Source organism: Urocampus carinirostris, chromosome 2 (genome assembly GCF_059441175.1).
Source record: "Urocampus carinirostris isolate Australia breed hairy pipefish chromosome 2, RoL_Ucar_1.0, whole genome shotgun sequence".
In the NCBI taxonomy this organism is placed as follows: domain Eukaryota; kingdom Metazoa; phylum Chordata; class Actinopteri; order Syngnathiformes; family Syngnathidae; genus Urocampus; species Urocampus carinirostris.
Window position 1 is genome coordinate 11967458 of NC_142350.1, and position 144179 is coordinate 12111636.

At 40.0% G+C, this 144179-nt stretch overlaps 3 protein-coding genes, 1 long non-coding RNA gene and 1 pseudogene across 6 annotated transcripts; 3 read left to right on the top strand and 2 right to left on the bottom strand.

Annotated features, from left to right (window-relative positions):
* Window positions 1-207: 207 nt before the first annotated feature.
* LOC148371056 (growth factor receptor-bound protein 10-like) lies at window positions 208-80570 on the top strand. 2 transcript variants are annotated; one of them, XM_088328930.1, is made up of 17 exons: window positions 208-321; window positions 10617-10724; window positions 17737-17830; window positions 25539-25773; window positions 27416-27539; window positions 41446-41602; window positions 45330-45445; window positions 49972-50046; window positions 51267-51404; window positions 52153-52263; window positions 56921-57019; window positions 57098-57175; window positions 63226-63342; window positions 63421-63487; window positions 64978-65065; window positions 65208-65301; window positions 67886-80570. In XM_088328930.1, the coding sequence occupies exons 2-17, from the start codon at window positions 10674-10676 to the stop codon at window positions 68030-68032; spliced, it is 1791 nt and encodes a 596-aa protein (XP_088185056.1). In that variant the 5' UTR covers window positions 208-321; window positions 10617-10673; the 3' UTR covers window positions 68033-80570. The 2 variants fall into 2 exon arrangements, with proteins under 2 accessions (XP_088185056.1, XP_088185057.1); XM_088328931.1 differs by lacking the exon at window positions 208-321 and having other exon boundaries at window positions 17741-17830.
* On the bottom strand, window positions 20178-20312 carry LOC148371057 (U2 spliceosomal RNA; annotated as a pseudogene).
* A 2504-nt stretch (window positions 80571-83074) lies between the features above and the next one.
* rpl14 (ribosomal protein L14) lies at window positions 83075-88254 on the top strand. The gene is made up of 6 exons (XM_088328932.1): window positions 83075-83166; window positions 84564-84665; window positions 84734-84828; window positions 84918-85017; window positions 88000-88053; window positions 88134-88254. Exons 1-6 carry the CDS (start codon window positions 83164-83166, stop codon window positions 88215-88217), a joined length of 438 nt encoding a protein of 145 aa, XP_088185058.1. The 5' UTR covers window positions 83075-83163; the 3' UTR covers window positions 88218-88254.
* A 7843-nt stretch (window positions 88255-96097) lies between these two features.
* Window positions 96098-137178, top strand: snrka (SNF related kinase a). The gene is made up of 9 exons (XM_088328934.1): window positions 96098-96395; window positions 106608-106915; window positions 107000-107218; window positions 109466-109712; window positions 123820-123961; window positions 124330-124542; window positions 126672-126806; window positions 128401-132855; window positions 135596-137178. The coding sequence occupies exons 2-8, from the start codon at window positions 106793-106795 to the stop codon at window positions 129599-129601; spliced, it is 2280 nt and encodes a 759-aa protein (XP_088185060.1). The 5' UTR covers window positions 96098-96395; window positions 106608-106792; the 3' UTR covers window positions 129602-132855; window positions 135596-137178.
* Window positions 134410-135592, bottom strand: LOC148371060 (uncharacterized). Of its 2 annotated transcripts, XR_015849753.1 has the most exons (3): window positions 135449-135591; window positions 135205-135371; window positions 134410-134785 (listed from the first exon to the last, which is right to left on the bottom strand). It is a non-coding gene; the product is annotated as an uncharacterized LOC148371060 (long non-coding RNA). The 2 variants fall into 2 exon arrangements; XR_015849752.1 differs by having other exon boundaries at window positions 135205-135592.
* Window positions 137179-144179: the final 7001 nt, after the last annotated feature.

Consider the following 144179-nt stretch of genomic DNA (forward strand, 5'->3'; position numbering starts at 1 on the left):
AGCGAATGAGAGGGGCTCGGAATACACGTGCACGCGCTTTGTTCGCCTCCGCGCGTCAGCTGGCGTTGAAGTTACTGCGCGTGCGCGCGTGCTCGCGGGGGGAGGAGAGAGAAGGGGGAGGAGGAGAAAAGCCTCCAAGGTGAAGAGTTTGTAATTTCTGGGCTGGGGAGGAGGAGAAGGAGGAGAAGTAGGGGAAGGAGGAAGGGGGGCGGGGGTCGAGGATAACCCTGTTGAGATCCATAGGAGGACATTTGAGGCTCGCCGCCTCCTCCGACGCTCCAGGCCGCCAGACACCGACACTTGACGACGCTTCCCTCCACCGTAAGAACTTTTTTCTTCACCGTACAGCTATTCGGCTCGGACTCACGACTTGAATCATGGCGCCTTAAAAGTAAACAAGTCACAAAATAAAAAGGAAACGGCGAGCCGCACGGACAACGTGGACTTGTCAAAAATCACGCCGAATGTTGCGTCATGTGTGGAAACGTGTTGTTTACATTTAGCTTAACGCCTCTAGCTTGTTTGCGGCAGTTCGCAAAGAATAAAAACTTGGCTAACGCTAACAAATAAAGTTGCGCCTCTTCATTAGCGACAGTTGAAACTAACAGAGTGTGCAATATATTTGCATGTCATAATCTAAGCTGCTGTCAAAAATAGCTACGCAGCCACAGTAAGTGTATTGTGCATACGGGCCAGTGACCTTACTCCTAAGAAGGGTTGGGAGTTTTACTTTAAAAATGCAATGTTATTAATGACAAAATGAACTCTGGATACCACAACATTGCAGTAATGTGACTTGATCACTTACAAATACTTTTGGTCCTAAATATGCAACTGCAGAAACATAATGTAAGTAAAATCACAACGTTTTCTTAAAGATATATGAACAATGTTTAACAGGGTTCCTGCGGATCCTTGTAAAGTCTTCAAAGGCATTCAATTAATTATTCTAAAAAAGCTTTAATTTGCATTAAAATGGCTTAAATCCACTTTTTGAAAGTCTAAATTTAACACATTAATAAGATTCCTACCTGTTTAAACTAAGAAGATATAGTAACATTTATCCTTTGCAAATAAACATGACTTGATTTGTCTGATTTACCTTTGTGTCAACATTGTGTGACCTCGAGAACAGAACTATCAAACCGCTGATGTGGTTTCAGTCAGGCCTTTCAAAGCGGACGCATGTCTTATGTCTACCCACAATACACTTCTGACAGAGACTTTGGACCATGGGAAATTGTCAATTTAACGAAGTTGCTGTCCGATGAACGTTTTTCGCCATGGCTTAAAGCTGTGCCGGGTAATGTACTAGGAACTATGTATTGTGTGCTAGAAATACTTGTGTTTTTGTTCTGTTTCAATTGTTTTGGTCTTAAATTTAATTTCAAAAGGCAAAACAAAGTCTTGAATTGAACTTGCCTTAACCTGTAGTATGCCTGTTAATCTTGAAACAACAAGAATGCAAACCAAGAAGGGCTGTCACTATAAGAAATTTCTTGAGACGAATAATTGTCACACAAATAATCACGTTTGACGAATTTGTTGTGAACCCCCCTCTGCGTTATATGCTACTAGGACAATATGAGTTTAATATTACATCTACTGTACACCTAAAAAAAAAGCAATTTAAAAGTCAGGAAATAATTAAGGAATCAATTTTAACTTAACATTCATGAAAACACCTGCAACGGTGCAGGATTTCATCCTGTTAGGTTAAAATCTTTTGAGGAACAATCCACAGGTGATGTAACAGGTCGTAAGGTCTTTGACTAAACATTTCAATAACAAAACTTCCACTGTCTTGCTTGTGCTAAACTCAAGTTTGACTTGTTGAAGTGGGGATGCCAATCCTTATTAAAAGCATTTTCATCGGAGGGCCATGCCAGCAACCACACAAAAAAAGTATTAAGTTAACTGCAAAAGAAATAACGCATTTTAAGAAAAAATATCCTCAAACGCATTAGTAGAGCGGAACTGTGCTGACGAATACACACACACATCAGCCGCCTCGTGAAACTGCAATCTTCTGCAAACTCCAACCCAAGAAAGATGAAAAAAGAAGAGTTTATTCAAGTGCGTATAAGAAATACCCGCACTTGCACATGCTGACATAAGCCAGGAGAGGGCGGCAGAGAATATCAAAGTTCCGAATTCCGTAAAGCAGTTTGCAAAGAATAAAAACCTGGCTAACGCTAACAAATACAGTTGTGAGTCTTTGTTAGCGACCATGCACATTTAAACTGACAGTGTGCAAGATATTGGCATGTCGTAATCTAAGCTGTTGTCAAAAATAGCTCCACACTGCACAGCCATAGTTAATGTTTTGTGCTTATGGGCTCGTGACCTAACTCCTAAGGCACGTAATTGACTTTAGAAAACACAGCACTAATTATACATCAACTACAGATACCAAAATTCTTATCTCTATTCTGCAACAGGTGAAAACAAAAGTTAATACTGCAGTACTTTTCAATTCAATGCAATCACATTTAATTACAGAACAATATGTTTATGATATGTAATATTTATATATGTATAATAGATGCCTTCTAATTTTGTAAATTTACTTTGGCACAATGTCCCGAATGTCTCTGTATACTTAAAAGGACATATTGTGTTATTTGACCACTAGATGTCAGTCTACAGTATTATGTCATGCAACCAAAAACGAGTGCTAAAAACGCAAAGAATAGAAACTTTTTAACTCTTTTTATTGAACATTCAAACAACACTACAAAAGTCAACACTTTTCAAGGTAGCAAAAGTGCTTCAGAAATATACATTAAAGAAATAAAGTAAAAAGAAAAATAATAACTATAAAATGGGGACATTCTTAAGTATATCGTGTATTGTTACAGGGACTCGAGGTGACCAAAAACCACACATTTTATTCTCAGTTTTTTTGCCCTACCTCTCTTGAGGTTGTTGGTTTGTGGGGCTACCCTTAGCAGCTAGATGGAGAAGAATCATGTTAACTCTCAATGGGTAAGCCTCATTTTATGGAAAGTAAATACAGATTTCTTGATCTACGAGTATTTTAAACAAATGCACATTTGCATGATAATTAATGCATTTTTGCATATTATTTAAATTACCTTCATTTTTCTAAGAAATATATTTTTTTCACACAGGTGCTAGATAGTGCAAATTGTCCCTTTAAGATTAAACACTGTATTCACTCACTCTCAATTTTTCTAACTGTGATGATGTGAATGTTTCACCTTGCTAGCACACCGAAAATTGATTCAACATTTCATGTAAAAATATTCAAGCGATGACGTTTATAGAATTGTTAAACCACAATCCCTTTCTTGTAAGAATGCAACACATGTTAATCCCTGCGCAATAATCGCATGGTCGCCTTCCTGTTGCATTATGGCATGTTTAAGATCAGGTGACGTTAAGGCTTATCACGAGGCTCGGAAAAGTTGTCCGTTTGACTGAGTTGTGCAGGTGCGTGTAACATCTATGTACAGATGAAAATATTACAAGTTCCTTCAACCCAAAATATTTTCATTTCATAATTCTTTTACGTGCTTCTGGCTGCAGTTTGCATCGTATTGGCAGTGTGCTTCCACTTTGAAAAGCAGATTAATTTTGTCTCTGGCCCTGTCTCTATCTTTTTCTCTTTCCCTCTCTTATCTATTTATCTCTTGCCCTATCTCGCCTTATCTCGCCCTATCTTTATACTCAGTGAGCAAAGCGCGCTCCCCGATTTTGGGAAAAAAACTAATAGTGATTTTTCAAAACAGTCCTGTATTGCAATTTCGATTTTTGGTTTTAAAAGAAATATCATTTTCTGTGCTCGTTTTTTTTTTTGTGAGTACTGAACCTTCCTGTTGTCCTCGGGTCAAAATGACACGCCGCTGTGTTGTTTAATAATTCCATTGATTTATATTTTATTTAACTTTAAATGTTCTTTTTCAAGACTGGTCGCAACAGTCTAAAAATAACATTTCATTTTTTTTACATTTCCACGTAAGCTGTATTTAAAAAAAAGTACAAAAATGTTTCTTAAAATGAAAAACGACACGAGGGTTAATCATATCGACATGCTTTTTCAAGGAAAACATCGCCCTCTTCTGGGGATGCTTTGTTAGAGTTTCTGTCTGCTCTCACAATGTTCAAACCGAAGCGGGTTGCGATTACGCAATCGCACAACGTCACATCGCAATATCGGTTAGATTTCGGTTCAACGTGCAGCCCTACTACGTAATATAATTAAGTTTTTCAATATAGATATGCTTGATTACATGTGTTCTAGTTGTTTATATTTATTGTCACTGTCCTGCAGGCAGTTATTGTACAAAGTAGCATCCTTGCTAAAATCAAGAGTATGCGCAACCTCCTTATACAGTGCTTGATCTGGTACTCCAACTAAGCAAAGTTGTACCCAATATCCCGTTTCAGCGAATTCAACAAGATGGCCTTTGACCGGCCTACTAAAACGCCTTCCCCCTGCCCTAGCTTGAGCTCCCGGGAAGAGTACAATTGCTGCCAAGATTTTACTATTTGTTTTACAACAACAACATGTGCAAGAATAACCAAATCCGTTTCGACCTTTGACAAAAATCCAACACGTGATTCTACTTAAGGGTGTACTATTAAAACATTAAAATAACACCTGTTACATAATACATAAAGCCATTTTTCTGGTGATATGTTTTCCAATCATTATTGGTTGTGTTTGAAAATACCGTAAAGTTCGGACTATAGGCTGCGAGTTACCTCGGCTTATATTGATGCTTATATTTTTAAATAGTCATCATATCTTTAATCCCAAGCGTTTAGGCTTTCTAATCGTATGTGGCATGACGTATATCAGTGACTGGTGACATCGTACAGATCAAAAATCTAGAGGCCCACCGGTGGGCCGTTGGAACGTTAAGGGGTTAAGGTACCATATTTTGTTAAAACTTTTCTGTGTACCATCTTTCCTTGTAAATATGTCATGTTTCAATTTGGGCACTTGCGGCTTATAGTCAGGTATGGCTGAGTTTTTCCTTTAAAAATGTACTTGGTGAGGCTTATAATCAGGTGCGCCTTATAATGCAAATTTTATTGTAGTCAAATTAATGGGAATGTACTTCAAATTAAGTTATGAACTAGAAGGTTTTGTTTCTTTTCTGCTAATGTCAGGATTTTATCTAATGTATTTTCCAGACTATAAGGCATACCTAAAAATCCCAAATTTTCCAGAAATGTGTAAGTGTGCCTAAAATCCGGTGCGCCTTATAGCTAAAAAAATACAGTAAATTTAAAATGGCCTTTGTTCACACACAACCTTGCGGCCTACAGCAGAGATGTTTTACAGCACTTAAAACTTTTACAGAAATGTTCTTACCTCATAAAGGCCATACAGGCCCAATGATATTCTTTTTTTTTTTTTTAATATATTGCTCTACTCTTACACTTGTTGGAATAACATAGATGCCGTGGGAGCCAAGATTTAGCTTCAGTGATGTTTTATAATTACTCTTAGTTTGTATGTAACGTATTTTTTTGTGTATTATGTGCACTCCTATTTTATGATATTGTAATTTACATTTCCCTTTTTTCAGCTCAAACTTTTATGCAACAGGAATCGAACCCGGGTTACACCACCACTACCTGAATTCGATTCCTGTTGCATCCAATGATTTGCAATTGTGGCCAGCGATAATTGCAAATAATCAATCATTGCATCATTGTAAAACGTGCACCCAAACGAAAACCAGTGCCACAGGGTAGCAGCATTAGACAACAGTGCCATCTAGTGGTCAAATATTATACAACGGGGCTTTAACTGAATACTAACTTTCCAAATTAACACTTTTTGTTACACCCCGATTTCTGCTGTTCAATTATGTATCAATCTGTTCAGAAATAAAATACAATTCGACAATTGCACCCTCACGAGCAATACTTGTTGTGGTTGCATACGTGTGGCGTTATTAATCGCCTTCGCGGCCCATTTAATGCTCGGCATCTTTGCTGGTTGGCCTAGTAAAGCTGAATTAGTCCCATTCTCTCCATAAGGAACCACAAATGTCAGCAAATGTCAAGCACTCTGAGCTTTGGCTTCACTTTCAAAGCCTATTAGCGGTGCGGCTTGCCCTTTTGGCCAGCCACTTGATTGGTGTCAACAGACTCGTAGGCCTTTGCAGCAAATGTGAGACATGCATTGGAGCCTTTAATGTTGAAATCAATCCATTTGGATTATTGAATTATGTTCGAAAGTATTTTCTCTAAAGCACTAAGGGAACATTTTATTTTGTTGTCTTGTTATACCTGCATGTGCAGCACAAGAGTTAAAATCTAAACCAGTCAAATTTCAGGCCAATTATTGATGTATGGCCAGGATTTGAATATAAAATGACCTTTATATTTCCCTCATAAAATACCGTATTTATTCATGTATAACCTGCACTCGTGTATAACTCGCACTGTAATTTTTTTGAAAATACAAGTTTGGTATAGAAAAAGTATAAAATTTTGTTTAACTTTTTCTTAGCTCAAGCTACGCATTGTAAATGACATACGTTGTTGAATAAGTGCAGCAGTAATGCAAATAGTTCATTGATAACCTAAACTACGAACACAAAACCAACAAAAAATTTACAATGTATTTATTCATTTTCCTTTATTGTCCGATTCATCATCAGATACACCAAAGAATTGTTTCCGTTATCGTAAATGGTAAATGGACTGCATTTATACAGTGCTTTTAAGGTCACGGAAGACCTCCCAAAGCGCTTTACAATGCATTTCACACTTATCCATTCACACACACACACACCTACAGCGACGAAAACCATGCAAGGCGCCACACAGCTTATCGGGGTAATCGGAGGTTCAGTGAATTGCCCAAGGACGCTTTTTTGCGTTTATTTATATCTTTCAGAGGGACTTTGTTTTCTCCATTCTCCATTATTCGTCTCTGGAACCGTGAGAAAGAATAGTATGAAAATTGAGATCAAATTGAGTGCTTTTTTTTTGTCATATATATCTCTGATGGGCTATTGGTTAGGACTGTAATATTCTTCTATAACAAAAACTTGAGTTCTTTTTTTTTTTTGGTAGAAACTGATTAATACGGTAAATTTGTCAGTTTCAATTTGTCTGTCTTTTTCATTGTACCATATTTGTCGGGTTATAAGTCACACCAGCCAAATGGTGTATGTATAAGTTGCATAGGACTATAAGTCGCACCCCCCACCCAACTATGAAAAAAAACTATGACTTATAGTCTAGAAAATGCTTTATATTTTTTTTCAGATCATTTACAAAGGTTTGAAAGTTGCTACAAGACAATTCTTTAATTTCTCAATTTCCCTTTCACTTAGGTAAGAGATATTTGGCAATCTGAAGAGTCACATTCTCCCAATTTATATTTACTTGCGCTTGAAAGCGAGATGGAAAAATGATGTTTCCATCTATCAGCTGGTTGTGTGCAAATGCAACACTTACGCATTACTACTGAGCAGAGAATGTATTAAAGATGGCACTTGTGCCCCCTGAAATAGTAAGTGGTGGGGTGCACTAAGTGGCAGTAGGACATATTATTTGAACCAAATGATATCTGTTATATAATATGTACACTAAAGAGAGAGCAAGAAGCCGTGCCAAGCAAGTGAGGTGAGTGAGTGAAAGATTAGTGTGAGTGTGTGTCTGCATGCACGCTCACATTGGCTGAATCTGCGAACGTCTGCTTCCTCCCAAAGATTTGTTGTGTTTGCTGGAGAGGTATGTGGTTTGGGCTTTCTTCACTTCTGAGAAAACCTTGATCGAGAGGTGGCAGCCCATAAAGTGAGCTATTTTTCCATTAAATAGGGCTATTTCCTGCACTTTTAGGTAACATATTCTCAAATTGGCCAGAAAATTTTAGCATCTATGCAGACAAAAGTGGAAATGCATTACCATATTTGTGCAACTATTGACCTGTCAATAGGTAGATTTTGGAAATCAAACTAAATAGCATTGGTAAGTGCACCGAATCCTAACCAACAGGCTGCAAGAAATATGGTTGGTTGTTCGCAACTTCATAACATTTAATGCAACGAGAATCATACCCGGAAAGAGAGCTGGATCCTATCCACTAAATAGTGATACAGACTCACACTATTTTTAGTCACAGTACCAGATATGTTCGAGTAGAGAATATGTTGTTTCAATTTTTCTCAACTTGAACTAAGAATTTTGAGTGACAAACATTTTGAATACGTGCGCCCATGAATATATTTATATCTTACAGGATGACAAAATTAATTGAAGTTCTTTTTATTCATTTCAGAACAAGCAGATTACTTCCCATAATGCCTTCCTCGTCATTCAGTTCAGAATGTTGTGTACTCCGTAAAGACTGCGAGTCGGCTGTACCAAAGACCAGTTTAATACCTGATAATATTCTCGCAGCCTGGCCCGACAATAATATCAAACAATTTGGTACTGTGACTAAAAATATTGAGATGATGAGATAAGACCTAATGCATTTTCATGTGTCATCCGTACCACTAGTGACCTAGTGGATAGGATTAGGCGCAACATGTTGTTGGAGTGTGATGTGGAGGAGTTGTGGGTGTGTTTGGTTGTTGTTTGAGGTGTCAGCGAGGGTTGTTCAAGCCAAGAAAAATCTGATCTTGTACACATTGGTTGTTTTTATTTTCCAGCGGGTCCCATTTCCGGATCAAGTTTTTCTCTGCCTGTGATTTTGTCTCCCCCCTCTTACTTGTTCATTTGACATGGTAACCTTGTTATCCTGCCACAATTATTTCTTTTATTGAAACATTAGTAATGATGTTTGAATAAGTACTGTTTGTAATCTCTAAATTGGGCCATGTTTTTGGAGTGTGATGTCGTGTGTTTGTGTCAATTAAGTTTGTTAAAACCCTTCTTTGATTCCCGTTACATTTGTTCTGCAATTCTAGCGCTTAGTTATTTCATTTACATGCGCCTTATAGTCCAGCCCTTTATATTTGAAAGAAAGATCACAAATACTATTTTTGGGGGTGCATCTTATAAACCAGTGCGCCTTATAGTGGGGAAACAATAGTATTCATTTTCATCAAAAATATATATATTTTTTTTCAAGTTAAGTTTTCTAAAACTTAGCGACAGTCTTTAAAAAAATTGCATGAACACAAAACTCCAACACTGCTAAAGTAGTGCCTGCATGTGTCCGTGTGTGTATATATCAGCTTTCCAAACATAACCTCTCACGTACTCACAACTTGCTCCCTGCTTACTCAAAACAGATAATGCTACACAGTGCAGTCCTATTTCAAGTTCCCTCCGATTCCCCTCCTTCCCTTTCCACACCCACCTGCCCCCCTTTTTTGCCTTGCCATGCGGTCTGCAGGTGGTGAGTGTTCATGTGTTGCTATGGAGGTGGGTGGGTCATGAGGGGCAATAGCAAGAAAAAAGGGGGGAGGACGGTTCTTATTTAGTCTTAAGCCTCAGGCATTGTTTAGGCACTGACTTGTGTGTGTGTGTGTGTGTGTGTGTGTCGTGCACAATTGCTGTGTTTACTTTGGATTTAGCTTGCACATGTTTATCCAAGCATGCACCCTCACTTGCACATACGGACTTCTCTATGGATCCAGCGGGGTGTTGGGTTTGGATCCTTTTGTTTTTTCTAAAAGTATTCCCAGATCCTTAAACATGCAAAATGTGAGGAAATAGTACATGTATTTGCATAAAATCTATACATGTTTCATCTTTAGATTCCAATTATTTTCCAAATTAATGCATTTTGAGGATGGCATGTCTTGTCTTTGTCTTCCTGAGCTCTGATGTCATCGGAGGAAAACCAGCATTCTAGCAAAGCCAGTCGCCATATTGTTTTGTTTGTTAACTGGTCTTAGAAGTTGTGTTTCAAGTAAAGATTTGGTAGTTTTTGTGGAGAATGCCTAGGCTAAGTGTCACAGGTGTATGCAGTAAAGGTACGGCACACGTTTTTAGTCTTTTCACTGGCCGAAAGACAAAAATGTTGCAAGAAATGTGCACAATTTGTGAAAAACACTCAAGTGTGGAAAGGCACTTCCAAGTTGTCGTTGTCTTACTAAATAGTTGTGTGCCAAGGTGAATTCCAAAAAAACTAAAAACTGAAGAATGCAGTTAAATAAGAAATAAACAATCTATCGAGGCAAGGATTATGTTATATTTCCAATTGGCACTACAACTGATTTTTTTCTTTCTAGATACATCTGTCAAGGACATTCTTTGGTCACAATCTACCATAAAATTTGTGTCAAACTTTGCTACAACCTCTTTCGGAGCTCGCATCACTTGTTATGTTAATGATTTTTGTCATTTTTAAAGTGTTGTCTTCCTTCAACTACATCACAGTTCTAGAGAAAACAAGCCGGTTGGGTCAATAATGATAGAAAATTTCTCGGGTCCCCGGCGCGTAGAATTTATTGCAACATATTTGCATAATTGTGAGGAGGAGAATGTGCTCTGTGCGTAATTGAAAAAAAATCTGTTTGGGAATACCTTGAAGCATATGCCAAACACCGATAACACAGAGATATTTTAAGTGATTTTTTGTCACCTCGTTCCTCAATAACCCTGACCCTATTTTTGGCCTTTTGTCTTTGATTTTAATTTAATGCTGGTTTTGGGTTTTTACGCAGGGGGCTGCTGAAACAAGTGGGTATCATTCCCTTTTGAGGGAAGGCTGAACCAACAACATGGCCTTAGCGGGAGGCCCCGACTATTTCCTGTGTCACTCAAACTTTCAGGTGAGTGTATCAACGACAATAGTAAATGCTAGTGTTGGATCATTAGCCACTTAAACATTGGCTTCTGGTAAGTACCGTATTTTCACGACTATAAGGCGCACCTAGAAGCCTTTATTTTTTTCAAAAGCTGACTATGCGCCTTATAATATATGGATCAATATTGAGTCTCAAGGCCTTGCAACTAATGCAAGGAGCCACCGACTTGATTTTCCCTCGTAGGCGAAGTAGTCTGCTGTGTATGCTGGGATATATATACCGACATTTCATTTCCTAAACAATGTGTCAATCATGAATCTGTCATGAATCTGTCACTTTTGGCTAAAGTTATTCAGAGGTAAAGTAGGCGGGTCCTTTTTAGTATTTACAGGCTCACATAGGCTAAATCAGGGTAAAACAAAGCCTGCAATTGGCCGAAAAAGGTGAATGTGAATCACACGTTCGGTTTCTCTACGGCATGGAGAAAACATGTTTTACTCTTCGGTATTTGTAAACAGGCATTATGGGGCTAAACAGACAGCAACAAGCAACGTCTATCGATGCAGATGCTTCTCTGCGGATTTTTTTTATTTTATTTGTTGGCATTATTGCGGTCACTATTTGTCACTATTGGCTAAAGTTATCCGGAAGTAAAGGAAGCGGGTCCTTTTTAGCATTTACAGGCTCGCATTGGCTGAAGCGGGGCAAAACAAAGCCTGCAATTGGCCGAAAAAGATAAATGTGAATCACACGTTAGATTGCTTTACGGCATGAGAAAACATTTTGTACTTGTCTGTATTTGTAAACAGGCATTATGGGGCTAAACAGTCAGCTAGTAACAAGCAACGTCCATTGATGCAGATGCTTCTCGGCGGATTTTTCCTTTTATTTGTCAGCATTATTGTGTGTTCTGGAGTGAGTAAATATTTTACACTGTTGGATTTAATACACCCACGGATGTAAGAGGACCATGGTTGCGTATTATTATTGAACATGATGGCTGCAAGACTACTTTGGTGAGCTACCCAGCTTTATATTTACCCAGTATGTTGTTTCAGATTGATCGTCATGTTTATGTGATGAGTCTATTTTTAAATTCAATTCAATTCAGAGTGTTTATTGTCATTTGCACAGTAAAGAACTAAGTCTTCCTGCACAATGAAAATTTTACTTTGCTGTCCACACAGTTGCCAACAAAAAAGAAAATAGAGACTAAGAAATGGTTGGCATTTCTTGAATCCCAAGTGTTTATCCTTCGTTATGATATGCTAAATAACGCATTTGAGTGATTGGTGACATTGTACAGACACCGTTTCCGTACGTGTCTGAGACCCGCATTTGCTTCTTTGCGAGCCGTCGGAATGCTAAGGGGTTTATAAGTTTGACTGAACTATCTGACTGTTTTGTTGACGTTCCCACTGTCGCGCCTTATAGTCCGGTATGCCTTATGTATGGAAAATATAGGACAGAAAGCTATTTTTGGGGGGTGCACCTTATAACCCGGTGCGCCATATAGTCGTGAAAATGCGCTAAGCGCCACGTCAGAAGTAAAGTACAGTAATAGAAAAGACCGCTGAGCTGAAGACTAATGTGTAACACTGCATCCAAATCAGATGCGGTCCGGTGTCCAAAAGGACGCAATTAAAAAGCATTTTTGTCAGCGTAGTATTATACCAATTTAGATAAACTGGGTTAGAAAATAGTTTTTCTTCTCAACATATTTAACACTTAATGCATTTTATAATCATTAAAACTCTCAAAAATATAGTGTTTTGTTGATTTATCTATCTATCTATCTATCTATCTACCCTGGTCATATCCCTCGAGAGGGGTGACCGACAGCAAGACAAACATATACACAAAAAACAAGAAAATAGAAAAGGGTGATTGATTGGCTTTGGGTGATTTTTTTTTTTTAATTGATTAAAACTGTTGATGTCCAGACATGCCTTACTAAATTGTATTTTTTGCCATATCGCCCATCCCTAACCTGAGCTAAACTTTGATTTCCTACTGCAATTTGGATTTTCTGGTCTACCCAAAACGCGCATGTGGCCCAGTTGTTGGCAGGGTCCATTTTTGGACAAATAAGTTCCTCCCAGTTAACTGAACCTATTTCCAATTCCTACAGAATGAACCTTTTGTTTCTCAACTGCGGGATTTTCTCCACTGAACCACCAGTAATGCAAAGAATTTTTGTAAGGAGTCGGGCGGGAGTCTATAAATAGAGGGCACAACAACAATAACAAGATTGCAGCTTTGTTATACGACTGGCCCGAAAGCTCACAATTGACGGTTCTGAAAGGGATTCTTGCCATTTTTTTCTCTCTCATAACTATAAGGTCACTGCTAACAATTGAACTTATTTGAGAAGTAATTAAATAAGATTTGTATTAGCTTCCAGGAAAGTTACAGTTCTGCACCAGTAAGACTGCAGTGAAAAGTCAATTGAATCCCCATCGAGAGCAGCATTCCTCCAACCTTCATTTAGTGGTGAAAAAAACAGCTAGGCAGTCAGGGGGAGAAAAGTGGGTCGCCACATTGCTATTAGGGATTCACCAAAATTGTTATTTTAGTCTTAAACTGAAAACTTGTAACGCCTGGCATATACAGTATACTTAAACGAGACCTAAAATAACAACATTTAAATAATTGGTACTGACTTGCATAAAAATCATAATATAAAGTTATAAATAAACGACTGGCATATTAGTAGTTGTTGATCCATTTGTTACATACTCATAACAAAAAGGCATTTAAATGCTTTTATGGGGGCATTTTAGCATTTATTGACAGTACAGTGAATAGTGTCAAGAAAACGGGAGAAAGAATGAAATGATGACAATGAGTATGATTATGATGATGACGTGGAGTCCAATGCAACAGTCACCACTCACCTAATTGCCATAGTAAAATAACTGTAATTGTAAATTTAAATTCTCCTCACACACAGCTTAGCACCATCCAATTGACTTGACACAAATAATGTATTTACAGATTGAAACTGCTGCACGTTTGATAGTTAGCTCTGTCGTGTTGGAATGTAAACATTAGCCAAAGTCAAAGTAGACGCTAACAAAAACGTGTAAGCAGAGGGACACCGCAAGTTTTGAAAAATGTCTTAAAGGCTAGGTGGAGCATCATTTTGCCTGCGTCCTCCATTTCCTTCTTGTGTGCAAAAAGAAGAATAAGCAGCTGTGTCTTGCACAAAGTGTACTGGTAAAACATTCCTCCAAATCCCAACCCATAATGTCCTTTTTTAAGCAATTGCATAACATGATAAAGAACATTACTCCGGGCCACATTCCAGGTGTGTTTTCCTCAAGGATGGGCATCTTGTCTGTCAAAGTGAAAACTTTGGATCAAGGCAGTGAAAGCGTCAATCAACTGCCCGTCTTAGTGCGCTCATAAACGTGCACGCAATACCATATCACTGACGCCCGACGTTGGGGTTGAGTTATAGTCTGAACAGGGTCCGAAGGGCGGAAACGAGGAAAGAACCAACAAGCCCGTTTGCCTCTTGCTTATTTCAAAAGTCCACTCAAGCGCCAGCAACGTAGAACATCTGTGTCAGAGCTTGGACTACAATTCCCTCTTTCTTTCCCTCCTCTGAGGTCAAAGGTTAGCGGCTGTGTGCATTGGTCGCCTGGGCAACGCTTTGTGCTCAGGCTTGTGGTTATGCTCTTAAGTAAGTCCAGCACTAGGTTTGCTGAGAGAAAGTAAATGTGGCTTGACGTTTGTTGGAGTGGATGATGCTTAAGTCTTATTAATAATGACTGTCAAGTTCCACTGGATTCTTTACTGACAGTATTATTTTAAATTTCTGTGACGGACTGAATGTTCATTTCTGCTTATAAATTAATAATAATGTTTTAAGATATTCACACACGCCCACACCAGGGCTTACAACTAACAACTAACGTATTTGTTCAGATATTGAATAGAAATGCCCTATCTAAAACGATTTGGGCACAGTGCTCGGTCACTAGGGACATAAATCGCTAAATAAATCTGTGTTGTTTAGGGACAGACAAGTAAATAATAAATTAAAACGAAGCAATCACTTTTTTTCAATCCCTCTAACCAAGAACATTCTCAACATATTCAGTATAACCATAAATAAAACAAATGATATATGCATTTTGTGAAGTACATTCAGTGGTCAATTGCAAAGAACCTTGACGCTTCTCAACAGTTTTAAATCAAATGATTTTAACTACCTCAGTTAGTCGTTTTTAACATTTTAAGAACTGACATTTTTTTTCAGAACATATGCATTTAATTCGAAATAGGTTTGTCAGACACAGTCTGGCGTAATGCTCAAGCTCCTTTTTATAGTGCAATATGCATGTATTAAATGTACAATAATTGTTATTAATGTTACTTGAATGTTATCGAAGCAAGTCAGATTCCGTTTTGTTTTATTATCCGACGCAATCTCCAAATGTTTGCGCATCACCAAGCTACTGCCATGATATGCAAGGTCTGCTTCGCAAACTTTGCAAGTAGCCTTTTTTTTTTTTTTGCCGCCCTCAGGCTAAAATGCTCCTTAACGTCATTTTTGTACGCTTACTTGATGTGGAGGTCGCCATTTTTGTATCATTGTTACACTAAAGACAGATGCTTTTACGCATGAATGACTCTCAGCAGAGATCATATTTAGGCCTCACTCTGTTGGAAATCATGCCTGGCGACAATGATCGACTCTTGTTGACAACGATGATAAATCATTGCAGCCCATATACAGATTGTCGAATTACAATGGAATCTTCACTGACAGCATTATTTTTATACCTGTGGCTAAGCAAATGTTCATGGATTAAGACAATACTGAATCAAGTTCTTCACACACGCCCTCACACGTCGTCAGTTATCAATGTCTGAAGGCGTGTTTATAATACGAACATGGGGTAGTGTTGCTGTTATATCCTTACAACAAAAACTACCCGTCGTGAGTTATTGTCAAAGAACTTGAAAAAGAGAAAATTAGCATTTGTCTGATCTCCAACAACAAATGCAACAAAACAAACTATGATCCTCATTCGTTTCGCTCGATCTTATGCCGCCTTGACAAACATTTCAGTCCCATGGGGTAAATGGTAACAACTGAAAATGACTCAAAATAATAAAAGTAATAACTATCTATCTATCTATCTACCTTGGTCATATCCCTCAAGAGGGGTGACCGACAGCAAGACAACACATACAATAACAAAGAAAATAAAAGGGAAAAAAATAGCAAAAAAAACACACACAAACATTTTTGGACCATGGCAACCCAATTGCCCAAACACCCAAACAAGTTAGGCACCTCGGCACCTAAGTTGGTCATGCTTTCGTCCCTCCGGATGAAACGGGACACCAGAAAGCGGCCATGTCACTCGGGTCAGGGTGACATAACACACTCTTTTGTTCAACAGCAGCTTTCACTGGTTTACCCCTGCCGCATCATACGGGTGCCCAGCCCATCCTTAAGAACGCGTCCACAATCCCACTATCCTTTCACAACACCTCTCTACTCCTTTCTATCACCAACAAGATAAATTCAAGAGTTTGAAAATAGTGAGCATTTTTAAAATTTCTATTTTACTCAATATCTGTGATTTCATTTACAATGCACTTAAACGATACGATTTGTGGCCTAGTCGTTGATGTCCAAATGAGCTGTTGCTGGTTTAACCTTAAACACTTAATGAGATGACTTGCAATTGGGTTTTTGTTTAATTTTCCAATGACCAGACCTTTTGACAACAACTGTAGGTCAAAAATTCTGGTCTTTGAGGGCACCTATTCGGCATGTTTTGATAAGTTTCCCTCCTCCCGCTCACTAATTTCAATCAGACATACCGTAATTGTGTTCTTGTTTAGTTTTCCAATTACCCTATCTTTTAAAATCTGTTATATGAGGGCAACAACTACTGTAGGTCAAAACCTCTGATCTTTGAGGGCATTTATTCAGCATTTTTTGATAAGTTTCCTTCCTTCAACACACCTGATTTAAATCATCGGGATTGTTAGATTTCTGCAAAGTTTGTAATCAAGCTGAATACCTGAATTAGGTATGTTAGAAGAGGCCAACTTTTATTATGAATCTTAGTGTTTTGGACTATGTGGTTTATGTTCCAGATTGGTCGATATGAAGCTCTGCTCTGGGGTTTAAATTTGACTAAATCGCATTTGATGTTGGCCACGTTGATTAAATGGGTTTGTAGATATGAGATCAGCGAAAGACTCCCCTGATCATACCTGCTCCAATGCTTTACATGCACACTTTCTCAGTCCTGTATTCATTTCAAATTCAGAGGTCTTGATCTGGCTGTGGTAAGCAAGCGTTTGCTCAAACCCATTGACATCCTGCAATCCAATAGGCAGCCTAGTCAAGTTGCCTTCCTTGGAAAGCTTTTGGCTGCGGCTTCTTGGAGCCGTAAATCGTACTTTGGGCATTTATGGATGTTTTCGAAGCATCCCCAAATGTGTGCGTGCAATCGCAGTAGGACATCTGGCCATGAGTAATTCCTGGGAATAATTCTCCCGCGTTATGCGTTTTCCACGAAAATTAGGGATATCATTTCTGTGTGTGTGTTTGGCCTTCTTCCCTCGCTTCACTCTGCAGCTTTCAAGGCTTGAGGCTGTGTTGAATTACCCAAGGCATGAGGAACTTGACTATGATTGATGGTTGAAGTGTGCTCGCAGAGTGATTGATCTGCGTGAAGTGAATGTCATATGCGGCGGTTTGAGACGAGCGTGCGCGCCCCCAATTCTTCCGTGACGGCAGACAAAGGGCAAAAAGGTGAGGAGGGGTCACGAAGTCACAGTGCTACAGGGTCAAAGTATCGCCTCCGTGTCATTCAGTGTTCCTCGAGAGCAGAGCAGAGCAGAAGCGTGAACCCATGTATTGTTTTAGGGCTGTGAAAATTACTCACTGAGTTTTTGCCTGGTTTAAATAGCTGACATCCAACACCACTGCATGGCCTTTTGTGACTCCCTTTTAAAAACATTTTTCTTTTTTGTTTTGGATGTTTTGTTTGTTTGGCAGGAAGGCATGGACCGCAGTTCCACACGCAGGCCCGAGGAGCTGATTGTTCCAGGGTTTCAGCGCTCAGCCCATCCAAACTTGCCACATCACCATGGTAACTCTCCAATGCTGTCAATACAAGAAATTCAATTACACAGCAAGTATAGCCAAGTATTGTCTATCGATGTTTTTATACTAGAGATGACAGATGACACGTTATCCTTTTTTACACTTGTCCTTTCCAATTTCCTCTGCGCTGTGTTTTGTGGAATCTTTTCATCTTTTCTCCCTTTTTTCTTGCTTTCAAAATCTCCCAAACTTCCTAAAGCACCCTCCTGACCCTTAAAATCTATCTATGTCTTGATCAAAGGCAATGTCTGCTGTCATCATTGGAAGCTCTGCAATCCAGATGTAGAGCTTTTATACAAATATTGAATCATATTACCCTTGCTCATCGTTTTTTTCTCTGGATGCACAATAATTCCCGGGCTGATAGTCATAGTAACGATAATGATGAATTACGAAGTGGCTGTTGTAGGTCCAATCGCAAAAAAAAGAATGAATAGAAAGACCCAATTATTATTTTTTTAATCAGCCTACACTACTTCTTAGACATATTTCAGACACTTCTATTTTCATTATAATATTTTGATTTTGAAATGGTAAAGAGTAGCACAGCTTGGTCGTGTCTCCTCAATATGCGTTGGGTATCTGATAGATCAGCCTTTATACTGTTGAGCAAGGCCCAGGATGTGTACTATGCTGATGTGATTGTTTGGGCTTCTGAAATGAAAGTGAGTACAGTGTTTGTTTGTTTTTCCTTGAACATTTTTGTCACACTCCTGCAGTTCCGTTAGCTTGAACCTCAGTTTAATTGAGGTTGACGAATAAGCTTCTGATTAACTGGGTAGTCCAAACAGAATGTCTGTTATGTTCTACTTTTCTGTATTGGACAATGCTTTAAAAGGACAGTGTGTATTATTTAGCCCCTTAGTGGTAAAAAAAAACTTTATTAAAGAGAAATATAAATTGATTTAAATAATAAGAAAAATACATGAATTATCATATAAAGATGCATTTCTTAAGATACTCGTTGGTCCAGAAATTAGCATTTATTTAAAAAACATGAGACTCCCCTAGAGGGATCTGACATATTTGTCAGCTTGCTGTTATGAGTACCCAAAATCTTCAAAAAGGCTGGGTAAAAGATGAGAAGTAAAATGGTGTGTTTTTGGTTACTTCGAGTATCCGTTGTTCTTATCATTTTTTATGCCTTTTTAGCGCTCATTTTTTCTTTTACTTTACCATTACAGAGAGATCTAGGGGTCAAATAATAGTGTCCATTTAAGGATGCCCAGAATATGAACTGAACATATCTTTACGGTTTGTACTCTTTGAGCATGTCTTTACTGTCTTTAATTTGTAAATAAGATACCTTCAGATTAAATTGACAAGCAAAATAAGTATTGATCGGTTAATTGTGTAAAATTTGAGTCTCTACAACGCTGCTTTTTGGAGACATATTTACCAAAGCTGTATAATGCTATGGTAAAAGGAAATAAAAAAATAAAAACACATAGTTTGTGTGTTTTTATTTTTCTCTGAATATAAATTAGAGTTGGAAAAATTGGAATCCGTGTCTAGAAGCAGGATTTTATTAGTTATTTGGGAGGATGAAAAACTGTTATCATGGTCCCTGACCATTCAACTCACATGTTCCAAATTTCTTCCCTACACCACGTTCTTAGAAATCACATTAGTCGTCGTGGAAATGCCTGGAAGCAGAGAATAAGCTGTAATTCTTACGCCTACCGACCTCTTCTTTTCCCCTAAAGTTTGCTTATGTGTGCTCGTGCAAGTGTCTTGTAAACATGGCCCAGAGAGAGGACTGTGACTATGATAGGAGTGCATGTCAGATTATCTGAGGGGACACATTAAGGAAAGTAGGACACAGGTCATGGGACAAAGGTGCAACTAATCGAATCGGGTTCATAATACAATGCGGTAAATACTTCCAGAATCAATAGAATCAAAATTCAATCAGGATGAAATGGTATTATACTACCCCACTTATACACAACCAACTAATCTAAATTTTTTTACTGGTTTACATCTATCCGCCTTCTGGAATTCTTAAAGATGCCAAGAAATGCCTCCAATGTTGGAAATTACCGTATATTCTGCACTGTCAGGCGTACTTAAAAACACCAAATTGGCCCTAAATTTCAAAGTGCTCCTGATAACTGCAATATAGGGTGGATACAATAAGAAATGTCTACAGAATTTTATTCATGTGTGGGGTTTTGGGGTTTTGAAGGGTTATTGTTCTATCTTCGTTATTCATTATCCATTATCCGTTATCGGTCAGTTCATAATACGCTACAAAGCCTAGGAGCCGGGACACTTACTCTCAGCCAAAAGGCCAAGCTAAGGTCCTAGCCCTAAAGCCTTTCTGCGATCATTGCGAATGCACCGTTCCCGGAGGTACTGCAATACCGGGCCGATGCGTGGAGTGGACAGAGCAAGCTCTTATTCCATCTCCGGATTGCAAAAATCAATGATCATATTTAATAATAATAATAATAATAATAATAATTTCCTTGTATTGTCATTCTGTGTAACAATGTACACAGAACGAAATGTCGATTGCACCTGACCCGTTGTAGCGAGCCAATGCAGCCGCAGCCAACAGAGGGCGCCGCCGACCACTTTTTAAGTCTTAGGAATGACTCGGCCGGGGCGCGAACCATTTGTCACGATGTGTACATTACTACATTAAGTTTTACATTATTTGTATGTGTGATATGATTGATCAGTTGTAAAATGTAATCGTTGCACATATTATACACTTACGGTGTACAAATGTTTCTGCCAAAAATCGCAAAACTTTGTAGGCAACGGGAATCAAAACCCCGGTTGCGGCATATACAGTGATACAGATGGCATATAAAAAAGCATTCAATTGTAGCCCATTATCATACTATTTTTACTCAAGGTGCCAGAAATAAGGCTAGAGAATGGAGAAAAAAGAAGGTCGTCCCACAAGATATAAATGCAAAGTCTGATCAGATACACCAGGAGTCGGGATCCTTTTAGACTCGGAGACATAAAAGCAAAAAAAAAAAAAAAAATATATATATATATATATATATATATATATATATATATATATATATATACACACACACAGCCACACCATATAATTTAAGACAAAATTCAACAAAACCGCCAAAGGCACTCTCCAACATCTTATTCTTCAACACATTTAATTTCAATGTGTGATGCCAATGACTTGATCAAACCTATACAATAATAATAATGTCTGGGTCAGCGACATTTGTGCACTCTAAGTGTATAATATGTGCAACGTTTAAATACGGTAGCTCTTACTGTAGTTTTGACGCCATGAGCCTTATAGTCCAGTGCTCTTGTATATGAAAAAACACTTTTTGTGGGGTGCACCTTATAATAATTTGTAATAATAATAATACATTTCATAATTGTCAAATAAACTTCAATTAGCCCATGACATGATCCAATCTGCTTGCCCATTTCGCTGAGATATGCCCTTTTTTCACAGTGATTTTTTTTTCCAATTTTCGGAAGTCATGTTTGTGGCAACATGCCCGAAAAGAAAGCAGTTTTCTTGAATTTCCTGCCATATAAAATATTGTTTTTGCTTTTGATACAAAGTTTTGCACATTAATTCTTATAGAACACATCAGTTGGAATGCATGAACCATTCAATCTTTTCTTACACAAGTTAGCCAAAGAAATAGCTCATATCCACAGTTTTGTGACCTCCAAGTTGCCCATCAGTGATTGCAGGGTGCCTTTGCCAGGGACAGAGCATGCTCATTCACTGTATCCTGGGATTTGACTGGAATGTCCTGGCCGCGCTTCCACAGAAGCTTTTGTAGACAGATGCTGGCCAGACGGAGGCTGCCGTGCCTAAACATTTATGAAGAATGGAGAAAGAAAGCCTTTCAATGCTATATGTTCCTTGGCTGAGACCAAAAACTGTGCTGTGGACCTAGCCAGCAATGGGAGGAGGTAGATGAATTTGAATTATACAGCCCTTATCCTACTATAGCATCTTGATCTTCAGGACTAATCTGAAAGTCATGTTCCAAACAGAACTGCTGTCATCCAACACATTTTTAATTATACATACCGGTACATAAATTGAAAAATATACTGTATACATAATTCACGGATCCCTTAATAGGCCGGGTTGTCAGAGCACCACTGAGGACGTAATTTTGGACAGCTTTCTCCACGTCTGATGGTTCAAGGCCTGCATTTGGGTTGTGGCAAAGTTGTCACCAGTTTATTCCTTGATGTTTTTGGCCCAATTCCTTTTCAGTCTTTCCCCCCTCCTGCCCCCTTGGACTATGTCTTAAAAAATGATCTTGGCCAGTCCTGATAATCTTATGGCATGACCACACAACCATTCAAAGGTTGGGGTCCCCTTTACAATTTTTTTTTTTTTTTCTTAAAAATTCAATTTTATTTATCAAATCAGTTGTCCAATGTCTGTGTTGTTTTTCTTTTTTTTTGCCACTCTGCCTGAATCTCAGGAGTTGTTTCTTTACGGCGGATGTTGACACTGTTGTTATGTGGGTACCATTTAACGCAGTTGACTGCTATTTGAGGAACTGTAAGGTGCTTGCTTCTCAAAACTACAGACTAATGTGCTTGCCATCTTTTCCCCTCTCTTTCTTCTTTGGAAAGAGGCCGTTTGTCCTGTTCTCTCCAGGGAGTAGTACACACCATCGTAGATCTTCAGTTTTTTGGGGCAATTTCTCGCGTGGAATAGCCTATATTTCTTAGAACAAGTACAGACTGCCGAGTTTCACATTTAAACTATTTCTGGCCATTCTGTCTTGAAGCACAGCATTTTTGAGACGCCTCTTCAATGTACATGTTAACTATGGTGTTTTGCGGCTACTATTGAACAAAGCTGCTCATTGACAATCTGTAATGCGTTATGTGTAGGGTTTACTGTATTTCTGATTAGTTTTATGTTATGTTCATAGAAAAAACAGTGCTTTTCCCTAAAAAACAAGGACATTTCTAAGCGACCCCAAACTTTTTAATGGTTGTGTATATAATCAGATGATGTCAAGAAAGCTCATTCACCACACATCATTAGTCCCTGTTTAAACAGTAAAACAATTGTTTAACAGAAAAAAACAAAAATCAGCTTCTGTGGTAAATTGTGATTTAACTCTAATGCATCAGAAACTTTCCTTGCTTATAAAGCTCTCTGCAGGGGATAACACAACAATCTATCACCAGCTTTACATAACAACCTTCCCACACTGTTTTCACCATCCTTCCCCCCATAACCAGTGTCCCAATCTTGAACATCACCTGACCTTGTGTCCTCCATTTGCCCTCTGTGCTTCTCTTGCATACCTCTTTGTGATCTGAACCGAGCTTACACCCTGCTGTTTCTGAATAGAGAGCAGCTTTTTGCCCCACTCACTCTTCAGGCTCACTCAGTCTGCAGATGTTGGCCAGTCCTTGATTATTCTGTATAATTACGTGCACTTTGGCACTACATATTGTAATCTGTGTCCTCAGCTGCCCTGTATGCATGCCCAAGTGTTATATGACCATTCAAGCTGGTGAGCACTCCCAGTTTGCTTGGATCCGTTGTTTTTATTTTTTATTTTTTTTACCATACAGAAATGTCAGGGATTCCGTGCAGTGTTGGTTTAGGACACATGTCAAGGTCAAGGCCCTTGGGCCGGATGTGGCCCTTGAGAAGATTTTCTCTGGCCCCTGAGATGATCTTGATACATTATTGTATCACACATCAAGAATCGAGTTGTGGTTAATAGATTTTTGCATTTATTTGTCTTTTGATCCAATACTATTTTAAAGAAATATTTCAGTTGAGTGAGTGATGGAAAAATTATATTACTATTTTACATGATATTTATATTATAGCCCACTTTTGCTAAAGCAGAAATTATACGCTACTGTGGTAGCCTTTGCTATAGTCTTCTCAATTATGAAAAAATTTAAATAACAAATGAATACAGACAGATGTAAAAAATAATGATTTCTGTTTCATTTTAAGTAGTGAGCACGTAATTAGGATTTCTTACCTTTGTGGTGGTCAGCAGAAGGCGCAGGTGGACAGGGGAGAGGAAAATCATCACAAGTTTTTTAACCTCTTCCAAAACTTGCGGCCGTTGCTTGCTTATAGCACTTACTCCCTTAGCCACATCACTAGATTTCACAGCCTCCTTATTCTTTAGTATCGTACTGATCGTAGATTTAGCCATGCTGTATTCCCTAGCAAGATCAGACACTCACCTCCTTCATATTTTGCTATTATTTCTTTCTTAAATGCAAAAGTTGTACGCACTACTTTTCTTTTTTCTCCTGTAGCAACTTTGCTGCTTGCACTGACTTTCTTCGGAGGCATAATAAGGGGCTAAAACACCCGTACGCCGCTCAGCATCGCACCCTAGCGTAGGCACTCACGCATTACTGGCGTTCAAACTCCAATTTTTTGACCGAACAGCGGAGCAAGAATTTCAGTGAAGCAAGAATTTCTCGATCACAAAGCCCCATTCGTCTGTCCACGCTGGCTGGAAAGAACATGATGTTTTCGCTCGAGGGGCCGTCATGACTTGTTCATTTATCGCACGCATGTGTGTTTCGTTGGCTGGGTTTAAACATGGATCTGCGAGGCGCCGCGTAAACACACACTGACACACGAAGCAGAGGAGGAGGGGCGTAAAGCTTCTAAATAACACGGCGCGCTGTCAAGAACCAGAACAGGATCAGGACCCAATCGCGTGACGTTCTCACACAAGCCTTTATTTTACGGGAAAATGGGGGGTCATGCACGTTAGGCAGCCAGTCTGGCGTGGAAGGAAAGGAAGCCAGAGACCGACGAGATCGATTCCAATTGCCCGGGTCGATACCGGACAGGAGGGGACAAGATAGATAACGAATCAGGATATCGAAAATAAACAGGAGAAACTAGACAGGAACAAAAACTGGAGATACTAACAACAGGACAAAAACAGACGGAAACAAAACTGGAACCCGAAATTAAACAGGACAAAAATAAACGGAAACAATACCAGACTGGAAAATAGGACCAAGTCAGAACCCACGTCTTGTGGGGCAGAAGTTTGTTTGACGGGCTGATGAAGCAAGTAAGAGAGCGCTGAGCTTAATATACAGTAGACATCTCTCAACGAGCTGCAGCTGGCGCCAAACGGGCGGGGCCAATTGGGCACTATGGCAACCGTGACACACACACACACACACACACACACGGTCGCGGCCAATTGGACGCCATGGCAACCATGACACGCGCAACTGAAAATGTCTACATTACAGATAAAAATGCACATTTTTAAAATATAATCATTATTAATTTGCCGTGCGCTCGCGTGCCACTGGTTAACCCCTCGCGTGCCACTGTTGGCACGCGTGTCATAGGTTGCGGACCCCTGGTGTAGAGTGACATCTTGCTCGTCCCTGCTTTTTTGTTGTTGCACATCATAAGCAGCTACCACTAGCAGCTTCTTTCATTTAATGTTCATGTTTTGTTGGAAAATTTTATCTTAAGGACATTTTATTTTTATGCCTCTTCAAAATTCCCGTTTACTGACAGAGATTTCCGTCCATCTGATTTGGACATCCCTTTGGCCTGATGAAAGTGGTTTCTGTTTCTGTTAGCTGAGAGGCTCATTTTCACCTTTTATCCTTAAGAATCGTCGTATGAATGAATGGATAACAGCTGGTGTTGTCCAACTCACACTTCTTTGCCCCGCTACCTCCTCCCACAGATGACGATGTGGACCTGGAGAAGCTTGTCAACGAAATGAACTCCTCCGTCGAGAACATTTACTCTACGCCGGCTGACACGGCGCTCATTCTCAACAACGGCCACGTTCCTCACCATCACTTGATGCACGTTCCTTTCGTCAGGCAAGGGCCATCCGTCCGACGTCACACTCCACCTTCCGTGCCCGCCAGGGAGAGACTGCGGCAGTCTCAGCCCATGCACATCCAGGCCGTCAGGTAGTGAAGCACAACAATCCCCCTATGCATTCGTCATTCAACATAGGCATCTTCTCAACCAGAGGTCTCAAACTCAAATGTGTTTGGGGCTGATGGAGCTAGGGTCTGGGTGATGTTGAGCCAAACGGGATTTTCCTACCATAAAGTGCTGATAAAACATTCAATTGTTCTAAAATATCTTTTTAATTCGGATTCAATGCAAAATAAGATCTAAAAATGACAAACTTAAAAACAAATATGAAAATAGATCAATCAATCAGTAATAAGTGAGTTGCACTTAAAGGGACAATGTTTATTATTACCTTCTGTTGGTCAAAAAAATCCTTGTTAAAAAAACTATTGATTTAAATACAAGGTTTGTATGGGTGCTTGAAATCCTAAAGCGCTCCCCTTTCGATAGACGCCTTTTCCATGATGAAGGTCGGTTCTTGCGAGTTTTATTCATGCATAAAGCGCAAAGTTAATTTAAACTTGCGTTTTACCCGACAGACATATTCATTGGATACACCGCAGGTTTGAAAGCTTGTGAAAAAAGTTGCGTCTATTTGTCCGAATTTTGCGGTATTCAAGATTTACTCCAGCTCTAAATATAATCTGTCTTGAAACATGCAGACACAAGATTAAAAATTGCATATGTAAATCGCAGCTATATTTGTAGATCTGCAAAAGACATGAATCACACCGGGTTTATTTTAATGGTACTGTAGAAATTGAGACATTGGCTTCAAATGTTTATAAAAAAGTGCCTAAATTTGGCCATGAAAAAAGTGTACGAACCCTGTTTACTCTTGATTACAGGTTTTATATTATTATAGAGTTGTTGATTTCTATCTTTTTAAATTGGGTTTGTTTCAAATGTGGTAAACGCAACTTGAAACTTTGCTACTTTCTACTGCCATCTTCTGGCTTAAAGTCGTGATCGCAGCCGCTGTCATCTCATTCCTCAAGTACTAATAGGATTAGTTTTTTTTACATCTTTTGGGGGGTTTGGGTTGGCATTTGAACTGTATTTGAAACATGTCTTTTCTTACTTTTAGCATTTTCACGCTACAATAACAAAAAACCTGGGAACGAGCATGAAATGCCTTTCCACCCCTCCTTGCCCCTCCCTTATTCCTTCTTCCCATTGTGTTGCTAGTTCCGGAACATCCGTGCTAAAAGTAAATTATAAAGGCTGTTTGAACTCATTTTGATAATGTTAACACATACTTAATGAAGAAAATATTCTACATTTAACTTTTTAAAGACACCACAAACAAATGTGTTTGGGAGTTTTTTTGTTTGTTTTTGTTTGTTTTTTCCAAAAAAGTTCATTGATTGGATTCCAACCAGTTAATGGGAAGCTTTATTTGCATACATTTCTATGCAACCTTTTTACGCTTTGATTTAAATCCTATTGACAGAGTCAAATCTTTAGTGAGCCTTGCTGATCTAACACACATGTATATAAAGATTTAAAATAATCTCAAAGTAGGTCAGAAACGGGGTTTAGTCATTTCAAAAATTTGCATTTAGTTTCAGGACCTGAACGGTAATTAAATGTAATGAGCATTCCATGACTTAGCTTTTTCTTCAAAATGGTTTCACTGGTCACTGAAGACTGAGACAATAAGTGTACATGTGCTTGTGTCTCCCCCTGCAGGTGCCTGCGGGAGGAGCAGCATCTGCGTCCAGCTTCGCTGCCTGCCATCCCCAACCCATTCCCTGAACTCTGCAGTCCAAGCGGCTCACCAATCCTTAGCCCAATCGAAGCTTCTGCCCAACACGTAGGTGTTCTCAAGCCACTTCACAAGTTCAAAAGTTATCCTACTCCCATATCCCGTATTTTCCGCATCGGATTATAAGTAGTCTTTATTGATTTATTTTTCCTATATAAGGTACATTAGACTGTTTGGCACATGGGATTAAAACAACAGTCAGGGCTAGCGTCGCACAAAAAGTACCGTAATTGTGTAGTGATTGATCAGTGACCAGATCCCTGTTCCAATCGTATTATGCAATCGTGGTCAGCGATATATCGATTAATCAATGATTGGTCAATTTTAGCAACACGTTTTCAATTTTCTTTGTATATAAAGCACACCAGATTATAAGGCGCATGTTCAATTTAACGGCAAATATGGGGTTTTTGGGTACACATTGTAGTTCAGAAAATATGGTATATGTCTCTGATTATTTTTTTTACATGTACGGCGCTAAAACTTCATAATCCACACATATCTGTTATGTTCCTGCACTTGATTTTGTTTTTTTATTGTATCACAGTCATCTGAATGCATGCGCCTGTGTGCACGCACTGAGTTGGTGAGAACAGCTGACGGGCCTGTTTTGCGCAGGTCAGAGCAGCTCGTGTTGATTTTGCATGTTCCCAGCCTTCCCTCCCACGGCAGGTTACCCCAGGTTATCTTAAACTATTCGTCTTTTTGTGAGTACAGAGGAAGTGACATTATCAAAAACACCACACGCTCACACACGGATAGTGACTGGCATGTTTTGTCGTGGAAGGAGGTGAGCAATGTCTCCAGGATGCTGGAAACCGGACGCAGACTTCCACAGCATGGCTGGGAACGTCTGCAGGTTTTGCTGCCTCTGAACTTAGTTAATCCATCTACCCGCCCCGGCAGGACAGGCATCTGTTTCCGGTTCACACGCTTTCAAAATGGCTTTTGGCGCTGCATTATGAGAGTGTGGAAGCACGCCCGTGTGTGTCTTAGCCTTGCCCTTCCTTCCCCTGGAAGAACGTAGGAATTTTCTGTCCTTTTCAGGATGCCCTCCCTGAATGATAAAAAATACTCAGGTTTTCGTGAGTGTTCTGTATCGTTCATTCTATTTCCTTGACATCATCTCACGAGATATGCAGTCAGCGAGCAACCTTGCACTCTGCACAAAGGGCCTGTTGTGCGACTTTTCCCCAGTTTCATTTTGTTGAGTTGAGTTCATTCAGTGGCTGTCTTCTGCACTGAAAAAAAGCCATTATAATTCAGATTCGTGTTGAGATTGCAGTGGTTTTTTTGAGGTTAATTTGTTAGATTGGATCATGTAATATTCATCTTCTGGATTAAAGTTCCCTTCTATTTTTGCTCTTATATCAGTGCGGTGGTCCCCAACGTCCCGGCTGTGGGTCGTTTGGTACGGGGGCGCACAGAAAAAAAAAGTCACCTTATTTTTTGAGAATACCTTTTTTTTTGTGTATAACACTTTTTTTAATTCAAAAAAGAACTCAAAGTTTAGGTGAACATAACAAATACTAATTTATTCTCAGTTGTTGTTGTTTTTCTAAAGTGCCTTAAGTCCCGTCTAATTCTTCATGTGATGAAAATTGTTTGTCTTCACAATATTTATTTATTTTTTTTGTCAAGGAAATGAAACAATTTTTCTCACAAATTTGATATGCCAAACATAGTGTAAATCCAGTTCAAGCAGAGACGTGGTAACCCACTTGTTCATCATGGGTGGTTTGTGTGGTTGAATCAGAGTGCTGTCCTCCACACTGGCCTCCTTCCCTGGAACCATCATGTGTCTTCTAATCATAGCTAATACTAAAAACGAACCACATCCAGCTTTTAAATATAATCTGTCACTGATCAAATCACTAAATTGCAAGAAAACTGTGTCACATTGACAATTTCAGATGTTAGTGGTTCTGCTGGCATAAGATGTTGTATAATATGTTCATGAAGCCAAGAAGTTTGTGTTGATCTAGGTCAAATCTAAAGCAGAGGAAAGTTTTGGTGTTATGCATGTTTCAAGTACATGTTAATCATGACAATCTTAGTGCGTTGTTCTGCAGACACATTTACCTTAGCATATTTCCTTTAAATCACAGTACAGTATCTCTCACACGGTTGCTCCCTCCAGCTGTTCTGCCAGAATCTTGACATTCTTCACTAATCTTCGGCCTTTCTCACCGGGATACACAGCTCTTATTAACAGCTTATGTTATTATACTATAAGTATACACGAGTCTATGCGTGACATGACAGGTTTATGGTCCACATCTTTGCTAATAACATAAATGGATTTGTCTTGCCTGTATTATGATCATCCCACTGTGAACAACATAACGTGACAACTTGTGTAAGTATTGGAAATTAACTTCATTGTCATACAATCTTGCGTGTTGGCTCTGATTGGTTCGATCCACCTGAACTATTGCTCAAATTATGGCAGCGATCCATAATAAATATCCGTTTTGGGCTTCGGCTTGATGGGATTTTCATGAGTCTCGAAAAGGCAGGATTGTTAAACCTCAACATTAGGCTGCAGACAGTAACTAATTCATGCTTTTATTTGCAAGCAGTTCTGTTCACACTAAATCATTACCACTGGGAAGTGTGTTGTATATCTCAGGGGACAGTAGAGCAGTTTGGATTAAACCCAGTGTTTTTAATTTGCCTCAGTGGAATTTAAGTTGTAGCCTACCTGAAAGTGTTCCCCCTCTGCTTGACAAATTGGAGTTAATTTCTTTTGTCTTGCAGGAAATGAAATATAATTCACTGCTATTGTTAAGCAAGTGAATAGGAGGTGAAAGGTTGGCTGATTTGCTACACAAAAATTGATTTTAACAACACTCAAACGTGTATGCTGGTATTGCACAATATATTATCATGCTTGCACTTTCAAGTCACCATATTTCAATTTTTTCTCATTATAAGGCGCATAGGATTATATTTTTTTTCTTGTATAAAGCCCACCGGACTACAAAAGAGAGAAACGTCCATATATATTGCGACAATGTCACGGCATCTGAATGCTGAGTCATTTTCTCCTTGCGGCGAGGACTTCTTCCCCAGCTTTTGTCCACGGTCAGCTGATGATCCCCTGCACGCAAAGGTCTGCTGACCTACTGCAATCAGATCAGGTGCACGAGCTTGTTTGTGTGTGTGTGTGTTGTGTGCGTGCAATGATTGCAGAGAGAGTCTGTTCTACACCATAAGCTTATAATTACGTTGGATGTGTAAGCTCTATTGTTAGAGATGCGTCACAGTCGATTCTAATGCGGATCAAGGTAATTTGCTGCAAGTGGGAATTGAGTTTAACTGCCGATAGTCAGCGAATTTGTGTCTTTAAGGGAGTTTGGTAATGGGTAATTCTCGGCCAGGTCCCTGAGGTTTATGGACAATGACAACTTGCCACAATCTCTCTAAATCAGTCGGTCAAGTTTAGGCCTGCTCACAAATAAAATGTAATCTTTGGGGTATTAATGGGGTCAGGAAAGAAACACTATTTGGGCTAGACTGAAACATTTTGTAATCTCCATTTTTTTGCATTTGGCAGTTGAAGTTGATCTTTTTTATTATTTATTTAGTATTTGTTCTTGTCTGTTTTTACAATAACTTGATTCTATTTCCAATGTAATAAGTTTCTATTGCCCTCTCCGTTAACATTCTAGTTACTATTTTGAAATGCCGAACATCTTAGTAAAAAGCAACAACAAAAACAGTATGAGACAGCACACCAGTATGCTGTGATACCTTATTTGGCCTGACACAGAAAACTGTCCAACTTAAATGTTCACATTATTTTCCTTATTTTATTTAAACAGGCGGCTTTCTGATGTCCCGTTTCATCTGGAGGGGCGAAGCATGACCAACTTAGGTGCCGAGGTGCCTAACTTGTTTGGGTGTTTGGGCAAGTGGGTTAGCCATGGTCCAAAACATTTTGTGTGTGTGTTTTTTTGCTTTTTTTTCCCTTTGTATTTTCCTAGTTATTGTATGTGTTTGTCTTGCTGTCGGTCACCCCTCTTGAGGGATATGACCAAGGTAGATAGATAGATAGATAGATATTTAAACAGCCGTTTTAAATACTAGTGTTAAAACATGTGTTCCACTGGCAGATCATTTCACTAATTTTAAAAGCTTGTCGAATTTTGCATGGGAGGGGAAAAACGAGCTAAATCTTATCAAAAAAACCTCAACAACTGAAAAATATACAAATACAATAATAAAAAGAATGCAATGACCACTAAATTAAGGCTAAATTTATTTACCCCTACTATCTCCTCTACATTGATTTGAAGAACATCATATTTTCAACTTAAGGCTCCCTTGTGACCGTAATGACAATCATTTAGAAATTAAACTGAAGCTGCACCGAGATTTTTTAAACACTGATTAAAACAATGCTACATTAGATGAACATCGACCTGTACAGGGAGTGCAGAATTATTAGGCACATGAGTATTTTGACCACATCATCCTCTTTATGCATGTTGTCTTACTCCAAGCTGTATAGGCTCGAAAGCCTACTACCAATTAAGCATATCAGGTGATGTGCATCTCTGTAATGAGAAGGGGTGTGGTCTAATGACATCAACACCCTATATCAGGTGTGCATAATTATTAGGCAACTTCCTTTCCTTTGGCAAAATGGGTCAGAAGAGGGACTTGACAGGCTCTGAAAAGTCAAAAATAGTGAGATATCTTGCAGAGGGATGCAGCACTCTTAAAATTGCCAAGCTTCTGAAGCGTGATCATCGAACAATCAAGCGTTACATTCAAAATAGTCAACAGGGTCGCAAGAAGCGTGTAGAAAAACCAAGGCGCAAAATAACTGCCCGTGAACTGAGAAAAGTCAAGCGTACAGCTGCCAAGATGCCACTTGCCACCAGTTTTGCCATATTTCAGAGCTGCAACATCACTGGAGTGCCCAAAAGCACAAGGTGTGCAATACTCAGAGACATGGCCAAGGTAAGAAAGGCTGAAAAACGACCACCACTGAACAAGACACACAAGCTGAAACGTCAAGACTGGGCCAAGAAAAATCTCAAGACGGATTTTTCTAAGGTTTTATGGACTGATGAAATGAGAGTGAGTCTTGATGGGCCAGATGGATGGGCCCATGGCTGTATCGGTAAAGGGCAGAGAGCTCCAGTCCGCCTCAGATGCCAGCAAGGTGGAGGTGGGGTACTGGTATGGGCTGGTATCATCAAAGATGAGCTTGTGGGGCCTTTTCGGGTTGAGGATGGACTCAAGCTCAACTCCCAGTCCTACTGCCAGTTTCTGGAAGACACCTTCTTCAAGCAGTGGTACAGGAAGAAGTCCGCATCCTTCAAGAAAAACATGATTTTCATGCAGGACAACGCTCCATCACACGCATCCAAGTACTCCACAGCGTGGCTGGCAAGAAAGGGTCTAAAAGAAGAAAAACTAATGACATGGCCTCCTTGTTCACCTGATCTGAACCCCATAGAGAACCTGTGGTCCCTCATCAAATGTGAGATTTACAAGGAGGGAAAACAGTACACCTCTCTGAACAGTGTCTGGGAGGCTGTGGTTGCTGCTGCACGCAATGTTGATCGTGAACAGATCAAAGCACTGACAGAATCCATGGATGGCAGGCTTTTGAGTGTCCTTGCAAAGAAAAGTGGCTATATTGGTCACTGATTTGTTTTTGTTTTGTTTTTGAATGTCAGAAATGTATATTTGTGAATGTTGAGCTGTTATATTGGTTTCCCTGATGAAAATAAATAATTGAAATGGGTATACATTTGTTTTTTGTTAAGTTGCCTAATAATTATGCACAGTAATAGTCACCTGCACACACAGATATCCTCCTAAAATAGCTAAAACTAAAAAAGCCCCACTCCAACTTCCAAAATATTCAGCTTTGATATTAATGAGACTTTTGGGTTCATTAAGAACATGGTTGTTGTTCAATAATAAAATTAATCCTCAAAAATACAACTTGCCTAATAATTCTGCACTCCCTGTATTGGTAAAATGGAAAGCGTTGCGCATCCATCTGTATACCGGACATTTTGATGCCTTTGTGCAGAGTGAGTGACAGTTCATGGCAAGGTGAGACAAACCCTAGCTTTGTTCGACCCTCCGGCGACGTGAAATTGAGTTAAGACTGTCTGCATCGCTAATTAACTCAGTCTGCTTTGAAACCCAACAAGTAGCAGACATGAAAGAGTTTGGTGGCGTGTTTGAGAAGGGAAGTGCTTGCTCCTGACGAGCACAATGAGGTGTGGTTGCAACCTTGGCACCCAGGATAAAACCTACCAATGCATAGAGCACAGTATCCAACCAAGGAGGATTTTGCCACAATTACTGTTGCTGTTCTTTAAAATCCCCAAAACATTTAGAAAAACAACAAAGCTAACAAGTTCAAAACCCTCTTAAATGTATTCCTAAATTCTTAAACATGCAAAATGTGAGCATATAGTACATGTTTTTTGCATGAAATCTCTATACATTTATTTACTGTGGTCCAATTATTTTCCAGGATAATGCATTTAGAAGACCTCATGTCTCTTCTTGTGTCGTCCTGAGCTGTGACATAATCGGAGTAACACTAGCACCCTAACAACATTTGCCATATTTTTTACGTGTTGCTTAATCGAAGAGGGTATGAGTGATTTAAGCAAAGTTTTTGTGGATAATTCTTAAGCTTTGTGTCGCAGCTGGACGAGTTAATGGTACAACAAAAGGAGGACAGCAAAAAAAGGGGCTAACTGGCAAAATTAACACATGGAGAGCCAATGGGGGGCTAAGTGTGACTGATCAAAGAAATGCAGCCGCAGCCTCAGCAAATAAACGCGATGCTGGGCAACCAAAAATCACGCAGTGAGCAGCTAAGCTAACCGGGTAACAACAACGAAAAGTGGTTACGACAAAAGAATGCGAAGCTAGCTTGGAATAAACCATAGGACACAGCAAAACTGGCACTTTGCCAGGTTAGCTAGTCAAACAACACACGGTGAGAATCCAACGAGCGCTAACTTGGAGCAAACAAAACGGGAAAGCCCTCGACAGCTCCGTCACTAATAGTGAGCTTGCTGGACAGAATTCTACCAAACCTGAGACGCACAGACAAAAACACAAATGAAAAGCCACAATCGCTTACCTTTAAGGAGGCAAAGGCAAACGAGGAAGGCACGCAGCTTTTGCAGTTCTAAGCACTCAACTCCGACAAAACAGATCGGTCAACTTTGAGACTAAATTTCTTGAGTCTCCCGGCGCTTGGAATATTTTGCAACATATTTGAATAATTTACTAGAAGAAAACTACATGTTGTATGCCTTATTGAAAAAGAAAACAATTCTGTTTGCGAATGCCTTTTAAGCTCCTTTTAATTGCCTTAACGGAAGCCTGAGTTTATTTCTCTTTTGTGAGCTTGCAATATAAAATAATTGAAGTTACTTTGTTCAAGTCTACTGAGTGATTTAGTTTTGTCGCCGTTAATGAAATGAAATAATCTGCATTTATATAGCGCTTTTCAAGTCAATGTCTTCCCAAAGCGCTTTACAATGTGCTCCACATTTCCTAATAGCGGCCTTGCAGCCATGTAAGGCGCTAACCTGCTTATTGGGGGTATCAAGGGTTCAGTGTCTTACCCAAGGACACTTTGACATGCAACACGGACGAGCCGGGATTCGAACTGGGATCCCTTGATCCCAAGACGAGCGCTCTACCTCCTGAGCTACTGCCGCCCACTAATTGCCGTTGATGCAATTAACTTTCACAAAGTTTTTTTTGAGCGAGTGGTTTAATGCCAGTTTAAGTACCATAAAACTATAAAAATGTAATTCAATTTGGGATAAATTGTTCAACAGGAAGTATAAACTAGGGCCAGTGTTCGCGTTTGACCGCGTCCCTGCGTCCTAGACACATCATTTTTACTGGGGACGCATAATGTCGAATCAACATGCGTCCCCGGGACGCAACGTTTTTGACACAAAATTGTCATTATTACCCGATTATTATTTTTTTAAGAAAGATTTACCGCACTCCAAACTTTTCGTCAGGCAAATCCGCCATTGTTGTTTTGGTCTCGCGGTTCGAGTTTTCGTCTCCTTGCCGATCTCGGCCAACGAGATCTTGTTGCTTCGAGATTACGTCTTTGTTGTGGTGCTTGTCGTCGAGTTAACGTGAACATCAACACAAAATTGGTAATTTCTTCAGTGTCAGTAATAAATCGAAACATAATGCAGAAAATGATAACAACGGCAATAATTCCGGCACGAAAAAACGGAGAAATTCTCCAGAAGATCGCGAAGGCAAGGAAAACACGTGCGTTGAAGCGAACGATTCGACGAAGGAAAATAAAAGAATACTCCTAGCAAGAAAAGGACTTTTCTGCCAAAATGGACTAAATTATATTCCTGGTTACGCTATGAGGAGGATGATAATGGAGGGTACATGTTCTGTGATGCGTGTACCCAGCATGACAAAACAACTGGATTGCATAAATCATTTTGCAATACGAACTTTCAGAAAAGCACATTGGATTGGCACAATGACAATGAAAACCACAAATTAGCTATGGAAATTCTGTTGCTGCAGGAAGAGAGATGCAAGTATGTACGGATACGACATCAAAAAGAAGACTTGGCCATGCTTTCACTGCTAAAGATAGTTAAGTGGATGGCAGTATTTTCAGTATTTTGTATAATGTACAATATTGTGAACTGAAAAGCGATAACTGCTTTGTATTACCAATTAATTGTGATGATTAAAACTGAATGAAAATATAGATTTATATAATTATTTCATCAATATTATTTTGTATAATTTACAATATTGTTGTGAACTGAAAAATCTTGAAGAGATAACTGATTTGTATTACCAATAAACTGTGATGATTAAAACTGAATGAATGTATAGATTTATATTACCGTATATATTTCTCACCGATTTACAATTTCAACCTCGATAACACTACATTTTGGGGACCCATAGATCTCTGTTGGGACCCATAGATTTTTGATCATGCGAGTCCCCGGGACCCATCACTTTTCAGAGGTAAAATGAACACTGACTAGGGCTGCACGATTTTGAGAAATAAATTGATTGCGATTTTTCAGATCAGTACAGACTCTGTTCTGGACGATCGTTCGTAAGTTAAATTTGTTCGGAAGTTGCCTCAGTGCTATATTTTGTATGTTAAAGGTTTATTTAAGTATGTTTCCGGCTTGTATGAGTAACCTGTATTGTTGTGTACTAAAAAAATAAACATTTAATAAAATAATATGCTCTATAAAGACGAATAAAGTTGAGTTTAACTTACTTTTGGAAGATGGGCTTCAAGAGGTCCTCCGTGGTAGAGAGTGGATGAAAAAAAAAACAATCCAACCATTTTCTCAACCGATTCAAGCTTTCTTTCTTATCCACTTTCTTATCCACGCCGCTTTACACTTTACACCAACCATATTGAATGGATACACGAAATATTGAACAATAAAGATGTCAAAATTCTTAGTGCGCTGGAGATACAGTATAGAATATTTACACACGAAGGAGGAAGAGTAAGCGGATTTCTTCTTCCGGTTGGATGCTGGTTGACCTCTCACAGCGCCACCAGAAGCATACAGTGATGTCCTGTACTCGGAAAAGGTGCACACAATACAAAATCTAACTTACAGCAATATCCGGATATTTTTCGACATCCTGAAGAAAATTTACCTTTTTTCGTAACTCGAATGGTCGTAAGTAGAGGAGCTTCTGTATTGCAATTTGGATGCAATTTTCGAATTACATGCAAGAAGAGACTTTGGGTAAAAGTGCACTAGGAGAGTGGAGAGTGCCAAACTAGAAATTTCTGTCATACGTTTTTGCTCATGGTCAGTCTCAAACCCATTCCCTTCAGAACCAATGTCCAAGCCTTGCAGATTAGCTAATGCTGAGCCGTTCTTTGTGATCAGAACAGACTTTGTCACTGTGTGCTGTAATTTAATAAGACAAAAGAATTAGGATGCTCAACATTGAGTTCTTCTTGAGCCAATGATTGTAGGCATTGGAATTCTAGTATATTGGAAATAAACCTCAGGGCAGCGACTAACGCTCAGTCATCTGACAGTCCCCTTCTAATAATAATGCTTTTGTAGATTTTCTATTGCCGTGCAGAGAGGAGAGAATCCATCATTGTGCTCTTATGTTACGTAAAAGATTTCATCTGCAGATTAAGACCCCCGCCTCCTCCTCCTTCCTCGGCTGCAACTGAATTGAGATTTCTTTTACAAGCTGTACTTTTATTGTCACTGTGGACGAGATGTGCTGCGCTTTAGAACAACCGCTTAACTACGTATATGTGTGTGTTTGCAAATAGCCTGATAGGTTTAGGGGCCCATAAAGCTTTTTGGTCAGCAGTCCTGACCCTAGTGCAGATTACTCAGTTTGACCGTTGACCCCTGTGCATACTGTTATATATTCTTTTGTTTTCATGCCTGCAGGTGTCTTTTATCCTTCAACGCTATATGCTCATTATGTTTGTGTCTGCATACGTGTTTGGGGAAAGATGGTGTAGCTCTGGTGACTTTATTTCATCTTGTAAAGTCTTGTCATTCACATCTATTTCAAGTCTCCTAAATGTGGAGGTTGTTAAACGCAAACCGTGGAGCTGCCCTAGAAACAGGCTTTATGTCTACTTTAAATCTGTTCCCTCAGCTTTGAACATGCATGACCCTCCCACGCATGCATACATTAACATGAACATTCATCCCACTGATCAAGATTGCTGCAGACCTGCCGCAAGAGGCTGAAGAATTAAAAGAAATTAACTTTTTGGTTTACATTTGCTGTTTCGGCTTTTACTTCTCATTCACAGCGCATTAGGGGCCAGCTGTGTTGGCCTGCACGCTACACATGAGCCTGATTATGACTCAGTATTGCATTACTAACATTCCACCATTGCTCTCCTTTCAGTAGTCGCTCTCTCGTTTTTTGTTTTTTTTTCTTTCTCCACAGGCTGGGTAGATTTGCTGAGCAACCGTCTCTCCTCCTCCCGCTTCACCCCCCTCGGTCCGTATTGCTCCCAATGGTCGACTCCATCGCTTAGAAACTCTAGTGCACATTATAGATGTTGCTCTGGTCGCTAAAATCGCTGGTGTAATAATTCGCTCACAGCTGTTGAGAGGGGTGAGGATATCAGGGAGATTGAAGGAGATGGAAATTAAAACCTGACATGCAGAGCGTGCGTGATGCATGTGTGTAGTGATTGGCCTTGTACTTCAGTACATTAAGCCCTATATGTTTGTGTGTATTTGGGGGAGGTTTGTCAATATAGATAATCACAAATTTTTAAGCATACAAAATGTGAGGAAATAATATTTTTTTTTGCATACAATCCCTAGATATTTTTAGGGTAATTTCCAACTATTTTCCAAGATGATGCATTTTGAAGACAGTATGTGTAGTTTTTGTCATCCTGAGCTGTGACGTCATCAGAGTAACACAAGAACGCTTTGCATGCCAGTTGACATATTGTTTTACGTGTCGGCAACGTTAAAAGTGTTTTAAGTGAAGTTTTTATGGGAAATGACTAAGCAATGAAAATGGGATACTGACGGACCAAAAAATACGCAGCCAAAAATGCAGAGGCGGCCGGAAATAAACAAAGGGACACGGCTAAACCGGCGCTAATGCCAGGCTAGCCTATAAAAAAAAACCACAAGATGAGCACCCAGGCTAACCGGGAACTAACAACGAAAAGCTGCTACGGTGATAAACACAAAGCCGGACAGGAATGAACCATGGGACACGGCAAAACCGGCGCTAATGCCAGGCTAGCCGGCCATCAACACCAGGTGGGCAGCCAATGAGCACCAACCGGGAGCAAACAAAACAGGAAAGCCCTCAGCAGTCCTAATTCTAACTGATGCTAAACAAAATTATACCAACTGATAAATGCGCGGTAAAAACTAAATGAAACAATTGCCCAACTTGAAGCAGAAATGAGTGGTATGCAATCGCTGTACACTAAATTTTCTCAGTTTTGCAGTTTTCTTCACCTGCTGTGTTAATGGGATTCATCATTTTGAAAGTGTTGTGTTCTTTCAATGACGGTAGAGCTCTTCAGCAAACTAGCCAGATGGTTTAACTTTGAGGCTAAATTTTAAGTCCTGGCGCGTGGAATTTTGCAACCTATTTGCATGATTGTGGGGGGACACTACTGTGCCTAATTCAACATAAAAATCTGTTCTTTTAATAGAAGCTGAAAGTATTGAATTTGGCAAAATGGTGCAGATTTGGAAGTAACCCACCCAGATGACCAGACTGGTTGAAAGGAAAAAAAGACTCTGGGTTAATCCCGTATGTGAAAGAGGAAGGGGGAGAAGTGGGCGGGGGAAAGGACCGATGGATATTGCAGTTAGTGGCGGCGGTTTACAGGACTCTGCGTCGCTATTCAAGTCCCGGCGCAGCTCACCGGGCCAAGTCGTCTCGGGTCTCTCTCTCGTCCTTCCTCTCTCATTTCCTCCCGCCTCTTCCTTCCCGCTTGCCCCCTTCACTCTTACCTCTCTTCTGTTCTCCCTGCCATTCGCCCCCACCCTCCCTCTCTTTCCTGACTTCTTTTCCTCCCCCCACCTCCCTCGCTTTCCCTCGCTCTGTCACTGGAGAGCGTCTCAGTGTGAAAATGCCATCCTGCTCTCCAGACTGTTGCCTCTTTCAGGCTGTGGAGGTAAGAGACTCGCATTGTGTTCAGTCTTTTTTGCTGGATGTTTGTGTGTTTGTATGGATGTGTGTGTGCATGCACAGTTGGCAAAGTGCCGCGATCAAGACCCCACTGCTTTCAGTTTGCCCTCCCCTGTCAATGTTTCACAAACTTTTCTCATCCAAAAGTCACATGTAATAAAATCACATTTTTATGGGTTGAAGGAGGAGAGGGAAGGAGTCTTCTGGGCTTTGGAACGGGCAAGGGAGCACAGTGACGTTTTTTTTTTTCTTTCACCCTTGCTGGTGTTCAGAAGCTTTGTCGGTGTCGCCGTGATGCTGCTTGTGGTGTTTTCTGCAAATTTTTATGCACCCAGCGCGTTTGAGATTTGCAGTGCCATCATTTAGCTGATTCTCTAGCGAATTTAGTTTCTCTTTTCCCTCCTTTTCTTTCTTCATGTCATTTTCAACAGTTGCTCCTGCTTGGCTTGTGTGCAGTGCAAGGCACGCAGAGTTTGCGAGCAGAACGCCCGCTCTAGGCACAGGATGTGAAGTACGTAGGTGTGCGAGTATGCACACACGCACTTTAACACACATCACCATGCAAACATATAACGCCTTTTCTTTGACCCAATGCGTGTCGCCACTGTGGTTTTGAAGTACTTTCGGCTCTCATATTTACTGCATGCGTTCGTGTCGGGCTTTTTGTGCAAATGTTCAGATGGAGTTGTTTGAAACAGCTGCTCCGTGGTTATCTGCAGAGCAAACACTCGGGCAAAATTACAGCCAGTTTAAATGTGGCTTTGGGTGCTGAGCTGGTTCAAAATGGCGCAACAATGGGCGGTCCTACAGCTTTGAACCGTGCCCGCTCGCCGCTCCCAGGGGTGGCGTTTTTAAGGGCATGATCAAAATGTCCTCGTGTTGTGATGAAAATTTCTGGTGTTTTTTACTTTCGACGTGGCGAAAACCATGCACAGGCCAGTATACATCCATATCCGTGAACGTGTGTTTGAGGGAGCTTGGTTGAGCCGTGGACAAAGGGGCTGAACCTAGTGTGCGGGCGCCAGTTTCCAGGACTTTGCTGATATTTTTTTACATTTTTATTTGTATTTTTTGAATTAAAAAACACTCTTGTTGGGGATAAAACTGAAAGATGGATTTGACAAAGGATCAGGCAAAAAAGGTAGTCTGGAACGTTCCTGCTTTCCTTTTTTGCTGGAAAGCGTCTTAGATAGTCCTACTAATAGCGGGACTTTTCCAGCCGGTGACAAGCGTGACCTGGTCCCTTTGTTTTTTTCAGATAGTTAAAGTGTGGAGCGAGGATGGGGCCGGTAAAGTGGTGGAGATACCTGCAGACATGACAGCCAGAGACGTGTGCCAGCTCCTGGTGTACAAGAGCCACTGTGTGGATGACAATGCCTGGACGCTGGTGGAACACCATCCGATCTTTGGAATCGGTAAGGACATCATTTGTTAATCTGTATCTTAGTCTATTGAAGAGAAATTCCTTAAACTCTAATACATCACACCACGCAACAAACAAAAAATTATTTCGGTTTTCAGTCTAGATTTTGAACATGTTTTCTACCACTTTCTCATACGCTGAATCTGAATACGACAAACATTGTTATAGATTATAATCTATAGTATTCTTTCTGAAATCAGAATATCACCTCAAATTGTCTGTTTTCTGGTACAGACTTACTACAAATAATGTATTGCTTTACTTCGACTTAATGTCTTAAATACATTTTTATGGTACTTATCAACAAAATTGCATCCCCTGCCAGTTTTTGCCACTCAACTACATGCCTTGGAACATTTTCTTTGCAACCCAAAAGAATTACATCATTAATCAGTATTATAAAATAATATTAAAAGTGATTGGCCTTGTACTTCAGTACATTAAGTACATTATATATTAAAAAGTGTTTTATCAAATGGCTTTCACATTATTGAGCAGGGGTCTGGAACCTTTTAGACTCAAAGAGCCATTTGTTTGTACATGATTCAAATTGAATCGTTTCTTCCGGCGCCGTCACGAATGGCAGCCACTCCAGCAGCTCCCGTGTTATTTTCGATTGTTTTTCGATTGTTCTCGGCTCAGGGATGCTGCTGGAAATGTGAATTTCCCTTTGGGGATGAATAAAGTATCTATCTATCTATCTATCTATCTATCTATCTATCTATCTATAAAAGCAAAATATTTGGATTTTTCTTTTTAATGGGAGCCATATTTTTTGACAAGATTCACTAAGACCACCAAACCTGCTCTCCACACAAAAGCCAATTATTCAGCACATTTTATTTCACTGTTTGACATTTGATGATTTGATAAAATCTATGAAATAATATTAATGTCAGTGCCCGTGTCCCATATCAACAAATATAGCACTTAAAATGTTTCTCTCTTCGCAGTTTTTTATGATCGTTGAAGCTCATTTTGGCCATAATTTTCGCCATAAATAATGGTTTCAAAACCAGGTGCGAGCAGAGTTCTTTTGTAAAAAATGTCACAAAGCACTACAACCGAGAAGGATACGGATGTACTTAGGGGGATGCGCTATGTGTGCAGATATCTGCCCACCTCAACCGCTCACCCAATTAAATCGCTCTGGGTGCTTGGCTGGCGTTTTCGGTTGTTTACAGTTTGTTGAAGGTTTTCATCCTAAGGTGTTTCAACAGTTAACATACATTGTTTGTTACGCTTCCACGTACAGGATTTCATCGAGACATACAGCCAAAACAGGGTCTATTGGTGAAACTCGCGAGATGTAAAATGTAGTTGAAACTTTTTACTGCATATGTTGGACCAAACAAAGGGTTTACTGTATTTCTCAGGCTTCCCATACACTAAGATTAGAAAGTCATAGAGAATATTACTAGGCCCTTATTTTATCTACGACCCAGATGAAACTGAGTCATATGTTCCGGACCCCTGTGATAGAAACTTGTGTTTGTTTGTATAAGTATTGGTGAGAATATTATTATGCATGTGTTGATGAGTTCAACACACGTTTGCATACTTTCTGTACTTTAGAAGTATGTGGTACCAGTATTAAACATTTGTCTGCTCCCCAAGAATGCTGCTTCCTTCTCCAAATGATAACAAATACAGTGAGATAATAAAGGAAACAATGACTTATCCAGCATACTCTTTTGATGGTTTACTTGGCGCCCAGTTTTAGGGGTCTTCTTTGTTCAACATGAGGCTTTCCCACTCCTGGTCTTGTATTTTTAGAGTCAAAGGCTCACTTTGTGCATTGCTGCTTCATCTGTGTTGCTGGAAAAAAAATGCACTGGAGAAATGGAATGTGAGGTGAGCCCATGAAGGGAGGGAAAGAAAAAAAAGGGAGCAACGGAGAGAGAAAAAAAAAGGGGGTGGGTATGCATGCAGAGAGGCCGGGACTAAAGCGTCATACCAGCGTTGCAGGGAACCAATCGTGAAACTCTGTCAGACGAGCCCCTAGCGCGGCTGTCCAATCGCTCCACACTTAAACCTCCATAGGAAATTCCCCGCTTGCACCCGCACACAAGCGGAGGTCAAACATTTCCACCGGTGGATTACTGCCACATTCATTTTTAGCATGCAGCCGTTTGTGTGTTTGACAATAAGACGTGTAGAGAACATTGGGTGAAGAATTATTGCTGAAGCTTACTTGTGTGTTTGTCTACACATGCCTCGAAATCTATTTCTTCGTTTAATTCTATATTAATATGCACTCATACGTGCACGACAGTGATCACGTTAGGTGTACGTGAGCTCTTAATATACGCTTGTCTGTGGGCTCGGCACACTTTGCTTAAGGCTCTCTGCTCTCGGCAGTCAGCCTAAACAGATGACATCATCTTCCTGCAATGCCCACACCGTCAAACCCTCCCCCAACTCCTTGGCTACCCCCTCCCCCCTCGCCATCTTTTTGCCACTTCGTTCCCTCCCCACCACATTCACTTTCCTCCCTTGCTGCTTCACAGGGCCTCCTTTCTTCTCATGCTGTTACTTGGTAAAAGTATTCTTGCTCTCATATGATTGGTTAAAGATAATCCAAAATTATTTAACATGCAAAATGTAAAGAAATTGGACATGATTTTTAAATAAAATTAATCTATAATACTTTGCTATATTCCAATCATTTTCGTCTTTGTCATTCTGACTTGTGACATCATCAGATGACCACCATCACCTTAGTAAAAAAGTCGGAGCGGTTTGTTAGCTTTGGCAGAGAATGCCTAGGCGTCGTGTCACAGGTGGCCGCAGTAAGGGTACAACAAAGGACAAGCGGCTAAAGAGGGGCTAACTGGCAAAAAAATACACGCAGAGCAGCCAATGGGAGGCTAGCTGGGACTGATCAACAAAAGGCAGCCGAAGTCTTGGCGGACAAACGCAAGGCTGGCCAACCAAATCATGCAGTGAGAAATCAGGCTAAGCGGTAACCTATTTAAAAAAAAGAAGAAAAAAAAGGCAACGGCTATGGGAATAAATAGAGGGACATTGCAAAACCGTCGCTAGCACCAGGCTCGGCGGCCAAACAAGCGCCAACCAGGAGCCAAGAAAACGGGAAAGCCCTCAGCAGCTTCGACGCTAACGGGGAGCTGGTCGGACAAAATCAGACCAATGCGAAAAACACAGACAGAAGAACACAAATGCTTACCTAAAAAGAGGCATGGACGGGGTAAGCCAAAGTTTTAATTTTTTTCAAGCAGAAATGAGTGATATGCAGCTGCTGTTCTCTACAGTCACTGTCTTTTGTATTAATGGGATTTGCCAAGCATTGTGTTCATTTAATGATTTAACAGCTATACAGCAGATGGGTCAACTTAGAGACTAAATTTATCTTGTCCCCCGGTGAATAGAATATTTTTCAACATGTTTGCATAATTGCGGGGAGGAAGGCTAAATGTTCTGTGCCTAATTGAAAATTCAATCTCATTGGGAATACTCTTAAGAGCAATTAAAGCAAAGATCCTATTGCCTTCCAAAAATCAGAAGTAGATTTTTAACAACAAAGAAATACAAATCATGTTTGAATGAACAAGGGCAGATCCACCTCTCCACGTCATAAATAATACATGACTATGACTGCATTGGAATCGTAGCTGGCCTCAAAAGCTCCCAGCGGACAATACAAGGATAACACTGTGACTCACACCGGCCGTTTTTCTGTCTGTCTGTCCCATTTGCAGAGAGATGCCTGGAGGACCACGAACTGGTGGTTCAGGTTCAAGCTTCCATGAGCAGCGACAGCAAATTCCTCTTCAGGAAAAACTATGCCAAATATGAATTCTTCAGGAACCCCCTGGTGAGTCTCTCGCATCCCTGTGTTGACCTTTCTGTGACTGCTTCGCTTTAGCGCGCAGCCCGACACACACTTGCACACATTTCAACTTATTTGCTACTGTTGGTGCAACTGATCTGCACATTAGAGGTTCATTTGCTGTTTTTATTTTTAAGAACAAATGCAGTCTAGTAGATTCGTGTTCACTTAAAATATTTAAAGCAGTAAACAGTTTTCTCACACGGTGGCCATTTTCGTCTACTTACTGTCCTCTAAAAATTGAATCACATTTGCTCAGACTTCAGAGAAAGACCTATCTCGCCTCTGCTTAAGAAAACAAGTGAACCGTGATCTGTCTTTACCTGAGCATAGGGTAACTTTGACATAATTTTAATAGTACCATAAATATGTGTATGAATGAAAACAATTGGGAGTAACTTCCCAACTCATATTCTACATGCACAAAACAGATTAAAAAATGTTGTGTTTAGACAAGTAGCTTGTACAATTTTTCATCCTTTGGCTTGGCCTCTGTGTTAAGAATTTAGAAATTGTTTAAAACTCAGTGCCAATCACTTTCATGATTGCAGAAACCTATTTGGACTGTGTTTTGCTTTATTTTAAGTTGGTGTTGAACAATAATTGGAAGCACCAAGCTAGCCTCTAAATATAAGTTTATTTATATATAACTACCGTTAATTCTGGATCATAAGCCACGACGTTTGTCAACCCTGCGGCCAATGCAATGATGCGGCTAATTTATGCATTTTTTCTAATGGCTGCCGGGGGCGCCCAAACAGTAAAGGTATGAGAGAGACAGGTGGAATAAATGTGTCAGGTAAGACGCATGTTGAATGTAACTTTGAGCTTTGTGCATGAATAAAAAAAGCATGAACAGACCCCCATCATAGAAAAGGTGTCAGTCGAAAGGGGAGGGCTAACTACCATATTTGGAATAATTTTACGAGTCTGTTTATTTGTAAATGGAAATAATGTGGCGAAACGAAGGATGACAAGAAACAACGTTCAACAAAGCAGAATTTTTTTTATGCGGATTCCTATTTATCTGTCGTGATTATCGTGTGTTTTGGAGTAAATATTTTACTTGGTTGGATTCTATGGATTGTCCTTGATGTAATGAAGCCATTTTCACCGACATTTACAGAAGTTTATGACAGTGGGGATGTAATGGTGAGTTCCGCTGGCTTTATAGTTTTCTGGCAATCGTGATGTTTCTCTGAGAATCATATCTTGAATCCCAAGAGTTTAAGGTTTCCAATGATATGTGGCATGACATATTTCAGTGACTGGTGACATCTTACAGACATGTATTTGTTTATTAAAAGTCCGGCGGCCCATCGGCGGGCCGTCAGAACGTTAAGGGGTTAAGGTAACATATTATTAAAACTCTTTATGTGTACCTACTTTCTTAGTAAATATCTCATGTTTCAATGTGGCCACATGCCACTTATTAAGGTGCTTCTTTTGTATTTACAAAATGGTTTCTTTACCGGTTGCGGTCTTTAATCAGGTGCGCTCTATAGTCTGGAATTTACGGTGTGTGTGTGTATTCATTCATTCATTATCGGCACCGCTTATTTTCAGAAGGGTTGCAGGGGTGCTGGACCCCATCCCAGCTATTTTTGGGCAGTGGGCAGGGGACACCCTGAACTAGTTGCCAGCCAGTGGCAGGGCTCACAGAGACAGACAACCCACTTGGTCATTCACACCTAGGGACGATTTGAACCGGCCAATTAATCTGAAATGCATGTTTTTGAAATGTGGGAGGAAACCTTCAGTGAGACAAAGTTTTATGGCACAAACAGAATTTACAGTGTTTTCCACACTACTTGGTGCACCAAACTATAAGGCACATTAAATTAAGACTTCAGTTAGAGCTACTGCGTGTATTTGTGTGTAACCATTTGGCCCTATATACACTTATGTTAAATTGATCCAATGCCAAAATCACACATTATCAGTGTTCTCGTTTGTCCGCGTCCCTGCGTCCTAGACGCATCATTTTTGCCGGGGACGCATAGTGTCAATTGTCATTTTTACCTGATTACATTTTTTTAAACAAAGATTTACCGCACTCCAAACTTTTCGTCAGGCAGATCCGCCATTGTTGTTTTGGTCTCGCGGTTCGAGTTTTCGTCTGCACGACGATCTCGGCAAACGCGATCTCGTTGTTTCGAGATTACTAAGTATGCCTCAGAAAAAAGTTAGTATTAGGTGAAAACCTACACAAAATTGGTAATTTCTTCAGTGTCAGTAATAAGTCGAAACTTAATGCAGAAAGTGATAACAACGGCAATAATTCCGGCACGAAAAAACGGCGGAGAAATTCTTCGGAAGGTCGCGGAAGCAAGAAAAACACGTGTGTTGAAGCAAACGATTCGACGAAGGAAAATAAAAGAATACTCCTAGCAAGAAAAGGACTTTTCTGCCAAAATGGACTCAATTATATTCCTGGTTACGCTATGAGGAGGATGATAATGGATTGGACCTTGAGAAGGCATTACAACTGTGGCGGGACAGCAAGCAGAATATATGAATTGGAAAATCTGAAGTGATAACTTGCTTTGTATTACCAATTAACTGTGATGATTAAAACTGCACGAATATATAGACAAATATTTCAGCAATATTATTTTGTGTAACTTACAATATTTTTATGAAGTGAAAAATCTTGAAGTGATAACTGATTTTTATTACCAATAAACTTTGATGATTAAAACTGAATGAATATATAGATTTATATTTTATATTTGTCGCCGATTTACAATGTCAACCTCGATAACACTAAATTTTGGGGAACCATAGATCTCTGTTGGGACCCATAAATTTTTGAGCATGCGAGTCCCCGGGACCCATCACTTTTCACAGGTAAAATGAACACTGCATTATATAAAATGGGGAACAAACCCGAGTAATGGTGGTGTGAGCGCCAACACCTACTAAACCACCATTGGTATGGATAACATCCGAAAAAGGCATTCAAAGTTATCACATTATTACACTTTTTACTCACAGTGCCAGCAACACTGATTTGCATAGTGCATTCTGGTAGGTTAAACAGTCTTTCCACTGAGTGCTTGGCACAGAGGTCGGGAACCTTTTTGACCCAAAGAGCCATAAAAACAGAAACAAAACAAAAAAGACAAAATTCAACAAAATCTCAGACCTGCTCTCCAGACAAAAGCTAATTCTTCAGCGCATTTTATTTCACTGTGTGATATTTAAAGGTTTCATAAAATCTATGAAATAATGATAAATCCGGGGATGGTGTAATAATAGTCTGTAGTTTGCAATAATCTGTGGTCTGTGTAGCCCTTGTGATTAAGGGCTATACAAATGAACCTGACTTGACTTGACTTCTTCTCCTGTGTGTCTATAACTTCTCATTTCAGTATGTATACGTATGTAAAAGATATTGTATAGTATTTTGGTGAAAGACTTTCTGTTTTCTCCATTCTCGAAACTTTATTGTTGAAGAAGTGTATAAAACTTTTAACCTATCAGACACTTTGCAAATCAGTGTTCCTGGCACTGTGGGTAAAAATAGTGTGATCATTTTTTTAAGTTTTTGTGCCTTGTCATATGTCATCTGACCACTAGTGGTCTAGTGGTAAAGTGTTGATGCTCTCCTCGTCACCGGGTCAAAATCCCATAATCATACAATGTTTTGCAGTGATGTTTGTCAATTTGATCAATCATTTCTGAAATGCGGTAGTATACAGTAAAATCTTCTATGTAAATCCTTGTATGTTAACACATACCTCTAAGTATTGTATGCATTTCTAATCTCATCCTCCGTATTCCGCAGTGTACAAGGTGCACCAGGTTATAAGGCTCACTTTTAAATTTCCAGCCAAATTGGGGTTTTAAGTGCACCTCATAGTTTGGAAAATATGGGAATCTTTTGGATGAATTTACCTAAAACATTTCTAAACAAAGCTCATTCAGTCATTTTGTAAAACCTAAATTTCATACACACACATCCATTTGGGCCATCTTGGCATGCTGTCTATATCTGACACGCTGATGTGGACTCAGCATGGGGCTACAAAACGAAGCGACGTGCCAGCTATACAGTGACATTATTGCCGTGGTGATTTAGGTGTGTGTCAGAGGCAGCAGGTGACCTCAGCTCTGTGGTAATGAGCACACTAAAACACCAGAGTGCTGGCCGCAGCTTGTCAATCAAACTAAGAGCGGCCCTTTTTCTAAAGGGGATTACATCAGTGGGTGAGATCATACTGCATCTACTGGGAGGCTCAAGTGGCTTCTATCTCTTTTTTCCCCCACTCTCTCTCTCTCTCTCTCTCTCTCTCTCTCTCTCTCTCTCTCTCCTAATATCTCTATCTGCTTCTCTTCCTAACCACTTGTCTTCGAGTCTTTGTATTCGTCGCACACAACAATAGATTCTACAGAGGGAATAGTAACCACTAATAGCTTGTGCATAGTCTAAGTGGTTTTCAGTGCCTCTCTCCCTCACGAGCATCATCACTTATCCTCCCTCCCCCTCTCTGTTTTTTTCCACACAGAACTTTTTTCCAGAGCAGATGGTGGCTTGGTGTCAGGAGTCTGATGGCACAATCCCTCAATCACAGCTCTTACAGGTAAGGAGAGATGACTCTGTGCAGATCGACACGCACACCAAATGCTGTACGTGCGGAAGTTATATACCCCCTGCTTTAATCCAAAAACGCAAATCCCATCCCTGAAAGGCATGGAACTAGTAAAAAAAGGAATGTCCTCTCTCATCCTAGAGGCTGTTACAAGGACATCTGTTGTCTAAAAATATGCATGGACATCCATGCAGAGTCGTTGCAATCTGGTAATTTGCCTGCTGGTGCTTTAGCAACTCATGCAAGCAATAGAAAAAGCAATTTTCTGATAACCCCCATTCTTCGCACTATAAGGCGCACCAGGTTATTAGGCGCACCCCCAAAATTTTGTCTTATGTGATATTCGTTCTCATACTTAAGGTGCACAGAACTACTGTAAGGACTATGGTTGCCCTACAAATAAACACCTATGCATTAAATGATCTGTCAAAATATATCACTAATCACAATTGCTAAAAATGACTATTAACGATACAGACGAGAAAGGTATTAAGTCTTGTGTCATGATTACACTATTTTTGATCACGTACCACATTATTGATGTTATTATTAAACCGGTCCCTGGTACAAAAAGTTTGGGGACCACTTAAATTCAGCGTTGTGTTGCCAAAGTCTTTACGAAGCACATCAGATTCTTATTTAAATGAAGAGAAAGGCTTTGTTGGAAAGTAGGAAGTAATTTGGTCATCCTGAAGATAATAGTAAACTCATCCTCACGTATTAAACAAGGTTTGCCACTGACAATGCTTGGTTTGATTTAAGAAGTGAAACAACATTTTACACCGTTTTCTAATCATTTTGTTTTCTCATTTCTCTTAACATTTTTATCTGGTACCGTGTCTAAAAGTATTGTAACAATGAGATAAGACCTTTTGGCCTTTCCTACATAATTTACGTCCCTATTAAACTAGTGGTTAGGATTCAGGTTTCTTAGTTTTGCTATCCAGACCTGATCCCCACCATTGTTATGCAAATGTAATGAGTAATAATATAAATTGACTGATCAATAATTGCACAATTATGATGATACACCAGTATGCAAGTCCATTTTTTACTGTACATAAATCACATTGGATTATAAGGGCACGTTAAAATTTCTGGTCAATTGGAGTTTTTGAGTGCGCCTTATAGTCCTGAAAATACAGTATTTTAAGCACAACAATATGTTGCTGTTATATTGTCGCTGAAACCTAATCTTTTTTTTTTTTCAGAACTTCCTGAATTCAAGCAGCTGTCCAGAGATTCAGGGTTACTTGCACGTGAAAGAACCTGGACGCAAGTCCTGGAAGAAGCTCTACATGTTCTTGCGACGATCCGGCCTCTACTTCTCCACTAAGGGAACATCCAAGGTGAGGATCATCAATAACCTAAGAAAACTCCATGCAAGACCTGTGCCACGGTGCTCCATTTGATTGAGAAACGAGGCTGGTTGTGTCACATTTAAACGGGTAGCTTTCCACCTCTCCCTGGTTTCATTTGAAACATGATTCACATTTACTGGCAGGGTGAAGGAGCGGTCAGCATGGCTGCTTCACAGCAGGAACTTCCTCAGTTAGACAGGTTGTTTTCCTGTAAGTTTCCTTGACCGAAGGCACTGACCCTGGATCGTTGTGACATTTTCTGTGCCCGTTGCGTCTCAGGGATAGGTTAAATCCAGAGAATACATTTTGCGGAATCTGACATAGGAAACTCAGTTGTACCTTTTGTATGTGTAAATATTTAACACAGTGACATTGTTTTAATCAATGTCACCCCGAAAATGAGCAACCTCCCCAAAAGGCGGAGGACCTCATCACAGCATTAGATAAAGATTGGAGGGATATCTTAAAGACTATTCAGTTGTTCTTTGTTTGCTAGTATACAATTATACTACAAAATATAGAAGTGTGCAATGAACAACAAAAAAATCTTGTTTTGAGTAGAGTAACTTTTGCAGTGGTTTGACAACAATTTAGATTGTGATTTATTTGGTCAGTAGCTGTATTTAGTTCTTTTGTTCTCCGTTTGGGTATAGTTTGAGTCTTGTTTAAGAAAGTAGAAACAGTTAAAAAATTGATATTGTCACAATTCAAGCATCATTTTTCTTTTACTGAACAGGAGCCTCGACACCTGCAGCTGTTATCTGATTTGGATGACAGTAACGTCTTCACTATTATCACTGGCAGAAAACTACAAAATGCTCCTACAGACTACCAGTTCTCCATCAAGGTAAAAATAACAGACACAGCAGAATACCTAAATGATGCTTGGTAATCCTCGGGTAGACCATGTGCCAAAAAACGGACCAAACTAAAATTGTACTCAGTGACTGGTCTGAATGATCTTGTCTCACCCCATTTGTAACTTATGTCTGCAACTGACTATTTATGTAGTCTACTAGGCACCAACTATTGAAACAATTAGTCGGACAGTCAGACTAATACATTTCGCATAAAGTGGATTTACCGTATTTTCCGCACTATAAGGCGCACCTAAAAGTCTTAATTTTTTTCAAAAGCTGACCATGCGCCTTATAACACAGTGCGCCTTATATATGGCTCAATATTAAATTCGCAAGGTCTCGCAACTTACTCAACAGCCGCCGACTCGATTTTACCCCGAACGTGGAGTAGTCCGCGGTGTATGCTGGGATTTATATACCGGCGTTTCATTGGCTAACCAATGTGTCAATCCTCATTTGAATCGATCACTATTGACTGAAGTTATTCGGAGCCTCGGATTGGCTAGAGCGCCGAAACAAACCCTGCAATTGACCGAAAAAGATGTGTCAGTCATCCGTTAAATCGATCGCTATTGGCTGAAGTTATTCGGAGCCTCGGATTGGCTAGATGGCCAAAACAAACCCTGCAATCGGCCGAGTTTAGCAATGGCGTAGCAAGCTTAGCAAGCTTGCTAAAGTACGCCATAAAGAAACACGTTTCATTAGTCTGTATTTGTAAATATTCTACTCTCCTGGATTTACTTCACTCACGGTTGTAAGAAGACCATGATTGCGTAACATTATTGAACGTGAGAACTTAGGTGACCTATGCGGCTTTATATTTTCCCGGTATCTTGTTTTAGAACGATCTTGATGTTGCTGTGATGAGTTGAGTGAATTAAACTCAATTCCAAGTGTTTATTGTCATATGCATATGTAAAGTTGTGAGCGAAAAAGAAAATAGAAACATAGAAATGTTTGGCATTTCTTGAATCCCAAGACTTCAACCTTCCGAATGATATTTGAAATGACGCATTTAAGTGACATCGTACGGACACCGCATCCGCACGTGTCTACGACACGTATTTGCTTCTTTGCAAGCTTTGGGAATGTTAAGGGGGTAATCAGTTTGACTGAATCATCTGACTGTTTTGTCGACGTTCCCATTGTAGCGCCTTATAATCCGGTGCGCCTTATCTATGGAAGATATAGGACCAAAAACTTTTTGGGGGGGGGTGCGCCCTATAACCCGGTGCGCCCTATACGGTAATTGTGTTGAAAAGTATTATAAACGGAAGAAAATGGGAACAATGAAAATTACATCTTCTGTTGAACATACTGTGGAAAATTTAAATAAAATAATTGAGAATTGGGTGGCACGGTGGATGAGTGGTTAGCGCGTCCGCGGCACAGTTCTGAGGTCCTGTGATCAAATCACCTGTGCGGAGTTTGCACGTTCTGCCCGTGCTTGTGTGGGTTTCCTCCGGGCACTCCAGTTTCCTCCCACATTTCAAAAACATGCATGTCAGGTTAATTGGCCGGTCCAAATTGTCCCTAGGTGTGAATGAGCTAGTGAGCTATCCGTCTCTGTGTGCCCTGTGACTGGCTGGCAACAAGTTCAAGGTATCCTCTGCCCACTGCCCGAAGATAGCTGGCATGGGTTCCAGCACCCCTGCAACCCTACTGAGGTTAAGCGGTGCAGATAATGGATTGATGGATAATTGAGAATCACTGTTGGAAACCAAGAACAGACTCACTAACAGCAGTAGAACAGTAAATATAACATATGTGCATTTTGTAATGTACATTCATTGGTCAACTGCAAAATCTGTAGCAAAAGAACTTGAGTCAAGTCAAGTCATGTTTATTTGTATAGCCCTTAATCTCAAAGAGTCTCAAAGGGCTGCACAGACCACAGATTTTTGCAAACCCCACAGACTATTATGACACCATCACCTGATCTAAAACTTACATGAGGGCAAATAATACACAGATACACAGATATTGTCAACATAGAATATAGGTTATTCATATGCTATAGAATAGAAGTGTGTTTTAAGCTTAGATTTAAACAGTTCCACTGAGGTTGCAGATCAGATCTCAGGGGGAAGAGCATTCCACAGCACCGGGCCCAAATGGAGAACACTCTCGAACCTGCGGCTCTTGTAGAGCAGCATTTTCAAAGCGAAGGCTCTGGACCGGAACATAGGAGTAAATTATATCTGAAAGATTGAGGGAACAAGTCAATGCATGATTTTGTCTACTACCAACAGAACCTTAAAATTACATCTTAAGCTAACAGGGAACCCAATGCAGGTTAGCTAAAATCAGGGTAATGTGATCAAACTTGTCTTAGTTAAAAGCCTCGCTGCAGCATTTTGTACCGGCTGAAGGCACTTGATTTTGGACTTCGGGAGACCGAAGACTGACGTTTGGCATTTTTAACGTTTTAGCAACTGAGGTTTGTTCTTCGGACTGCATTCATTTAATCTCAAATATGTTTGCATGTCATCAAAACAGTATTTATTTGAATGTTACAGAATCATACCGAGCTAAGGCTATGTTTCGTTCAACTATCCAACATGCTCTTTAAATGTTCGTGTTCATCAATCCATCGCCTTGTTCCGCAAGGTCTTCTTTGTTCCGCAAGTAATCTTTTGATTAACCTGGCTAGCTCAAATGCTCCCAAACTTTAAAAGTCTTGGTTGGTGTAGTTGATGTTGACCCCACCATTTCTGTATGTTAATGTTACTGCTCGAGACAGAGACGCTATTCTGCATGAGTGACTTTCAGCAGAGATCATTTCCATGTAGAGATGCCTCTCTGTGTTGAAAAAAAAAAGTGTTTGGCGACAATAGTTAAAAGTGAATATTATTGTCGTCTATTGATTATCAATTTTTGTTGACAACGTTGGCTAATCGTCACAGCCCTTGTTGTAACTAAGGCACCTGTGTAACCTTTGCAACCATGTGTGTAGAATGTGTAATTGTGCCTGGGGGTCAGAGGACACGGGGGTTAAAACCACACAGCAGGGGTTCAAACACTGTGTGTCCCACTCTAGGAGTTATCTGTGTTGGGTCACCTGCTGATCTGGGATAAGCCCAATGGGATAAACCAGGATGGTAGAGAGAATCTGCCCAACCAACCAACCTCCCCCACCCCACCCATAGCTCGCTTACGTACACATACATGCTAGCCAACCGTCATGTCAGATGCTGTCAGCGGGGGTGACAGTGCAGAATTGGGTTAGGGATTTTACTTGACGGGTGGTGCCCGCATTGTCTCCATGGTTACATGAAATTAATTTGTTGCAAAGGCCCTGCTGGCCCTCATCGCCACTGGAGGAAAAGTGTTTACAAAAGCCAGCACGGCGACGCTTTTCAGCCGTAAAAGCGCAATGTAGCTTTATGCTCTTACAAGAAATGCTCAAGGGTGTGACCAAATCTCCTTCACTTTCATGTAAAGTCGTGGAGGTGAAGATTGGCGCCTGAGAAAGATTTGCATGCCTTTTATTCCAGTCAACTTTTAAGATTTGAAGTATGCCAAGCTCAGGCTTTTGCGTGGAAGGGGTAACATGGAAAGTAAACATTTTAGGGTAGCTAAATATAGATTTACAGCCACAGAAGCTTCTGCAAAATTGTTTTTTCAGTGTAGCTAAGGTTAGTGAAATAGATATTTTTTAAGGCTTGTTAGGACAAGAACTTGATTGAATTCTAGATCAATTCTGCAACAACAAAGAAGCAGAAAACTATTATACCAGTAGTACAAAGCTTTTCAGGATTTTAAGAACTTGGAATTTATAAATGTATCCCTGCTATTTGCTCAGGCAAAAGAATGAAATGGATGCAAACGATATGTGCCGTATTTGTGTATTATGTGCAAACGTGTATAGTGCGCACCGCTATTTTTTTTTAATTAAAAATCAGTTCCAAATGTCGTTTCCCTTTTTCTCACCTCAATCTAGTTATTGTAAGTGACAAACAATCTTGAATACGTTTGGACATTATAAAAATCAATATTGACGCCATAAACTTATGAACACAATACCACATTATTGTTAGCAATATTTATTTAATGTCCTTCAAAGTCCGATTCATCATCAGATATACCAAAGAGTTGTTTTCCTTGCCGTACTTTTTGAGGGTTTATTTATGGATTTTTGGGTGGATTTCTGTTTTTTCCACTCTCTACCATTTTCAATCAATAATTTCGCAAATTGGTGATAATAGGCAAAACCACATGTATACCGCAAAGGTTCCTATTTTAGTTTATAAGTCTTTTGAACGCCACATTTAAATGTTTCAAAATTTACACGTTTAAAAGTATTGTGTATTTGGATATGTATTTTCTTTATGATGATTACGTTTCTTCTTGACCCGGAAAAAGGATTCTTTGGCTTGCATGCCGATTAATTTATTAATGTGTGTTTCAAACAGAATCCTGCTCGCTATAACACATGTTAAGATTTTTTTTCCCTGTTTTTGTATCTAATGTTTTATTGTGCTTGATGTTTCATTTTCTTTTCATCTGAGTGAATAACCCATATGTCTTAATGTGATTAATAATACATATATATAGGTGGGGACTGTCTCTCTGTCCTAATTTATTCTTGCTGCATTTCACTGCTTTATTAAATTTGACTTTTTTCTGTTGTTGTTTTGTTAGTCGAATAAAGTGAGGGGTGACTGCAAGGAGCTCAAGATGTTGTGTGCTGAAGACGAACAAAGCAGAACCTGCTGGATGACTGCCTTCAGACTTCTAAAGGTACCTTATTTAATCCCAATCGTGTTTTTTATTTCATCACCCGCCCGTATTTATGTTTCCCCACTCTTGTTTTCCTAGTATGGCCTTGTCCTGTATAAGAGTTACAGTGTCCCGCAGCAGAGGAAGACAAACGTCTCACATTTCTCCACACCTGTGGTGAGAATCTGCGCTATCACACGTGCCTTACTGGCATGCTAATGCTAACGCTCTATTCAGCCAGCACACATCTACACTGAGCTGTCATTCATCTGCCAGATTGCAGAGTTGTTCCCTCAATTTTGCGCCTCATTTTAGTACAGGAGTGCCCAACATTATCGGTACCACAGAGCAGTTTAATGTCTGAAAATATTGCCCAAGGGTGGCATTAAATATGGTTGTCCTTATTCTATAATAACAATAATAATGATAACGGTGTCAGTCATTGTTATCCATTGTCTCTGTCTCTCTCTCTCTCAAAGTGCCGCATTAGATATCGAAGGATGTACTACTGCTGTGGTTTATGGCAAAATGACGGACATCCTAGAATTTTTTCCATCTAATCTCTAAAAAAAATCCGTCAGTTTTCGTCTTTGTTTGAATTCCCTGCCGAAAAGGGTGTCGAGTGAACAAGAAGTCTGTTACAACTTGAAATTGAGTCCAATGATTTTAGTTGTGTCCACATTTGTCTGTTAAACAGTTGGGTATGTAGTTAGAGGAGTAGGGAGTAAGTAGTTAGTTGAACAGTGAGGTTATAAACCTGTTGACAGAGATCAGTGTGATTCTATGAGTTTTTGATTCAAATATTTTATCTAATTAAATGCTAATAAATAAAAATATATATGAGTACATCCATCCATTCAACATGGCGGCGCGACTATACGCAGCGGCTTCACGTGTCTCTCCAGTAAATCTTTTTACTTTAAGTGTTCTTTTATCCCTCATCTTTTCTTTGATAAATACCTGTTCGGCAACTATCACCTTAAGTCGCCAGGAACTTATTAACCTGGGTCTAAGATTAGATTTCGACTCATTTCACGATTACAACACCAACAACAACATCCCAAAGGACATACGAAGACCACCGGGATCTCCCTGGGTGACCTGCCCGCCCAACAAGCGACGGAGACGGCGGAGGGAACGTAAACAAAAACGAGGCTCTCGGGGAGGCTTAGCGGAGAAGCTAAAAAGGCGACCACACCGACAAGCGCTTCCGAGTATCTTCCTGACCAACGCCAGATCCATCGTACACAAAATCAGTGAGCTTGAGCTGCGGATAGCTACCAACAGCTTCGTACGGAATAGCAATATTTTTGTGATCACGGAGTCATGGCTTGACCCGCGGATCCCCGACGCTGCAGTTCAGCTAGCAGGACGCACGCTACACTGATACGACCGCAACGAAGACTCCGGCAAAAAAAGAGGTGGGGGACTATGCATTTACGCACATAATGCGTGGTGCAATAACAGCAGAATTATTGATTCACACTGCTCGCCCGATCTAGAGTTTCTGGCGGTATCGTGTAGACCATTCTATATACCGCGAGAGCTAACTGTGCTCATTGTAATAGCTGTTTACATTCCTCCGGATGCTAACGCTAGCACAGCGCTAAACCTCCTGCTCGCTGCCATCAACAAACAACAGCTTGCACACCCCGACGGAGCTTTCATTATCGCTGGCGACTTTAATAAGGCATGTTTAAGGACTGTTCTTCCAAAATTCTTTCAACATGTGAACTGTGCAACAAGGGGTGAAAAAACTTTGGACCGCGTTTACAGCAACATCAAAAACGCATACAAAGCTTCCCCCCTCCCCCACCTAGTAAATACCGATCACCTATGCCTATCCCTTACCCCCTCATACACCCCCATCCGAAGGAAAACAAAACCTGTAACGAGGAGAATACAAACGTGGCCTGAGGGAGCCCTCTCCAAGCTGCAGGACTGTTTTGATCAAACTTGCTGGGAGGTATTTGAACACCATGACCTCCAGAAATTCACTGACACTGTTTTATCCTACATCCGTTACTGCACGGATGAAGTCACAGTATATAAAAAAATCAAAAACTACCCAAATCAAAAACCCTGGATGTCCAGCGAGGTGCGCACCCTCCTCAAACACCGCAACACCGCCTTCAGGTCTGGAGACAAGGCTCTTTACGGGGTGGCCAGGGCTGACCTGAAGAGAGGCATCAAGAAAGCAAAAGCAGCCTACACAAGGAGGATCGAGCACCTCTTCGCTGGAAATGACCCGAGGAGGATGTGGCAGGGCCTTCAACACATCACCAACTTCAGAGGCCATAACCTGGCAACTGTTGAGGCTGAGGCTTCACTAGCTGAGGACCTTAATCAGTTCTTCGCTCGCTTTGAAGCTGGAAGGCCACAAACAGCCACATCACACCCACCAACAACCAGCAGCAATTCCCTCACATTTCAGGAGCACGAAGTTAGGCGTTCGCTGAATACCATAAACCCCAGGAAGGCAACTGGCCCGGATGGAGTACTAGGGAGGGTACTCAGGGACTGTTCCGATCCGCTGGCTGGGGTCTTCACCACCATCTTCAACCGGTCCCTGTCACAGGCGACCGTCCCACCTTACCTCAAAACCTCCACCATCATTCCCATCCCCAAAAAGTCAGCAATGGAAAGCCTCAACGATTACAGGCCTGTAGCTCTTCTGCCTGTGGTCATGAAGTGCTTCGAGAGGTTAGTGTCCCGGCACATCAAAAACTCCCTGCCACTCACACTGGACCCCCACCAGTTTGCCTACAGGGCAAACCGCTCCACTGACGACGCCATAAACACAGCACTTAGATAGATAGATAGATAGATACTTTATTTATCCCCAAAAGGAAATTCACATTTCCAGCAGCATCCCTGAGCTGAGAACAGTACAATAATACAGCCAAAAGAATACAATATACAAATACCCAGTGTGACGTGCAAATGCCCACTGTAGCGTGTTATATAGAGTAACTAAATAGTGCTACACAGAATACATAACTAAATAGTGCTACACAGAATACATATTGCAGTAAGATTCGGTAATATCCAATGTAGGTGGTGTGGTTTAATGTGGGCCTTTACTCTGCCGGGTGGAGTTAAAGAGCCTCATGGCACTTCACACCGTGCTGAAACACCTGGACCACCGGGGGGAGCTACGTCAGAATGCTCTTTCTGGACTTCAGCTCAGCCTTCAACACCATTATCCCGGAGATCCTGGTGGAGAAACTTGCACACCTAGGACTCTCTCCCTCCATCTGCCACTGGATAATGGACTTCCTCTCCAACCGCCCACAGACGGTGAAACTCGGTACCCACGTCTCTCCCACCCTAACACTGAACACTGGCTCCCCCCAAGGTTGTGCACTGAGCTCCCTGCTTTTCACCCTCTGCAGCTCCGACTGCTCACCGACCCACCCCACAAACACTATAATTAAGTTCGCTGACGATACCACCTTGATCGGCCTCATCTCTGAAGGGGACGAGGCGGCATACAGGGATGAGGTGGAGTCACTTTCAACGTGGTGTTCGGAAAACCACCTCATATTGAACACCACAAAAACAGAAGAACTGATTCTGGATTTCAGAAGGAATGGCAGGAATCCAGCACCACTCACCATAAAAGGAGACTGTGTAGAGAGAGTCCACTCTTTCAAATTTCTGGGTGTGCACATCTCCGACGACCTCTCCTGGTCTGCAAACACCAGAGCGGTGGTAGGGAAGGCCCAGCAGCGACTGCACTTCCTGAGATTGCTCAGGAAAAATAATCTAAAACAGCAGCTGCAGGTTTCCTTTTACAAAGCCACAGTGGAGAGCATCCTAACATACTGTATCACGGTGTGGTATGCTGGGTGCACAGCAGCAGACAGGAAAAAGCTCCAGAGGATCATCAAAACAGCCCAGAGAATTGTCGGCTGCTCTCTGCCCAGTCTGGAGGACATTGCCTGCTCTCGCTACCTCAGCAGAGCAGAAAACATCATCAAGGACTTTTCTCACCCCGGCCACCACCTCTTCGACCTGCTGCCTTCCGGCAAGCGCTACAGGTCACACAAAGCAAAACCAAACAGACTCAGAGACAGTTTCTTCCCCACAGCCATTACCACCCTAAACAGACACCGCACAAAAAACTGAAAACTGTTGCAAAAAACTACCTCACACGAATGTAAAATGGTACTCACGTACATGCTGTCTGCAATATGTTTGTTCACTGCTCAAAACAGACACCGCACAAAAAAACTGAAAACTCGTGCCAACACTACCTCATACGAATATAATGGTACTCATGTCTATGTTCTTGCACATGTCGACTGCACTACGTTTACTGCTCACCTTGCACATTGTCTGACCATTTCCTTTTTCTGCACTATGATGTCTATGTTTGCACCAATGCATATGCTGACTATTTTTTTGCACTATGATGACTTTGCACCAAATGCAATATTGCACAACCCTTACGATACCAACGGTATCACGACAACACTGTATGTAACATCCCACATGCCGACATTTCTTGTGTAAATGCCATGTAAATTATAACTATAGCCTTATCCCCCTTGTTTTATAACCTTATCTTCTCTGTTCCTTTATCTTCTTGGCTCATACCTCACTGTTAATGTGTAAAACTGGAGTGTCATGCCCAATTTCGTTGTCACAATATGTTAACCCATTTTGTAACAATGACAATAAAGGTATATTCTATTCTATTCTATTCTATCCACATAGAACATAGCTGAATCAATATTTAAATGAAGTTATGCGTCCATCTAAACACAAATTCAGCACCAGTATAAAGAAATGTAGAGCACATTAATAGGATTGCCTTCAACACTACAATTTCCATACTGCAACATTTTAAAATGAGAAAAGTAAACAGTTAAGTTTAACGGATGAAATTTACAACAACAAACAGAGCACCTATATCAAGGAAGCAGTAAAATGTATTAAACTCACCAGTGGAGTCTTGCACACTCAACATTCTCCAACCCCATGTGCCGTACTTCATGGTTTTCTATGTGTGTCCTGGATGTGCTGACAGCACGTGTCCCCAATCTCAAATCACCTCAGTGAGTGCCCTCCCATTTAAACAGCTGTTGTGTATTACGACAATCACTTGTGACTTATACATCACCCACATCACCAAACGAAAGTGCAACTGCATGCAACCGTCTGTGATGGAAAATTGTCAGTTTATGTAACCTCCAAAGAATTTTTACATAGTCTTGTGTAACTTACATTTTGTTACAAAAGACAGGCTTTCATTTATCATAATCACCTCTCCTCTTCCTGAGTCCTCACAAATATAATATGAAATTTCGGGTTTGCCTCTGGCCCGGTCTTTCAAATCAAGTTAATTGGTCAGGTTCGTGCTAGGTCGGGCTTTGTACCCCTGAGCCAGGGTAGGGTCGGGCTTGATAGTTTTTTTCGGCCCGATCATACCTCTGACATAATCGGCTGCATTTAACCATTCTCGTCGCTGAATGGCTATTGCAGACCATGTTGAAAGCTGGTCCGAATCAAGTCAAGTCACGTTTATTTGTTTAGCCCTTAATCACATCATGTCTCAAAGGTCTGCGCAGGCCACTATTAAACGGTCCCCTGATCTGAAACCAACATGCAAGGAAAAAACTCAAAACCTCAACATGAAGTAAATAAAAAAAAAACTTGAAAAGGGGCCTCACAATTAGTAATCCCCCTTCCAGGATGACCTGACTGCAATAGATTTTTCATTGGGTAACAATACACAAAACATAGTGAACATCAATAAGAAAAACAACACTTTGAGCCTGTGTAATTGTCCAATCATTCCTTGTTAACATTTTACTAAGCCCTTTCTGGTAAGAAGTGCCACATTTTCCTGAGTAAAAAATCTTTCTTGATTTGCCTTGCACAAAGAGGTCGGAAACCTGTTGTTCTACCTCCGCTTGAAACATGTGACAGGAAGTTTGTTACTTTTTAAAGAGAAAGTACTTATCGTTGATTAAAATAATTCAGACAGGAAAGTTAGAAAGCCAAGGGGGTCATGTGCAATTTGGAAGTGGACTGAAGTGGGTCTCTGTGCAGACGGGATTTGTCACGCCCCAGTGAGTGTGTCTGGCTTGTTAGACCTCTGACCTTTGTGCAGTCCCCTCCGTCTTCTCTTCATCCCCCTACCTTCCGTCACCCTCTGCCGACCCCTACCATCACTCCCAACCCAACTTTTTCCTCATCCCTGCCCTTTCTTCTAACAGAGAAGCGTGTCAGAGAACTCCCTGGTAGCGATGGACTTCTCGGGGCGCACCGGCAGAGTCATCGACAACCCTGTTGAGGCCCAGAGCGCCGCCCTAGAGGAGGGACAAACTTGGAGGGTAACGCAAAGGAAGGGGGAATGAAATTATCCTTTGTTTTTTTTTTCTGTTTGACGCATCTTTTTTTGTTACATGAAGAAACGGAGTCAGCGTATGAATGTCCTGGGAAGCCCGTCACCCCTGCACCCGTCCGCTTTGAGCACAGGTACCACTACCATATTTTCGGACTACAAGGCGCACTTACTTGTATCTTTCAGGGCGACAGAATTACTAAGCAATATGCTGTTCTCCTAATTCAGTTCAGAATGACCGAATTACATCCCACAATTTCATTTGCTTCATTCAGTTCAGAACTTCCAAATTCTTTCCCACAAAGCCTTACTTGTAATTCATTTCAGAATCTCGTGCACTTTCTAAAGACTTTGTGAGTCGGCTGTACCACAATCCAGTTAAATGTCTGACAATATTCTCGCGGCCCGGCCCAATAATAACATCAACACTAATGTACTGTGACCAAAAAATAGTCTAATAATGAGATAAAACCTATTGCGTATTTATGGGACATCTATATTGCCAGTCCAGTGTAGTTTTACTGTACTGTGGGACATTATCCAATGTGTTTGCCTGTTCGGTCTAGCGAAAGCTATTTTTCATTGGGATTAACTTTTACTGGTGATGCAACAACATTGACTGGTGGTGTTTTTTTCGGCTCGAAAAAGGTTGAAAATCACTGCTCTCATGGTCAAGAGTAGGGGCCAGGAACCTTTTTGACCCAAATACCATAAAAGCAAAACAACACCATATACTTAAGACAAATTTCTACAAAACCGCCAAACCCGCTCTCGAGACAAAGGCTAATTATTCAGCTCATTTTATTTCACTGTGTGATGTTAAATAATTTGATAAAACTAATACAATAATATTTATGCCAGAGCCTGTGTCCTGTGTCAACATAGATATACCACTTAAAATTTGTCTCCTTCCCACAGTTACTTAAGAGTGTTGAGGCTCATTTTGACTGTCATTTTTGTCTCAAAAATGTAGTTTCAAAACACGGTGGCTGCATTGTTCTTTTGTAAAGATGTTACAAAATGCAGTACCGCTAACGAGGACACTAACGTATTTACCTTCAGTGCAAACGGTGCTGGGCAAAGGAGAAAGAGTGTGCGTGCCCAGTGTATAGCTATGCCCATTTTTACCGCTCACCTAATGAAATTGTCATGGTGCTTTGCTAGACTTCCAGGGAAAAACGTTTGTTTTGGGTTCAAGTTTTTTCTGTGGCTTTTTATTATAAGGTGTCTCAACTTGAACATAGATTGTTCAATGATCTTCCATATAAACGATTATTTACACATCTTGACAGTAAACTATCATTAAAAATGTGTCATATATCCTAAAGGCATCAGTATTGTCTCAGCTTTGCGTGTGCAACAATCTTCTTTACATAAAGCCTGAGATTCATGAGATTGAGATTTGCACAAGTTCTATTTTATCTACAAACTATATGTACTCATAAAAAGCGCCATAGGTTCCTGAACCCTGGTCTAGTGAATAGGATCGACACACTCCACGTCACGAACTGGACACAATTTCCATTACATCCAATGTTATGCATTTATATGCAATTGTGACTAGATATATATTCTGACTGATCAGTGAGAAGGCTAATATGTGTTTTCCTGTGTTTTCAACCAGTCATCCACAGAACGCAGGTTTGGTTTCACGGACGCATCATGAGAGAAGAAGCCCACAAAATGATCATACAACAAGGCCAAGTAGACGGGTAAGATTGTATACTTGATAATTTAACCACAATATATTCCGCGTCCGTTTTACAGCCTCTTTTAATTATTTACAGATATTGGTTCACGCAGTAAAATGTGGGTGCGTGAAAATTGTCCTCAAAATAATTTCTCTTTTGTTAGGTTATTCCTGTTGCGGGACAGTCAAAGTAACCCCAAGGCCTTCGTGCTCACCTTGTGCCACCACCAGAAGATCAAGCACTTCCAAATTTTACCGGTCAGTGGAGCATGAGCATGTACAGAAAGAGTGTCTGAGTCAAATGGACAAAGGGCCAAATAAAGAATGTGGCAAGAAGCCGAGAGCCGAACTAATCAAATGCTCAATATGTTTGTTTACCTGATTGAACTTACTAAAAACCTGACAAATATATTCCAAAATGATCAGATAAACAAACCAATATTTTATTATGGATCTTATAGTAATTTTTCATTTTCAAAATAATCAAAAGACAAATTAAAAAAAAAATAACCTCCATAGAGTGAACATTAAATGAAAGAAGTCTGTTATTCAGCCACCATCTGTAGCCTATAGTTTCTATTTAAGCAAACATACGCTAAATGTGCCTAAAGTGGCATTGTGTAATACTTAACCACTTTGCTCTGAAAAGGCTGTTCTACTAGGGATCCCAAGAGCCAAGAAGAGAACCGCAGGTTCGAGAGAGTTACTTGTGATGAAAGGCTATACAAAAAAACATGACTTGACTTAACTTGACTAGACGTCGCTGTATCAAGTACTAAGCCATGTATCTTATTTTTCTGCCCAGCATTTAACAAGGTTTTTAGTTTTGAGGGGAACCCATACCAGCAAAATGGCCGAAAAACATGTCCGCTTCCCCTAGGTGAGCCTAATATGATGTAAAATAAATGCAAATTTCTTGACCGAAAATTATTTTGAAAAATGCACATTTATATGGTAGTTCATGTATTTTTGCTTATTATTCAAATCAATATTATTTGTTTTTTAATTTTTTTTACCACTAGGAGGTGCTAAATAATACGTAATGTCCCTTTAAATGTTTTTTTTCTCTCAACTGAAATCTTTTCAAAATAAAATTGGATAAAATTAAAGTTCAATGAAATAAAGTGCAAAAAATGTACTTATCAAAATCAACAATTTCTTCATGAGAAGTAACATACAGTGAAAAAAATCCACTATGATTCATGGTGTATGACACAGTAGTGAATGGAGATCATCTCAGGGGCCGTGGAAAACCCTTTCAGGGACCATATCGGGCCCGCGCGCATTGATTTTGACCTACAAAGTGCTTTGAGAAGAAAGAATTTCACAGACTTAAGTAAAATAACAACTGGTCAATATCATAAGTGGCAGAAAAAGAGCTTCTTTCTTTTTTTTTTTTTTTGTAAATGCGCTTAAATGAACATCACAGTGTTGCGTAATGTGGAAAAAGCACAAGCTGGCCAATGGACCGCCTTTAGCTTTGAATACAGCAAGCATTTCCTTTTGGCATCATCTTTCTAATCTTATGCAATCACACAACATTTATTTCTGTCCAGAGTGGAATTCATATGTTTTTATCAAAAATAGAGTGCATTGCAAAAGTACTGTGAAACGGAAATACTGTCTTATTCTATTCTTCCTTACAAGGTTTGTTAGTGATGGTTTGTGCACAAAGGTTTTCAGATCTTTCCACATTTGCTCTATAACAGAGGCCGAGAACCTATGGCACATGTGCCAAACATGGCTCTTTTCATCAGTACATATAGCTGGGGGATAAAATGAAACTTTGGCAATACTCTCCTATTGCGTCACAACTCTGATAAGCACGGAGACGAGTCAATGAGCACATAGCTAACACAGGCTAATGTATTGAAATGTTCGGTCCAGTATATAAAGAGCATACTTTCATACTTTTGCTTTGCACACCGCACCATCTGCACTGTAGGTAAAAACGCCAGTATCCTCATTTGCAGTACATTGTGACATTTCTCCCCATAAAAACTCTGCTTGCACCTTATTTTGAGACCATTATTCATGAAAAATGAAGGTCCAAATAACCCTTAACAAATAATTAATTGCGAGAGGAAAACTAGTTTAGAGTGGTATTTGTCGGTATGGGACAGAGGCTTTGGTATTACAGTATTCTTATTTTATCAATTTCATCAGAACCTCTAACCTCACACAGTGAAATAAATTGCGCTAAAATAGATGGTATTGCTCTCTCAAAATTAATCCAAATATTTTGCTATTGTGGTTCTTTGGGTCAAAAAGGTTCCCGATCCTTGTTCTATAGGAATGAGTTGTGGACTTTGGCTAAGCCATTCTAACACCTTTATATTGTTAGTTTTAAAACATTCCGCTATCGATTTTTCATTTTACCATTATGTTTACTATATTTTCTAATATTTTCATATTTGTATTAAAATTAAAGATGTTTAAAAAAGGTTCAACTTGGGGAAAACAAAACGCCCGTCAATGTCACATTGTACTCTGCCATCTAATCTAATCAATGCAGGCGGGGTGGGACAAAGACCGCAACAACCAAATAGCAGTGAGCGTTTTAGCATCGGGGAGCGGCTAACTCACAGATTCCTTCTGAATGAAAGGGATACGTAGCACAAATATAAACCATGGCATTTGCAATAATTTTTATATTGAGAAATTTTGAGTTATTTTGATTACCTTCGCATCTATATATATTTAAATATATTTTGTAATAATACAAGTTTATGAGACTCTGTGGCGGGACCAATTAAAGCCTGGTGGTCCGCCAAAATCTTCCTATGTGTGGGAAACACTGAGCCCTATTGCTAACTGGCCTCTTTCATTTTGTCACCTCAAGTGTGAAGAGGAGGGCCAGGTGTTCTTCAGCCTAGACGACGGGGCCACCAAGTTCACCGACCTGATCCACCTTGTCGAGTTCTACCAGCTCAATAGAGGAGTGTTGCCCTGCAAGCTCAAACACGCGTGCACCGCCGTAGCCTTGTGACGCTGCTTCTACACGCCCTCTTTTGATTTTTTTTCCTTTTTTGTTTGCACACAACCCCTTCATCCCCACTCCCTAAATCTTACCTATGGGTGAAGAAGCGAGCAGTGTTTTTTCAGCACCTTCTCGGAGGGGGCGCTAAACGTCACGGAACAGGGACTCTCGCCTTTGTTGTCACGTAGAACGGAACATTTGTAGCGGCGCACCCGAGTTTGTGAACGATGGCTGTCCTCTCCCCACGACTCCTCTCTAATTCCCCCAGGCCTGATAAGCTGTGGCGCGGGAAGCGCCACCCTATTTCTTCTTCTTCATTGATTATCAGGAAAGGAGGGGAATCCCTCATGGGTCTCGAGCAAACGTTGGATCCAGGAGGTTTTCTCAACCTGTACAGTCCAGTCTGGATAAGCTGACACCATGGCACCGCCCACTCCACCAAATAACAGCCCATAACGCCGCCCTAACCCATTCTTTGTGAGTTTGTGGCTCTACTGCTGTGTCCAGGATGAAGTCAAGCGTGATGAGAAGGATCTAAACAAGCAGGGGTTCATTAGAAAGGACAAAGGAATGTTTATCGGAAAGGCTGTGACGAGCCTCTCTTATCGACTCAATTACTTGATGTCATTTTAATGCTGTTTTTATTACTGTCGATTTAATGCAGAATTTGTTTGCACTCGCGCACGAGCGGAGAGAGGTGGCACTTGTCAATCATCGTCATCAAAACGTATCACGGCGAGCTCTGTCCGTGGCGACAGAAGAGCGAAGGAGGGTAGGCCGAGAGAGTAACGGCTGAGGAAGCAGTGCCTTTTCAAACAGTTTGGGAACGACTGTGTGTATCTCACTGCACGGCGGCCACACTACTGTAGTAAGCGAGAGAGAACGGAAGTGCATCGTAGGAAGAGGAGGACGGACTTCGGAATCCTGAACATCGGACAGGGTTATTGATTGGCTTTATGAATGTCGTTTTTCTTTTAATCCCTCCGCCCGAGTCTGTTCTCAGCTCACTGCTTGCACATTTCCAATGATCCTGAGGTACCGTAAATTCCGGACTACAAGCCGCTACTTTTTCTATGTTCCAACACTGTGGATTACAATACGATGCGGCTTATTCCATGTATGTTTTTTGCGAGGCGGGTGGTGGCAAGGGTGTCGGCGGCGACTTCGGAAGCGCGCCGGGCCCTTCTCGCGGATCTCCCCGTCCGCTCCGGCGGGTTGCCTCGGCCAGCGCATAGTAGCTGGCTTAGAACGGCTGCGGATCAATTGGAATCTGAATGTTTAAATTAAAACAAAGCATCGCGATTTCTGCCTAGTGCTCTGGATGACAAAGTGAAAAATGTCAATGAAGTGCTGGGAAACGGCGTGAGAAACTAAGACTCCCCTCTTTAGCCAAGAACCTCGTCGACGAGCATGAATGGATGAAGTTTTGAGTAAGATCGCGATCTTGGCAAAATCAGCAGGGAGATTTCAGAGAAAAGTATAACATTGTGCCACGATTAAGACACTCATTCGCAGAAAAAATAAAATTACATTTTGGGCTTGCTTTTGGCTAGGTCTTGCAAATTAAGTTAACTGGTCGCGCATAGGCTGGCTAGGGCTTCAATACCCTTGGGCCTGGGTCGGGTAGGAATTTTTTCATGCCCAATCTCTCCTTTAAACTAATTATCAGGTATATATTTTCTAATATGAGGTCACAGTTTTAGGCCCAATAGGAAATTTTTTTGATAAATTCTCACCCACCGCCACACTAGAATATTCAATTTAGCCGACGCTACTTGGTAGAAAGATTCTTAGCATTTATGTATTGAAATTTTTGTCACAATTTTTGTGCGTTTATTTAAATGCCAAATAAATTAATACTGACAGCTGCGGAGTCTGCAATTCAGTGTCTTGATCACGGCACAATGTGCTTCTTTTCTGTACTAGACATTTCCTTGCTGATTTTTGTAAAATGTAAACAAATGACGTGAATGAGTTCATTCATATGGTGGCTCAATGGCTTAAAGTCCGGTGCGGCTTGTACAAAAACAAAAAATGGGTTTCTTAAATTTGCTCATGTGGTTTATAATCAGGTGTGCTCTGTAGTCCCGGAATTTACGCTAACGGCAATAGGATCAGCCCCAATTACTGCCGCCTCTTTGCCCCCTTGCTTCACTCATAAGAGACAAATCAAAGAAAAGCACTCCCACAATTTCCTTTTAAGCGTGGAAACGAACAAAAAAGACTTGAAGTGTGAAACTCGGCTGACTGCGCACCAAACACTCAATCAAACGAGCTTCACTTGCCTTAAGTGAAAAATAATGAGCCTTGTACATATGATCGAAACATATATGAAGATGCGCACATGATTACGAAGCAATTTTATTTTTCTGAGTGAAAAAACAGATGCCACTGTTTTGACTATATGCTAACTACGGAGCAACACGCCAGGCTTCAAAGACCGTCCTTTCTAGCAGCTCTTATTTTGTGTTAGTCCATACCAGGGATGTCAAACTTTGTTTGGCTCAGGGGCCAGATCCAGACTTTCTGTTCTCAGGTGGGCCGAATCAGTAAAAGAATGGCTACTCAAAACCTTTAGCTTTGCTTTTCAGTATCCCTACCCTACATTTTATAATCGCTGATGACGAGAGATTTTTTCTTAACACATTCATTCACAAACATTGGAATCGAATATGTTAGCTGGTGCAGCTAAACAAACTTAACACTGCCTTCTAGCTGCCACAGAGAGCATTTGGTTTGCATTTATTTTAAAACAAATTCATAACTTTTGATAGAAATGGCAGAGGAACTCGCTTCTTTTTTTGGCACACTCAGAAATTTATGGCAGGCTGGATTGAATCATCCGAGTGGCTAGATCTGGCCCGCGGGCTGTAAGTCTGACATGTCTGGTCTATACTCAAATGCTTTTTTGGTGCATTTTATGGAGCTTAACTACAGTAGCTGCTGGCTAAAGTATGCCGATAATTTGTATCAAATGAAAAACCATGACCCACCTTTTATAACAAAAATAATCTGAAGTTAATTAACCTGTTTAACAAGAAAGGCCCTCAACTTGTATATATGTTTTTTTTTCACTTGACTAATTTAAAGGGACAGTGTGTATTATTTAGCGCCTCTTCTAGACATGGAAAAAATAAAAAACTATTGATTTGGAAAATAAGCAAAAATACATAAACTATTATGCCAAAGGGCATTTTATTATATACACGTATTTGGAGAAATTGAAATTTATTTTGCATAGCATGAGGCTCACCTAAAGGGAGCTGACATGATTGTGCGGCACTTATGGCCCCCTAAAAAAAAACTTTTTTTTTTCTTTCTTTTTCCCCCAAATTTTTCTTTCCCTTTTTCTTTCTTTCCTTTTTTCTTTCTTTCCTTTTTTTTGCTCTTATCTCCTTTGTCTATTTCACTTTTCTTTTTTCTTGTTTTTTTTCCTGTATCTTTCTTTCTTTGCAGAAGGCTGACCAAAATAAGAAATCATAGTGAAGTTTGGTCACTTTAGCTCTCTGTAGTTTGTATTCTCCCATGTACACTAGTTTTTGCTTGCACTACACAATACAGTGACATTTAGTGGTCAAATATTACACACTGTCCTTCCAAGGAAAAATACCAACCTCATTTTCAAAATATGGAACAAATCTGTTAATGGTCAAAGTTTGTCATAATATTTGAAAATTTTCAGAAGTAATACCATAATTCCAGTTTAGAGATTTTTATTTTTTTGCACTTTTTGGGGGGGGTCATGTGTCAGCGGCGAAGCGCAAAAGGGAGTTAGCTCTTGGCAATGCTTTTGCTGTTATTGTCGAGCTCTAACTAGCGACTTAATGTGGTTAACCAAATTAATTTGTAACAAATGTAGAAACCGGTCATATTTACTCACAGGGATGTTTCATTTTCATTTCAGCACACTAAGCTATACTGTATTTCACTAGCTGTCGAATATCTTTTGGCTAGAACCAGGCGACTTTCTTGAAAATGAAAGAAAATTGAACTAATGTAAACAATATTTACCGTACTTTCTGGACTATATGGCCCACTAGATTATAATTGCACTAACAACAGTATTTTGTGAGATCATTTTTTTTCCATATATAAGGACAATGAGGCACATATATATGAATAAAAATACTGCCAGCGCGTCAAAAGAAACACCACAAAATTCTAAAAATATTTCATAGAGCACACTGTATTTTCCAGGTTATAAGTCAGGTTTTTTTCATAGTTTGGCCAGAGGTGCAATTTATACTCCTGTGCGATTTATGTGTTTTTTCCTTCTTAATCATGCAGTTTTTGGCTGGTGCTACTTATAATCTGGAGCGATTTATAGTTCGGAAAATACGCTAATCATTATGAAATCTGGTATCAATTTCATTGAATAATTCATAAATGCTAACTTTTTTAGCAATTCGTTGTGAGTATGCACTTTCAATCTTTATGTATCTTATTTTCTGGCCTATAAGGTGCACTGGAATATAGGGTGCACTTTTGAATTCGGGGCAAATTTGGGTTTTTTTAAGTGTTCCTTTAAGTCCGGAAAATATGGTAGTTTGGTGTAATTTCCAACTGCATTTCACTAAGCAACTTAGCTTCAGATTGGTTGCTGCTGCCGATGAGGTTTTCAATGGCATTTTAAATTCCAAATATGACTGTTGACTGGCTTGCAATTTGAATGCTGTCGACCAACATTTGATTCCTAATCTGGGAAATTACCGTATTTATTTGTGTATAACACGCAACCCTAATTTTTTCATAGGAATCCGAATTAAAATTTTGTTTCGCTTTTTCCCGGCTAACTAAGCTGTGGATTCAACGGGATTCAAACCTGGGTCGTGATAGTGAGAACTCAGAACCAGAATGGTAGATCAGTGGTTCTCAACTGGTTGGGACCATACGACCCAAATCATGAAGAAAAAAAAAATCTCAAACACGTTGAAAGAAAGTATTATGCAGTTTAAATCATAGATAGTAGAATGCATTCACCATTTGTTTTTGAAACCAAAACGACTTCAAGTACCGTATATACTAACATGAAAGCCTACTTGGCATGTAAGTGACCCCCCCCCTGAAACTGCTTTAAAATTGCCACCTTTTCAATTGTCAATGTTAGACGACACCACACTTACTGACAAATCAAGTACCTGTACCAATACTTTGAGTTCTCAGGGTTCGTACGGGTGCTTTAAATCCTTGAAAATGCTTTTAATGTTGCGCTTTCAAGGTTAAGAAAACGCTTGGATTTTGGGTAAAGTGCTTAAAAATGCTTGAAATGGTTGCCATTGCCATGTTTCTTGGCAGTCCGACTCTATGGACCATGCAATAAATGAAGTTTTTTAAGTGCGTGAATTTGATGCCGACAAGCCTGCTCTGGTGGCTTGTCATTATGGCGTTGGCATGTGAAGCGTAACTGCCTCTTACTGGCTCTACCCAAGAGGACTGCTCTATTTAGAAAACAGTCTCATTTGGCTCGGCTACCAAATGGCTCCAGAGATTTTTTTGTTTATTATATATTATCAATAATAAAACATTATGCACCAAATGTTTTAATAATTTCATATATTTTGCAGGGATCCCTGCAAAACACGTGAATATTATTCTAAGATCTATAGTAAAATACAAAACATTTTACACACTGAACAGATTTAAAGTCGGACAACAGAAAAAGCACCTGTGATTGCAAAACAATAACATGAAAATTGAAAATATTAACTCTTCCGTGCTATAAATGAGAACATGCAAAAAAAGGCACTTTTAAACTATTTTGACAGAGATCCCCTGTAAAACACACAAAATAAAATAAACAAAAAGATCAACAGTCTCTAAGATTGAATGCACTCCGCTTCGGAGCACTCAAAATCATTAAAATGAATACAAATTAGGCTCATTTTTCTGCTTTTTATACATACAGTACTTTCTCTTTTTGTCTGCCATATTGTACTCAACTATTTACAAACACTATAGTTGTTGGTTAAAAAGTGTGACGTCTTGAAGCTGTGCGTACCTTGTTGAGGCAGAATGGAAGAATTCATGTCAGTTTATAGCAGCCCATTACACAAATAGATTTTAGATCATTTCAACGAACGGCTAATAATAGCAGAGAGTAGCAGCAAGATAGCGACATTATTTTAGCCCTCAAAGTTAACCAAAAAAAAAACTTGATTGGCGCAGGATTTCTTCCTTTTGAAGGTACTGGAAAAATAAACCTAGAAAGTGCTTGAACTCGGCTATGAGAAAGGTGTATGAACCCTGCAAGTGCCCGTTCCCATACTTTGAGTTCTATAGAGATAAAGATAAAAGTGCGTTATACACAGACAAATACAATAAACCAAAAAGGTCCGACTTGATGAACGGCGACACGACTATGTGAGTTTGTATTAAAGCAAGACTTAAACTTAATTTAAAGGTAATTGCCCCTTAAGACAATAGAAACGTCACAGTCCTACATGGAGCTTAAGTCTATATGTGTTGTTTGAAACATACAAACAAGAGAAAAGTGTCCCAAAATTCATTTCTGTCGGGCTTTAAGGAGGCCCCTCTATAGAGTAAGCTGTCCAAGAGGCGTACCCAGAAAAAGACTATTCATGCTCATGAAGATCGATTCGTACCCGTAAAAATTTTCCTCTTGTGTGAATCAAAAAGCTCCATGTTGGAAACAATGAGTACAAAACAACCTACGAGCTTGTAGGTTTTTATTTTGTACACTCATATTTTTAACACTTTTTGATTCACACACTATCAAAACATCTTTTTGTCTCTTAATTCAGTGTACTCTTTTTTGACAGCGATCTTACTCCATACTCCTCCACCCGGAGTTCTGCCGAAACTTACTATCCTCCCGAGACGTCCTTACTTGGGCTGACCTGACGGCAATTTAGTTTTATTCATAATCAAGTAAAACAAGCAACGCTGAAACTCTGAATTATTGCGAGCAGAACTTTTACTGAAGATATAAAACGACAGTTGGCATACATATAAGGGTTTGACCCATATGGGGTTTTCAGTGCCTAAACTGCTATCAATTATGTAACCCATATTTGGAGTTGATATTCATTTTCTGTAAAAGCTTAAAAATAATAATGCAAAAAGGATTAGAGAATATTTTCTAGAAATTCAAATACAACTTTAATAGCTTTCTGAAACTGTATACATTGAATACATGTTAATCTGTTAATAAACAACGGGGTAGACTGCTGGAAGTGTGGATTTCCCTACGGGGATGAATAAAGTATCTATCTACATGCGATATTCAACACAACAAAACATGACTTATTTTTCACTTAAACCAAAAATTTACAGTGCAGGAAATACATTTAAGCTTAGCAACAACTCGTGTCAAGTTACCTAAATACTAAAATAACTCTGATGTTTTTTTTATTTATTTATTTATTTTATTTTTATTTTTTCAAAAAACTACAACCAACATGACTTAAATATACTTGAAACAAAAACTGAAGTGTTGGCACTCTCGTTTTAGAGCCAGGTTGACGAACTAATGTTATGATAAGAGCTCATCTACTTCACTTTAGCATGCTTTTTATGCTCTCTATCAGAAACAGAATTGCTTGATTAATTAACTAATGTTATAATAAGAAGAAATATATCAGTCTCTACCTGATTGTGCGTCCCTGAAACAAATTAACTACACTTTGTACACATCTCTTAATCGCACACATGCTTTGTTGTCACAGACTTTTTGAAATGGGCATGTCAGGATTCAGATGTTAGCAGAGATTCCGCTGTTTACTCCACTCTAATGTTATTTTTCCTGTTTCAGTGGCTCTGCCCTCTGTTGCTTATCCAATCAGGGGCACTGTCTGGGTAGCGTCCGAGCCAAAGGGAGGGAAGAGACTGGGAGAGAGCCTCGGCTGAATTACAGCCTCAATCAAGTCAAGTCACATTTATTTGTGACGCCCTTAATGACAAAATGTCCTCAAAGGACTGCACAGGTTACAATGACACCATCCCCTGATCTTAAACCAATAGGCAGGCAAGGAAAAATTTAAAACCTCAGCACAAGGAAAATAAAGTACCTTGAGAAAGGGCCTCACAAGTGGTAATCCCCCTTCCAGGATGATCAGGGTGCAATCGATTTAGCATTGGGTAACAGTACACAAACATAGTGAACATAAATAAAGGAAAACATCAGGTAATCTGTTCAAATTCGTCCAGAAAATGCATGACCGCAACAACTCCTCAAGCCTGTGAAATAGTCTAAAATACTTTTAGGCCATGGTAGGACGTCTCGATGGGTAGGAAGTCGTTTTCGGAACACCGGCTAAACATCTTGTACCAGAGCAGGGTTAGCACAAGGCATCGTGCCGTGTCACTTTGCCCCACATGAGTGACCAACTGGGGGCAGACTCTTCTCCAGGGATTGGATAATGCTTGAACCCCCTTAGCCCTTTCCCATTCCCCTTCCCCTCGATCCCACCTTGTCCAGCCTGTAAGCTACGAGCCTTTGTTGAATACGCTCGTGTGTGGGTGTGTCTGAGTGTTTGAATTTGGCTCGACTGTTATTGTTAACTGCTGGTCATCCAACTTGCCTTGTTGAGACAATATGGAAGGTCAGGAAAATAAAAAGTGGAGTGATGCCTTAGAATAATTGGAGACGAGGTGAGGAATTGAAGCACCAGATGGCACTATTCCACCACAGCCTCTTTAAAAAAAAGAATCATTTCCATTTACTGTGTCCAGTATGAAACCAATCCTGACATATGTAGAAATAAGCGCATAAACACCTTCAAATACATACCAGGGTTTGTACGGGTGCTAGAAAACTTCAAAAATGCTTGCATTTTAAAGTTGTGTTTTCGAGGACTAAAAAGTGCTTGAAATTGTTGCCATGTTTCTCAACATTCTGCTTAAAAATGACACCAACACTGCTCTCTTGTTTTTTCCCCTTTGCCAATGCATTCATACCCTCAAGATTAACAGCAGCTGGCATTAGTTAGTATGACATTGTCCTACAAAGGGTTATTGCCCCCTATGGGTCGCACCCAAGAGGACGGGTGCATGCTACACCTAAACATGGCACTATGAAATGTGTATTAGTGCAAGGATTGCGTATCAAGTATGGACATAATGGGCCATGCATAAAAGGAAGGTAGCGTTTCCAAGTGGTAGATTGTATGTATATATATAATATACTGTAATATAATATAATATGTTAAAACATTTCGATCAAAATCACAATTATGTCTTACGTGTTGTTGATTCTCAGGGGGAAAAAAAGCCTGAAATGTGGCAATATGACAAAGTTATTTGTGGGGGTCAATACTTTCGCTAGGCACTGTATTTGTAGGTATCTATTTCTAAATGTATTTTTATGTATGTCAGGATAGGTCTTCTGTATGAAACAGCCATCTAATGCATCTTATGTCTGGGAATGAATGAGTATGTAAAAACTTAGTTGGAGATCGAACACTGTACCTTAGGTTACAGATCACTATGTGTGGCCGTTATGCTTTGCCCATAACGCTGTGTAAAATGAAGAATGCTATTTTGTCCTCAATTCATTTATTGATTATGTGTACATTGACATTATTGTTTTTTTTCGGTATTGCTTACAAATATCAATATTTGCCACAAAAAAATATATATTATAATATGCCACATATATACAGTATAACATTAAACATGCTCAGTGTTGTGTTTAAGCAAATCAAACTGGATTTTTTTTTTTTCCTATTTCATTGTATTAACTTTGCTAGTATGAGGGTCGCTCTAAGAAGACAAAAAAATGTGTTTATATCTTTCAGGACGACTCTGTTTTCTCCATTCTCTTGAATTCGTTTCTGGCACCATGAGTCAAAAGTAATGTGTTGAGATAAATCATAATGCCTTTTTGTACATTATATCAGAGGTGGGCCAGTGATTAGGTTTCGCTGCACTTAGAACCGCAACCAGGGTTCGATATCCGTTGCATTCGTTGTTTGGACTGATCAATCATGGCACAAATTGGGTGCACGTTAAAATTAAGTTTTACCCTATCTATGAGTAGAAATAGGTCCTATATACAAACAAGTACAGTATGCCTAGATTTTGGGACAAAAATTGGAAAACTATAAGATCATGCAATCTTTATACGGAAAAAAACCCGTTAAAAAAAAGGAAAATAAATGATATTACTTTTTAAAAAGTTTAAATGGCGAAAGATGTCTTTTTTGTTTTGTTTCAATTGTCATGTGCCCATGATTGCAATTTTTGTGGGGAAAATAGATTTCTGAATAAATCAGTCCTTAATATTAAAGTTGGTGCCCGTAGCTTCAAAAAAATTTTACTTGCCGGTGCCATCTTCTGGCAGAAATCATCATTGAGTTTCCTTCAAGCTGCTTGTAATGAGCGTGCTTGTACATATCTCTCTCAAATACACTCTGCTTGTTACATATTTTGGGGGGTTTGTGTTGACATTTCGGACTGTATTTCAAATGGTCCTCTTCTTGCTTTCACCATTTTCATCCTAGAACTTTCAAAAAACTTGAGCCTGCCTCGTTTCCCCCAGGCCAATGTGCTCTGCGGCCGGAACACCGATGATAAAAGTAAGAAAAAAGCAGATCGGCGCGGTGAAAATAAATATATATAATATATATAAATGCACTTTGAACTCAGTTAGGCATTGTTAACACATACTTGATTAAGACAATATTTCATTTGAAACCTTTTAAGGACACCTCAAACTACTGATCCCACCTTTAAATAAAATGTCTGCAACATTTCAAGTTAGAAAAAAAACTTAAAGGAAAGGGGAAACTTTTGTTTGGGGCATTCAAAAATGCCCAAATTTAAATAAAAGCTATGTTTTTCGATGTCAAACATCTATTTTTCTCACAATTTTCAGATAAACTATTGAGAATGGAATTAATTTCGTAATGGGAAGATAGGTAGGGAAAATATATATTTGTATGCCTGAATTAATTTTCCCCTAACAAGATGACAATTTTTGGTGGTATTACAGTTTTATTCTCCTCACTCAATTCAAATGTTCTTGTTCAAATTGAGTTCTTTGGGTGACCCTGATGCTGGTACTTGATACTATTTCACTAATGTGATATTCAGTGTCTTGAATTTCTGTATTAGTGTTTTCCCCCACATGCGCACACAGCAGTGTTGAGTTCAGAGATGCATTTTTAAAGGAATTTTGTTATCAGATGCATTTGTGAAAAGCAATCTGTGCACGTTTTCAGCATAGTAGTCATAATGGTGCCTCCACCAGGGATGTTAGACTCCGTTTGTCTCTGAGGCCGGATCAGTAAAAGATTGTTGACTCATAAATCTTTACCTTTGTTTTGTAGTATTATCAGGGTTCCTACGGGTGCTCGAAATCCTTGAAAATACTTGTTTTCAAGGATGAAAAAGTGCTTACGTTTTGGGTGAAGTGCTTGTAAATACTTGAAAATGTTGCCAGGTTGTCTGCCAACCCTGATGTCTGGTGGTTTTACTTTTCCATTGCATTTATTCTTCCCTCATGATTAACAGCATGTGGCATTAGTTTATACAGCATGGTCCTATGAAGTGTCATCGCCCCCCACGGGTTGCGCTCAAGAAGACAGCTGCATATTACACCTAATCCGGACAAAATATCAAATACATATTAGTGCAAGGATTACGTATCATTTACGGACATTTGTTATGGGCAATGCAGAAATTAAGGTAGCGTTTTCTATTTGTAACGTTACAATTGAAAACTTCCTGCAACTGAAAATGTAAGTTTCATATTATCGCCATTTTACCCAAAACCCTTATGGGGAGAGATTTGGGTCATAAACAAATTAATTGCGGTTGCTTATGGAAATCGCAGATGTGTATACTCGGGGCGCTGCAAAATAAGTGATTCACACCGTATTTTTTTCTTCTTTTGGCTCTGGAAGAATTGGAAAAATAGCTTTTAAAGTGCTTGACTTTGTCCTTTATAATGATGTGTTCTGCCTCCATTAGTAACCTAATCACGGATGACCAAGGATCTTTTCTAATCACATTTATTCACAAACAATGTGGAAAAAATGCTTTCATATTTGACATTGAATGTATGGTTTATTTTAACAGTTTAGTGAATGGAAAATTACACCTGAACCAACACACCACGCTATACAAACTTAACACTGCCCTCCAGCTGCCAGACTAAAAACAATAACATGAAAAAAAACAAAAACATTACTGTTAGAAATGACCTAGTCTTGCATCCGTCTTTGACACTGTCAGAAGTTGATGGTGGGGCAAGCCTGCTCCATACAGTCCATCCTCTTAGCTGTGATCAACCCAAACAAGTCAAATTGTCAACATAATTTTCATTTGCTCTGTCATCATAAGCTCAATTCAAACAACGAGTCAGGGAAAGCAAAAAAAATGAAGGCGAAAGACACAAAGAAATAAAAGACCGTACATGAATTGTGTTTTGATCCTGTTCTTTTTGTGCTTTTTGCTTCATATTCTGTAAGCGTCCACACAGCTTCTGGATCTACATTGTATCCTGTTCAGGTATTTTTTGTACAAATAAGGGACTGATATATTCTCTGTTTATTGGAATTTAGAATAAATATGACATTGCTATAAACCAAAATGTATGGCTTGTTTATTCATCATTTTTATTCTGGTTTTATTTTTTGACAGACACACACACACAAACCTTGTAATTATCTCCCACGTAAAAGTCAAATTAACCTCAAAACCAAGTTACCTCCTATCTACATGAAGTGAAGCGCAAAAGCTTCAAAATAAAAAAGTCACTCTGAAAGTGCCACAAAGAAAAAAAAATGTCCCAAAGTACACCAAAATAAAACATCTCAGAAAGACTCATTCTACACGTGTTACATATTTCTAAAGAATGGTTTATCCAGTGTACGTATAAGATGAAAACTTTAAAGCGTTGGAAGATTAAATGGCTGATTTGAAAAAAATACATGGACGAATTAAACATTAAAATATAAAAATATGGCATTTTAAAAATACGGAAGCTTCTTTCCATTGTTCACTCATGTCTTTCAATAAAAAGCCACAGGAAAATTACACAAAATATAATAAGTACGTTTTACTTGTTTGAACTATTCATGCAGTACCTTAAAGCAGACATGTCCAAAGTCCGACCCAGGGGCAAGTAACAGCCCGTGATCAACTTTTTACGGGCATGCTGCCTCTGTCACTAATTTTGACCGTAGTATAAAATAAATTAGTACTATTTTTTTTTAAATCACAATTTCACCAGATGGTGGCAGTAGCTCTTTGGCCCTGCCCTTTCTGTTTGAATTTTAGCCCACCCTATTTTCAACATGTTGACGGTAAATACAAAAAAGGAAAGTTGACTGTGAGGGGACGCCGCTTCTCGGACAAGTGGAAATTGGAGTATTTCTTCACCGAAATCCGAAACAACTGTGTCTGCCTAATTCAAGAGAATGAGACTCTTTTCAAAGAATATAATATCAAGAGACACCGCTAGAAGAAACATGCTGACTACGAAGAGCTGGAAACAAACGCGTTGAAAAGATGAAGCAACTGGAAGCTGTTCAAACGGCACAGCAGCGCTTTTTCACAAGACCCTGCGAGTCAAAGGAAAATGCTACAATGGCGAGCTACGAGGTAACAACACTGCGCCAAGCACTATAAACATTTCACGGAGGGTGAATTTATTAAAGACTGTTCAAAGAATACCAGGCTGAGTAGTACACCATCACATACTGTATTTCCAGTACTATGGTTTATCATGCAGTCTACAATTGTAGCCTACCTGACAAATTTTAATCCGAAATTTATCAAAAACAACGAAAGGAAAGGTTTTTCATGTTTGGCATTGAATGTGTCAAAATGTTCACTAACAGTTCAGTAAACGCAGCTTTACATCTGAACCAACTCACCACAAACATACGAAAGATAAACAAACTCAAGTGGGACTTAGAATAAAAATATGCTTGCTTCAATTGTCACATAGGTGAATAAATAATTGTCAGTCCAGTTTCCTGGAAAACGCTGCACACCGTGTCCACTTTTCTTTTTTTGGCAGTACCATATAAAAAAGTTCATTGAAAATGAACAAGGCAGGTTTTAATCTGTGACTAAAGTGCAGAAAATAAATCTTTGCCCTATTTGCAGAAGAAAATTGACATTTTAAATTTGTTTTTCTCTATGTAGGATATTTATCTTGTTTTTCTGGGAATATATTTATACTTATTGTATGCAAACTTCTCTTTTGTAGCATTGGATTCATCATTTTGCTCGTTTTACATATTTTTGGTATATTGAGTAGAACATATTACTTAAATTGAACTAAAATAACGACCAAGTGCTAAAAAGGATTGTTTCGCTGGTTTTAAAGGGATGGTGTGTAATATTTAATGCCTCCTACTGGTACAAAAAAAACTATCTTCGAGTTAAAAAAAACAATCATTTAAATAGTAGGCAAAAAAAACATTAATTTTAGTTTTGCTTAAAATTCATAGGTCGAGAAATTTGTACTTCTTTCACTTCGTAGAATTAACACTTAAGTCGGTGCCACGTTTGTCCGGCATCCTGCCACCACGCTGTGCAGTCTATCAGTGGCACTTAATTGTAGCAGATATTAAAGTGCCATCTAGTGGTCCAGTATTACACATTGAGGTTCTATAAGTGTTTTTGAGCTGTAAACACAGTCAAAAAAATGCAGAATTTACATTTGTATGCCCCTATTTAAGACGTGAATAGAGGCATTCCGTGCAAAATAATGGGTCTGTTGTGGGTTGCGTAGTAAGGCTGCTACCTAGTGGTTAATATCCGCACGTAAACATGGTTAAAGATTAGTCGTGTATATTCTCTTTATAATATATTTTTTAATTTTTTTTTTTTTTTTTTTCAAAACAACAATGATTGTGGTTGTTAATTGTAAAAACATGCTTAAACCAGAGAGTTAAACACCTTTGACATGGCATAGAATGCTACAACTCAGGGTAGATGAAGAATAAAAAAAAGACAAATGCTTACAAAAGGCCTTCTATATGAGATTTATATTAAAATAAAATACATATATTTTTTTCTGAAAATACAAATTACGGAATATGTATAATTCAAAACGCATTTGACGACCTCGGCGCTTTTACATTGCGCGTGCGCAGAGAAACAGCGGATATTGCGTTGTCCTCTGCCGGAAGTGGTGTCGTCCTTTTTGCTCACGGCCTGCCATCATGGTATGTTCGCCACATCCGAGTTTGAGATTTCATTTCTAAGTTTTGAAATATATGCGCCTCAGTCGCTACTGTAGTTAGTTTATATTATCTCAAAACGTGTTTTGCCTTTATTTGGATTGTTTAACGTACCCTATATTTTGTTTCAACGACCTAAATGTTGTCACTAAAATGTCGGCTATAGTGTGCGGTACAACGTGGTCCAGGCTGTAGACACGGCCGGAGGCGCGCCTGCCAAACTAAAGACTTCTGTACTCAAAAATAGAAATCAAAACACTATTATCTTTGCGTATATTCTCATTTTGCAGTTAATGGCACGAGTTCGTGTCGTTAGCTTGCATGGACTTCGGTTGTTTAAGTCAATGCTAACAACGGCCCACTACGGTACAGTAGTTCAAAAATGTCATACTTGTTTACTAACCCTCACGCTTTTTAGACGATCGTGTTGACTGACATTGAAAACGTCGTAGTGAATATAGTTTACAACGTTATTAACCATGACACTACTGGATAAACGGGTAATAGGACTTAAAATAGAAAAAAATGACTATAAGGATATCAGAATAAGTGCGCAAAAGTATTAACACGGTGGACCTTGGATTGGCCTTAGTTGTACGTGCATCGAGACAAAGGTGCAGCGAATGCATGCAGAAAAATAGTGAACTGTAACAAAAGTCCCGTGTAAAACGCATACTTAAATGCATATCCCTGTGGTAGAATGATTGTCACATGAACCTTTTCTTCTATTCATGGGTGCCTATTCAAAAGTTAAGATGGTATACTCCGTGAAAATCAAATGCAGCAAAATGTTTTTGTCTCAACCGTAACCCTTTTTTTTTTAAAATAATGAGTAATCAACAATAATGTACCCTCCACCATCGATATGGATAATATATAAATTCACATTGCTCGTGAGCTCATGACATGACAGCCAACTTATACATTTTTGTCCTTTTTTTTTATTTCCTGAAATAATGTTCATTGCATAATTTTCAAGAAAGCTTGTTATTTTTGTTTGACCCATCTTGGTTTACCCATATCAACTCTTATTAGCATCTTGGATTGCTATCAATTGTTGCGGTACCCCAGTAAATGTCCTCAATCAAGCACTTTTGACTAAATTGTGATCGTTTTTGAGAGCGTAAAACTATCTGTAGCATGCTTGCAAAATCCTCCTCTTCTATTTAAAAGGGATCACTAAATTTACTGGAAACGGGGAACGAATTAATACAGATGGTGAACAATAAACACGTTCACACAAATTTTCTTTTTTTGTCCCATCTTCTATTTTTTCTGTTTGAGTAAAGTTTGTACAAAATGTAGGGGTAATTGCAATCATTGGTAAGGGGAGCAAATGGCGGAGTTTGACGGGTACATGTTGTAATCTGGTACTTTCTCAGGTGTTCAAACGCTTTGTTGAGATCGGCCGTGTTGCCTACATCGGTTTCGGTCCTTATGCCGGCAAACTGGTGGCCATTGTAGATGTCATCGACCAAAATAGGGTACGCGCTTCACAAAAAAATGATTTAGTGTTGCAAAACCACTGCTTAATTGGCTTGTCCTTTTTTAGGCTCTTGTTGATGGTCCATGCACAGGTGTGAAAAGGCAATCCATGCCATTTAAGTGCATGCAGCTCACTGATTATGTCATCAAATTTCCTCACGGGTGGGTGCAAGTTGTGTGTTACTGTTTCTTGTCATTCGCATATATAACCTGCTGTAATGCATCAACCTTTCATTTTTCTTTTCTCACAGTGCCCGTCAGAAATTTGTGCGCCGTGCCTGGGAGAAGGCTGAGGTCAATCAGAAGTGGGAGCAAACTAGTTGGGCCAAGAAGATTGTGGCACGAGAGAAGGTAAAGGTTTAGGTTTTAAAATGTACTGGTTGGTTAAATCGTGTTTCGTTTTTTTTTTTTCTTGTCAGACTTCCGCTAGGTCCCCGGTGTATTGATTTAGGTCACACTGACACCAGGGCTGTCATACTGTGCCCAAGGACACTTGCCTCTAAGGGAGCACAATTGCTTAGATGTTTGGGGCAGATCTCTTGTTCGGCCCGCTCGAGAGACTTAGACCAGAGGGTGGTACGAATGTCCACGCATCCATATAGCCATGGGTGTAAATGCTGCATGAAATGTAACCATAACGTGACATCAAGTAGACCCCCTGGAATACAGCATAAATTAATTCTGTGTTGGGTAACGCAAAGTGAAATTGCTGTATTGTAGGGGACAAATCTAAGGTAAAGAGGTGGTGGGGCTCAACCCTGGTACCCCGGAAAAAAAAACATTAAATAACAAAATGTTATGTTGGAAGTAGTACATGCATGAAATACACTTGCATATGATAACATTAATAAATATACACATCAACGAAAAATAAGATCCCTTCCCAATTAGCTGGTACAATAAACCTGGTGGCTGCAAAGGGAGGTGTAGACAGTGGTTTAAAAGGAAAACTGGTTTTAAAACTTCACTCACAAGAACTGTCATGTGCTTGGAAATTGTTGTTGCTTCTATGACCTTTTTATTTGTAATAGTCCCACGGGTTGATTGATCACGCATAAGGTTATATTTTAATTTACAATTGGAATGGTGAAGACATCAGTGGATATGCACTTGCAAGGACAGGGAGAGAAGCTTTCAGATAAATAACTCCTACCCACCCCGAGCCATCTTTTATTTTAAGCCTTGAGGTTACCAAAAGCTGTTGAGCCATAACTGCCGCTTGGAAATCAAGAAACAGCAAAGCAATTGGCTGCTAGCAACAATGAAATAGCTGTAGAAACGACAGTGTGTGCATTAATAGCCCAAATAAGAAACTGACATCCCATTTAATAGATAAGACAGAGCGCAAAGCCACGCCTACCATAGTGACGGTATCAAACTCCTAGCAAATAGGGCTTGTCGGAACAATATCGGGCGACTATATTCCTGATAGCGTAGCGGTATCATTGCTTCCTTATTGTGAAAAAACTTCCCAAAAGTCAGTAGAACAGGGTCTCAATTATTGTGTACCGAGTTATATTGGCATCAAGGTCTCCAAAGACGCTAATAAAATGATAACATGTCGGCGATCTGCAAGGTAGTCAGAAGCCCTGTACCAATTACGCATAGAAATAAATTCCGATTTGTGAGAGTTGATGGTATATAGAGGATATGATTTAAGAGTTATACTTTAATTAGGAAATGGCAACTTTACTTGTATTTGTTTTTGTCATATGCTAACGAGGGCACAGTGACTACTCAAAGAAAGCGCAAGTTAAGCGGCTCCGGTATCTTAAATTCTCTCACTGTCAACTAACCAACCCAACAGCAGTGTAATGAAAACTAAACTCTGTAGAACGAATAACTTCCAATCGATCCCATTCACGTTGAGTTAATCATAAAGCTCCGTTGCCTGCCGTGCTTGTTTGTAATACAAATGGGGCCGTGCCGTCGTCTGCTTCGTGTTGTAATTAGTTGAAAAACTGGCGCTGTCGGATCTATTATTGAATCTCCTTTGCAGGTTTCTAGTAGTAAAAATAGAATAAACTGATCAATTACAGTCATATTCCTTAGCAAGGGGAACAATGCATGTGTCTTAACATTTCTTAAGACATTGTGAAACGGAGTTGTAAGCCAATCTTTATGATGCCCTGACACAAACCAATAGCAGACATGCACCATGAAAATGTATGAGGCGCATGGCTCAGTCGTAGGCAAGAACACGGCAAAACTTAAATCGAATCGGTTTTCTGGTTTGTGGAAAAAACGTTCATTGTATGTTGAAAAAAATGCTGTCACGGATGGCTGAAAGAAAACGATTCCTCATCGTAACGTGAGGAGATATTCAGTTAGGGACATCTTATTTCCGGGGTATTTACCAGTGACGTGCTTCTCGGGTGGAATCCCTTTAAGCGTGTGTCGAATATTGTAGATGAGTGGCCAGTCGATGATGTACGTGGTGCCGTCTGAAGCCCTGTGAAGTGACTTTTGAGTGTAGTCTGAAACAAAAGCGACAAAGAAACGAGTTCCCCTTTACTGGGAGACTCTGGCATCATTTTGATAACTCCGTCCATCAAGCAAGAACACGGAATGTCACAGCAAATGCAGCAGTTGAGGTGCAAAAGTATCTTTGAACACCAATCGTTCTTCAGTACTGGAAGTTACCGAAATATATGCTTCCAACTCTATGCAAACTTGCTATCTCATATATAACCCCTGCTTCATCATTTCCTTGGGAAAGATGGCAGGTGCAATTATTCCCCCCCGAAAAAGAAAATAATTGTTTCGAAATGTAAAGAATAAGAACTTTATTTGACCTACTTCACTGTTTCACGTGTTGCATAAGCTCAAACGTGGACAAAGTAACACAGAACTGTTTATGTTGAAATACTCTTAAAATATATACTTTTGCACTAAAGAGTGATTTACACTCTACCAAATGATTGCATGCGCTCAAGCATGTTGTGCTTTTCTTTCCATGTGACGGCGTCGTTAAAGTAAAATCATGGTGAAGCGTTTCCCTGCGGGGTTTGACTGCATCATTGAGCTTCATTTTGACATCCCTAGTTTTTGCTACAGTTTAAGTTCACTCTTCAAAGCACTGCCGAGCTGAAAGACAACTGGCCGCCGATGTATAATATGTTTCTATTCTTGCGTGGATCAACGTGATGACGTATACTTGGAGGCAACTGGACCGAGTTTGCTAGAGTCATTTTGGTGCAGGCCTGAGCAAGACGGTCATATCGGTGATGAAAACCAGGGATATCTGTTCTTTTCAATTCCCCAAATGTGTTATTTGAATACCTAGATACTGGGTCTTGTGTGCCATATCTAACTTTTCCGTCTCATTTTTAGAGGGCCAAAATGTCCGACTTTGACCGTTACAAGGTGATGAAAGCCAGGAGGATGGTGAGTGGGGGGAGGAGGGGGTCTGAACCTGTTACACCTTTTAAAGTACTCATTTGTAACGCAAACTTTTTTCTGTGCAGAGGAACAAGATCATCAGGCACGAGGTGAAGAAGCTCGAGAAAGAGGATCGCGCAAAACCGCGACCACAGAAGAAGTCAAAATAGTTCTTTTTTTTCAAAATAAACCTAAAGATTGCTCCAACTTTTGTTCTGTGTCTTTTAAAGTCAGGAGTCAAGGAGTAGTTGAATAGTTTGATTGGAACGCCTTATAGGAAGGGAAAATGTTGCCTTGTAATCCTTGAATATGCTTGAATTTGAACGGTTTGTTGCCAAGGTTTCAGAAGTGCTTGAATTTGTCATCGTTTTTCTGAGGTAGGTGTTTTAAATACACTTGGTTGCAAAATAGGATTGGGGATAGGGTTACAGCTAGATATTAGGGTTCCACACTGAACGTAGAGGTTCAAAGGGGATTAAGGTTTGAAACGAGGTTGGCCGCTAGCGTTTGGGTTGCAAGTTAAGGTTCTAGACCAATTTTAGGGTTCCAAAATAAGGTTTGAGCTAGAGTTCAACTTTAGGCTCTTGTTCTTTTAAATTAAGCTGGTTTTCTTCTCGTGGCACTGGGAAAATTGGCTTTGAAATTCCCTATGCAGTTCTTGAATTCGGCCATGAAAAAGGTGTGCGAACCCTGGAAAACTAAGGCTACGTGAGAGCGTAGTGGTTAGCACGCCTGCCTCAGAGTTCCTGGTTTCAAGTTCACCTACTAGCCTTGGTATAGAGATTGCACAACCTTTAATACAGTATAGAGAAATAATTCCAAGGAAGAGGCACATATACATATAGTTTAACTCAAAATAAGAAAATATAATTACTATAAATTAATAAAGAACGCAATCAAAAATATTAGGTCGTTGCCGGCTAGAAAACTGGGATCCCGTTCAGTTGCCTTTATTAACAGTTCTTTAACTTTCTAACATGGTTTGGAGAAATTTCAATAGATTTGACACAAGAGGATCAACTACTTACTACACTATAGGGAGCTGGTAAGCGTACCACATGGTTTTTCTTCTGTGTTTTGAGTTTTTCCTTTATCCATTCTTCATCTGTTTTTGCGTTTGTTTCTCTTTTTTACTACCCTTTTATTTCATTTTCTAGTTTATTCTGTGTCATCTGTTTTTTCCTGTTTATTCTTTTTTCCTCTTCATTCTTCTCTCTTTTCCCCTGTTCCCTTTATTTTTCATTTTTTTCCAGTTTCTTTTCTATTTTATTTTTTCACTTTCGCAGAACAAAGACAGAAAAACGGTGCTCTTTAACCCGTTTGATTCTTCATAGTTTTTGTCTCTTGCTTTTTAGCACTCATTATTGCTTCGCTACACAATACAGTAGTCAAATCCTACACACTGTCGCTTTTGAGGAGAGAAGCGGCAGTCTCGTGCTTCAAACGGTGGCGTTGGTGTATGTGTCGATGAATTTTTCAGTGTTTAAGTTCAATTTTTTTGTCGGCTGTAGAATTTTGGAATTGGAATTTGGATCGGATTGACATAGGACACAGGTGTCAAACCAGAGGCCCGCAGGCTGGATCAGGCCCGCCAAAGGTTTTAGCCCAGCCCCCAAGAGAAAACGGAGAAGCTCAAGAGAAAAATAGCTGCAGTTTTAGTTGATGTCAGCCGAGCCAGGCACCATTCGCAAAGTGACTAGTACTATTTCTCTAACCCTCTTTTCTTGTTTCTCTTTTTCTATATCTCTCCCTTTGTTTTTTATCTATTTGTCTCTGTCCCTTTCACTATCTATTTCTCTCTCGCTTACTCTTTTTTTCTCTTTCTCACTAACTCTAGCATGTTTTCATTCTTTTTTTCTTTATCACCCTCATCTATTTCTCTTCCTCGTTTTCATTTCTCTTTTACTTTGTCACGCTCGCTTGTCCTTTCCTAACGTTCTTTCTTTCTGTTTCTCATCCTCGGTTTTTTTTTCTCTCTGTATTTTTCTTTTTTTGCAGTGCTTTGATCTTTCTCTTACCGTCTCTCTCTATCTTTATCTCTCTCTTTCTCTTAAACCTACTAGTCTCGCCCCATTAAGATTTTTCTTCTAGCAAGTGGCCCCCAGCAAAAATGAGTTTGACCTCCCTGTCATAGAGATGGAGTTAGACGATATTACCACGTTAAGTTGTAACCTTTATTATTTTAGAGTGTGTGTGTTCTTGTCGATAGGGGGCGGTGTTCACAGTCAAATAGTCGCCTTATGTTTACTCTGGGAATGTCTACAGGTTCTAAACAGAAATATTCTTCCTTAGATAACGGTTAAAGTTCCTTGGGGATTGATGGCAACTATGCACGGCGTTTTTCAGATCTTTCCACAAATGCTCTTTAAGATTAAGGTCTGAAATTTGGCTTGGTCATTCTAACACCTTTATTTGTTAGTTTAGAATCATCCCATTGTAGATTTTGCTTTATGTTTAGGGTCGTTGTTCTCTTGGAAGGCAAACTAGCTTCACTTTTTCAGGTCTTTTGCTGAGTCTAACTGATTTTCTGCCAGAATCAGCCTGTATTTAGTCCCGTCCATCTTCCCAATAACTCTAAACATCTTCCTAGTACCTGCTGAAGAAAACGCAATCCCAGCGCCTAATGCTGCCACCACCATGTTTGACAGTGGGGATGATGTTTTCAGGGTAATGTAAACTGTTCCTCCTATGTCAAACATAACGCTTTGCAATCAACCCAAAAAGTTCAATTTTCGTCTCATCTGACCAGAGTCCTTGTTCACATGATATTTGTGTTTTCCATGTGGCTTCAAACGCAAAACAGGCCTGTTTATGATATGAAAGTAATTATTGATCATTTAAATAAGTATGTTTTAACACTGTTTATGAATGTGCTCTGTACAGCCCTTTGAGACTTTTTGTGAAAAAACAAATAAATATGACTTGACTACGTTGAAATAATTCGGGTGAGAAACCATGATCCCTACCTGCTGGACGACAAGTTAACCACTGAATTAGAATCTGAAATAAATAAATAGAAACTAGAGCAATTTACTTTACGTAAGATTGTCTCTGTAATTGCGTTTTTGTAACCGCCACCATCCAGTAATTGTTTTGTTTAATTAAATGTACACCTTATTCCGAATATATACACAACACATCAAAACTGAATTGATGTTGAAGGATTTTATACATTTGACTATAAGGGATTTTATACGATTGAATACAAGTTACCCTTATTGAGTGCAATGAAGATTTTCACTGAGTGGGCTTCAGGTCACGCTGATCCGAATGCGGAATGTTTTGTCTAGTTCTGTTGATAACAAGACTCTGATGCAGGACGGCAGGCATTGTTTGGAGAAGTTGTTTTGTTTGGTCCAGACATTGGGACGCTCTTCTCCGAAATGGTGGAACCCATGTGGGGGGTCTTCCTGGCACGCTCATGGGAGGATCTGGCACACCAGCTTGCGGAAAAAACGTGGTCCGAGGGAAGAAGGCAGAAGATCGAGAGAGGAGGCTTGACAGGGCCTCGAGCGACACTAATTTGGCCATAATCGACGGAGTTCACTTAGTTAAATTGTTTAAGACATTAAATCTGCCCTCGTGTGGAAATGCCGGTCTCTTGTTCATTTTTCCATCAAGAAACGAGCGCGCATTGTTAGGTGAACATCGGTTGTGTTTGGTTAATGGAGTCTGATAACTAATTCGAACAATTTGGTAAACGGTACATTTTAATATTAAATTCCTAACAAGGTGCAACTCAAAATGTTGACTGGACAGTCATGGACTACGCACATTAAATCATTTGTAACAATATTACACAGTACACCAAAGTATATCATTCGTCGTTTCCTTAAGCCTTTTAGATGATTTCCTCTAACTTTATTTCTTCAATAACCTGAAATGATGGCTTTTAGTTTTGATGTGCCACCTCAGATTTTAAGTCACCCCATCCGGCCACCCCTGTGAAAAATGTCTGGAGGCGCCACTGCGTTATGTGGTCTTCAATATGCTGTCTGTTGTCCATTTTCTTCTTTCCCAGACCTCTGACCCCATCACAAAGCAAGTGTATGTACACTGAAACTTAATGACACACAATTGCAGCCCGTTTGTCATTGAGGTCGACATTGGATCATTCACAGGGGAAGTTCTGGAATCAGTTGGCTGAGCTGAGAGAACAGGGGCCAATGGTTTTGCAACACCCACTTTTCCGTTGTTTGTTTCTGTAAATAATGTGAAATACGATTGCGTCACACAAATAGAACGAACGCAAGTTGATTTCGAAGGTGAGAAAAACAAAAGGTAAAAAAAGAAACGATGGTACGTCGAAACATTTGTTAATTCTTAGGAAACGTTTTCAGTTATTTATCTTTAAGTTTGAAGCCTGAAATGTTTTGTATTAAAGGGGCAAGGTTTTCGCCGTAATTCTACCTTATCTTTGCGTTCGCTTTTCGGACAAACAGGTTCTAGTGTATTACATAAGCTAGTGGAACATTTAACCACGTGGCCATTTGTACCACCACCACTAGCGCTTCTAATAGCAAAATCGTCTCGTCGCTTCGCTTCGTTTTGCCTTTAGATGAAAACGATCGTCCTGCTTTCAAATTATATAGATACACAATACATCTCGCCAGGGAATTATACACAATGTAAAGAGAAATATTTTATTTTTTTGTTGTTTCATTGGGAAAAGCGTCGGTTCAACTAAAAGTGGCATCATTGAATGTCTAAAAGGAACGTTTAACTGATAAAATGGCCTTTAAAACGGTTCCCCTCCGAAATGAATAAATGTAAATGAATCCGCGTTGAACGTGGCTGTGACGTCAGAGTTGTCCGATGCGCAGTGACAATCAAGTTGACGTTCTGCATGGAATGACACAACCGGAAATAGGAATATGAAAGAATAAAAGAGTCAAAGAAACGGAGAACTGACAAAAAAAACACTTATCAACTTAATGAGATCGTTATATTATACTATACTTGAATATGATTTTTCCTTCGTTCCATCAAACATTCAGGATTATTTATTTTGTGTGAAGATGTGATTACTATTACATTAAATGCTTTGTTCTAAAATTAAAATTTGATTAAATGACATTGATCAATGGGAAAGGTGTTTTGGTTGTTAATGAGACGGGACCGAGATAAGCTCTGGCTTTTCACCTTCGCTTTTGTTCATTTTCGATCCAAGCCGTTGATTTTTCCGCACCAATATTTAACAATTAACCTGGTAATAACATGGTAATGACATAGTAATAACACAATGTTATTCAAAGGATATTCAAATTTAAAAAAAATCTATTTCATGGGCTACACGGCTCACCAAAAATCTAAGAATTGACAGTTACTTTTAAGCAATTCATTAAAAGAATAGATTATGTATTAAAAATATATGCATTCATTTTGCTAATGATTTAGAATATTTCGTTGTCACAATATGTTAACCCATTTTGTAACAATGACAATAAAGGTATATTCTATTCTATTCTATTCTGATTTATTTTACAGGAAATAAAACAAACTAAAATCCATTTTATGGGTTTTATAAAGCGAATGAGCAAAAATGTGCAGTTTTTCTTAGCTAGCTATCTAGCTACCTTTTAGCTTTGTAGCTGGCTAGCTATCTTCTTACCTTTCTAGCTATTTAGCAAGCTATCTAGAAAGCTTTTTACATTTTTTGGCATGCTATCTAGCCAGTATTTTACCTTTTTGTTCGTTATCAAACTAAATTTTGGCCTTCTTCTTAGCTATCTATCTAGGTTTTTCAGGGGCTTTCTTTCTTGATATTTAGATGTGTTTTTACTCTTTTAGCTAGCTCTGTGGCTAACCTTTTAGCTTTGTAGCGAACTAGCTATCTTCCTGCCTTTTTAGCTATTTAGCAAGCTAAATAGCTTGCTTTTTACATTTTTTAAGCAAGCTAGCAATGTCATGATTTGCCAATTGCTCTCACCTGCGCCTACTCATTCAGCCCCAGCTGCCACTCATTCCCTAATTAGTTCTCCTCCTATTTAAACATGTCATTCTCATTCACTCCTGGTCAGTCCGTCTGCGAACCTCAGCGCATGCAAGGCAAGCACTTTTTACTCTGGCTCCCGGTTTGATCCCGACCTGTTTCCTGTATCGATCCCCGATCCATGCTCCGTTCTCCTGTCCCGGCTATCCGTATCCTGATTCTGTTTCCTGTATTGATCCCCGATCCAAGCTCCATTATTTCGTCCCGGCTATCCGTATCCTGATTCTGTATCGATCCCCGATCCGTGGCTTCCTGATTGCTATCTTTTCCTTCTCGCCCTGACTTCCCTGATGCCCCTAATAAAGCGTTGTGTGAAATGTTGCGCTTTTTGTACCCCTGCTTGTACTGGTCGTGATAATCTAACCAGCATTTTACCCTTTTTTGCAAGTTATCAAGCTAAATTTTGGCCTCGATTCAAACCAGCTAGCTAGCTTTGTTTTTAGCTTTCTATCTTGCTGTTTAGATATATTTTTACTCTTTTAGCTAGCTATGTGGCTACATTTTTAGCTTTGTAGCTAGTTAGCTATCTTCCTGCCTTTTTGTATACTTGGAAAGCTATATACTTCGCTTTTTACATTTTGAAATCATGCTATCTAACTAGAATTTTACCTTTTCTGCCGGTTATCAAGCTAAATTTTGGCCTCGATTCAAACCAGCTAGCTAGCTTTGTTTTTAGATTTTCATCTTGCTATTTAGATGTATTTTTACTCTTTTAGCTAGCTATGTGGCTACATTTTTAGCTATGTAGCTAGTTAGCTGTCTTCCTGCCTTTTTAGATACTTGGAAAGCTGTATACTTCGCTTTTTACATTTTTAAAGCATGCTATCTAACTAGCATTTGACCTTTTTTGCTCGTTATCAAGCTGAATTTTGGCCTTGTTTCAAACCAGCTAGCTAGCTTTGTTTTTAGCTTTCTTTCTTGCTATTTGGATGGCTTCTACCTCTTTTCTACCGTTTTTTTTTACAGGAAATACAAAAAAAACAAAATTTATTGATTTTAATAAAGAGAAAGATCAAAAAAATGAGAATTTTTTTGGAAGGTATCTGGCTACCTTTTTAGCCTTTTAGCTAGCTCTCTTCCTACCGTTATAGCTATCTAACTGGATTTTTACATTTGTTGCATGGTATCTAGTTAACGTTTGACCGTTTTGCCAGTTATTAAGTTCCATCCAGCTATTTAGTTAGCTATTTATTAAGCTATCAAGCTAACTTTTACATTTCTCTCATGCTATCTTGCTAACATTTTAAATATTTTCGCTAGTTATTAAGCTAAACCTTAGCCTCCTTTCTAGCTAACTTTTTTTATACTTTCTATCAGGCTATTAGATTCGTTTTTATGCTGAGGTTTTTGAGTTTTTCCTTGCCCTCGTGTAGGTTTTAGATCAGGGGATGGTGTCATAATAGTCTGTCCTGTGTACAGCCCTTTGAGAAGGGCTACACAAATAAATATAACTCGACTTGACTTTTGGTTAGCTACCTAGCTCACTTTAAGTTTTTTACCCGTTTTCCTTTCTAGCTACCATACCTGTCAACCTGTACGTTTTTCTCGTACAAAGTACGTTTATTATGCATTTTAAGAAAATCTGTACGGAAAAACGCAAATTTATGATAGTCGTATCACGAAAAAGGCAAATCAATCAAGTCAAACGAGTTGGCCGCGGTAGCCTCTATCTCTGTGTCGTTTTTTTTCGTTGCAAACGAAGCGAGCAGTTTGATGCCACTGCACGCATGTGTCTGCCGCCTGGGGATTTTCCATCATGCATTATTCCGAAAAAAAATATGGTGTACGATTATTTTGTATTTTGTAGGGGAAAATACGACAGTTTGTACGGGGATGGAGCTGTGGAGGTTGACAGGTATGAGCTATCCTTTAGCTAGTTAGCAAGTCATCTAGCTAAGTTTCTATTGCCGAAATTCATATTAAACTGAGAGTCTAACAAAAAGTAGCTGAGCGCTTGAAAATGGTCGGGGAGCCCTGCACTACACTGAAGATCCACTTATGGTAGCGGATTTTATTTTGATAGCGACAAGCAATCGATTTCCTGTTTTTAGCCCTAACCACATCCGTGCTTGACACAGTCCAACGAAGAGGACTGGGGCGAGCGATAATGTGTGTGCCCGACAGAGAGAGACGCTTGAACGTTGATTTTTCATGGCCGCTTCGGGTTTAAAACCTCGCTTTGCTCCCAATTTCTCCGCTTCGCTTCCATCATCCTAAAGTTGGTGGGTCGGAACGTCGTCGAAAGCCGCAGTTTCCAGCGGCTGGAGCAGCGCGGCCTTGCCGTAGTTATAGGCAGACGGGAAGAATCGAAGAGCGGACTGGCCGACTGCTTGACTGGCTTCCTCTTCTGTCCACGGTAAGTGTTGCGTTTAAGGCCACTGCTGGTTCCGTCGGGCCCGGTTGATTTATTTGGGGAGTGGGGCATGTTCGACTAGTTAGCGTTCAATTTCTTCACTATTTTCGGCTTGACGCTTGGAGAAAATCGCTTTTGTTGTTGTTGACCATCCGCACTAGCTTCCACTCGGGATGCTACTAACTACTATTTTAATAGGCGACTAGTCACCGACTACAAACGATGTGGTAACTGATAATAAACAGAAAATATTTGTTCACTGATAAATACATCGCTTTTTGAGGAATCATACTAAGGATAAAATCCGCTATTTTTTTTTAAATAAAATGCATCATTAAAGGGACAGTGTGTAATAATCCGTGCTTCCTAGTGGTACAAACAACGTTCAGTAAATACAATTACATTGATTGAAATACTTGGCAAAATACATGAACTATCACACTAACCTTAATATTTATTTAAAAAAAATAATCGGTAGATAGTTTAGTATTTCTTTTACATTAAATGAAATGATCTGCATTTATATAGCGCTTTTCAAGTCAATGACTTCCCAAAGCGCTTTACAATGTGCTCCACATTTCCCAATAGCGGCCATGCAGTCATGTAAGGCGCTAACCTGCTTATTGGGGGTATTGGGGTTCAGTGTCTTACCCAAGGACACTTCGACATGTAACACAGACGATCCCTTGATCCCAAGACGAGCGCTCTACCCCCAGAGCTACTGCCCCCCCCAGTAGCTCAGGGGGTACATAGTGGATCCCTACCCTAAAGTCGCCGCCATGTTTATCTGACATCTTGCTGCTACCCTGTGGCCCGTGGCACTGGTTTTCGTTCGCATTAGACACTACAGTACCGTATAGTAGTCCAATATTTCACACTGGGGCTTTAAACAGTCAACGAGTCACCGACTACTGAAACAATTATTAATTTTTTTTTCTGGAAGTTGATTTTGTGATGTGGTAAATGATAATAAACACAAAAATTGGGTACTGTGAGAAATGAATATTTTATCATACGTACTGCAGATTCTTACAAGAAATGAAAAATAAGCATCCCATTTAAACCATTTCGGTACAATCCATAGAAAACCTATGTCCATTTTATAGGGACAGGCAAATTATTCAACATCAAGAACCGTAGTTTCTGTACTATAAAGCGCACCGGAATATAACACACATCCCCCAAAATTAGTCTTTGAGCATAAAACGGGTTTCCTATGGCTGTTTGAAATCCTTAAATGCTTACATTTCAATGTTGTGTTTTCAAATATTAAAAGGTTTATGACTTTTGGGTGAAGTGCTCGTAAAGGCTTGAAATTGTTGCCGTGTTGCTCAATACGTCGGCTTAAACATGATGTCGACTTGGCTTTCTCAGGGTTCCCGCCGATGCTCGGAAAGGCATTGAATTCGTTAGTCTCAAAAATAAGGCCTTAATTGGCGATCAATCATCTTAAATCTCATTTTTGAAAGTCTTTAAAACACACGTTTAAGTTTTATATTCGAAAATATTTGGGAACATTTATCAATTGTTTAGTTTAAAAAAATCCACGGTTTATTTTGGTGGCAAAATGGCGTGACCACAATAACGGTACTATCAAATGTAAATGTAAATGGTTTGCATTTGTATAGCGCTTTTCAAGTCAATGAAGACTTCCCGAAGCGCTTTACATGCCGATAGCAGCGTCAGCCATGCAGGGCCTGCTTATCGGGGGCATTAGGGATTCAGTGTCTTGCCCAAACACTTCGACGTATAACCCGGCAATCGAACCTGCGACCTCTTGCTCCCAGGGTGAGCGCTTTACCTTCGGTGATGTGGTTTCAGTCGGGCCTTTCAGAGCAGACGTATGTCTTAGGTCTACCCACAACACACATAGCAACTTCAGACAGAGTTACTTAGGACCATGGTTAAGTGACAATTAAATGTCAAGTTTGCTATGGCTAAAAGCTTTTCTTTTGTCGACATGGTCTCTTTGATTTCAAAAGGGCTTAAAAAATGTCCCATAGTCTTGAATTGAACTCACCTCGAGCTATAGGAACCCTGCTTTTCTCTGGTGGCTTCACTCCACCGTTGTATTTCTTCGACACTCATGGTTGACTGCAGCTGGCAGTAGTTTGTAGGGCATTGTCCTACGAAGCGTCATCGCCCCCTACGGGCCGGGTCCAAGCGGACAGATGCACGCTACACCTAAACCGGGCACTCGGAAATGTGTATTAGTGCACGTATCTCAAGATGCTCTGCGGTCTGCGATAATGGAAAAGGACTTGAGCACGTTTCCATGAAATATTCCGGCCATTTTTTGCGCTCGCCACCACTCCTTCTCGTGTGTTATCACAGTACGTTTGTGCTACGTCAACAACAAAACTCAAAGAAAACAATCGCTAATATCAATGATTTGTGTTTTTGATGTCGCCACATTCGACAAGTCTTCTCTGCCGTTCTTTGTCGATGTGCGGCCGTGCTACTGAAATATTTACTTTTGTTGGTTTTGTGCAAAAGGATGGAAAGTTGTTAGCACTGAAGCTCAGTTTGTCATCTTTGCCTTCGACGATATCCCTTTTTTCTTCCGATTAAATAATGTAACTCTGTTAAATGTTTGTTATCCTTGTCACAAATAATGATATAATAGCGGCGCCTGTCGGGAGTATCGTTTGCAGTCCTTAAAGGTACAGTGTGTATTTTTAGCACCTCCGAGTGGTACAAAAAAACTTTGTATATTAGAAAAATAGCTATTTATTTAAACACCTAAGCAAAAATGCACGTGTTATCATATATATCCGTTCATTTTTTGTGAATATTCAAAAGGTTAAGAAATGAGCAATTATTTGACATGACACGATTGCCTGCCATCCTGTTGCTACGGGTACCTCTAAAAACCAAGAACCCTGTGGAAAGCTCGTGGAAAACCAATGAGAAAAAAAGTGTGCTTGGGTCACTTTGTCTCTGTAGTCCAGGGGTCCAGTTAGCTCCATAAGATCACATTAGTAGCCCAGGGATGAGTTGTGATTTTCTCGGAATTGTGTTTTCTAACTTGGTTGACCGTAGAGCTGCATGATTTTGTAAAAAAACAAAACCTTATTTGCAATTTTTCAGGCCAGTTTTGTAATTTTTTAATGCGATTTCTGATTTGAAAAGAAAAGTGCTGTATTTTTCGTTACTGCTTAATCATAGTGACATGCTCTAACTTTAAAGGGACTGTGTGTGATATTTAGTGCCTCCTACTGGCACAAAAACTTTCATTCAGAAAAAACATGGTTTTGAATACTAGGCAAACATACATGTTCATTTTTCTAACGGATCACAGGTCGAAAAAATTATATTTCTTTTGTATAGTCAAATTCCTATGTAGAAGTCGCCGCCATGTTTTTACGGCATTTTGTTGCATTTGGCACTGGTTTCTGTCCGCATTAGACAATGCAGTGCCATTTAGTGGTCGAATATTACACACTGGGGCTTTAAGAAAACCGTCCCCTCTTCTGTGGAGCCTTGTTAGGGTTGCTGTCTGCTGACCACTATTTACTTTGGGATTCCCCAATTGAGTTGACCTGTAAAATGCAATAGAGAGCACTTCAAGCTCAATGGTGGTCTAGTGTACACAATTTTTAAAATAAATGGGTGAGTGTTTTAGCATCATGCGTGCATACATTACCTCGCCTCACTCAAATAACAAAGTGGGAAAAACACATTTACATGGAACTATAAAGCATTGAAAAGCCCGCAGTGTCTTGCACATTGGCACTAGGTCACATTGCAATGTCAGTTGGATTTCAGTTAAACATGCATGCGGAGTTGACAGCCCCTTTTTAACCTAATTACAACCTGGTAATAACATAGTAACACCATAGCAATAACATGTTATTTTAGAATTGCATATTAAACCAGTAGCCCTTCGTGCCAATCGGTAACAAAAAGAGTAGCGCTCGGCCTCAAGACGGTTGGTGACCAGTGTCATAGTTTGTATTCTTCCTTGTGCTTTGTAGCACTTGTTGTTGGTTGCACTGCACGTTACAGTGACAGTTGGCATTCAAATATTAAAAACATAGAGACATTTGAATTTATTTGACATATAGTGATCCTTACCTAGAGGAAGCTGACATGATTGTTCGCCATCTTGCTACTATGGGTACCCAAAAATCAAAAAGCTTGCTAAAGGCTCTGCAAAAAAAAAAAAATTAAAAAATTAATTGGTGTGATCACTTTGGATCTCTAGTTTATATCTATATCTTGTTTTGGATCTAGTTTTTGTTTGCTCAACACAATAAAGCAACATCTAGTTGTCAATTGACACACAATGTCCCTTTTAACCCAGTGTTTTTATACATAAATGTATGCCGGGCATGTCTAATTGGCTCCGGGGCCGGATCCAGACTTTCTGTTCTCGGGTAGTCTGCATCATTGAAAAAAAAATGTCAATGCCAAATATTTAGCCTCGTTTTTCAGTCCTATGCTTTATCATTCAGCCTATATTTGCCCCCCTACCCTACATATTATAATCACATTATAAACACATTTATTCATGAACAATGGAAACAAATTATCTTCATGTTTGGTATTGAATGTGTTAACAATTTGTTTCTTTTAACGTTTGAGTAAATGCCGCTTAACATCTGTACCAACTGATCACAATCGTAAACCAATTTAAGTGTGAGCTATGAAAAAATGTGCTTGCCTCAATTTTCATACTGCTTTGAAATAAATAGAAATACAAAATACAAGAGTTTCAGCAGTGACAATAACATCATATCAAACTACTAGTCTGGGGTTACTGTACCTGAGAAAATACTGCACAATGGTGTCTTTAACAAGATACCGTAATGGACGTAAGCTCTTTTACACCTTCCAGTGACTGAAACGATCATTTGGTTTGTATTTATTCCAAAATCCTACCTTTTAATAAAAACAGGTTTTTATTTTTTTATTTTTATTTTACATACTCAGAACTTAACGGCTGACTAGATTATCATCCAAAGGGCCGTTTGTTTGACGTGCCTCTTGTATACTGTAAATCCGCTTTCTTTACGCAACAGATTCCTGCAGTGAACTTTGGAGGTGCTACGTCAACTACTTAATGTATGCGAGTGCTTCCACACTACACCTCATTAGGTAACAAGGAGAGATTTAGGCAACACATGCTTGCACACGCCAAGACTGTCACTGACCACACGTTATATGCCATGTGCAATGCTTCACTTAACATTCCACAGCATTAGATACTCCTGTACGCTCAAGTCTGATAGACGTTTTTTCCCCTCTGTGAGTAAGGTGGCACCTCAATTCATTGCATGACCTAGTTCAGGGGTTGTCAATCCAAAATGTGGAAACAGCCATATTAGACGGTATGTCTGCAGCTGCAAAGAAGAGCTTTATCCAAGCATTATAAGGAAGGCATAACATGCTTAATTTATATAGACCGTATAAAGAGAGATCCCTCGGTTTTCACGGTTATTGGGTTTATTATGAGTGCTGTAACAAATGTGCGTGCATGCTGCGAAGGAAGAGGGGGCGGTTCAGTATTTAAATCACCTTTATTATGGTTGTATTGCTACAACGAAATTACGGTAGCGCTCCAGCTGGAAAAAATATACAATATAAAGACTAGAGGTAAAATTGGGCCTAAGGAAATCCAATCTAACCCAACCCGAACCTGCTTAAAACTTGACTGCTTAACTTGATTTGAGGGACAGAGCCCAAAGTCATCCCAAAGCTGCACTTAGGCGCCACAGTGCGCACTTTGGCTGAAGTACGCGGGGTTCCAAAGCGCATCTTGGAGTTGACATTGGGCTCCGGCCCTAAAATCAAGTGTGAACATCGGTGCAGAAGTACGTGCAGTGCCGAAATGCAGTGCCAAAAATGACTGTTACTTCAGAATAATATTAATCAAGTAGAAGTATAAAGTAATCATTCAAATAATTACCTGAGTAAAAGTAAGTGCGATAGAGAAGCCCAGCCCGACCCTGACTTAATGACTGACATTTTATTTCAGTCCGGGTCCGTGTCCGATATCCTCCCTCTAATAAAAACTATTAAAGAGACACATACAAACTATTAACCTCTACTATAAAGTATTTACATCTACTATAAAAACTACGCAACTGACAAAGTCAACATATCAACTGAAATACCTTCCATTTGCTCAATATTATGGAAATGAAGTCAAAGTCAAAATAAAGAGTACAACGTAAAAATATATAACAGGACAAAAATAAAACGGAACACTTCTTCTGCTACTGTTTGGAACCCAAGTCAGCAACATTTAAAATGAAAGCTGTACACAACCGAGATATTGCATTTAACTGGTTGCACTTAAAAAAAAGGGGGGGCATTTAATTTAAAACCGGGCAGGTTATTGCACATAAAACCGGGACATCGCACTTTAAAACTGTTTTTCACTACGGCGGTTCAGTTGTACAAGGAGGAGTAACGTAGATCACATACCTCATTAAATTATACCTTTCCTCATGTTTTACACACTTTTGGATCATTTCACATGGTGTACACAGTATAACAATTTTATACAGGAAAATAAAAAAAAACGATCTCGTGTTGCCCATATCTGCTCTAATTCTGATTGTCTCTGTCACTAATAGCAGACGACAACGTCATTGTTTCCTGCTTCTATGGTTGCGGTATTCTACTTAATCTGTCCTGCAGTGAGAAAGTGCCTTGTTGTGTTTTTGAGGTTAATTATGTGGATTTGGCATCATTCAAGGGGAGCAATTGGTGGCGGTTGACAGGTAGAGCATTTACACCTAAGATTGCACTTAAGTCAATTTAACTTTAAATGACTGACGCACAAAACAATTTTACAGCACTAGTCTGCGGTGCTAAGCAGTCACCAGTGTTCTTTATTGTTATCCTCTGGGACTGCTTTTTAACTGGATTTTCCTCCGTATAGCAAGGTAGATATTCATTCAAAAAGCAAACAAACTGTGTTTGAGAGGTGCATGTATAAAGAGGTGCCACTGTATTAAGGTGTCGAGAGGCTGCTGCATATGGGCTGTATTTCCTGCCTACCATGACTTAAGAATCTATTCCGCATAAAGGCGCACTCCCTGGCAACGGCTCCTCTTTGTCCCAATGTTTCTATGAATTTAGGTGAGCGTGGGCACACCTAGGTGTGGATCACCTTGCAGGAATGTTCCAGGCCCGCACTTGGCGTGCCTGCTGCACACTCTGCATTGGTTTAGCACGCAGGAAGTCCGGAATTTCAGTCGCCTCCTCCCGCCCACAGGCGTTATTGCGCTATCGAAGCAGCAAGTATGCCAGGAACGGGGCACGTCTTGCAGACAGGGAGAGTCTTTTTTTCCCCATGATTTCGGTTACCGGAATAAAGACAGCTTAAAAAGTCTCCTTTTAAGTTGACATCATTACCAGGACTATTCTTCTGTTGAACTGCTATCATGGTACGTGGTGTCATAAACAACCGGAAGGTACCCATATTTTTTAGATTGTATGCACATGTGTATCTACTTTTAAAGTATTACTCTGATCTGAAATGAAAGTGTGAAATCATGATTGAAATAATTATGGAATTTATTGTTGGAGTTTGAGAAATAAATCCAAGTCAGTGGATACAGGTTTGTTAGTAATTTATTTATGTATGTAATGGAATTGCGTTTCTCACAATGCCTTATTGTACTGGTCTTCTGTGACTCCTTTTTAAGAATGCAGAACACTCTTTTGCCAGACTTGACCTATGTACGGCAGTGGTCCCCAACCTTTTTTGTACCACGGACCGGTTTAATGTCTGACAATATTCTCTCGGTCAGGTCCAATAATGACACTAAGTAATAATAATAATAATGATGAAAAAAACGCCTAAATCCACCCTGTATTAACTGGACTACTCGGGATCTAGATGACATAGGAAAAAGCATTAGACTTAATCTCATCATCACACTATTTTTACTCACGGTACCACCTCATACAATATTGTTTTTGGCTGAACTCTTTCCAATACTGTTCCATTACAACGTTGTATGAAGTGGCATTGTGAGTAAAAATAGTGTGGTAACAAGATAAAATCTAATCTCTTTTCCTATGTCATCTACATCCCTAGTGATCTTGTGGTAGGGTTCAGCGCGCCCACCGCCACGATCTGGGTTTGATTCCTGTTTCATCCAATGCTAAGCAAATATGGTCTGTGGTATTTGCTAATCAAATACATGTACAGTAATATGGTACTGTGAAGCTTGTGTATAACGCACACCCAAAGTTTGAAGTTTTTGGGGGTGAAAAAAATGTGTGCATACATGAAAGAACATGGTATAAATGAAAAATCAGTATTTTAACTTTTTACTTCTTTGTGCGGCCCGCACCATATGACCCGAGGCCTGGTACTGGTCTAGGGCCCTGTGGTTGCTGACCACTGATGAATGCGATGTTGACAGGAAAATATGAGCGTGTAACTTGATAATGTCTGATTTAACCCGCTCATCTAAATGATATTGGTAATAACAATGAAGGCTGTATACAATACCAAACATACCTGATAATATTGTACCTGAGACTTGTATGAATCGCAGCAATCACTTTGCATGCTTAAAAAACCCCAAGAATGTTGAGTGCATTTTATAGTCTCACAGGCTGCTGCTATTATAAAAAGTTAAAATGCGGAAATGGCATGCATCATGGCCACAAACGGTAATTTAGTCAGGATTATTGTTAACAGAAGAGAAATCTGCATTCTAAAAATGTTTTAGGGCAATACATTTTACAGGTCAAGATTCAATTTTCATTTTATTTTTCAGTTTGCACATTAAATTTTGACTTGGTTGGAGTATTCATTCACCACTAACTGTCATCAGTGGTGGCACTGACGCGGTTTAAGATTTTTATTTTCTGCTCTCTTGTTAGAAACAAACTACAGATACAACTTAATACGCTACTACTGTGTTTCTCAACCAGCTTGAAATGTATTCTAGTGTCCCACAGGAAATTGTCCAAATATAAGAGCAATAGCCCTTAAATTTAGTTAAATGGTTTTCCACACAATGTATGTTATCATTCGTAGCATTATTAACTTGTGAAATATTCTGCTTAGCAGGGACTGCAGCAAAATGTATTGGTTACGACCGTAATTCTGTTGAGATTTGAACTTGAGCTACAAATTACCATTACCTACTGTATGAATAATTATCATGAAAACACTCCTTTCTGGTGGCTTCACTTTGCCATTGCATTTCTTAATGCCTCGTGATTAACGGCAGTGAGCATTCATTTGTATTGCGTTTACAGACAGATGCATGGTACACCTAAATATTGAAATGTGTATCAGTTCAAGGATTACGAATCAATGATGGGCATTTCTAATGGGACATGCAAAAAATTAAGGTAGCGTTGTAATGGGAAGGACTTCCCTCAACTGAAAATGTAAGCTGCATATTATTGTCATTTTTATCCAACACCTATATGGGGAGAGATTTGTCTCAAAAATACTTACACACACATCCACAAATATATTAGCGATTTACTCAAAATCTAAAAATCATATGCCTTGACAAATGCACCATGAAAAATCTCATATGTAAATCGCAGATTTTGTGGCTTAGAAAAATAATAATTTTTTTAATTGTACTGGAAAATTTGGAAAATCTGCTTTGAAATCTCTAAAATGTGCCTAAATTTGGCCACAGAAACGTGTATGAACTAGGGGTGTGACAAAAAAATCGATTTATGCATGTATTGTGATATTATTTTTGACAATTTTTAAAATGGACGTTTACCCTCAGAATTGATTTTTGTGACATCATATCCGGTGCGTTAAAATGTGTGAAAGAAAAAGAAGATGGAAGATACGAGCACATCAACTAAAGCCGGCGCCCATAAATTTTAGATCCCAAGTACGGACACTTTTTTAATTTCATACAGTTTTGGGGAAGACTCAGCTAGACATGACCAAAACTGGCCCTATGAAAAAGCAAACCTCGGCCGCATGTAGCCGGAGTTTGCCCATCTCTGACATAAACAAATCACATAATGTGGTATTGTTTGAACATCATTCATGGTTTATTGTCCCAAAATTGTATGATTTAATTCATTTGTTTTTTTAGGAGAGAAAATCAAATTGCAATCATCATTTATATCGAATTGCAATACTTGAGGAATCGAATCGACACCTTAGTATCGTGATACAATTAAATCGTGACCGAAGCGTACCTTCCCACCCCTAATATGAACCATGTTATCAATGTATCACTTGTTTTTTTTATCTCATAGAGCCTGACAGGATGGGACCAAAGTAAGGATTTTGCCGTTGTCACTTGAAGCCTCTTCCCCAGTAGTGACACACCTCAGCCGACAGTCAAGCCAAAGGAAAGAGAAGATGGACGTCTGACGGAGGGATCAGAGGGTGACAGGAAACCACTCCTCCCAGTCTTCCCAGTAGCGCTCCGCCAGAGGCCATGGCGGGCCTCAAACGTCACCATGACGGGAAGATCGCCGGCCTCTACGACCTGGACAAGACGCTGGGCCGCGGACACTTTGCCGTGGTCAAACTTGCCCGGCACGTTTTCACTGGAGAGAAGGTCTGTTTAAAAACGGCTGCTACACAAAAAATTCTTTGGGTTGTGTGTGTGTGCTCTTTTTGTCTAACCTCTGTGACTTCTCAGGTGGCAGTGAAGGTGATTGACAAGACCAAGTTGGACCAGGTGGCACGGGGCCACCTTTTCCAAGAGGTGCGATGCATGAAGCTGGTGCAGCACCCCAACGTGGTGCGCCTGTACGAGGTGATCGACACGGCCACCAAGCTCTACCTCATCCTGGAACTCGGGGACGGCGGAGACATGTTTGACTGCATCATGAAGCACGAGGGAGGCCTCAGCGAGGAAGTGAGTTGCATTGTGGTTGAGGAGATGAACTAAACACAAATACTGTATTACCTCGGTTATCGCGGTTAATGGGGACCAGACACCCGTGCGAAACATGAAAATCGCAAAGTAGTAATGCCCCTTCATAAAAACCCCAACGGGTCAAACTTACCTCAAGATAAGGTATTTACTGACTAGTGACTAGAGTGTACAACTGTAAGAAAATAACAACTATAGATCTACTGATAAACACACAGAATTGCCGTTAAAGGAATGGTCTTTGTCATTATAAAAAACTACAACGAAATTGGAGGGCTTCTCCTTTCATTGATATAAACAGATTTAAAGAGCAGCTGATTAGCTGCAGGCTAGCGTGCGGTTATCCTTGGTTGCGCCAGGTCCCCGTGATGGTTAGAATACAACTGTCCCGAATTAAGCACTTTTCCACAAGTTGTATCTCCAAGTCACCCCTTTCACTCCAAGTAACAAAACTGCAAAAAGTAAACTGCGGTACAGCAAGGGATTATTGTACTCGGGAGTAGGCGAATACAGTATCTGGCTGAAAGTGTCCTCATTTCAAGAGTTAAGTAAGCACCATATGTATTAGTGTATAACGCGCACCCCTTTGTGATGAAACATCATTATAAAATTGTAATTAATTTTCACAGCTCATATCAAGTATTGTAGGTCACAAACATTGTGTCATAAATTCTCACAACTGGGATCAAACCCGGATCGTTGTGGTCTAGACCACTAGAGTTATTTATGTCACAGGGAAAGGCATTACACTTTATCTCATCATCACCCTTTTTTTATTCACGGTACCATGTTAAACAACGTTGTTTTGATTAAATTCTTTCCCATAATGCTCTGTTGCAACGTTCCAATATGTGGCACCTCGAAAACAGTGTAATGATGCGATAGATCCTAAAGCCTTTTCTTATGTCATTTTCTCCTTAAAAATGGCCCTGCGCCATGCAATGAGCAACTGTATACTCTGCCCTATATACTGAGCCTATATACTATGCCAATGACTTGTTGGACTTTGGTCACCATAACGACGTGGGACAAAACTGTGACTGTAGCAATCGTTAAAGAAAAAAGAAGCGTTATAACTTGGGTCAGCACCACTTTTAATCTTTGAGACTTGAGAAAACACAAATACGAAGCATGGGTGAGTACGATTTCTTGCCTAAATGTGGCCATATTTCAAGACTTAAGTAATTGTACTAATTGTAATATGGAAAAAAACAATATCCAACCCATATAATGACTACTTTACAGAGTAATTTCAAATAACTCTCTTATTAATAGCTATCACTAATCCGTACAGCCAATTAATCTCAATTCAATCTTGCTAGTGGCCTAGCTGTCAGGTCATGAACGGACATTTTTTTTTCATGTAAGCACTAGGGCTGCAACAATTGTCGACGTTGTCGGCAAAAATCGATTAAAGAGATGCTTAACACCGAATGCCATTGGCGGCAGACATGTTTTTTCCAAGAGAGTAGGGCATCTCTCCATGAATACAAGTCACTGAAGACCTCCCAAAGCGCTTTACAATGTGCTTTACACTCACCCATCCACAAACACTCGCACACCGATAGCGACGAAAGACATGCAAGGTGCCTAACTGCTTATCGGGGGCATGCGGGTTTCAGTGTCTTGGACACTTCGACATTTAACTCGGAGGAGCCTGCAATCAGACCTCTGACTTCTCGGTCTCAAGACGAGCGCTCTACCTCCTAGCTTTATCTACGGTGCACTCAAAATGCACATCATGTTTGTGTTATTTACTGTTCTACTGCTGCAAATGAGCCTGTACTTGGTTTTACAGGAACGTTTACTTGATTTTAATTTAACATTTATTTGCCTTGATCTAAAAAACAGAGGTTTATAAATTGCTTTATATCTCTACTGAATGAGCACTGTTCCTAATTGGTTTCAGATAGGCATTTTTATGTTATTTTTGGACAAATCCACAGTATGATCAATGGAAGATGTATTTTTCACTCTACCCGTGTGTCTTGTGTTATAATCATTTGCCACATAATTAAATAAACTTCATGCTAAATTTAAGAAAAAAACATTTGTCGGATTAACCGACTATTCAGTGACTAGTTAACTATTTAAAATAGCCGTTAGTTGCGGCCCTAGTAAACACGTCTGACTGTTTTGTAAGTCAGTCATTTATTAATGTGAGAACTTAACATAGAATTTTTGCCCTCCTGTATTGAACCACCCCAATGTGTGCGTGTCCCTCTGCAGGTTTCCAAGTGTTACTTTGCCCAGATCGTACACGCCATCTCGTACTGCCACCAACTGCACGTGGTGCACCGGGACCTGAAGCCCGAGAACGTGGTTTTCTTCGAGAAACAAGGCGTGGTCAAGCTCACCGACTTCGGCTTTAGCAACAGGTTTCAGCCGGGGAAGAAGCTCAACACTTCGTGCGGATCGCTAGCGTATTCTGCCCCTGAAATCCTGCTAGGGGACGAATATGACGCCCCGGCCGTCGGTGAGTCGGAATTGAATCATGTTGAGTTTTTTTTTTATTTAGATGCGGTTGCCTTTGATTGAAATTAATTTCAGGAAAAATTTCAATAGACCGTATTTTCCACACCATAAAGTGCCCCTTTTGATAAGGTGCACCCCTCCTTATATGATACTTTGTCATTTAATTTTCAAACACGAGGCGCACCGGACTATAAGGCGCATGAAATGTAGACTACAGGAAGACCTACCGTGTTTATTCGGCATATAACAGTGCAATGGTTTTGAAGTCGATAAGCATTACTGATTAAAATAACTAAATATTGTTTGCAATGGGAATCAAACCCAATTCGGGGCAGTGAGAGCCCCAACACTTTACCATTAAACAACCGGTGGTACAGATTTACACTTCCATAATTTAATGTCAATCAAATGTTGCTGCTTTCACCAACACACTACTTGTCATTATTGATATGTGTAGATGATGGTGGTATAGAATTGTTAACATAAAACAGAGGTGTAAACTCATTTTAGCTGGGGGCCACATGCTAGAAAAAAATACTCACGCGGGCCGGAATAGTAGGTTTAAGGGAAAGAGAGAAAAAAAGAGAGGGAAAATGTAGAAAAAGGAAGGGAGAGAGAGAGAACAAGGGAGAGAGAGTAAGAGAGAGACAGAGATGGAAAAAAATACTACTACTACTACTACTGCAGTTGCTTTGCGAGTGGTGCCTGGCTTGGGTGACATCAAGTGGACATATTTATAACTGCAGCTCATTCTTTTATTGCGCTTTTCTCAGTGTTGTTTTATGGGCCGGATTAAGACTTTTGGCGGGCTCGATCCGGCTTGTTTGACACCAGTGATATAGAGGAATCCATGAACCTTTTCAATCGAACAAAAATAGTTGTTACGGAATTATTTTTGCAACGCCTACTTTGCAATTTTTTTTTTATATATAAAATGTCAGAATTTGGTTTCTTTTCACAATTGTGTCTCACATGTTGTTGATTCTTGGAAAATATTTTCAGGTTCTATCTATAGGTTTGAAGCCTAAAATCTGGCAATATGTCAAAACGTCCCCGCATTTTAGATAGTCAACTAGTCACTGAATAGTCGGTTAGTCTGGTAATTATTGATTTTTTTCTTAAATTTAACATAAAGTTGATCCGATTATGTGGAAAATGATAATAACACAAGAAAGATGGGTAGAGCGAAAAATACATCTTATGTTAAAACCAATTACGCCCAGTGCTGGGTCAGTCGAGATATAACGGTTTATGCTCTATGTTAAACAAATGTCATATCATAAGTATTGATATTTCAATTCAAATATCGAGTTTAGAGCAAACCGTTCCATGAGTGATTTATCTGCATGTCACAATATAAACTCTACAGAATATTCCGTCCATGTTCTTTTATGTATTTCCAAAACATTCATATTGTGGTGGACTCAAAACAAAATTGTGTCCTTTTGTGTATGCCAAGGCACAAAATGGAAACAACACACAATGGAGAAGCATTTTCATTTATTTCTTTTCTCTCTGTGTGGATTAGTGGCTCTATTTTCTGCTCTCTCCTGCTCTTATATTGTGCCAGGCAGATGAGTGTTCTCCAAATCTCCAGAGTAAAATAATGACATCCTGTTGTTGGACATTATCAACTGAGTGCGAGTTCACATGCTAGATTCGGTTGTCTGCTTGTGTTGGGTCTGTGCATTTTTTTGAATAAGTGGGATGCGTTTTTAGTAATAATAGTTACAAATGCCCAAAATAGTACCCAGGGCTTTAAGGTAAGCAGGCTGCATCTCTCCATGTGGCAAACAATTTCGCTTTTTACCGAGATAACGTCAACTTCCTAGCTTTCAGTTAGTCTGGCCAGGAATTGACTGATTGTGTCTGAGCTATTTTGTCTCTTTTATTGAGCTTATTAACTTTTCATGCCTCAGTGTTTAACAAATAGCATAACATGAATAGTTGCTTCCCCGGTTGGTCTAGTGCCGGCTTAAAAAAGGGCCCACCTCTTTTCCTTCCTGATGTTATGTGGAATGTCAGCTCCCTCCGTTTTTTTTAACATCCCACAAATGTCGAGTTAAATATAGAACCTTTCTTTCCACCCCACCGAACACGAGCTGCCCAAACGCAAACTTATACAGTTAGACCTGAAAATATTTGGACAGACGCACATTTTTTACAAGTTGGGCTCTACATGCAACCACATTGGACTTTAAATGAAATATATTTGCCAGAATTCAAGTGCAGAATGTAATGCTTAGTTGGAGTGGTTGAACAACAAAATCCGACTGCCAATGAAATTGTATTCCAGTTTTTCCAAACACATCACATTTTAGGGCTTAAAAGTAATTGGACAATTGAGGATAACCTAAACAAAAATGTTTTTTTGTCAATATTTTGTTGCAAATCTTTTTGAGGCAATCACTGCCTGCAGTCTGGAACCCATGGACAACACAAAACGCCCGGTTTCCTTCTCCTCGATGCTTTACCAGGCATGTACAGCTGCAGCCTTGAGTTGTTGCTTGTTTGTAGATCTTTCTGCCTTAAGCCTTACCTTGAGCAAGTGAAATTCATACTCGATCAGCTTAAGATTGACTCAGCCATTGCAGAATATTTCACTTCTTTGCTAAACTCCCCGGTTGCTTCTGCTGTATGCTCTGGGTCATCGTCCAGCTACACAGATTCAGCGCACATTCGGCTGAATCTAAGCAGAAACAATATCTCTGTATCCGTCGCTGTTGTCCAGGTCTTTTTGAATACCAAACCTCACCAGTGCATTCCTTTTTCCCTAGAATTCACCAAACTGTTGGTTTGACTTCCCCAAGCATTTGAGCTGACTCTTATGAATTTAAGATAAAATAATCCTTTATTCGTCTCCCAAGGGGAAATTTCTTCATTGCAGCAGTAAGACGATGAATAATGAATAACAGCTAAAATATGAACAGTATACAGTACATTTGTTTTTTGTTAAGTTGCCTAATAATTATGCACAGTAATAGTCACCTGCACACACAGATATCCTCCTAAAATAGCTAAAACTAAAAAAGCCCCACTCCAACTTCCAAAATATTCAGCTTTGATATTAATGAGACTTTTGGGTTCATTAAGAACATGGTTGTTGTTCAATAATAAAATTAATCCTCAAAAATACAACTTGCCTAATAATTCTGCACTCCCTGTAAACATTCATTCATTATCTGCATTATCGCTCTTTTCGTGACCAACTGTTATCGCGTGCGGACGTGCTTCGTTTTGCTTTCGCTTTTAATATAGGTGTACGAAGTGTTTTAGCCCCTAATTATGCCTCCGAAGAAAGTCAGTGCAAGCAGCAAAGTTGCTACAGGTGAAAAAAGAAAAGTAGTGCGTACAACTATTGCATTTAAGAAAGAAATAATAGCAAAATATGAAGGAGGTGTGCGAGTGTCTGATTTTGCTAGGGAATACCCCACCGTCCACCTGCGCCTTCTGCTGACCACCACAAAGTTAAAAAATCCTATTCATAATTCTTTTCTTTATCCTTTTTTTTACGTTCATGTTAGCGTAATCTTTCGTACGGAAGATTACGATAACGCGAACGTACGATTAGCCTGGGTTAGCTTTAGTTTATGTTAAACATTCAAGGTAAACATTCAGGGTGTTGGAACGGAGCCCCCTTTCCAATGAACCGCTCACCACTTGTTGTGCAGACCCGGGTGCTAAATGACTTATAAACGACCAGATTTTTTTCTTTTTACACGTTCATGTTAGCGTAATCTTTCGTACGGAAAATTACGATAACGCAAATGTACGAATAGCCTGGGTTAGCTTTAGTTTACGTTAAACATTCAAGGTAAACATTCAGGGTGTTGGAACGGATTAAAACTATTTACACTATTTTTAATGGGAAAAATGATTTCGGTGATCGAACAAATCGGTTTTCGAACAGGGTTCTGGAACGGATTATGGTCGAGAACAGAGGTTCGTTCCACTGTATTTTAAAAAAAAAAAAAATATATAATATATATATATATATATATATATATATATATATATATATATATATATATATATATTAAAAAAAACAGAATTTCTACTTCTTTTTATTCGTGAGCATCTTCTTCTTTACCTCATTTGAGAGCTCTTTTGAACGCATAATGTGTGGTCACAACAACAGCTTCCAAGTGCAAAACCTCATACCGGCAATCAACTCCAGACCTTCTCACTACTTAATTGATGACAGGTCAACAAGGGAGTAGCCGTCTGAGTCAAAAAGAGCCCTCTTTAAATAAATTGTACAATTTATTTTGTTCCCTTGAAAAGGGGGTATAATAATTTGTAAACACTTACTCTGATTTGGATGTGAAAAGTCTGAAATTTGCACCTGAGATGCGCAGTTTAAGCCCATATTATTTATATATTTGTATTTTGTTAATGTAAAAAGCTAAAATTGCAAAACTCGTGTCACTGTCCAAATATTTTTTAGCCTAACGGTAACATGCATAATAATCAGTTTATCAGTGCACTTGCATGAAATATCTGTAAAAACATGTGCGTTTGGTTTATGAACATAATTTGATAACACCCATTACAGCTTTATAAAGATTCAACCTTTATCAAGATGATGTTTACTTTTATGTACAGTTTTTAATGTGATTGTGCTCCGTTGTTGGGTAAAAGGTTGCATTTTATTTCATTTTCCGCCGATGCGCTGTGAGCCATCTGGTTTTGTAAATAAAGTTACAAAGGAAGGAAGTTGAACGCGCTGCTGACGCAAGTAGTAAGGGAGACGGTTTTTGGTTGCTAGGCGACATCGACAGGAGGTAAGATGGCGACGGCAACTGCAGCAGCTTGAGATGACCCAGAGCACAAAAACACACTTACTGGATCCTTATAGAGAGGAAATGTATCCCCCAGTGATTAATTACTTCATTGTAGTTTGTGGTTTTCTTTAGTGATTTTCCCTCTGATAGAAAGCAGGCATGACAAATATAACTTTTATCTTTTTTATGGCGTACTAAAACCCCTAAAATGTTTGCATTTCGAACAAAAACAGTTAAAAACATGGTTAAGATAATGTGCAAAAACGATATAAATGGAAACAGAAAAAGACGCAAGATGCTAAATACTTTATTTTCTAGATGACAAGGCGCACCAGATTACAGTTTGACTTCCAGGAATAGTATTTTGTGATATATTTTTTTTTTGTCAATATACAAGGTGCACTGGACTATAAGATGCATGACATTAAAACTACTGTAATGGATAAAGTTGGATTAACAAATTTTACAAATTATAAATCTGGTTTCCCAACTAAGATGGATTCATTCATAAATAATTACCCCTAGTTATGTATTCTATTTTTAAAATTGGACACCTGCAAAGGAAATTGCATAGGATGCCAGTTAATTTTGTCTATTATTTACTGTTTAACTCATTGTCACTATCGGTCAATAATTTTATTGTTCTTTGATCGCCACACCCTTTAGATCTCCTTTTTGTAGCCTATGAGATTTAATAAAAAAGAAAGTGCTCCAGGGAGGGCTTTTAGAACAGATTTGGAAGTCCTCTTTTTGAGGGCTTTTTTTGGTATAGTTATCTCCTGTTCTCCTTGTAAGTTCAAAATCCATTCATGTCTTTTCTCCTTATTTTGAGTGTCTATGTCAACTATATACTTATCAGTAACATCTCATTGTTATGATGCATTTCCAATTTTATTTTACATATTTTCTAGCCTATAATGTGCACTGGGTTATAAGGTACATCTGCAAATTTCTGTCAAACGTTTGGTTTTTAGGTGCACTTTATAGTCTGGAAAATACGGTAATCAAATAAAAGTAAAATATTTTCAAGTATTTAAAAATGATAAAACCAATATATTGAAATATTTGAAATAACTAGGGAAATTATATATAGATTTTATATGTTTGTGCTTACTTATTTATCCATTCATATAATTTTGGTCTGCCATCAATGCCGATGTTCTTTTTTATGACAACGCCTTTCTTATTAAACTTAAGCTAAACATCTAGAAGCCAATGCAGCGGGAGAAGACGCAGGAAAGATGCTCAGTGGCAAAGATGCGTCTAAGGATATATAAAGAGGACCTTGAAATAGAACACCCTTAAAGGCAGTTTGCATTAATATTTGATCCCAACAAAAAGAAAGGAATTTCAGCTCCAGGCTATTGATTACTGACACAGCAGGTTTGAGCTATTAAACAACTACCATGTTTCCTGTACTAAAAGGCGCACCATATTATAAGCAGTGTTCTTACTGCTTATAAAATGCTTGAATTTTACATTGTGTTTTTAAGGATGGAAAGGGGTTGTAAATGCTTGAAATTGTTGCCATGTTTATCAACAACTCTTCTTAGAAATGATGCTGATACAGCTGTTTGGTTTGCAATTGCATTTCTTCCCTTCTTGTTACCGGCAGCTGGCATTAGTTTGTATGGCGTTGTCTCATGAAGCATCATCGACCTCTATGAGTCGCCCTCAAGAGGAATGGTGCATGCTACAGTTAAACAGGGCACTGTGTAAAGCAGACCTGGGCACTCCGGTCCTGGAGGGCCATACGTCCTGCCAGATTTTGAAGTTTGCTCTTCTTTAACTCAGGTGATACAAATTATAACCTCGTTAGCAAGCTAGCAAGTGCTCGTTAACGATACTGGTGATTGGAATCACCTGTATTGGATCACAGAAACCTCAAAAATCATGCAGAACATACGGCCCTCCAGGACCGGAGTGCCCAGGTCTGGTGTAACATGTATCTATTATGGAGATTTATTATGGGCCATGCAAAAAATGAAGTTTTTTTTTTTTCTCAGTGGTAAATTTTAATGAAAAGAACTTGCTCCAACTGTAAATTTAAGCAACATACAACTGTTATTTTACCCAATACCTATATGGTAAATGGTCTGCATTTATATAGCGCTTTTTAAGTCAATGAAGACCTCCCAAAGCGCTTTACAATGTGCTTCACACTTACCCATTCACACACACACTCACACAGCAATAGCAGCCATGCAAGGTGCCAACCTGCTTATTGGGGGCATTAGGGATTCAGTGTCTTGCCCAAGGACGCTTCGACATTTAACACGGAGGAGTCGGGAATCGAACCTGCAATCTTTTGATCCCAAGACGAGTGCTCTACCTCCTGAGCTAATGCCGGAAGAGATGTATGCGATTGACTCAAGGTCTTAAAATCAAAGGTCTTGATAAATGCACACGCAATATTACAATTCGCATATTTGAATCTCATATACTGGACTGTCTCAGAAAATTAGAATATTGTGATAAAGTTCTTTATTTTCTGTAATGCAATTAAAAAAACAAAAATGTCATACATTCTGGATTCATTACACATCAACTGAACTATTTCAAGCCTTTTATTATTTGAATATTGCTGATTTTGGCTTACAGCTGAAAAAAACTCAAAAATCCTATCTCAAAATATTAGAATACTTCCTCAGACCAAGTAAAAAAATAATTTTATAACAGCAAAACTAAATCAAACATTTGAAAATGTCCATTGATGCACTCAGTACTTGGTTGGGAATCCTTTTGCAAGGATTACTGCATCAATCCAGCGTGGCATGGAGGCAATCAGCCTGTGGCATTGCTGAGGTGTTATTGATGCCCAGGATGCTTCGATAGCGGCCTTCAGCTCATTTGCATTTGTAGGTCTGGTGTCTTTCATCTTCTTCTTAACTATACCCCACAAATTCTCGATGGGGTTCAGGTCAGGGGAATTAGCAGGCCAATCAAGGACAGCGATGCCATGGTCAGTGCACCAGTTACTGGTGGTTTTGGCACTGTGGGCAGGTCCCAGATCATGCTGGAAAATGAAATCCTCATCTCCATAGAGCTTTTCAGCAGATGGAAGCATGTAGTGCTCTAAAATCTCTTGGTACACAGTTGCATTTACTCTGGACTTGATGAAACACAGTGGACCAACACCAGCAGCTGACATGGCTCCCCAAACCATTGCTGACTGTGGGAACTTCACACTGGATTTCAAGCAACTTGGATTTTGCTCCTCTCCAGCCTATCTCCAGACTCTGGTGCCTTGACTTCCAAATGAAATGCAAAACTTGCTTTCGTCTAAAAAGAGGACTTTGGACCACTCTGCAACTGTCCAGTGCTTCTTCTCCATAGCCCAAGTCAGACGCTTCTTCCGTTGTCTTGAGTTCAGAAGTGGCTTGACCATGGGAATACGGCTATTGTAGCCCATTTCCCGGACACGTCTGTGAACTGTGGCTTTTGATACCTGGACTCCAGCTTCAGCGCACTGTCTTTGAAGCTCCCCCAAATTCTGGAAGCGGCTCAATTTTGTTAAGGCTGCGGTCATCTCTCTTGGTTGTGCAGCGTTTCCGGCCACATTTTTCCCTTCCAACAGACTTTTTGTGGATATGCTTTGAAACTGCACTCTGTGAACAGCCTGCTCTTTGAGAAATTTCTTTTTGTGTCTTACCCTCTTGATGGAGGGTGTCAATGATGGTCCTCTGGACAGCAGTCAGATCAGCAGTGTTCCCCATATTTGTGATTTAGTTTACTGAACCAAGCTGAGTGTTTTTAAGGCTCAGGAAACCCTCGCAAGGTGTTTCGAGTTAATTAGATGATTCAGGTGATTAGTTGAATAGCCTACTTGTATACTTTTTAATGATATTCTAATATTTTGAGATAGGATTTTTGAGTTTTCTTAAGCTGTAAGCCAAATTCAGCAATATTCAAATAATAAAAGGCTTGAAATAGTTCAGTTGATGTGTAATGAATCCAGAATGTATGACATTTTTGTTTTTTTAATTGCATTACAGAAAATAAAGAACTTTATCACAATATTCTAATTTTCTGAGACAGTCCAGTATATTTGTGGCTCAGCAAAATACCTGATTCACGCCAGATTTCTTTGAATGGTACTATAGAAATTGGAAATTTGGCTTTGAAAGTCCTTAGGGTTTAAATTTAAAACTTCGATCTCGATGTTCGATCTTTTTATAAGGCGCATTTCCCAAAATTGTCTTTTGTCATTTATATTTCATATATAAGGAGCACTGGACTACAAGGCACACAAAATGAAAACTACAGTAAGAGATACTTTATTTATTTGTTCATAGCTGTTGTTCATTTTATACACTAGTATCTAATAGTCCAATGATTGATCAGTCGAAAAATGTCGTTGACCAAAATCGCAAAACATTTTATGCAATGGTAATCGAAGGCAGGTCAAGGTGGTGAGAATACCGAAACCTCACCACTAGTGATACAGGTGACATCGAAAAGCAAACTATGGTTGGTTGGATCCCTTTACCACCAGGGTCATAGGGGCACCATTTCCTGTGGTGTGTCTCGGTCAAGTACAGCCTGGTGTCCCATCCTTTTCCAGGCCAACGACACGACGATGGAAACAACTCTTTGACGTATCTACTGATGAATCAAACTTTGTATCGTAAAAATAGTGTGATGATGAGATACAATTCTATGTCATCTGTGTCACTGGTGGTCTGGTGGTTAGAATTGCCGACATGGGTTTAATTCCTGTTGCGTATGATGCTTTGCGATTATGATCAGCATTGTTTTTCGATTGATCAAACATTGCACAAATATGGTAGTGTACTGTAAAACCTCATGTAGTAATGCACACGTATAAATCTTGTCCACCATATTTCTTGCAGTATATTAGACACACTTTCAAATTTCTAACCAATTTGGGTTTTCTAGGTGCGCCTTATAGTCCGAAAAAGATGGTCGGGTTTTTTTTTTTGAGAATTTGCGAAATATATATAAGTATGAATACTGTTAATGACACTGTACTTTCATTGATAGCTACTGGGTTAGTTTTACATGCATGGCCTGGTAGTTGAGCTCAGGTTGTTGCTTTGCAATTCAGTTTCATTACTTTGGTTTTAAAATATAGAAAACAAACAATCATCATCCCTTCGCTCTGTTACAACATGTTTTCTTGTCTTTTTATAAAAATGTCAATTTCCCTGTGAGAGTCTCTCCAAATCACTGTCAAGTCACGGCAGGAAGTGTGTCAAACGGACCAATGGACTTGGGAAAGGCTCTCAGCAAACCTCATCTCATCCCATCTCTTTGGCTGCACCGCTTATCCTCAGTAGGGTTGCGGGGGTGCTGGAGCCCATCCCAGCAATCATCGGGCAGTGCACAGGGGACACCCTGAACTGGTTGCCAGCCAATCGCAGGGCACACGGGGACAGACAACTCACTCGCTCATTCACACCTAGGGACAATTTGGACCGGCCAATTCACCTGAAATGCATGTTTTTGGAATATGGGAGGAAACTCATAACTGGAGTGCCCGGAGGAAACCCACGCAAGCACGGGGAGAACATACAAACTCCACACAGGAAGTCTGGAGCTGGATTTGAACCCACGCAGAAGGTCCCCATGACTTGAACTGTGCCGCACATGCGCTAACCACTGCGCCGCCGTGCTGCCTCTCAGCAAACCGATTTGCTCATTTAATTTCCCCTCAAAGTGTTGAAGAAGCATAGCACTCGTATGTCGCTGCACGCGTTAACCCAGTTTTCAGGATATTGCACTCATGCACGCTAGGGAGGGAATTTGCGCTCCGGGGCTACGAAAGCCTTGTCCGCAGTCAGGCAGATGCGCATGAACCTAGCATATATTTACGAACGCCGCTCTAGATGAATACGGTTCACGCTTCATTTGAACCGGGAAATGATTCAGTGTTTTTCCCCCCTTTTTGTATCTAAGTCAGTAAGCAGAAAATACTAAGAAGCCACGTTTCAATAGTCGTTGATTTCGTTTAACCCTAATGGAATGCAAATACATAATATCATGTTCATGTTTTAAATATAGATATAGGGATTCTTCATTGTTTGTTAAATAGTATGTTCAAGTGTTTCAATAACATAAGGCGGATCTTAAACCCCTGAATTGGCCATAAATTTGAATGTGTGGCCCATAAACGAAGGGTTAAATTGGAAATGCATAGTAACAGTTGAATGGTACTGCATACGGTAACTGTTCTGCCTTTGAGAAACATATAGAGTGGTCTTCGAGTGTCCTCTTGTAGCTATGTTCAAAAGAGGACAAAAGTGCAGGACTTAAGGCAGCTCAGATACCAACTTTTGAACGCTCATTGCAAATTCTCCTTTGTTGTTGCTTTGAACAACAATTGTCCTTAAGTATTAAACGTATTATGATTTACTTGAATGCAGATTTTTGTTTATTGTAACGTTTTGTACTGTACTCGTGTTTGAATTGTGGTTAGCATGTCTTAGCTTATCTGTATAGTTAGCAAACTAATAGGACTGTTTTTACTTAGTTTCAAGTTTTTCGCCGACCGTATAATGGTAATGATTGAAGCCATTACCCAAATGAACGTCAACTAAAGAAAAGAAGTCTGTTTATTCGTGAGGTTATTTAGTAGCTGGCGAAAAAGGGGATAATTTGGAATGAGGACAGCACAGTAACTATTTATTGATCAATTTTCTTGGTAAAATTGCATGTCCTAGTGCTAATTCGTGCTCTATGAAATTAATTATTTTCATTTGAATGCATTTATTTTTAATGATACCTGAACTCTCATTGTAATTTTAATTCCATGAGCCTTATAGTCCAGTAGTGCGCCTTACATATGATAAATACATTTTTGGGGGTGAGCTTTATTGTGCGGTACTAAGAAAAAAAGTTGTTGTCTGTATCACTCTTTATTTTAATAAGATTGTTAAAAAGCTCGAGATGACCGAGAGTATACAATTGTTTCAATATAACAACTATCCGTAGCAGTAGGCAGGACCTGCAGAACCGCTATTGCTATCTCTCCCGATGCCGCCTATCAATCCACGGAGCACTCGCTGGTGGTCACCATTACTTTGCGTTCTTCTGACTCTCCTCAGAGTCCATTTGATTGATGAATTTCTTTTCAACGTAACGAGTCGCTTGAAATACTAGCTGTAGCCGTGCTTCAGTTTGTTTTGGGTGGAAACATTGACTTGTGCACCCACCTACCCCACCTGTTTACCTGATAGCATACACCAGCCAATCACAGTCACACACACACACACACAACCTGCCCCCATAGCATTTGCTGTGTGCTGTCTGCTGCACAACACAATGCACACAATTTGTTGATATCAATGACAATGAAGACAATTCAATTCAATCCCAAATTCAGATTCAGATTCAGATTCAGATCTACTTTATTGTCATTCTAGTACACGTGTATACAGAACGAAATGTCGATGCATCTGACCCCCAACAGTTTCCTTGAATGTACAGATATAAATAATGTGGTATTGTATTTTGGCTACGTGTAGTATTTTACCATAGTGCCGATAGTGCAAGAAGAGTAGCTAACCAGATGTGCAATATGGGCAGTCAGGTTAACAAGTCAGGTACACAGTAACATTAACACTGTAACAATAACGCTGTAATTACAATAGTGCAGAGAGCAATGTGCAAGGAGTGGCAAGCTATAAAAAAAACTGCCAGTAGTGCAAAAGTCAGATTAGCAGCCGTTTAGATTTAAGTTAACTATATGTTAGATTGACCATTTAACAGTCTAATGGCCAGGGGGACTAGACTATTGCGGAGCCTGGTGGTCCTGCACCGCACACTGCAGTACCTCTTCCCAGAGGCTAGCAGAGTGAACAGTCCATGATGGGGGTGAGAGGGGTCCCCGGTAATGTTTTTTGCATGGGATAGGCAGTGCTTCTGGCCAATGTCCTGAATGGAGGGAAGTGTAGTCCCGATTATTTTCTCTGCTGTCCTCGTTACCCTCCTCACACTACCCCAGTCGGTAGCGCTGCAGCCTCCACACCACACAGAGATACAGCTGGTCAGGATACTCTCTATGGTGCCCCTGTAGAATGTAATGAGGGAGGGTGGGGGCAGGTGGGCTCTCCTCATCCTCCGCAGGAAGTACAGGCGCTGCTGTGCCCTCTTAACCAGTGATGCAGTGTTTACGGACCAGGTGAGTTTGTTTGTAATGTGCACCCCTAGGAACTTGATACTGCTGACAACCTCCACAGCCTTGTTGTTGATGCAAAGTGGGGCATGGTTGGGCTGGTTTTTCCTAAAGTCGACAATGATCTCTTTAGTTTTGTCGACATTCAGGACCAGGCTGTTGTCCCTGCACCAGCCCACCAACTGCTCCACCTCCTCTCTGTAGGCCAGGTCGTTGTCATCCCTGATGAGGCCCACCACTGTTGTGTCGTCAGCATACTTCACGATGTGGTTTGTGGCGGACCTAGGGACGCAGTCGTGTGTCATCAAGGTGAACAGCAAGGGGCTTAGGACGCAGCCTTGGGGGGAGCCCGTGCTGAGGTAGATGACATCTGAACTGTTCTGACCTATCCGCACTGATTGGGGTCTGTCACAGAGGAAGTCCAGCAGCCAGTTCCGCAGGGGGGTGTTGAAACCCAGGAGTCTCATCTTGTCTACCAGATGTTGTGGGATGATGGTGTTGAATGCTGAACTGAAGTCCAGGAACAGCATCCGCACATGGGTGTTCTTCTCCTCTAGATGTGTCAGGCTCAGGTGAAGCGCAGAGGAGATGGCATCCCTGGTGGAGCGGTTTGTCCTGTAGGCAAACTGAAAGGGGTCGAATGAGGAGGGGAGACTGGAGGTGATGTGCTCTTTAACCAGTCTCTCAAAGCACTTCATTATGATAGGAGTCAGTGCAACGGGCCGGTAATCGTTGAGTGATAAGATCTGGGGTTTCTTTGGCACTGGGATGATGTTGGCAAATTTGAAGCATGATGGTACTTTGGCTTGGTCTAGCGAGGTGTTGAAAATCCCCTAAGTATTGAAACCGTGAAATGTAAACAATGATACAGCGTGGCATTACTGTATTCCCTGTCAACTGAGGCAATACTCTGTGTGTGTGTGTGTGTGTGTGTGTGTGTGTGTGTGTGTGTGTGTGTGTGTGTGTGTGTGTGTGTGTGTGTGTATATATATATATATATATATATATATAAAATGTTTTCTTGCAGTTTTCACACACTCTAATTGAGGCGTGCCAAAATTTCAAGTATGGTGTTCTCTTTCACAAGTCACTTTGGCGGGCAAAACAAAGAATAATCTACTTTGTTTGAAAAAAGTCAGGTGTTTATGTTCACAGTTCTAAGGCCTCGTTGTCACCTCCCCCTGCAGATATCTGGAGTCTGGGTGTGATTCTGTACATGTTGGTGTGCGGCCAGCCGCCTTTCCAGGAAGCCAACGACAGCGAGACGCTTACCATGATCATGGACTGCAAATATACGGTGCCTCCGCACATTTCGGAAGCTTGCAGAGAGTGAGTCGCCAGAACACAAAAACACACAAGCTCCGCATTCACACACGCTTGCACGCAGATGGACCAGCCCGCTCGGCAGGTGCTACATATTTCATATACGCCAATGTGTGAAGATGAGAGTGGAAGCTTCTCCTCCTTGCACACCTTTTTTTCGGTCAGAACTATATACAATAGGATGCAAATGGGACTTTAGCTTTATTAGTGTTGTTGGTCGACCAAATTTCGCTATTCATTAATGCTCAAATGAATTATTAAAAAAAAAAATGATGTCCTTGGATGTTGTACATGAAACATTGCTAATGATACTGTTTAAAATCTGTATTGAATTTGAAATACACTTTCTCAATTCCGGCTTCCATTCTTTTCAGTCTCATTGGCCACATGCTGCAGCGGGACCCCAAGAAGCGGGCAACTCTGGACGAGATCGAGAAGCACCCGTGGCTCCAAGGCGTGGACCCATCTCCGGCAACCAAGCTGTCCACGCCGCTTGTGTCCCATCGCAGCTTGCTGGAGGAAGAACACGGCTCCATCATCCAGCGCATGGTCCACGGGGGCATCGCCGACCGAGACGCCATAACAGAGTATGTGCCACGATTTCCCATGTTCAAATTTCAGAATGAACCCAACTGTTGTTATATCCAATATTGTTATTGAAGTTAATTCCACCCTCTCTTTTAGTACTTTTTGTTTTGCTTCTAGCAGAAAAACTGCAAAATTCTAAACAGGTGTTAAAATCCTGGCAAATAACTACTTGTTAGTTTGAAACTCCATTACTCACTTAACTTAACTCGTAACACTTCACTCACTTGACCACAGTTCCTACTCTTTCTTGTGTAAATATTGTTTAAATTCTCTTTGTCCTTTTTTTTCCCATTCTCGCAGTAAAATGTGAAACTGGAGTGCCACGTCCAATTTCGCTGTTACATTATGTTCAACCCATTTCTTAACAATGATAATAAAGGTATATTCTATTCTATTATATTCTAGATGCCACTCAATGACAATTCCCATTTGATTTACCGTATTTATTCGTGTGTAATGCACATTTTTCTACCTTTAATAATAACAACCCAAAGTATGGGTGTGTGTTAAAGACTGAAGTGTGTTAGCACACTTGTGCAATCTATCTAATCAGTTGAAAAATATAATACAACATAGGATGCAATGGAAATTAAACCTGGGTCCCGACGGTGAGAGCACCTACTCCTAACCACCAAAACACTGGTGATATAGATCACATACCATTTTTATCTCATTACCAGTTTTGATTTATGTTACCAGAGAGGAATGTTAGAGAATATAGAAAACAAAAAGTCGTCCTGAAAGATAAAATAAACGTAAAGCCATTATCAGTTGCACAAACGAGTTGTTTCCCCTTGTTGTGCTTTTTTGCGTTTATCCATAGCCTTTACAACGACTTTGTGTTTTCTCCTTTATCAATTGTTTCTAGCAGTGTAAGTTTGTACGAGTGTCTAAAATCCTTGAAAATCCTTGTTTTCAACATTGTGTTTTCAAGGACTGAAAAGTACTTCAATTTAGGATAAAGCGCTTGTTAAAGCTGGAAATTGTAGCCATGTTTTTCAACGAGTCTGCTTAAAAGTGACCCAGACACTGCTCTCCAGTGGCTCTATTTACCTTATATTCAAGAATTGTGTTCTGATATTCCCCATCTTAACACAGCGTCAAGATTCCAGCCGATTAGCTATTGAATTAAAAACAAAAGCAAAATGAAGCAAAGTTTTCGGACAGCCAAAATTTGACAAGTATCCACAATCACAGGGTAATATTACAACGGCATGATTTCATGGCCGTAAAGTGTGCGGTGCCGAAAAGTGTTAAGTAAGGGCGACTTTAGATAAAAGACAGTGAGCACAGAGCTATGTGTTTTATCGTACATAACATTGGCGAGGAGGGTGGAGCTTCCACTCTCGCCTTTTCCTCCGTTCCCTGCCTTGCCTGGTGATTCGCCAGACCCTTGGCCCCGCTGGTTTGAATCCTTTGAAACTTTTATAGAAGCATTCGTGCTATTTGACACTAGCGACGCACAAAGGCAAGCAATGCTAATCCATAGTCTAGGCAGTGGAGGCCAACGCATGTTTCGCATCCGCCGGGAAATTTGCGCACTGAATTGCTTTGCTCTCTGGACACTTTGCTGCTCCACAGAGCGTCATGATGCGGCAAATTATCATCCGGCAGTGTCAAGAGCAGTCCGGTGATTCGGTCCATTATGTGGCTGACCTGCGGGGCTTAGCTAGCGTTTTATCATAGATAACTTTATTTTGTCTTGCTCTCACTCTGTCAGAAAGTCGGCAAGTCTTTTTAATCAAGATTTCCAAAAATAAACATTGACTAATTTAAAACAAGTAGTGTTTACCTCTCTCTCTTTCTCATGCTCGCTCTCTCGGTCTCTCTCGGTCTCTCTCTCTCTCTCTCTCTCTTTCTCATGCTTGTTCTCTCGCTCTCGCTCTAAAATGAAGGCCACAAAGCAAAAGTGCACTTTGCATACGTATACTTTGTGGCTGGTTATGGTCCCCATTCACCGTGAAAACCAAGGGATCTATGTATTCCAAAAAGGCTTGTGAATTGTCACTCATCTGAGGTTCATTCTGAATATTCATCCTTAAGCACTAATTCACTAATTCCTGTGAGTAGGGAGTGTCATTTGCATGCTTGCATTAGAGGAGATTATAAAACGTGTCTCGCTTGTCAGGGCTCTGGAGTCCAATCAGTACAACCACATCACGGCCACATACTACCTGTTGGCTGAGAGGATGTTGAGGGAGCGGCAAGAAAAGGAGCAACACAGCCAGACACGATCACCCAGCCCCAGCAAGGCCCAGTTCAGGTAACAACATTGAGTCCAAAATAGTCTTCGACATGAATGTACTCCAAACTGAAAGAGCCTATCCAAGTCATAAACACGCCCTCCTTGAGTCCGGGCTGCCTTTTGTCGCGCTGTCTGCTCTTAATCTGCAACAGATGAACTCGACAGGATAGGGACAGATGGCCGCATTAAAAACAGGCACACACATCCAACACCACTGACTATAAAAATCATCCAGAACCACACAAGAGAATAACATGTTATAATGTCGACTTATGTGTAGTAGTAATGTTTCTCCTTGCCTGATATCAGCTAAGAAGAATATAGTTGAAAGCTCTATTAGGGAACTGAACACTATAACACACATAAACACTGTCCTTTATGGCAAGCCATTAAAATAATCCAATAACCTAAAATGCAAAGCAATTCAGTTTTAAGGCTGTCTTAAATGGACAATGTGTGATATTTGATCTATTAGATGACGCTATATGGTGAAGTGCATGCATGACAAACTCAGTTTGGCTCGGGGTCCGGATCTAGGCTAAGTAAAAAAATGTCGAGGCCAAATATTTAGCTTTGTTTTTCAGGACAGCACTTTATTATTCAGGCTAAATTCTTAGCCTACCCTACAAACTATATTAACGGATGATAAGGGATCTTTTCTTAGTACAACAGATTTATCCAAACAATGAACATGTGAACCAACTCACCACAAACACCAAAAACAAACAAACTCAAGTGGGAGCTATAAATACAAATATGCTTGCCTCAGGTGTCCTAAATGCTTTGAAATGAATAAAAATGAAATCCAAAATGTGAGTTTGAGCAGTGAACAGGCAATATGATCATCTTAAACTACTTGGCTGGGCAAACTTTTACACCTTTTCTTCCCTCTAGTGACTGAAAGGAGCATCTGGTTTGTGTCTATAAAACAAACATAAGATAACATTTGCCAAATATGAGCAGGAGACGTCTTCAGAAATTTAAAGCGGGGCTCATTAAATCACCCAATGGGCCGGATCTGGCCCGCGGGCCTTTGGTTTGATACTACTAGTGTAGTACAACCGCAAACGAGTGCTAAAAAGCAAAAGAAAGAATACAAACTACAAAGACCCAAAAGACAAAACACACTATTTCATTATTTTGAAATAAAAAACTCAAAAGACTGGGCAAAAAAAATAGAAGATTATTTGATGGTCACTTGAAGTCTCTGCAGTTTGTATTCTTCTTTGTGCTTTTAAGCACTTGTTTTTGGGTGCACTACATGGCACAGTGACATCCAGAGTTCTAATATTACACCGTGTCACTTTAAAGACAATTTTGCTTCTGTTTTATGATCCGTTTAGAAATATGTATACATTAACCCCGCCCCTGCCACCTGTTTTTGCAAAATGTATTATTATGGGATTTTCTTCTTCCTTGAACATGCTTGAATTTAAACAATGTGTTTTCAAGGTTTGAAACGTGCTTGAAATTTGAATGAAGTGCTTGTAAATGCTCGATATCGTTGCCATGTTTCTTGGCAGTCTGACTCATCAGACTACGCATTAAATGAAGAAAAATAAAATTGGTCTGCTCAAAAATGACGAAAGTACCATTTCTGTGCCGTTCATAGGCAATCTTGGCCCACCCGAGTAGATGTCCACCAGGATGTCAGCGATGGGCTGGGGGGCCCCACTATTTCACACCCCGGGGGGCCCCAGTCCCCTGCCCGGAGCGCAGAAAGCCTTCACAAAGGGCCCCGCCCCAAAACTGCCCTGCTGGACCTCAGTCAGAGGTACGTCAACCAGCACTCGAGCGGGCCCAACCAGGATAAGGGTCCCCGATCTATCTCCAAGCCCCACTCCAATCCCCTCAGACTTGGATCCCTAACCTCAGGGGGCCCTTGCAAAACTCGCAGCCTTGGCCTTTTCTGCGTGGAGGAGGACGAGGAAGAAGAAGAAGGGGAGGACAGCTGCTCCTCTTCGACTCCTCCTTCTGAAGTGGTGCTACGCTCCAAAGCTAGGTCGTCTCTCGCCTCCTCCCGGAATCGCCTGACTTCCCGTTTGAGCGCCCCAGTTCTCAACCAAATCCACGAGGACGCGTTCGAGGAAGAGGAGGTAGAGTTGAAAGCTATCGGTTTGAGCAAGCCCAGCCTGAGCCTGGAACTGAACTGCAGAATGGCGTCGCCTCCTTCGCCTAAGAGCCTGACGCCTTCCTCCAACATGAGCGACGACTGCACGGAGAGTCAGCAACCATCTGATGCAGGGGCCGAGGGCACGGACCCCTGTAAAAAAAGGCCCCAGACACAAGGAAGCCCCTCTCACTGCACCAGCCCCGGGTCGGTTTTGGGACAAGGCAAGAGTTCTGCAAAAGCTTCCAGCGGCCTGGTGGAAAGCCTGAAGTTGATGAGCTTGTGCTTTAGCTCTCAGTTCCACAACCTGACCGGTGGTAGCGGCGGAGCGACGCCCGGTAACGGCCCGGCCGGCATTGGAGGCGACCCTCAAGAGCGGCCCGTGTGGAGAATGTGCGTGGGCGGCTCTACCGGCAGCCTGGACAAGGTCTCACTCCTGGGGGGGCCATCGCCCCGGGGGAACCTTTACCAGCAGGCTCCCCCTTTGGGGGACGCACTGGTGGACCCTCTGCTGGAGGGGTCTTGCTCAGGGACTTTGATGCTGGGGGAGCTAGACCTGGCCCGCGAAACCCACCGGAACATAAAGAACCGGGCCCTGCAGATTCCCCTGAGTGACAAAGCACTGTCTGTCAATATTCATCGGAGTCCTAAGGAGGGGCTGCTGTGCACCCCCACCCCTCACAGCTGCTGCCAGGTTATCTAAAGTCTGGGGGTCTGGGGCACGAGGAGAAGGTCTTACCCTCACACTCCTACATGCATCCACTTTTCTTCCTGGCTTGGGCAAAACACTTTGTCCCTCAGTTCCGCCTTAAGGTCGGTGTGTTATTATAATCTGTCCTCACTAGTAAGAAAATCAAGCATGTTTTTTTTTAATAAATGTTCCTCCCACCACTTTTGGCCTACCTAACACGGATAGCTATATATAGTTATATGAAGATGTGTATGCAGTCGTGTGGTCCTTATTTGTTTTGGAAATTTCCCTATTAATATTTTGACAAGCATAGGCCTGAATATGTTGTGAAACCATACGAAAACCAATTCTGTGAAGTTTCCGATTGATGAGACATAGCTTAGAGGTGCCCCAATGCCAATTTGGCCCGGTAATATGGAGGTCTGGCTGATCGGCCTTCGTGGAGATCTTGGCCCTCTACCAAAACAAAAAGACATCCTTCACCACTAGGTATGCCGACAGTCTTTGTTTCTTGATTTTGGAAGTGTAAGAACCGACTCAGCACTCCCCTTAAGGCGGGCAGTTGCTTTCCCATCATCAGCTGGACGATGAGCTTGACCTCACTTTCATTGTTGCATTCGCTGTTGCCATATTTTTCACTCGAATAATTTGCTCAACCCTAACAAACTGAATTGGAACAAAAGGACCAATAAATATACTAAAAGTACCACTCAATTAGACTAAGGTACCAAAATTCAAATATTTACATGTCTGATCGATGTGAAAGTTCACGGTAAGTGTTTTCTCTTGGTTTAACGCCATATTCAGGTTGTGTTGGAAAATAAGGAACGCCCTAGTTTGCTCTTTATTTCTTCCGTTAAGATAATTAATCACACCTCTGAATCAACACGTGTGACTTTATCGATCTAATTGATCATGTTTGGGGGTTTTCTACTTCTATTGCCCTTATTTGGCCTACGCAAGTAAGTAAACTATTCGGTTGCACTGGTAGTCACAATACTAGTAAACATTTTATACACACAGACCCTGCTACTTGCACAAACTTTGCAAAACTAGTAAAGAACTACTAATTTGGGACTATGACCTGTTTATTCCCCTGCTAGCCCGGGAAGTTCTTATTAATATAACGCAGTCAATGCGTTGTAGTTCTACTAGTCCTGGACAGTGTCAAATATGTTAAACACATGCTGAAACAACTTTATGGATCGCTACTTGATTTAATACTTTGATACCCTGCTATCCATGCACTAGTTCTCTTCGAGAACCTAGTGTGGTTTATGACTCATTCATAGCATATTATTAGTAGCATATCAAAAGTTATAAAACTTTTCTTAAAACTTAGAGTGTGCCGGATTATCTTACTAGAAAGGACACATTTGCAATGGTTTTGAGGTGGATATCACGGCTCGCTAGACATTCTGTTTGGCGGATCACCCAGGAGGAGAACCGAGTCCTGACCTTCACATTTGGAGACGATTTGACTCGTTTGGAAAAAAAAAAGGAGGGGAAAAAAAAAGAAAAACGAGGCATGAAGTGCAGTAAATTCACGCACAAGGTTTGCACACCTAATCATGTAATATACGTAAAAACGCCGTTCAAAGAACACAGTTTTCATCTCGTAACATTTTGTCGCGTTACACTGTACGTTGTTTTTTTATTCACTCATTTTTAAATTATTTCATTTTTGTGTGTGTGGGTGTTTTTTTGTTTTTTTATCTGACGACTGAAAGCGTGCTTTCATGAACCTGGGGAACGAATATGTGAAGCAGGTCGACGGCGCACAGTATTTTATTTTTCTATAACGGAGGGCTTTCTCGCATAAGAGTAAAACGAAAAAATTCAAACCGATGTGCTGTGTGCAGATGACTTCTTGTGTAAATATGTGGATAAAACGCCGGAGCACTTGATCTTTCGCCGTAAAAAAAAAAAAACTTTCTGTGAGAGGCCAGAAATCGTACTTTCTCTCATAATATAACACAATACCCTCACACTTGCACAACTACACTCTCATACAGATGGTCATACACCCATGCACAAACACTACTAAGCAATCATACATACTACTATACTCTCACAATTCTCTTGGTTTAACAGTCTCTTCTCATATATACTTTAATGCCCCCACACATTCTTCTATACTCTCATTCACTGCTATGCTCACACATACTACTATACTCTCAATCACACACTACTATACTCTCTTACACATATTACTATACTCTTACACACACACACACACACGCTATTATACTGTCACACATATTAACATACTCTTTTATGTGTGTGTAACCAGCCTGGTTTGGGGGGTGCTCAATCGCTCTGCTCTCTCACATATACTCTATCGCACATACATCTTGATTGAGAGCCACTCCTGTGTTATGTTTGAGTATACAGTATATACGCACGGATCAATTATCATCAGTGATCGTTACACTAGGTGAAAAAACACTATAGGGATAGTAATTATCATTATGCGTGAGAGAGTAAAACTGTGAGAGTTTATAATAGTTTCGGTGGGAGTATACTACTGTGTGTGAGAGAGTAATAATGTGTGGGAGTTCATAGTCATGTGTGAATGTTGTAGTATGTGTGTAAAATCATAGTAGAATGTGTACGAGAGTATAGTAGTATGGTTACAATAGTTTTATGCTTGTGTGTGTGGAGCATAGTAGTGTGTGCAAAAGCATAGTAGTGTACATCCATCCATCCATTATCTACACCGCTTATCCTCAGTAGGGTCGCGGGGGTGCTGGAGCCCATCCTAGCTATCTTCGGGCAGTGAGCAGGGGACACCCTGAACTGGTTGCCAGCCAGTCGCAGGGCACCCAGAGACAGACAAATGACTCGCTCATTCACACCTAGGGACAATTTGGACCGGCCAATTCACCTGACATGCATGTTTTTGGAATGTGGGAGGAAACCGGAGTGCCTGGAGGAAACCCACGCGAGCACGGGGAGAACATGCAAACTCCGCACAGGAAGGTCGGTAGCTGGATATGAACCCATGACCTCAGAACTGTGCCGCATACGCGCTAACCACCGCGTCGCCGTGCTGCCCGGTAGTGTACATGATAGGGTATATTACTGTTTGTGCACCTGTATGACTGTGTATGAGATTATAGTTGCGCATGAGTGAGATTATGATTTAGTAGTGTGTGTAAGAAAAAAATAGTATGTGTGTGAGAGTTAAGTAGTGTGTGTGTGATAGCATAGTAGTGCGTATAAGCGAGTATAGTACTTTTGGTGCACGGGTCTAACTGTATAAGGCTGAGTCCCATTCTTCGCACTTTCACTCGCTATGTGCCCTAGTCACTCGGTTTGCGCGTTCACGTGAAAATGGGGTGTGTCCCGATACTCTCAAGACCGAGGCAGAAGTGCCCTCAAACCATGTCGTAGCCACTTCAAGACCGAGGGGGCTCTCGACCTCACTTGGCAGCGAAGTGACTACCCAGAAGGCTTTGCGAATTCTCAATATCAACAAACATGCCCGGAAAGGAACCGCACAAATGTAAGTAGTTTTCCACAACCGCGCATGTATTTGCAACAAAATGTATTGAGATATCTTAGTTAGACGTAAATGCAATAGAAAATCGTATTTTCGCGTTAAAACACGAACATTGCAAAATCGCTACTTTACGAAGTGCACTAATCTACCAAGGGAGCTGGCAAAAAAATATTCACGCTACAAACTGTAAAGTAGGATAACTGTGCAGAAAATCACAGTTCAGCCCATCCCTGTTTTTATCTTAAACGAGTCGTCCTTTTACATCTACTGTACATGGCCAGTCGCTAAAGGAGCATAGTCAGAATACCGTTCTGGACATAAGCGCTTGTTTACTGCACACAATTTCGGGTGTCGTGTTTTATTTACAATATGATTCTTTCATGTGAGATCAGAATGCATTAGTTTTCATCATGCATTATGAGTAATGTCTCCGAATTTCACGTGGAAATACAGTTGATACAAACTACTATCACATAGTCCACTGCCTTCTCTGTAAACACATATTAAGTAAACTAATTACCTTCTCAAAATGTTGTCCAAATGTGGAGACAATTCTAAAGCATATGTGATGCTGGCCAATAGAAGGCTCATACAGCCATAAGAATAACATGTCAATTTTGTGTATCTATTCACTATCAAATACTTATCCAGAACACATCCTATAATTTCCTGTCTCACATCAACTTGTTGAGCACCCTATACACAGTTGTTTTTGTATAATACATCAGCATTAAGTAATTCTTGTTTTTTCCACCCAACCTAAAGGCCACTGTAGAACGTCCCGTGGAAGAGCTGGTCACCATCACAGCTACCACGCCATCCACACCACCGGGCACGTCGTTGGCACCTTCTAATCCGGCGCCAAACCCCAAATCACCCAGAAAAAAAAGGAAGCACGATACACTCCTTGACTTTTTGAAAGCGGAGTCTGCCGGAGTGAGGAAAAGGCTCGAAGAAACTGTGGCCAAAACTGAGCGGTTCCTGTCCTTTTTGGGAAGCTCGTGGACAAATTTCCAGAACAGTGACATCTCTGCAATGTTTCCCTTTGTTTTATAAAAGGAAAATATTTTTTTTTATTAAGAACTCAATGAAGTTCCAGTTTGTGTTTCCCAGCTTCATGGAAGTATTGGTATATTTTTGTTAAAATTTGTGACACATTATTTATTTACTATTATGTATTTTGGCCCAATGTGAGTTTGTTTTTCTGAAAGTAAACTATTATTTAAGCTGGAGTGATTTGTAGTTGTTTTCTGTCCAACAGTCACATAGTTCACACACAGTATCTCACATCATTATGAAATAAACCACCAAGGTGTTACTCAAAATGAAGATGTTTATTGAATAGTAATGCAGAAAAGCACATAATGCAAATGTGGGTCTGACTTAAAGAGCCTAAAATATGGCTTTTGGGCAATTTATTCCATATTAACTGTGGACAATTCTTTGTACGGTGGACCTGGGAACCCTGAAGACCCGTGACACCACACGGTAGGACAGAGCGTGGGCCAGCCAGTACACGTAGATCAGGACCTCCAGCCACGGCCCTGTTCCCTCTTTAGCAGCTCCTGCAGGGCCCACATAACCTTCTTGCTCAACCTTAAGTCCTGAATGAGTTCTGACTCCACATCCAACCATAAGCACAGGATGGGAACATTCCTGTCCAACCTGTCCACGCTTATGGGACAGCCACTCTGGAACACAATAGATAACAAACAATTTAGACATAAATGTGGGCATAGAAAAGAAAAAGACCGCTTTAACTGTGATGTAAGCATCATGAAAAAATGTTGAAATGACCTTTTTTATATCCAATGACAACTCTTTTGAATTAAATTCCTTATGAACTAAGGTTTTTGGGTCGTACAGGGAAGTTTGGTGACGATATTATGTCAGCTTAAGGGTCAGGTGGACTGTTCTTGTGTTTGTTTACTTTTCGTCATGTCACACATTCAAGACCCCTACTATATGTCATAAAATGGCATTAAGATACCAATAAGTAGATTGCCATTTATGTCTACACAAACATAGGGTATTATGTGAACGTGCATTGTATGTTAACTCTTTCTGTATTTGACCGAACGGGTCATTTTTTTTAAATGAGTGTACGTACCTTGTAAAGATGAATCAGCACTACATAGCGCCGAAGCTGTCTTCAGTATAGCACATTTCTCCTCCGTTGATTGGAGACACGGAAAAGATGAAGAGCTTTCAGGCAATCGGTAATAACACAGCAGTAGCGGGCATTTTTAACGTTGCACGAACTCTCCAACTGACACACTGCAGGTTGAGACTCAAGTTGTTTACATGTGAGGTAGACCAATACGTCACTGAGGTCTACAGCCAATTAATATTACCGCCATCTCCTGGACAGGGGTGGAACCTTGCAAGTCTTGTCCAAACCATCTCCACTTTGCACTCCACCGGCGGAGGGCACTCCTCTATCGAGGGACCTCACTGGAGGGTCCTCAGGGCCGAGTGAGAGAAATGGGATTGGGCCTAAGTCTAAAGTTGCTTATGTGTGAGAGTATGATGTTATATGTGAGAACAAGTATGATTTTTTTTTTCCTCAAACGGCCTCTCGCATGCACCATTACTCCTCTCTTCCTGCTGGATTTTTTTTAAACGCCCCCGACTTGAAAAATAACTTAGACCAGGCTTGGAAAAAAAAGACTCGACACAGATGTATATACCTGTACGTACTTAACACCAAAATGGCAGCTCTTTATGTTCACAATAGAAAGGGAAATCACGTGGGCGGGAGTCAACTTGATCACGTTAGCCGCTATTGTAGCGTCCACCGAAGGGGGGAGAGTGTTGTGTCTCTTACCCTTAACTCCTGACAACAGTGCCTCCCTAACCCACAACAAGCGTCGCTGTGTGTCAAAACACGGCCCTGGGGCCAGATCCGCCCCGTCAAATGATTTAATACGGCCTGATTTTTAACATTTATTTTTTTTTACTAAATGCAAACCAACAACTGTCCCTGGTCGCTAGAGCAGGGGTGTCAAACACGTGGCCTGCAGGCTGGATTAAGCCTGCTGACAGATCGGATTCCGGCCCGAAGCAAGATGTGCAAGAGAAAAATGAACTGCACTTTAGGATATCCACTTGATGTTGCCAAAGCTAGGTACCACTCACAAAAACTACCTTTGTTTTTTTTTTCTCTTTCTCTTTTTGTTTCCTTCTTGCTTTTTCTCTCTCTTTTATCTCTGTCTCACTCTCTCTCCTCCCTCTCTCTTTTTCATTTTCTCCCTTTCTCCTTCCTGTCTCTCCCACTAGTTCTCTGTCTCCCGTTCTCTTTCTCTCCTTGTTTTCTTTTTATCCCGCTCTTTCTTTCTTTCTCATTTATGGACTGGTCTGGTCCCCATGAGACTTTCTACCGTGTGTCCCCTGAGCTCAAATGAGTTTGACACCTCTGCACTAGAGGGCAATGTTGAGTTCGTATAGCGTGGCAAGTCTGTTCAGGTGTAAACGCGCATTCACTCCGGCCCGCCTGAGAACGGAAAGCCGGGATCCGGCCCCAGAGCCAAACTGTGCTTGACATCCTCGTTGTCGTCGGATGTGTGACTCATCCCCGGTGGAATATTTATCCGGACCGTGCATGTGTTCTTGCTGTAGCAACCTACAATCCACCGGTGCGTGTGTGTATCGTATTATATACTGTGTATATGTATAAATGTACATATACATCAGTCCTTCTCAAATATTGGGGCTGGCCCCAGATGCATAGTTTTTTTCATCTACTGAAACGCAACCGCACATCCACTTCTGTAGGTGGCAGTTGATGTTCTTGTTGTTTCCTTCGCAGCCAATTGACACTTTGAAATTTGAAAATTCGGGGGCACAACAGAAAATAATTGAGAAGTACTAATATACATATATATACTTGTATGTACACACATACACACTGCTGTACTACCCGAGGGACGGACAAACACACGGTGACTTCAATCTTTCGCCACACAGCAATACCAGCGACTGTAAAATGTACAACAATAATGGATGTGCCATATGTCTTGCGCATATTGTACTGTATGTATATGATAGAGATATATTAGAATAAACTGATGTGAATGAAAGATGATTGTGGTATGAGACTGTTCTCTAACAAAAACTCTCCTGTGGTATGTGGTATATATTAGATTCTGGTGGGAAGCATACAGTGCCCTGAAAAAGTATTTGCCCCCTTTCTAATCTTTGTCTTTTTTGCAGATTTTTCACTTACAAAGATTTCAGATCATTAAACCAATTTTAATATCACAGAGACAACCAAAGGAAATACACAATGCTGTTTTCATTTTTAAGGCATTGAAGAAATCAAATCCTTTGTAAAAAGGAATTGCCCCCTGAACCTGATAAGGAGTTAGGCCACATTTGGCATTGATAACAGAAATCAAACGTTTACCATAATTGGTAAAGAGTATTTTACAACACTGTGGAGGAATTTTGACCCACTCTTCTTTACAAAATTGTTTCAAATCTGCCATATTTAAGGGTTTTCGAGTATGAACTGCCCGTTTAAGGTTCCACCACAACGTCTTAATTGGATTTAAATCGGGACTTTGACTTGGCCACTCAAGATCTTTTTTATTTCATCATTATTATTATTATTATTATTAGATCCCTTCAGAGGTGGACTTACTGATGTGTTTTGGATCTTGTACTGCATTTTCTAAGAGCACGAACTGATGGCCGTTGTAAACACCAGAATTCAATATTCTGTCAACCACTGCAAGTTGTCCTGGTCTTGAGACAGTATTCTGAAGGAATGCTATAAAAAAGCCCTTTGGCATTTGCAATTAGCTAACCGGGAGACACAAACAACATGTGGAACAAGGTGTTTGGTCAGATAAGACCCAAAGGGAATGAAGGGATGAATGACACGCGTTATTTGGTGTAAGAAGCAACACCGCATATCACTCTTGAAAACACTGTCCCCACTGTCAAACATTGGGGTGGCAGCATCATTCTTTGGATATACGTTTACATTGATTGGAAAGAGGGATAGTGCCAAATACAGGGAGATTCTATCAGAATATATTCTTGCAGTCTGCGAGAGACCAGTTAAAGGGGTGCAGGTTCACCTTCCTACAGGAAAAAGACCCTAAACATAAGATACAATCTACAATTGAATGGTTTAAAACTAAGACCTCAATACTGTAGAGCATGTGTCTCAAACTAAATTGAGTCGGGGGTCGCTGAAGCTAGGATCCGGGGGAATTTGGGCCAAATAAAGTTTTCCACTAAAACAGCTATGATAAAAACATTCTGCTGTTCTTAAAGGAACACTGTTTTATATGTGTCCACGAGATGTGACTCATGTTTGGTGCCAACAAAAATGAGTCCAAGGAAGACTACAAACTATGGAGACTGAAAGTGAGCAAAAAGCAGGCTTTTCTTCTAATTTTTACCCAGCAAAAAGAAGGGAAAAAGATTTTTATATTTTAAAGGAATAAAAAATTGTGAATATAAAAATAAGAACAAAATGTGAAAAGGAAAAATAGGGGGGAAAAGAAAGTAGGGGAAAATAGTGGAAAAAAAGGTGAATGGAAAAAAAGGAATTAAAGAGCAAAAAGACTAAAATGAAGAGAAAAATGCAAATTTCTCTTTCATTTCTTTTTGAAATTTTTCTCTTTTTCATTTTTTTCTTTCCCTTTTTTGTTAAGCTTTACTTTTTGTCCTAATTTTTATCCCTTTTTTTTCATTTTTCTCTTTTTTTACTTTGAGTTTTGCTTTATGTTATTTATTTTTTCCATTCGTCTTTTCATTTCTCTCTGTTTAGTACATTTTTCCTTTTCTTTGATTTCTCTTCTTTTGAAAAGTAAAAAGGTGGGCATTGGTCACTCTGAGTCGCTGTTGGTTGTCTTCTTCCGTTGTCCTTTTAGCACCCGTTTTCTGTGGCACGACAAAACACAGCGACACCTAGTGGGGGAAAAATACACACGGTCCCTTTAACTCTTCATATTGAGGCGGGGGGCCTCAAACTACCATCCTGGGGAGCCCTGGTGTAGAGCATTTGTAGAAAGATCTGAAAAATAGTGTGCACAAACGATCTCCATCGTTCCTTGCCTGGTGATGCTGTCATTGAGTTTTTATGGCACCATGGCTGCACTTTTAAAGTTGATATGGGTTATTTATGGGTATTGGGTTTTCAACATTCATTCTGTGGATCTTTGTATTTACTTTTAACTTTGAATGAATGACTGGATGCTCCAAAGGAAGTTTTGTTGCATTTTGACAAAGACAATAAATATTATGGAGCAAACCAAGAAGCAGGTGGGGAAAGGGGCGTGCTTTACAGAGAAACGGGAAACCAACGCTGCAAACGTGAGCATCCCGTCACCGAATATACGGTAAGTGTGCCGACATTTTTATTTGTATTTTATTTGTTCAATTATTCTCACTGTACACCAAGCCTGGAATAATAAAAGATAGAGGCGCCTTTACTGTGGAATTCGAGGTAAAAGTGATCACCGGAATCGTTAACAAGTTCCCGCCTCTATGCTAACGAGATGCTAATTTTGATTCACCTCAGTTGAAGAGAGACCTTCCAAAACCTGCAGGAAACTAAGCATACTTTTGCCGTCTTTAAGAATTATGTGACTTTTTAATCGAATTTGAGGAGTGGACTTAAGGATTGTTCTTTTGCTCTCACTCATTTTCTCTTTTTTCTCTCACTCTCCTATTTTTTTCCCAGTCTCCTTTTCTTTATTTATCTGTTTCTCCAGCTCTCCCTTTTCTTTTTCACTTTTCTCTTTCCCTCCTCTTTATATCTCCCTTTCTCTTATTTTCTCTCTTAGTATCTCTATTTCACTCTTTCTTTTTTTTTCTTTTTTCCCTCTATACCTGTCTCTTTTTCACTCTTCACTTCCTCTCTCATTCTCTCTTGTCTAATTTTCTTTCTGTCTTCCTTTAGTTCTCTTGTGCTCTCACTCATTTTCTTTTTTTCTTCCCCCCCCCCCTCTCTCTCTTTCTGGCCCCCGCGTGATTTTGTTTTTGTTCTTTCTCCCACGTGGCCCCCAAGCCACGAATTGGACTTCCACGCTTCAAGTGATATAAAAAAATACCCTGAATTGGATGTCGGGCCACATTTGAGTTTTGGCTTGCCCGCACTGTACAATACAGCGACATCTAGTGGTAGAAAGAGAGTGTCTTTTGCGAACACTTCCCCAGGCTTGAGAAAAAAAAGAACGAGTAGTAATCCGTGAGACACGCGGCCTAGTTTTTACCACGAGACAAATCGGATCAGTTGCTCCGGGACGCGCGTGATGATGCAACAGCACACAAACACGCCTGTAATCCACGCGAAGGATCGAACCCGCATGTGCAGGGACACTGCTTGAAATTTTTGAATGAAGCCCCCTGACTTTAAAGGCAACCATCAACCCCCCAAATAAAAGCATTTTTGAAAGTTGATTTTTCTTGATAAAAATCAGGATATGCTTAAAGGGATTACAATAGACTGGGTGTCTCCAACGTGGTGCCCCCTGAAGACAGTTGATGTATGCGCGGTCCTGTTTTTAAAATGACTCACTAGTGCTAGGTCATTGTGATTTTCTAGGGAAATTATTGTTCTATTGGTTGACTGTGGTTATCTGACCCTACTTCCAATAATTAATCTGGTAATAGCGTAGGAACAAAACAGTATTAAAATTACAAATTTTTATTTTAGAAATGCATATCAAACGGCGTGCTCTTAGCTCTAATAAGTAACAAAAAGTATCTCTCGGCTTGAAAAAGGCTGGAGACCCCATGCAATGGACCCTTTTGTTTTTTCCAATTAGTCACAGACGGTGTAGTGCTCCTCCCCACAATCATGCAGAGATATGTTCCATAATCATCCACGCCTCATAATTCTCAAGGAATGAATTTTCAAACTACACAGTTTGATCTCATATCCCCTAGAGCTGAGACATAGCTGAAAGATAACAAGGAATCAAAACAATGGCGGGTCTGGTTGAAAAACAGACGGCGATTGTAGTAATCAGCGAGTTTCTGCTTGCAGTAATCGGAATTTCGCACGGTGTTGCTAGGGAATTGTAGAACTGTTTTGTCCGAGTGGCGTGCGTTGATAATCAATAGCTGCGTGGGGCAAGTTTACATGCCATGTTGTACAGTGTGCGTTCCTTTTTTGCCTTTGCCTATTTTTAGGTATGTGATTGTGACTTTTCCATTGTTCAGAAAATGTATTGTTATTGCAAATTCTACTTATGGGTGATTTTAATTTTCCTGACCTTCACCACAGTTTTCTTCAAAATTCTGATACTAATCTAACTTCAATGTTCAAAAACTTGGTTTCAAATGCAGGTTTCTTTCAGCATGTCGATAAACCAACCAGGGGGTCCAACGTATTAGACCTTGTGTTTTCCACTGACAGATATCTGATTAAAAACATTGACGTTGGGCCGAGTTTCTCTACCAGTGATCACGATTCTGTTACTTTTCAACTTAACCTGGCTCTTAAAAAAGACACCGCTGCTCAGAATTAAATAAATTTTAAAGACTGTGATCTACATGGCATGAGATACTTTCCGTCTAGTGTCAACTGGTATCTCTTATTTGATAATTGTGGGAATATTGAAGAAATGTGGGCAATATTTAAATCTGTTGTTTACACTTTGATATCTGTATACGTACCCTCAGTTGCTGTTACACCTCACGTCAACCGGGATATAGCTGAATTGCATAGGCGAAAGCAGTTTATTCACAAGCTTTATAAACGTGATCAGTTGGCATACTTGGAAAGTTATCAAGATGCTTCAAGGAAACTGCGGAGGGCCATCAGGCGGGAAAGGGTGGCTGAGGAAAAGAAAGTTTTAGAGGCTAATAATACTCGTAAGTTCTTTTCATACATCAACCGTAAACTAATTTCTAGGGCATCTATTCCCAACCTGAAGGCATCTGACGGTACCGTTGCTACAGATAATGCTGACAATGTCCGTATATTAAATGATCAGTATGCCAGTGTTTTTGGTCGTGACAATGGGGTTTCACCCGACTTTCCCAGCAGAACTTCAGCTGTTCTGAATTCTGTGGAACTTTCAAAGGAGTTAATTCATAAATACTTGATAGAACTTCCCAGCAAATTTTCAGCCGGCCCTGACAAAATTCCAAATTTCTTGCTTAAAAAGCTAGCTGACTTTTTATGTGAACCATTATTTTACCTGTTTTCTAGATCTTTTGAGGATTCACAGCTGCCTGAGGACTGGCTCAGTGCTATTGTCATACCCATTTTTAAAGGGGGGAGCGCAACAAGTGCAGCCAACTATAGACCAGTTAGCTTGACTAGCTGCGTCTGTAAAGTGTTTGAGAAAATTATTTCCGATGCCATATGGAAATTTATACAGGAGCACAATCTTTTTACGTTTAAGCTACATGGGTTTAGGTCCGGACATTCTACCATGACTAACTTGATAGCTCATTTGAATAATATTACCAGTATGTTTTTTGTTCACAATATGGCTGGTCATGTTGTTTACTTAGACTTTTGCAAGGCTTTTGATAAAGTATCTCATGACAAGCTTTTACAAAAACTGAAATGCTATGGTATTAGGGGAAAACTTTTCAAATTTTCTTGGGGTGAGGGGGCGTAAGGTGACCATATTTGGCCATGCTTACTCATTAGCATTAGTTTTTTTTTTTGTGTCATGTTTTGATTAATGCATCCAACAATACCTACAATAAACATTTCATTTCGAACAACGCCACTTCATATGGAGCATCCAGTCATTCATTCACAGTTAAAAGAAAATGCAAAGATTCATAAACAATCTGAATAAATATAAATAAAAACCCAATACCCATAGATAACCGAATATACACATTCAAAGTAAAAGTTTAGACATGTTTGTAAAAGCAGATCATATTTAGTTAATTGTGTATTTCTCTTTGTTCTATGTTACAAATAATCCTGATGAGCTTGATTTACATTGCAACTCGTTTGTACTATTTTGTACTTACTATTTTTGAACCAAAAGACATATGTATGACGTCATTGATAATTCCTGCGCATGTGCAGACTTTGAACCGTAGACGTATGTGTGATGTTATTGATACTTCCTGCGCATGCGCAGACTTTTGAACAAAACCCGTCTGCTGTGCGGGAACGGTGTGAGACTCATCTTGTCTACCCACTGCGCAGTGAATAAAGTTGTAAAACTACATTTGTCTCTCTTGCTGATCATTTCAGTTTTAACCTATTAAGAAAATATTACCCCTAACAATGGTACCATTAAATACTCAATAGCAGCATAAATAAGTCAGTCAATGTTCAAGTGCAATTGCGTCCTTTTGTGTTTTTGCCCCATGTCTTGCAATCAATAAAATATTGTCCAGATAACTCCCCGTGAGCGTGCGGGCTCCCGAAGGCTTCCAGTTTTGTTTGGTCTAGGTTAACCATGTTAATAGTCAGTTAGCCGGTTTGTCTGCCGTGCTCATTGTTTTTTTTCTCCCAGCTAGGTTCGTGTTTGTTTCTGCCATGGTAGTTTTTTTTTGTCGTTGTCTTGCGGTTATCCTGGTGGCTTACTGCATGTTTTTGGTCAGCCAGCCTCCCCGTAGATCGGTTTTGGTTCTCCCTCTACAGTATCAGCTTCCTCTTCCTAGTTCGTGTGTAAATATTATATACTGTATCTCCAGTGCATTAAGAACTTTGACATTTTTATTGTTTAATATCTTAATATCTTTTCTTTGGAAATTAAAGTGAAATAAGAAAGCTCGATGCGGTTGAGAAAATGGTAGGAACGCTTTTTTTGGGCCACTTTTTACCATGGAGGAGGACCTCTTGAAGCTCATCTTACTATATTTATCTTTGTTGAGTATATCATTTTAGGAATTGATTGTTTTTCAGTACAAAACAATACAGGTTACTTATACAAGCCTTAAACATACCAAATATTGCACTGAAGCAACTTACGAACAAATTCAACTTACGAATGATTGTCTCGTAGGGCAGCGTCTGTGCTACTCACATTTTGGTCTTTTAGATCGACATTGGATCATTCAGAAGTCGTCATGGAATTTCTAGAGTAATTTGGCTAATATAAAAGACCAGAAGACCAATGTTTTTGCAACACCTACTTTTCAGTG

Bases quoted from the DNA above. Each gene is read 5' to 3' on its own strand.
- snrka (XM_088328934.1), top strand. From the start codon at position 106,793: ATGGCGGGCCTCAAACGTCACCATGACGGGAAGATCGCCGGCCTCTAC. The intron at 107,219-109,465 runs GTGAGTTGCATT...GTCCCTCTGCAG, and splicing joins AGGGAGGCCTCAGCGAGGAA to GTTTCCAAGTGTTACTTTGC. The intron at 109,713-123,819 runs GTGAGTCGGAAT...CTCCCCCTGCAG, and splicing joins ATATGACGCCCCGGCCGTCG to ATATCTGGAGTCTGGGTGTG.
- LOC148371056 (XM_088328930.1), top strand. From the start codon at position 10,674: ATGGCCTTAGCGGGAGGCCCCGACTATTTCCTGTGTCACTCAAACTTT. The intron at 27,540-41,445 runs GTAGGTGTTCTC...TGTTTTTTTCAG, and splicing joins TCGAAGCTTCTGCCCAACAC to ATAGTTAAAGTGTGGAGCGA. The intron at 63,488-64,977 runs GTACCACTACCA...GTTTTCAACCAG, and splicing joins CCCGTCCGCTTTGAGCACAG to TCATCCACAGAACGCAGGTT.
- rpl14 (XM_088328932.1), top strand. The intron at 85,018-87,999 runs GTAAAGGTTTAG...TCTCATTTTTAG, and splicing joins AGATTGTGGCACGAGAGAAG to AGGGCCAAAATGTCCGACTT. The intron at 88,054-88,133 runs GTGAGTGGGGGG...TTTTCTGTGCAG, and splicing joins TGATGAAAGCCAGGAGGATG to AGGAACAAGATCATCAGGCA.